Raw genomic sequence first — 110,910 nt, 5'->3', positions numbered from 1 at the left:
GGAGAAGTTGTAGCTGCTCCCGGATCCCTGGAAGTGTCCAAGGCCAGGTTGGACGGGGCTTGGAGCAGCCTGGGATACTGGAAGGTGTCCCTGCCCAGGGCAGAGGGAAACAGGATGAGCTTTAAAGTCCCCTCCCGCCCAAACCATTCTGGGATTGTGGCACCGCCCCAGCCGCAGCACGAGCAGCCAATCCCGGGCACGCGGGTGCCTGAGGGGAATTCCGGCGGTGCCGGTTCGGATCCTGCCGGGTCCCGATCCGCGTCCCGGTCCCCATTCCGGGGCCCTGCCTGCCTCGCTGGCCGAGGGCTGCTCCGTCACCTGGAGCCTGCTCGGTGTCCTGGATGCAGCAGATGAGGCGGAGGCAGCCCCGGGGTGCCCTCAGGGCCTGGGGGGGCTCTGGCCGCGCGCATCGAGCTCTCTCCGGGAGTCGTTTATTCCAGGTTATTTTTATTAGGCAGTTGTTTCAAATTCAAGACACAAAACGCCACTTCGGAACACATCCTAGGGAATCAAAAGCTAATTTCAGCCACAGAGCTAAGTTTGTTTTCTCTCAAAGCAAGAGGTAATTCTGCCACAGACTTGGCAGCACGAACCAGTTCTGACCAAAATCAGAATTTATGCTCTACCATACACGTTATCCTGAAAGTGGTTTGTGTTTTGGAGAACTTCGTGGCTGGAGCACCAATAGAGAGGAAAAAGATTGAAAAGCTTTATTTACGTACATTTTCTATGAACAGCATCGTATGCTGTTAATCCGTAGCCTGCAAAGGCTGTACAATACAGCATTTGAGGGCTTAAGACAACTCAATTTCTTTTTCAAGACACATGAAACGTGTTTTGTTATAAAACTATCAGTATCAAGACAAGTGAAATACGACTCTTCGTTGTAGGGATGTCACAGGGCTGAGCTTCATCAGCTGCTGTGTGGTCTCTGAGAGGTACCAAAACTGGCTGAGGTTTCCCTGTGACAAAGGAAGCTCCCACTGAAATCAGTTACTTAGAAAAATTAGACAAGGGAAATGTGAATAAGGGATGTTTAGAGACACAGTAAGGCCATCAGCAACTTACATCTTTATGCTTTAGAACAAACTTTGACAGGAGAACAAGAAAATGTGTTTGATGTGCTTTCAGAATTATCACCTGGAGGGATCTGATCTTTTGTCGCTTTCCTCTGACACAGGCGCCAGGGACGGGATAAATGGGTATTTTTGCTGCCTTATGTGGCAGTAACTCTTCCAATGAGTTAAAAAATACCTTCAGTTACTAAGATGCAGAGAAAACTGCAATTATATTAAGCACCTCACAACAGCAGGAAACTACAAAAGACCTTTATCCCTGGATTCTGTTAAAGGCACTAGTATATGAATAACATGTTGATTTCCAGCTTAATTTATACCAATAACTTAGAGAACGAAACCAGTAACAGGTATTGTCCTGTTCCTGGTATGCAGTGCAAGTATCCCCTAGACCTAAATAACAGTAACCCTAGAGCTTCTGCAGGAATGCTCAGAAAATTAATGCCCTGTTTAGAGGAAGAAAAAAACTAATCACAAACCCAAAACACTTCAGCATAAAGTTTGGTGGTTCAAGTCTGAATTTACAGGTTTTTGTGTAACACTTTTTCCTGTTTTCTTAAGGCACGGGGGTGGTTTTGTACTTCTGGGGGAGTGGAGGGCTGGGGAAGCAAAAGCAGGTTCTGCAAGCTGCCTTGGCATTCAGTGCATCTCAAAGCAGGAGTGGGTATCTTCCAACTTATTCAAGAAATAATAAATAAAGAGATAAACTCTGGTCCTGTCATTACATTCCGGTGCTATGAATTTGAGGAACGAAACCCAATTATGTGTAGATGTGTTTAAAATGAATAGAATACTGTCATTATGGTATGGAATGTAACAGAAGGAAATTGCTTTATTTGCAATCAGTTTTTATCCCTGTAGGGCAACAATCTTGGAACCTGAACCACTGGCTGTGTTGCTATTTTTACTGATTTTCCTGGAAAACTGGCTTGCTCTGAGTGGTAAAAATTATACTTTACAAGAGTTTCTTCTTTCTGCCACTACTACCTTGGGACAACACACCCCAGCTGGGCACTACCCCATCATCTCTTCAGAGCAGAACCATTGCAGGGACACAGCCAGGAGCACCTGGGAGCCAGGAAATTGCTTTGCTGGCTGCTGTGTTAAACTAATTTCTAAGTTTCAGCTTGAAACCCTCATGAATTTGCTGCCAGTGCCATTCTCCCAGCTGAGCCTTTCTTAGGAGCAAGCAGCAGATCAGGGCTGTTTCCTGTTCTGGTTCTTGCAGAATGAGGTCCCAGGCCCTGTTTTTAATTAACATCCATTGCTAATCAGCTGTGACAGAATTACATGAGCCTGACTCTTTCCTGGTGTGTGATCTCATGTGTCCCTGCCAGCCTAAAGCTCAGCCTGGGCATGGCTCAGTCGGCAGTGCCTGCCATGCCCAGCTCTTAGTGCAGTGCCACAGCTCGTGGTTGGAAGATTGGAAAAGAGAAATCCATGTAAAAGGCAGCAAGATGTGTCAACTAAATCAGATACTTGGAGGAGCAGCACTACCCCAAATCCTGAAGTGACAGAAAACTGATGGGAGTTTGAGTTTCTTTGGGGAATAAGAGATAAATAATAGGTAATGGATGATATATCCCACACAAATGTGCACTAGAATACATGTATTTCCTGAAATTCCATTTTGTTCCACTGTGTTTCAGTGGAACAAAGACCCCATGACTTGTAAAGTCCAAGGCCTCTTAGACACTGGACTATTGCAATGTGTAGTTTAACTGAACTTCTCCCCATCATGTATGGAACAACTGCATCAGGAATCTAAACTGGTGATCACCAGATCTGCTGCTATGGGGGTATAGTTAGTGAAAAGCTGTTCTCTGAAATGGTCAATTATCTCAAAATTAAAAAATTAAAGAGATCCTGAGCCTTTGATGTAATTTATTTTTCTGGGGACAACCTTTCTCCCTTCTAGCCTGGTTCAAAAGGAACATTCTCTTATGAATAAATATGACAAATAGAAAAACTAAAATATAGAAACAAACTATGTAAACGCAAGCCCTGAGGTATTTCAAGCACACAGTGTAATTTTTATACCTGACATGCAATAAAGGTGCCAGTAAGAAAACTTACTTCATGGCTCTGTAAAAATGTCCCATCTTTCTTTCCTGCCTTCCGCCCCCAGGAAAGGGCGAGAGGTTGAGGTAAGAGCCCCGTGGAAGCTGTGATAGTCACAGAAGCAGAAACTGAGGATATTAAAGTGCTGCGTGTCTTTTTCTGACCACTTTCACTCTTTGTTTGGCTTCCACAGGCCAGTTAGATTCTCCAGAGATCTGACAAAAGGGCTGCTTTTCTGGACCTAGGCTCCACTCCTGCACCAGTTTGTAGCCACAGTGAGGCTTTTGGGACAAAGGGGCTGCTGAATGTGGATTTTAGTGGCCCCTTGAACTCACAGTTGGGTTTTTTGGTGTATCTCAGCCTAGCTTGGGAAGCTTAAGTACACTTTGCACTGCAGTTGGTCCCAAATGACTGCCTGGTCTTGCCAGCTTCCCACCTCTTTCCCCCTCTTTCTTTAGCCTGGATCTCCTTGGACATGTTTTCTCCCCCAGAGCTTTCTGCATTTGCATGAAGGGTCCAGTCCTACAAAAAATAAATATGCAGGCTCTGCATGACAGTGGAGTCAGTGGGTCTACTCACATGAACTGAAGTTTGCTGGAGCAGGCCCTTAGGCAATAATTATTTTTTTAAATAAAGTCCAATTTTATTAGTTCTACTCTGTTTGGGCTTTGGAAAATAAAGTCACAAAATGGATCCTAGGTCTTACATTTTACAATGGCATTCGTTCCTCTGCTAATTCTTGGCAAACAGGGGCTCAGTGTGAGAGGGTTCCAAGCACTGTGTCCCTGTGGGAGGTGCACATCCTGCACAGGGACACTCTGGATGCACACACAACATGTGCCATTTGCACATACTTATCTAGACAAGGTACTGCACATCCAGGGACCTGCTCACATGCATATGTATTTGTAAGGGGAGAGATGCATGTGCTTACATAAAGTCTATACATGTGTAAACTCTTAATTGTACATATACATACATTAAAAATCAAATTAGTCTTAGATGCACCTTTGCTTTTTTTCATTAAAAAGGACATTTTAAACCCCTTTTTTTTGTTCACTTCAGTTTTACTGTAACTAATACAATTCACCTGATCACCTAATGGGATATTTTCCTCTCAGTATGTTAAAACACTGATTAAAATGCATTACAAATATTAAATTGGGTAGAAGAGCACTTCTTGTAAGCTTAGTCTGGAACTCCTGGGGCATAGTTGTGCAGTGACAGTTTTAGATCATTTCTCTCATGTTACGGATCGTACAGCACAGAACCATGCTGAATATCATGCCAAAGATCTAGAAGAGAAGGGATGTGATTTAGGGATCCACTTACAAAAAAATTATAAAACAATTTGCATATCAGAACAATCTGAAGGTCCCTATGGCAGAGTAGTGACTGCTTCCATCTACAAACCCCAAAACATCAGACAATAAACATGGAAGAGGTTTCACTGATTTTATCTGCTCACACTGGTTTCACTGCTCTTTGTTCTAAATGTCTGGGCAAGCACAGCTGCCCCAAATATTAATGTTATTAACATCAATTTAAGTCACATCATAACTGTGACTATTGGTGGTATCCTAGTATTGCACCAGAAGGTTCTGCGTTTCAGAATGCTTCTACATGGAATATTACACACATTTAAGTAAGAGCAGAGGGTGATTCCAGAGTCGCTGGTAGCTGGTGCTGAGCTCTTAATAGTTCCTGTGCTCAAGAGCAAGACTATACATTAAATCTATAACCCCACTCATGTCAGGAAACTTGTTACCTAGAGGGAATGATAAAAGCAGAGAACAGTGGGTGTTGCCAGAGGCTCTGCTTTCTTGCCACAGGTTGATTCTCCAAAGCAGCTCCCTCCTGTGGCTGCACTGCTAAGGGTGGGAGATGGGCAGTTAAAGCACTGGGTTCATGTCTCCTCCCCACACATCTCCCTAGGGACGGGCACAGCTGAGCTCTCACAGCCCTGCAAGTGGCAGAAACAAGCACAGAAAATTGTGCAGGTGCATTTCTGCTGCTGAAGAGGTTGTGGTCACTTCAGGACCTTTGCTGTGTCTGAGGTGGGGATCCAAGGGGAGATGATCCCGGTTCTGGTGTGTCCTTGATGTTATTGAACTCTGTCCCACCCTCGTTGCCTGGCTGTATTTCTGAGTCCCTTCATGTTTCATACAAACCCCAGGATTGTTTAATCCACACACCATCCACACACCATGGTTTCTGTTACTCGCAGAAACCCTTCAGCTGCTTTTCACTGCCCACATAAATCTGTGAATGTCCTGCTCTTCCCAGCAGCTAAAGGAGTGTTTCTTTACTAATATTATGGTTCCTCATGCTGCTGGTGTCTGAGTCTGAAGGAAGTCACGGCACAGACGTGCTGGAAAAAGCTTTGTGCTAAAGCCTGGTGAGCCCCAGCCTGCCGGTCCTGCTGTGTCCTTGGGACAGGGTGACATCTATTGGTCACAGCTCTAGTGGGTACTCTCTATTCCTATGAAAACTAAGGAATGTATCCTAAAGAATTTAAAGCATCAGCCTGCAGTTGTTTTGGAATATATTAAATGCTGCTACAGCCTTTTGCTTTTCAGTTTGGCTCATGTGCACTCTGCTTTCCTACTATTGCAACAAAAGATTACCATCACTTTGGACCCTCTCTAAGGACACAAAACAAACTTGTAAAGCAGTCACCCAGCTCTGCTTGCACTGATGGGGGCAATTCCCAGGGAGAAGACACACTGGAAACGATAAGAATTGAGGAATCTCACCAGTTTCTGCAAAATACCTTCCACAAAGCTTGGAATAAAGGACAGGGTACTGGGCTCAAGGAGAGATTTGAGAACATGGATTTACTCACTGTGATGCTAGCAATTGCAATTCCAACAATTCCAACTAAGCGCAGATTAGTATCAATTACATTCTGAATTTCAACCAGGCAGTCCTATTAAAAACAAAATTAAAATATTTTTTTATTCCTGAAAATCTTTATTTCAATCAATTCTATCAGCTGTTCTTACTGAACAACAGATAAACATGAAAATATTAGTGCAGTCACCATTCTAATTCCTGAATCTAAACCTTGGGTTTTGTTGGTAATTTTCCAGTATCTTCCATTTTCTAGTGAGGCATCTGTACCTCTTGCCTGGAAAGGCTGACACATGCAAGTAATTTTCTTACACTCGTTTTTCCCTAAATTTAAACTCCTTTATATAACAGACCATGCTAAATCAGGAGGTTTGGTGCTTCATTTTGACATTGTACTCACAAGCAGATTCGAGAAAAGACAGAAATTACAGAAATATCTTTCTTAACACCAATGAGGTTTCTAGTCTGGAGGCTCCATGCTTGACTAAGGTGGGCACTTTGCAAAATTCGGCCTCCACGGGGAATTTGGGGTCCTGTTCTGTTACCTCCTTCTCCCTTTTCCTTTCAGATGATGTAATATTGTCTCAGCTGCCATGGAATGCCACAAACAGGCGTCACAACTGAGGGCAATATGACCTCCAGCTTCATTCTGCCTCCACTCTGCTCCATTCCATAAGGAATTTCATGCTGGAATTTGCAAGGTAAAAAGGAACTTCTTCCTTTCTTTTACTAGCAGAATGTCTCCAATTTTACTAAAGAACTGACAGGAAAAGTGATTAGAACAAGCAGGACAGAGGACACTTGCCTTTGGCAGCTGGATGTTCTCTGGACAGGGTAATCCTGTTTGTTGTTCCACATTACCTTTACCACAGCACTGGAGCTGAATGAGAGAGAGATGAAGGATCAAAGAGGGGAAAACCACAGACTGTTTCATACTGAAAGTCAGTTATTACTTTCATACTGAAAGTGAGACAATAAACAACTAAAAAAAAAAGAATCTGTACAGATCAAGTAATAACCTTATTCTCTATATTTAAACTGCTGTTTCTGGTAGAGTTCCAACTGCGTGGGACAGAATTCTCAAAAATTAGTTTCAATTGTCTGAGGCCACAGCAAACAGCCACATTTGTATTAACAACAATGTCCAGAAGGGATTTTTATTATGGTATTTCATAACAAAGCAAACAAGTGGATTTGGGAAAGGCAGATCCCTGGCTTGCAAGAAAACAGGAGTTGTTAAAGGGAGAATGCAGAAAGTTCAAATATCACATAGAGAATTATGGGCAATGCACAAAAGCTACAGCAGAGAATGCTGGAATTTTATTTCTGACACAACATCATGCTGGCTTTGGAGGCAGTAATAAATCAGAGTTTCAGAGGGTTTGTTTTTCCTGTTTGCCTATCTCCCACAAAATGCTTGGAATTCCTCTTTGGGTCAGAAATAAGAGCTATGGGAGAAGGACAAAAGGGTCTGAGGTTGTGAAATGTTTGTTCTAAAGAACGTGGGAATTGCTGTAAGGAGCAACAAAGCTTGGGCTTGCTCTCCATGGGAGGCAGTGTAGATCCAGGATGGACACAAATAGGATTCAAGAAGTCACAGGTTGTAATTCTGATTCAGACATTCACTTTCTGGGTGGCCTGAACTGTGTCACACATGTGCTTTTGGTCTTTCACCTACATAGTTCAACCAGAGACAGGATCTGCCCCACTGTAGGTTCTAGGTCACAGGTGACATTTTCTCTGACAGATGCAGAGGGATGCAGACGTTTCTCCCTCTCTCTGCATTTGCAAGTATTTGCCCGTGGATTTCAATATCCAGAAGGGTCATAACAGTCATTTCTTCTGAACACAAAGACCAGAAGCATCAGAAATTTCAGAGCCTGGCTAATTGCACTTTCAAATGTAGAGATCCGAAAACCAGAATTCCGACAGAGCCCTCAGGAAACTCTCAGGGTTGTCAGAGCCTCTGACTTGATTTTAAGCACATTTAGTTCTATTTTTCCATACCTCAGAGGGAGGAATTCTGGATTCTGATGGGCAGTGTGACAGTGGAGCAGTGCAGTGAGGTGTTAAGGTGGAGGAGTACTCACAGCCACGTGGTAGCGATAGATGGTACTGTTGACCTTCCCCACTGGGTTTTTCAGGTAGTCCTCGTAAGCATCATCATAGATTTTCTGGGCTTCCTGTATTGCCTGCAGAAATCAGACTTTCTCAGTGAGCTGCAAATCAGTCTTACCCCCAGTCCAAGACTTTCACTTTGTGTCCTCAACCTCCAGGGCAAAAAGTTGTGCCTGGTAAACAGGTATGATGACTCAAAAGCCAGGAGGGTTTGTGGCCTGGTGGCATTCAAAGGGTCAGAATGTTCATAGGCTCTATTCTGTGCTTTGGTTAAACACTCTAAGCTGGGGAAGTCCAGTGCCTGAATTTGTTTGCCTTTTTCCCAGGCAATACCCTCTTTTCATACAGTTCCCCTTGATGTTCCTTCAAGGCTGAACCACACCTCCACTTTTTCTTGGACAGAGAAGGCAAAAACTTCATCCTATTCCAAACTTGTGATAACACAAGCTCTCATTGGCTCCAGATAAGAATGTCAGAGAGTCTTCCTAGGAAAAGTCTCCTGGAAAGCTTTCCTATGGAAGAGCCGTGGGCACTGGAATCCCTAACTACCCCATTATGACATTAGAGGCTGTTTGCTACTTACCACTTTCTTTCCTATGAAGGCAAATACTCCAGCAGTGACCTCACCTGCAAATATCACCAACAGGCAAGCAAAGAACTGCAGAGGAAGGAGAGAGTCTCACATGAGTGTATCTTGTTCACAGGGGCTGGCAGCCAGCCCCTTGTCCTCCCCAGGCCTCAACACCCCACCCTGAACTAAAGCTACTGAGGAGGCCAAGGCAGATTTCTTGTCATATTCAAACAAAGGGGAAATAGCAAAGATGTGGCTCAGAGGGAGCTTCAGGAAAATCAGAGGGTAATTCCAGGGAATACATCACAAGGGACAAACAAGGGCACCTCCACATGTATGCCAGCTCTGCAGTAGCATGGTGGCTACTGAGTCCAGAGAAACTGGATTAGCCAATAAAAGGACATAAGACCTTTCAGGTGTAATGTAAAGATCTTTCCATTAATGACACCAAGCATTGAATGCTTTGGATGGTTTTCCTGCACAGCCCAGGCCCTGGAAACCTTTTACTCACTGTTCCAATTAAGCACTGGGACTCCCGCGCTGCTCCACAGCACCCAAAAAATCCGACTGCCGACATGATGGCCCCTGCTCCCACCAGTACATAGAGTCCTGTGGAAAATCAGGGCCAGGCAACAATTTGAGAAGGCTTCTCTCCCCAAAGCCTGCTACCTATTTCATCAACCCCACCCACTTATAGCCAACAAGGTCGTTGGCTCTCACAAAGCTGGTTACACAGAAAAGGTTCTCTGACCACAGGAAGAGAGCAATGCTTTACTCAGAATTCTTGGAGAATTAAATAAGACAATGTGAGATCAGCTCCGTTGGTTAGAGCATGGTGCTAAAACCACCAGCTTTGCAGGTTTGATTCCTGGATGGGCCATTCATTTAAGAGTTGGACCTGATGATCCTTGTTGGTCCATCCCTTCCAACTCAGAATATTCTGTAATGAGAATCTGTGACTTCCACCTTCCAAGTTTCCCGTCCCAGGGACAGCTCAGCACAAGAAGAACAAACCCATCCAGAACTCCCTTACACCTCTGTAATAAGCAATGTATGGCAAGAAAACCCAGGCATGGCTAGAGAGGGCTTATTTCTGGGAAACCTGGGGCTGGAAATGTGCTGTACTGCTCTGCAGGGGGGAACTTAAAGGAACATGGGAGATGGCAACATAGCCCCATACAGATCTAGGACCTCAGCTGTAACCTGACATCTAGAAATGCTCATATTCCACAGGTTTTTTGGTTTTGTTTTTATTTTTTTGTATGGGCTTTATCTAGGACAAAAGGAAATCAGAGCACAGTTTTTCTTTCCTCACTTGCAAATGTACATATTTTGATCTGTGCTTAGGCAACACACGGGTTCCCGTGGGGGTCAGCTCCCACCAGACCACAACCACTGGGGCTGTGCCTTGGCTCTGGTACCATGTTGGTATAGTTCTAGCCCTTGCCCTGTGCAGGACGTGCAGAAATCTGCTGTGCCAAGCCACTGCTGGGGAAAAGAGCTTCATTTTTCTTCTCCTCGTGTCCTCCCTGGTGAGGGGACAGTGGAGCTGCAGGCAGAGTGCACTAGAGGGCACAGCGAGCCTTGCTCCCAGCCTGGACTACCCAAACTTCCAATGAGAACCTTTAGGGTGCTCAGTTACCAGTGTAAACACTATTATAAAATCCGACCCAGGGTTAGCAGAGCTGCTGGAATTTGCTGTTAGCAGGCCTTGTGTAACCTAGACTAGAAAATCTTACAGATGGCAGTTTGCAATTGCTAGGAAAATGTAAAAACAGTCAATGTTTGAGTGCAGAGCTTCCATCCAGCTACTCTGCCTCGCTGATGCAGCCTGCTCAGGGAAGGCAAACAAACTCCTGCCTGCTGCCCATTCACTGCCACATCACTCTCCAGGCTCTGTATCTATCCCATTTATTGTGATCTTTCTCCTCCCCTCCCTCCTTCTGCCCCAGTTCCTACTAAGAAATAGACTCTGCTAAATAGCAATAACACAATTACCGGTAATATGGCTTTGCCCTACTAATTGTAGTATCCGTGGTGCTGGGGGGATGCTGCCTGCTGACTGTGTTGGCAGTTCTTATTCCATGTTTTCTGGATTTTTAATAATCAGCCACCTGTGAGGACTAGCCACCACTAGGACTGAGCATTCTTCAGGCTGATACTTGTACACATATTCTCAGCACTGGTTTTTACTGATGTACAAAGATATTTATGGCTCAGGGGAGAAAGGTCAGCCAGCCCTCGTGGAAGATGAATTGGAAAAGACAGAAAACCCTTTCTCAGGTGCAGAACCTGGTGCTCAACGGCGAAACACCAACACTGCCATTTCCTGAGATCTCCATGGTAACAAACACAGGGCAATACAAAGATGTTTCCTGGACGTTTTCTGTGTGTCACTCCCTGCTCCCGTCCCTGTAATCATTTATCAGGCCACTTCACAAAGATAAATTTGAGTAAGGAGACAGGAGAGGACCATTTCTTTTTGGTATTTGCAGCTAGGAAAGACAAAGCTCGATGAGCGTCGGGGGTGAGACCACTTTCAGGGATTTGGGTTTGCATTTGTCAGAGAAACAGCTTGAGCATTTCACTCGCATGACTCAGAGCTAAACCACTACCTCAATCAGAACTTCCCTTTTAAGGCGTGTTACAGGAAGAAAGCACCACTCACTAAACAAAGCCGAACCCCACAGCTGAGCCAGCCAGGAGTTTAAATCCACCTTCTTCCATCTTCTGCTCAGGAGAGTTCGTCCCACTTTGTCCTTTCTCAGCCTGGGACTACCACTTGCTGATACCCAGCTATTTCTAGATGGAAAATAATGTTGACACTTAAAATTTCCACGAAAATAAAGATATTTTTACTTTTCTACTATATATACACACATGTAATCTTTCACACAGGAATGAAACTTGTGATTTTGGGGTTGTCCTGAGGCCAGGACTTGGCCTCGATGATCCTTGTGGATCCCTTCCAACTCAGAATATTCCATGAGACACATGAAGAGTACCTTGAAAAAAAATTCAAAGGGGCCAAGTTATTTCTCAGCTTGCACTGAGAGGTTTCCCAGCACCCACATCCAGGGATGCTCAGCAGATGATGACTTCCAGGAAGGATATCTGTCAGACTGAAATGTTACAATTTATGGCTTAAACATCTTCATGGAGGACTTTTGCCTATTATAGCAAAACTGTATTACAAAAGCTGCAGAAAAGACTACCACACCCTGACTAAGGCCCTACCCTGCTCACTCCTCGAGATAAGATAAAGGGACTCAGGTCTGGGGATACATTCACAGAGGGATCAAGCCCAGCCCTTCCGGGCTGGAGACCGAAGCCCCAGAGCTATCAGCTGCCAGGCTCGCACAGACCCTCGCACCAAAGGCTGGCGGGAGGAGAGACTTTGGGTGTGTGGTGAAAAAGCCTCTGGTCCAAGGCAGTGAATGCCCATCCTCTGCAGTGCTGGGGAACTCAGCTGAGGAGCCCTTCACTCCGGGAGAAGCCGCATCCCCGTGAAGGACAGAGGAGATGTCATGGCCTGTCAAAGGCCCGCCCAAAGGTGTCCCCAGACCCTGCACCAGAGCACTGCACAGGATGCAACAGATCCACAGTGTTGCGAGGGGCAGTGTCAAACGCAGCCCCACTGAGGAGGCACGGGGGTGTTACCACCTGGCCCAAAACGTTTATTAATTCCCTGGATTCTATACTTTTTGGCGGCAGCAGCGGGGGACCCTCACCCTCAAGAAGAGCAGATGGAGGGGAGCAACGAGACGTCGTTGGGACCCCTGGAAGGGTGATATGCTTCTACCTAACCCCTGACACCCCCCCCCCCCCCTTTTCTATTTCTTCCTTTTCTCTTTCTTTCTCTTTGCCTCTTTTACTATGAAATAAAATTTATCAATTTTTTGGCACCAAACATCTAACCTTGTTTGGTTTTAATAATGTTTTTTGGGTATATTTCGAACCTTTCTGAGTTCGATCTGTTTTATTCACAGACTTAGTTTACTTTGGTCTTCTGTGTTTAAATCGGTTCGTAACAATATCAAAGCAGTAGATGCAGAAATATCCTGGATGGTGTAAGACAGGGATCTGGTATTTCTTTTCCTAGTGGGCTGTACACAGCAATGTAGGCACGATCACCTCAAATTCTTAATAAGAATAGACCTAAATTTTAAATGAGACTCTCTAGAGAGAAGAAAAGCAAAGGGTGGCAATGTCTGGCACACAGCCCTTGGATCTCAGCCTTACCTAAAGCCATCAAGCACTGAGAGCTGTCAGGGTCACCAGCGCAAATCCAGACATTGGGTGGTGTTAATATCACACCCTTGCCTTGCAATAGTATCCAGTGTCAGAAGTACCTCAGCTTCACTAAAACCCATTCCTTCCCAAAAAGCAGGATGGAAAGCCTTAATCAGCTTCTATTCATCAGCACTTCCATTGTAAAATACAAAGCCTTGGCATGGCCTCCGACTTGGCATCTACAGCACAGCAGGGAAACAAAAAAAACAGTTTATAGCCACAAAATGGAACAGGTTTGAGAGCTACAAACTGACACAAAAGATTCACCACAAAGCTCAACATGGCAAAAAGAAGTGTGTGAGTCAGATCAGGGTAGAGAGCTTGTTTTGGTGAGTGGAAAATGATGAGAGGACTGTCCAGCTGCAGCTTTTTGTGCAGCAGAAGGGAAAAAGTACAAGGTAGAAAGGAAGCAAAGGTTTGTGGCCTTTGTGAAATTTTTCCTCTCACCTCTTGTTGCCTCTGTTCATTTCTGCAATTCTGGCACTTCGATCTGTGTGTGCTAATGAAGAGGAGAGAAGGTTTGACACCTAAACTGAGAACAGGGAATGCAGAGAGCAGGAATACTGCTGTGACATTAAGGAGGGCAAAACTGGCCCCAGTGACAGAGCTCTGCCATCTGTGATTGCCCACACTTGGAATATTTATTCCACTCGCATTCAGGACCCACAAACAGATCACTCTCAGCCCCTGAATGCAAAGGGATGAAGAGGCACATTCCAAAGATTAAAATCCATGTGTAAATCCGACAGAAAATTGGTTGATTTAGGCAGACACAGCCAGTGCTCTGATTACTGAGGGGGTTCTGGAGGAAATAGGGGCTTCTTTGTAACCACAAGAGGATGAAAAACAACGTGTCACAGGACTGGGGATTTTTGGACAGAGCCTATTCTCTTCATCTTTTTTTGCGAGGAAATATTGAGGTTTTGGGGTGGTGGTTTGTTTGTTTTGCTGTGCTGACCCACCCCCACACACGGCTTTTTATAGGTGTGAAGAGAAATGAAGACTTCTCCTTTTAGCAGTGAGTCAAGTGAGAGAACACCTGGTAACAAATTGATTTCCCTTCTGGCTGTAACGTAGTGAGTGTAAGAGGGGGAAGCCCCTTCTTCTGCCATTGTTTTATTTTGCAAAGACAAATTTGGAAAGCCATAAAGCAGCAGGTTTTCTGTATATTTGATTTTTTGATTCATCCCATGGGGAAAATCATTATTTCCTGAAAGGAAATTGTCAGCTGGGGGGTATTCCCTGTGAAAATTCCTGCAGGAGGGATTCCCATTTTCTAGCAGACTGCTTTGCAATTACAAGGGGAATTACAATGTCATCTGGCAATCTCCTGTGGCTCCCAGTAGTGAAGAATGGCAAATCCACAACTCAGCAGATCTCTGGATCAGCCTCAGTGCTCGTGGCACAGAGCTCTTCCCTAAGATACTGTTTCCTCTGGCTATCTAGACACATCTCCTTGGGCTGTACTGAGAGACAGCAGATCTGTAAGTGTGAAAAAGCACCTTAAAAAGGACCAAGGTATTCTGTGTGTTATTTCCAAGTGAACAAAACCTCTGTGATTAGCAATGATACAGAATTCCATTACTTTAGACCAGATAGAAGGACGGAATTTTACTGGCTGCAATGTATCTTTATGTATATCAAGAGTGAGGGAAGAATCAGCCTGGGCTGGAAGAGGTCTGATTTCGGACTCTGGAAGAGAATCCAGTCCCAGAGCTGCTTTTTGTTTGTTTGTTTGTTTTTCCCCAAGCCTTACTGAAGGTTTGAGGCACAAATCCCTGCCTGGAGCCTACTGCACAGAGCAGGAGCAGACAAACACACCCTGTCTCTGTCTGGCTTTATTTCACATGGGTTTCTTGTTTACCTGGCTGCTACGGGCACTTTCCATTTGAAATAATTCTCCTTTTTTTTTTTTTTCTCTCTTTTGGGCTGAGTAAATACCACTGAACAAACCCCCAACTGTTCCTACTCCACAGAGAGAACAAGCAGCTCTGTTCTTGGGGTGAGGGACCCAGCGGCAGCGACGGCAGAGCCCGGGACCCAGACAGGGCTTGAAGGGATTTTCCTGGGGTTATGTGTTCCTTGCAGCCCAGGAGGCAGAAGTCCTCCTCCACAGAAGGACTGAGGCTCTCCAACCCTTAGGAGAGCACCAAGGAACCTCTAGCACAGACACACTCTTGGAAAATATGAGAAACACACGTAGGAGTTGGAAAAAAGCAGCCAGACGGGGACGGTTGTGTGTGTGGCACCAAACACAGCCCCTGAAACAGGCTTGTTACTAGAAATTTCCATTGTATAGTTATTTATAAAATACATTTATAGAACTGGAGAAGAGCTGCAGAGGCCTCTAAAGTAAGATGAATTTCTGGAGAAGTGGAACATAGCCTTAATTTGAGCATAATGGATGTATCTGATTAAGTGTCTTGTGCGAATTCAGCGGGGATTTTGTGGTTAATCTTCCCGGAACCACAAAAGCATTATAGGCATCAGCCAGTTTGGAGGCTTCTGCTGATGCACAAATCCTGAGTTTCAATTTAAAAGCAGCCTCACTGTAATGTAACATCCCAGTCCAGTTCCTCCTTTTCCCACAGAACACCAGCCCTTGTTACGTATCTTGCTCACTTGCATCCCAGAACCCTAAACAATTATGGCCCAAATTCACTCAAGCCGAAGTGTGTTCCCAAAGCTGTTCCCAAAGGCTCTGTCAGTGTCTGTCACCCCCACAGACTGCTCTGAACTCAGGTGTCAGCAACACACCTGTGCCAGCTGGAGCTGTTCTACCCTGGCTGAACTTTGCAGAACCCCGTGGCAATGGATTCTACAATTTAATGATGTGAATAGTGTGGAAAAACTTCCTCATATGGGAGCTGTTCAGAGTGCACACTATGGTCATAACCATGTCAAATGCCTTGGTACTTTTTCTAGTTTTGTTGCACCCTTTTGGACTAGAACCACAGAGCATTCAGGACACTGAGTGCACTGGAAATGTACACAGTGACATTAAGATTTTTCAACTGGATTCACATTTCCTTTCTTCATAATTCCTGACATCCATATGCCTGTTTGACTGCAGTAAGCAAAGCACTTTGTTGTCAAGAGCAACTGATAGTGAGCCTAAGATCATGTTCATGTGTGGTTGTAGCTAATTTAAAGTCTGTCAGTGTTTATACTGCTTACATTATCGGTTACCACTTGCATCACTTTGTTGATACTGTATTTCTTCTGCCTTTGTAATACTCAGTCATTTGGTATTCCGAAATCATCTCGTGATTCTCTGCAATCCTCTCAAGATTAGGACACTCTGGATAATCCTGTGAGTGCATGAACCAGCTCAATCCAAACCCTCCTGAAGATGTTTTTGAACTGACACACCCCAAAAACAAGCCTGAGGGCTTTTTGGTTGCTGGTTTGGTTTTTTCCAGCAGACAAAACACTTTCCTCTTAATGGCTTCAGAGTGGGCAGTCCAAGTGTATTTACAGCTCTGCCAGAGTGAAACACAGCACAGGACATTTCCCTTATGGGAGTTATAATGGGTTATACTGGTTTGGTTGTTATGTAGAACCATCTTCATGCATGTAGAGCTCCTTTTACAGAGACTGTGTATGATAAAGGAGCCTGGGCAACCCCGGAGTGTGGTGCGCTGCTCCAGCAAGAGGAATCATGGAATCATGGAATGGTTTGGTTGGAAGGGTCCTTAAAGATGATGTAGTTCCAGCCCCCTGTCACGGGACACCTTCCACTATCCCAGATTGCTCCAAGCCCCATCCAGCCTGGCCTTGGACACTTCCAGGGATGGGGCAGCCACATCCTGGAGGCATCCAGGAATGGGAACCACCTTGATGCCTCTACTTCCCTCAGGACCAGTGGCAGGTTTATCCCCAGTCACCTCCTGCAGGTGGCTCTTTCCAGAGAACTCCAAGTGTTGGTGTGGTGAGCTCTGGGCTGGCCATGGGCAGCCTGACCAGAACCAGGGACACCTGGAGCCTGGGTGCTCCCTGAGGGGAGCTCGGGGCACTCGGTGCTGTCAGGGCTCAGCAGTCACAGCAGTGCTAGCAGAGGGCAGGAACCAGGGTGGCTTCCAGCTGCCTTGAGGGAGGAGAAGGAAATGGGGTAACTGTGGGTTCAGCTGCTGCTGTGGGGTGGGACTGGCTGGCTTTTACACAACTACAGCAGGGAGAGGAGGGTGGGAGAAGTCACCCAGGAGGACAATTTAATGGGCAAAAAGCATAAAGTGCATTATCATGCTTAAGTGATTAAAGAAAAAAAAAAGCCTCCTGAACCTTAGCATCTTGCAAATATACAACAATCACCCTGAGGCAGATGGACAGATTGTTCCATTAGGCTAAATTAGCTTGTTTGGTCAGAATTGCCTTTTTTCTGTCAGGGGGAATACTGACTCTTAGGAACTGCTGCAAGGTTTTATGATCCAGAACAGAGACTGTGGACTTTAGAACAACTTTCATTTTGAGAAAGGTTTTTTCAGGGGGTGGTAGTGGTGGTGTCATATTTTTAAAGCAAATTTCCAGTGCAGCAGCTTCCGTTTTCCACTCAGGTCCACTATCAGCCTTTTCTAAACCACTCTTCCTGAGTGGCAGAAAAACAGAGCTGCATACAAGATGATAGGAAGAAAGACAAATTCATTACTTAAGTCTTAAGTACTGACTAAAAGCCTCTCCAATATATGATGACAGGATCATTTAATGCTCTTCTTGTGGCATCACATCTCTACACAGGGGCTGTTTTGCCAACAGCTTTCATTTTAAAGGCTGGTAGAGTTTGAGAGGTTATGGATTTAGGAGAGAAGATCCTGTTGACTAAGAGTATAGTGCTTGACTCCAAAATAGATGAATAGAACTAGAACAAAGGGAGGCACAGGAGCAGAGAACTGCAGTTCACATGGATGTAACTCCAGCCAACTCCTGTTTGTATGGGCATCCACTACTATGGAGAAAAACTACTAATATCCTTCAGCTCCAGACATGACTTCATATCCTAAGGCACGCTCCATCTAACTGTACCTTTGAAAGCCAGCAGCATCACTCCTGCTCTCACAGACCCCAAGAAAAAGCCACAATCACCCTAAAACTTTTGTCCACAGCTGTTTTGGCCCTGTTGGATGCCTGGACCACAGATTGGATCATGAGACTGAAACAAAGAGAACAGAACAGAGCAGGAGGGTTTGTGAGCTCTGGCTGTGCAGGAGGAGCAACATTTCAGGGCTGAGAAAGAGCCACCCAGATTGATTCATTTGCATTCACCAGGTTTTGTTACCATTCCTGAGGGGGCTTGTTGAGTACATACCCTTCACTTTTATTGTTGCTGGCAGGGATGGGACCCTCTGCACTTCATTTCTTAGGAATACAGAGAGTTTGTCCTGCTTGTTGCCCTTTGTCCACCAAAAGCAGAGATGGAAGAATGGGGGTCTGGAACTGATCCTTAAAAAGTCCCCATGTCAGTTTTTACTTCACAAATGCTCCACTTGCACTCAGCAGCACTTGGTCTGTACTACTGTGCTTTAGGTATTCTTAAAATTTAGAACAGCACTACTACAAGGAATTAATTAAGGACCAATTAATTGTGAGACAGCAATGCTGACACCTTGGGTTCCCACAAGCATCTTATTTCCTTCTGACTGTTGCAGACTTTCCTGCACAGTAAAAATATTGGCAGTCTTGGTAAAGGAGTCTCTATAAGGATGAGCAGTCCAAGGGAATTCCCTGAATTCTACAGATTTTTTCTCCATTTGATCAGTGCAGTGTCACAGACAGCTCAGATGAAAAGTATCTGCCAGCTATGGACCTTTGCTGAAATTATATTATTTTCTTTCCTTTTTTCTCTCTCAAGTGCAGCTAAGAGAGGGATCTATGAACTCTACTTGAGCTGAACTGCAGCCGAACAGGAAAGCTACAGTTTTGCTTCACCACTTGAAGCACAGGCACAAAAACTGTACTGTGAGATGGAGAAACAAAAATATTGTCCCGCTGTAGTGGGAACTCCAAAAGCTGGGGAGCTGCAGGGAGAGGATGTCCAATTTTAGGAGCCTGCTGCAGTGTAAGATATGTCTGGTAAAATGGTCAGAGGCTGCATGGGTCAAAAAGTTCCAATTCCAACCTTTGCTGTTGTAGGTTTTTCACTGCAAACTGCAGTGGGGAATATGGATCACCAAACACAAAACCACAAGCAACAGAAAGCTAAGAACACATATGTGCTTGCCCACAGCACTGCTGCCTGTAAGCTGTTCTCCAACCAACAAAAACATCTCAGTGGCTGGAAAAGATGAACAGGCCTGGTTGCCAAGTCATGGCCCGAATCATTCCAGGGGCAGAAAAGACAGCTGGACTGCTGGTAAAGAACAGGGCTATTTAAGGAGACTCACTCTGGCCTAATGGAAAATGCAAGGATAGAATTATCAATTATTTTACACTAACCCAACATTTCAGATCCAGGAAAAAAACCATCACAAGGAAGCAGAAGAGAGAAGCTGGTTAGATTCGGCTGGCAGCTTAATCCAGGTACAGAAAGAGCAGAATGTGCTGCGCTTTAGAAGAAAGAAAATTAACTGCTTTTCAGAAGATGGCGTTTCAGCCTGCAAAGCAAACTCCAAATGCACCTGCACTGTTGTTCCAAGCACTGACACAAAGTTGATGTGATCACAGGGCCTTGGGTTATCACAAAGAGCCACAAAAGCCATCAGTGGAACAGAGATAAAGAAATTATTTTTGGCTGTATAGCTATATGCTTATATTTTAAGTCATACTGCTGATCTGCTTTCTCTTTCAGCCCTCAGGGCAGCTGCTCCTGGTGTGCTGCATAGTGTTCCATATTAAGAATTCCTATGCAAAACCCTGGCTGTCACCCAGAAAGCATGTTAGAGAGCAAACACAGAGCCAAATAAACAACAGTCCCAGAGACTCTGAGAAAGGCCCAATACACAACTGCCAAGGGGGACTCCGAGCTGAAATCTCCTCGTGAGGGAAAGCTCTTCAGCATGACCTTCAAATGCAGCTTTGTCTGCTGCAAACCCCACTGTAACTGAACTTCTCACTGTCCTTTTACCACGGCTTTGGTCCCAGACTATTGACAGCTTCAGCACGGCTGTGCCATCAGATGCTCAGGAGTCACAACAGCATTCAGCAGGATTTGTAACGAGGGAGGGAGGGAGGGCAGCAGAAAACTTTGGTTTTCTTTCACAGAAATGCTTTGTTCAGTGTCTATTATGGAAAAGGGCAAAACCTTTGCTTTAGAATCCAGTCCAAAGTGCAAGTTTAAAAGAATTCTGACATCTCTGTACCCTGTTCCTCAGCACTTCCTCTCACAGTTACGTATTTCAACAGGCAGGTCTATAAATATGTGTGGCAGCCCAAGAGCTGAATGTCATGGTATCTGATGAAACTTTTACAAGAACGTTCCCCAGGACTTCCCAAAATTAACAACTTTGAACAACTTTTGTAATTTCTACTCAGGGCAGAAGCAGACTAAATCTTTTGGAGATTTAAATGCACATGCACCAAAGAATATCTTGTTTACACCGTGTATTCCAGGCTGTACTGTGAAGCTGTGGTGCTTATTCACAGCACAGGATGTAGCACTTTCTGGCTTCCAACAAACCAGCACTTGATTTTGAAGGCCAGAACATCCTTCTGTCTTGTTTGCTCTCCTGGGACGAACGTAAGTGGATGAGGCAGGGAAGCATTCCAATCTACAGCACAGGGAATTCAGCAGGTATACACTGGATCTGGAAATGAAGTTGGTGGTCTAATATGCTGCTGTCATAGATGTAAGAGAAATAGTATATTATACTTCCTGGCTCTCTGTGTCAGTGGAGGTGCTGCAGGGTATTTTACAATAACCTTCAGGTCCCAAACAACGTTTTCATCTGAATGGTTTTATTCAGCCTCACAAAATCCCGCGGAAACATTGCTGGACATAACATCCTCCCCATCTATTCCCACGGCTGCACAGCCAGTTCTGTGCCTCTAGCCTGGCTGCAGATGTTAAAGAAACTCGGGCCTAGGGCTGTGGTGGATCTGAGTCAAAGTCTCCACTGAGAGAATTGGGGTGTTTAAACTAACTGCACAATCCTGGAGTGATGGGTAACTGCTGCAGGACACCTTGGGTCAACTCCCAGTCCTTCCACCCTGTCAGAGTGGCTGGATAGACAGGGCAGGACTGGGTATTCACTCACACTTGGCATTTGTAGATGGCAAAAACGTTTGCACCAATGGGATTTTACTGAATCCTTCTCCAGGGGTGATGTATTAAACAGAAATAATCTGACTTTTCTGGTGTAAAGGTATATTGCAGTTACTAGTGACAGAGAACTGCAGTTGCTGGCAGTCCTAGACAGCTGCTATTTAAGGGTGTCTATAGATACAAAACACAGGTGGCATTTCCAGAAAACCCACCTGAAAATCCTAGGGAGAAAAAAGTTATCTTAAATGCTAAAATTAGATGTGACTAATCCCAATTCTGTGGGCACAGGAACTAGCTGACTCCTGCCCAGGTTGGACAAACAGTTCCTGAGATGACTGAACACCAGGTAGTTTCACTTTTCAGCTGTGGAAGGATTTGCTCTGACACTTCAGTCCCACTGAGGCCTCCACAGGGAGAACTGTGGAGCAGTTTTTTTGCAGCAGAATTTTGCTGCTCTCCTGGTTCTGGGAACATTATGAAGAAACACTTGTTTTGTTGGCTGGCAGCTGCACAGAAAACTCTGGAGGGATATATTGGTGAGCCCCACAAGTCCCTGACCTGTCTCACCTTCTATTCTGAGAGTATTAGCACAATTCACTTAGGATATGTGGGGACTGGATCAAATCCAGGAGAAGAGATTAGTTAGATCTGAGGAAGTGGATGCCAAGCAGAGAAAGGTCAAAAGCCATCACACACATGGCACGCAGCACCAGAATGTCCAGTTTGTGTAGGTCAGCCCACGAATTGTTGACCTTCTATAAGTCAATGCATAAGGTGTGTCACCTGCCCCAGGATGAAACCAAGGCTGCTGCCCTCCCAAGCACTGTAACTTACCCATGAAGAAAAGTTCTGGGGACTTTTTGTCTGTAGCAAACTCTGCCATGGGCCCACCAAACCGCAGCCACAGCCCACAGGCAATGACAGCCAGTCCCGCCAGCTGCAACACAAACAGAGCAGTCAGGGCTGCAGTGACAAACGGCTGGAGAGCATCACAGAGGTGTCTTGGCACCTTCTGCTTTCTTGAAATCCCACAGCTCAGAATTGCCCTGTCAGAAAATTCATACAGCACTCGCCAGGGTCTGATAACAACAAATTCTTATTGCAGTGCAATGTACTTCTTTCTTTCGGCTCTTCAGTGTAGTGGTGCTTCTGAACTTACTAGTGACTCTCAAACCTTGTCAGTCATTTAATCATCAAAACTTGGCCTGAACTGCCATGAGAAATGGAGTGGGGCAGGGGACACCCACCAAAACTAGGATGTACAAGGATTGTTACAGGGTAGGTATCTTGGATCACAGAAATTACAAACCAGTGATAGATGCTGTCAAATGCAAGGGAAAATTCCCTTTAATGTGAACAAGACTAGGTCACAAAGGAGTGTCGCAGCATGTTGTTTGAGGTGAAGGACCTACAGTCGGAGGTCTCAGCCTCACCACATGCTAGACAGACCATCAGCTTGCCAGGCAATGCTGTGTGCACCGTCAGAGAGCTCCAGCATCCCACAGGATCAGTGCTGTGTGTCCTGCAGACAGCTCCAGCATCCCTGAGGACCAGGCACAGTGTCCTGCTGCTGTCCAGGCCCAGAGCCTCAGTCTGTGGCACCCGCACAACCTGGACAAGACTCACCAACACCTGCTGCTTCCCATGTTCGTGCCAGCCTCCTCTAACCTGTCCTGCATTCCCTGGCCCTTGATCCATTGGCACGGCTCCACCAGCCGAGAGAGCAGGCAATTGTACAGCTGGAGAGCTCGGGATCACAGCTTTCCTCACAGATGTGTCCTAGCAGAGGGTGAGGGTCCCCTGCCACCCTGTCACAGCATGGGGACCTCCCCGCTGGCAGCCCAAGGCTGCCAGGGCCTCTCCAGGCTGTGGAGTGCCCCTGGCAGTCTGGGATGAATGTCCCAGTCAGCTGAGGAGATGGTTCCTTCCATCTCAGCGAAAGGCAGATAACAAAACACAGTACTTGTCACTTTTTAGAAACAAATAACACAAAGCTTTGTCCTTCTGCTGCCTTGCAGCTGCAGCTGGGCAGCATCACTGTGCCCCTCCAGCTCGAGCACAGCAGCACTGTGTCCCCGGAGCGCGCAGCGCTGTCACCAAGAGGGAACAGCCTTTGGTTTAACTGTGCTTCAAGCATAAAGGAGACAAAAGCCCAAAACTGCTTGGTCCGGAGAGGCTGAACAGGATGACTTTGTGACTTCTTTTAAAAAGACTCCAGTGAATCAGAAGGAAAGAAAAAGACATTTAAGACGATAGCATTGCTGATTGTTTTCTGGAAAGCTGAAGGGAGAACAGAGCATGAGGGAAAGTGAGAGAAGAGAAAGCGTGAATTCAGCTGGGCTGTGGAACTGTGAGACTATTGAAAAGGTGCAATGAGGGGAGAATGGACACAGCATTCCCTAAATCTCTTGGGGGTGATGCGAGGACTTTGTCTTAGGATGAACTTGTAGCAGCTGTTGGCTTCCTATTTGAAACGGCATTAGTAAAAAGCACCGTGATGCTGTGAAATGTTCTGCTCAATGCACTGCACCGGGGGAACTTCTCACAGCCTCCTCCGGCAGCCGCGCGGTTACCGGGGAAATGGTCGCTACTTTAAATGATCAGTTTAGACAGATGCTGTCTCTGCTCAGCAATGTCATGTTAACACCAAGGCGGTGCTTCCCCAGGCAGAGCTGTATCTCCGTAGGAGCGAGCACAAGCCGGGATCGCTGGCCGGGCGCTCCTGCAACCTCAGCTGGGGCAGCCGATCCCGCAGGGCTGCCGGGAGGGACCCGCGCCCGTGCCACCCGCCCGACCCCGGCCCCCCGGCACCCCCGGTCCCCCCGGCCCCCCGCACCCCGCAGCGCCCGCAGCAGGTGCCCCTGCCCGCCCGGCCCCGCTCTGCTCGGCGCGGCGCTCACCCAGAAGGTCAGGTTGAAGATGAAGAGCAGGATCTTGATGCAGCGCATCCCCCCGTACCCCACGCCCATGGCGGGCGCCGGCTCAGGCAGCAGCTCCCGAGGCGGTTCGGCCCGACTCCGGCGGGGCGGCCCCGGGGGCAGGTGCGGGGCCGGGCGGGGCCGGCGCTGCCCGGGCGGATCCGCCGACCTGGGCCCGCCCCGGGGCGGACTTTGTGCCCGGCGCCGTGCCCGGGGGTTCCTGCGGCCGCAGCTGCCCGGGCGGGGCACGGGCGGGGCGGACGTCCCGTTTGCCCCGGGCACGCAATGAAATCCCTCTCGGCGTTCCGTGTGTCTCGAAACGACGCTCAGATCTTGCAGATGCTGCCCACAAAATTACAGGCAGGATCAAGAATGTGATGTCGTTAAAATTGTCTTGGTTCACATCCATAGCTAAGAGCCCCTAAAGTTAATGTTCCAATCACTAATTTGTTCTCTGATTTGATCCAAAATGCTGATTCTGCTGTCAAAATGTCACAGCTTTCTCCTCTTACCATTTTTTTCAGCTGCTCCTTCGAGGTCTCCAGGAACTCAGAGTCCAAAGTTGCCTGTGGGGCTTTGACAGGGGAGCACGAGGTAAGGTTGTGTCTCTGGAAAAGTGGGGTTTCTACATTAAACATTTCCTCTCCACGTTTAACGAATAAAGCACTTATTTCCAATTTATTTTAGTTTGTGCTCTATTTGTAACTGTAGAGTTTTACCTATTCAGATTATTTTCATGTTTTGAATCAATTTTCCCTGAGGTGTGTGTGGAAACCATGCAAAAATGCGTGGGAAAAGATGTTTGCTGTTGTTATTTTGAATTACACTCATCTAATGAAGCAGTAATACCAAAGGATGTTGGAGGTGGTTTCCTTTTTCACTCACTTTGCTCTTCATTTTCAGTTGTGTTAAAGCCCGGCCACATTTTGGAAAAATAATCCCAAACAGTTTATTTGAATTGGAAGGACAGAGTTTAATTAAGAATCTTTTATTCAATTTGCAATGAAATACACTTTATTGGTTTTGGTTTTGTTGTTTTTTTTTTTTAAGAAACATTGAGTCTACCTTATGACTCAGAGTAAAACCCCACAATTTCCCTTTTTCTTCTGTGACACTCTGCTAGGTGATGTTGATCTACCAGGTCCAATGTATTCCTTCTAAAATAACACAACCATGAATGCATTTGAATAATCAAAAGAACTTTGTGAAAATGAGATCAAACAGTAGCAAAAGACTTCATTATCCCCTGATACATCTGAAGCAGCGAAAAAACGAGGGAGCGGTTTTGCCTTGGATTATGACGGCAACATAGTTTTTTAAAAAGTCTTTTATTAGGCTTCTCTGTTTCTCTAGTAATTTTCATGCTGAATTTCTCTGAAAGTGTAGGAATGGAGCATTCCACCTTCATAAGTAGTAGGTCTCCTTCCCACGTAATTCTTGAAATGAATGAATCCCAAGGTGCTGATTTTCAGCACATAGTTCTTGGCATCTCTAGGAGGCACTTCACAGCTTCCTCCTGCACTGCCCGGGGGTCCCACAGGTTCGGGTGCCCGGGGGGTTCAGGCAGGTTTGGATGTGTGGGGGACAGGGATTACATGAGGCTGGCAAAAAGTCACTGGTGGGGGTCTGCAGGGCTCAGTTTTAGGGCTAGTGTGCTGCAGTGTCTTCAAAAACAACTCGGATCAGGACTCAAAGGGATACTGAAAAATTTTGCTAACAACACTAAACTGGGAAGAGCTGTTGACTTCCTTGGAGGCAGAGAGATCTTGAATAAATGTGAAGGCTGGGCAATCACCAACCATGTGGCGTTTAACAAGAGCAAGTGCTGAATTCTGCACCTGAAGAGTTGCAGAACCTGGTAACCCTGGATGTGCCAACAGACTGGGGAATGAGACTCAGGAAATCAGTGCATGAAAAGGCACCTGGGGATCCTGTCAATGGCAAGTTGGATCTGAGTCAGTGTGTTCTGGAGCCAGGAGGGACATCCCTGTCCTGAGGGGCACCAGGCCCAGCATCACAGCCTGGGTGAGGGAGGGATTGTCCCGTTCTGCTCTGGGCTGGGGCAGCTGCACCTCCACTCCTGGGGAGCAGTTTTGGGTGCCACAATATGAGAAGGATATAAAGTTGTTGGAGAGCGTCCAAAGGAGGGACACGAGGATGGTGACGGGTCCTGAGGGGCCACATGAGGAGCGGCTGAGGGCACTTGGTTTGTTCAACCTGAACGAGCCTGAGGTCAGAGCTCATCGGGGGCTACAGGGCAGCACAGGGACAGCTCCGAGCTCTGCTCCCTGTGAGCAGGGACAGGACCCCAAGGAAGGGCTGGAGCTGTGCCAGGGCAGGGTCTGGCTGGAGAGCAGGGAAAGGTTCTTCCCCCAGAGGGTGCTGGGCACTGCCCAGGCTCCCCAGGGAATGGGCACTGCCCCAGGGCTGCCAGAGCTCCAGGAGCGTTTGGACAGCGCTCCCAGGGGTGCACAGGGTGGGATTGTTGTGGTGTCTGTGCAGGGCAGGGGTTGATGATCCTTGCGGGGCTGCGGATACTCCGCAGTTCCATGAGGGCTCCGCGCTTCCCGCTCGGGCCCTCACGGCCCGTCCGTCCCGCGGGCGGCAGCGCCCCCTGCTGGTTCGGCTCCTGCCGCCGCTCCCCTCAGCGTGCGGCCCCGCTGGTTTCCGCGTTTCCCACTGATCAAGGGGTGTTTGAGGAAAAGCACAAAGGTGATCAGTGTTTTCATTTCGTAGGCTATTTGGAACAAATCAATATCGTTAAGGAAAGAAGAGAGGCATTGAATTTTTGTCGGTTATCAGATTGTGAAGGCGGCATTTGCTTGGTAGACAATTCACAGTATTATTCCATGAGTTACTCTAGTTAGTCCTGTTTGCTGGGAAGAGTGAGCTTTCCATCTTGAACATGTCCAGCTTCAAAATCCATGGATTTTATTGCTTTTTATATTAAAGACCCTTCTGTTATCAAAGTGTCCTTTCCCCCTGAGGTTCTTAGATGAAACAAGCATGTGGATATTTGTAACAGGCTTCAAGTCTGGCAATTTATTTGCAGTTAGATTTACAATTATGCAGATTCTGGGGCAAAGACTATTTGGTTTTGGTTATTTTCTGATTGCAGACCATGCTCGGAAACTTTTCAGGGAAGTGATGTCCAGCTGTGGCACTAGGAGTTCAAATACTGCTAAACACATGGAATTACTTGTACTTGTAGTGACAGATGAAAAAGAAACTGTCCTTGCTAGAGCAAGTGCAGTTTAATTTCAATTACTAGAAGAAAGCCTGAGTTATTCCCATAAAGATCATCCTGACTTGAGAATTAAAATATTTTAAAATGTATTTGGATGAGGGAGGGGATGAATTTTATCATTCTCCTTCCAGGTCTGACCTACACTTCCTCTGTTTTTCAGTCTTCCAAATGGTTCTCTGGTAACCCATTAACCTTTCAGATACCAGGAGAACACAATATTCTTTTTTCTTTCCAGTGTTTGACTGTTTCCTAAGTGATTTACAATTCCAGTTTTATGTTTTATGAACAGCAGAACTCCTATGAGTGTTTCTTAGCTCTGCAGAGGATTGTTCAGATTTCATAGCATTATAGAATAAAATTATAGAATGATTTGGGTTGGGAGGGACCTTAAAGCTCATCCAGTGCCACCCCCTGCCATGGCCAGGGAATGAAGAGGAGCTTCCTTAATAAAAATAATCTTATTCCCTGACTTAAATATTTCATTTGCATGGAACTACAACTGATTTTAAATTCCAAGCAAACAACCCCAAACCCATACTGGACTCCCATTCTTCCAGGGACAATGAAACTTGCATCATACCTTTGGCATCTGTGTTGCTGTTTCCATTTCCACTGAGTAATTGCCGGAATTCTGGGCCCGGCAACGCTGTCTCTGTCTCTGAATGCAGCTCAGGAATTGCTCCCTGGAATACAAAGAAGATCAGATGGGACTGTACTTCTCCAAGTGTCTGGGCAAATCGTCTGCTCCTTTGTTTCCTCCCATGCTTTTAAATTTGTTTTCGATATATTTACTTGCTTTGCATCAGGCACTTGCATTCTGGATCAGTCTGCAAAGCTCATACGGGGTTGTTGAGAACTAGTTGGATGTCCTGACAACTGCACTGGCCTGGTTTTCTCAGGAGGGTTCAGAATTTGCTGTGCTTCAAATCCCGGCCTGTCTCTGAAAGCTGCTTCTCAGAAAATGCACTGCAAGGGTGTAAAATCCCAGAATCCTGAAAACTACTTAATTTCTATAGCAAGCATAATCTAGATATTATTTCTAGCATCACCCCTTGAAGGCCAAAGTGGGAAGGAAGATAGAAGAACACCAAGTCTGCTTTTCTGTTGTGTTCCAAGAAGCCTTTCCCAGTCCCAGCTTGGCATTTTGAGTCCCATCCCAGCTCTCCACTAAACAAATGAGAGGGATTTGTCCAATTACCAGTTATATTCTCTCTTTGCAGATTCCTTCTGCTTTTGTGCCTGGTTTCTCTCTACTCAGGTAGATGTGAGCTGCACAATCCCACTTGGATTAAGCAACTCTTCCTGCTGAGTCCCTCTGCAAGGTGCAGGTGAGTGGTCCCTGATGCTTACCCAGATGATCACTGTGTGTGTGATTTTGGTGGGCAGGAACAGAGGATGATCTGGTTTGCAGGCTCTTGTAACAGCCACAGCCTCCACAGCCTCTTAGATGTGAGTGTTCCAAAGGAACATTCCCACTAAATCTTCCCTTGCCAAGGAAAAGAAGCTTCCATATCATAGTTCAGCCTCTCCGCCCCGCTCAGGTAAGGCCCCACGTGCAGAGCTGCCTCCAGCCCTGGGGCCCAGCACAGGAAGGACCTGGAGCTGCTGGAGTGAGTCCAGAGGAGGCACCAGGATGATCAAGGGATGGAGCAGCTCTGCTGTGAGGAAAGGCTGGGAGAGCTGGGATTGTTCAGCCTGGAGAAGAGAAGCTTCGGGGTGACCTTATTGTGGCCTTCCAGGAGCTGAAGGGCTGGACATGAAAGATGGAGAGAGACAACGTCCTGGAGGGACAGGACAAGGGGGAAAGGCTTCCCTCAGAGGGCAGGCCCTGGCACAGGGTGCCCAGAGAAGCTGTGACTGCCCCGTCCCTGGGAATGTCTGAGTCCAGGTTGGACGGAGCTTGGAGCAACCTGGGATAGTGGAAGGTGTCCCTGCCCATGGCAGGGGATTCAGTGAGATGGGCTTTAAGGTTCTTTCCCACCCAAACCATTCTGGGATTCTGTGATGCAGGAAGAGCTGGAGTTGCTGTCCACGGGAAGAGCCCCTTTCACACGTTTTTCCATAGCAACATCCCATTCTCAGCAGTGGAGTGTCCTTGGCCAAAACACAGAACTGCCAGAGAGGAACTTTTGTCCCTGGTTAATGTTGCCTCTGGCCATGAAGCAGACTTTGAAAAAGCAAGTTTAATTGTTTCTGCTCCCCATTAAGCAGTAGCACATTCTGGGAAGTTGATGTTGATTTATCAATGAACCATCTCTGATAAAATGTAATGAATGCTCATGAAATGTTTTAATTTGGCATCATTTCCCTGAATGGATTAGAAAAGTAAGAAGATGCTTTGTTTCCCAGGAAACCTGGCCTAGAAGATAATAACATGGTCTGTCAGACTGCGAAAATCACTAAGGAAAAACAGGTTATCAAAACTATTGCTCAAGTTTAATTAATTAGAAGGAATTCTTCTGCTATGTGTGATGGCTGAGGGCTTTTTGAGCTAATCTGGCTGTTTGGGTCAGCATGGAAAATGAGGTATGGAACTGATTCCATGATGAGTCACAGGGGGTCTGGGACAGCTGGACAGGGATTAATTCATTTTGCCCAGGCCAAAGAGTTTCTGCTGTGGATTACAGTGGGAGCAGTTCCCAGGAGAAGAGGGTCCCTACTTCCACGTGGACATTTCTCCTGCATTTGCAGCCTTCCCAGTGAGAAGGACTGACATTCTAATCCTCATTCTTACACGCTGAACACCTCGAGGTACTGCCTGATCCCAGTGCCCAGTGACAAAGGAAAAGGCATTTTTTTCCAGAACTTTTGTGTGTTCATTGTCTCTGGGCTCAGGAGTGTTCCACAGGTCCAGGGGACACGTATCACAACCAGGGTGGAGATTTTCTGCAGAGATTGGGCCACTGGAGTGATCCCAGAACTGTAAGTTCTTGAGTGTTGTCCTAGCTCAGCCCTGTGGTTTACTCCCATATAATCTGTTGTTCTCTTTAGGGAATTAAAATCTAATACACATAAAAGGGTCTAAGAGTGACTTATTTCATAGTGCTCTGGGACTGTTTATTACAGAAAGCCTATTAAAAAGCTCTGCTAATCTCTGAGCTGTGTTCCATCATCTTTTCCAACCTAAATGATTCTGTGAGCTAGAGGAGGGTGTGCAGCTCTGCCCTTAGCCTGGAAAGTAGCAACAGCAGAAACCCAGGGTGCTGTACAGCACTCCAAACATTGCCAGCCATTCCAGGAATACCCCTGGGGTGATCCCCTGGGGGCACGTGGAATTTCATGCAGTCAGCACGGAGGTCCCAAAGGCCCTGACTCACAATCTGCATCACAGGAGGGAACAAGCTGTTGCTGCTGCTGCTGCTGTCTTGACTTGAAAATTGTTTGAGCCAAGTAGGAAAAGGAAACTGCTCCAAAGAGCAATGGAAAATAATAAAGTTACTCAAATTCAAAGCTTATGCCTCAGGATCAAGGAAGTTTACTAGACAGGTTTTAAACTGCACATTTCTGTGGTCCTTCAAAAATGCATCACGGCTGGAATGTGAAATCAGAGAAGTGAGTGGTGAAACGTGCCACGTCGTCTCTGCCTTTCACTTGACTGACATCGGGGACTGGGCTGATTTGTAACACCATGAGAAATACCGGTTCCACCAGTGAGGTCTGGGAGCCGGGTCAGCTCCTGGGGAGGGAGGGATGCGTTGCTGGGTGTGCTCCCTCCAGCAGAGCCTGGCTGCAGTTCAGAGCTGCCTCCAGCTGGCAGGAGACGAAGATTTCACTGACGGCCGGGGCTGAGTGGCACTGCAGGGTTTTCATCTCGTTGTGCTGGTGGAAGGGGTACCCAGCAGACAGCAGAAATCCTTCAAGAGAAGTGTCTGCTTCCACAAACTGCTTTAAGCTGGGAATTGATGGAGGTTTAGGCATTTCTTCAAGTTTCAGTATAAGGACAGCATCAGCAGATGATGTATGAACTGTAGCAGGTGCTCAATATCACAGAGAAATACTCCCTGAAACCCAAGGCAGAGGGAAATCTGAACATGTTTATGGCCTTTAAGGATATAAATTTGTTTGTTGGTTAAACAGAAGAAAACAAGGGAACTGAAGAAGCCTAGTAAGCCCATTTATTTTCCTATTTCTCTGAATATTGATGGCTTTCCGTCAAGAAAGGCAGCTATTAAAACAAACAGACATATAACACTATGGAGTTAAAAAGCTTCATCATTATTAGCATTTGGTTATTGTTATATCTGGGGCACCACCATGCTGCTGCTCTACCCTTACTATGAAATGTGATTTTCTCTTGGCACGGAAAAACTCTGTCTGTGTTGTATCAGAAGAATATTTGGACACAGCATTCAGTTATCTGAGGGAAGTTTTGGTTTCTGTTCAAAGAAACCATCAGTCCAACATGTTTATGATAAATGATTTTGTTAATTTTCTGGGAAGATTTCTCTGCTATTTAATCTGTCCTGCAGGCTGCAGAATGGCAATGGCTCCACTTGAGTTAGACTGGCAGCAGCGGTGCCTTTCTCCTCCTCCTCCTCCTCACTCCAGGAGTAAATTTCTTTGCTGGGCTGCACCTTGAATTCAATTGTTTCAACTCAGCTCCATCACGGGCACCATCAATGTTGAGGGAACTTTGGGATCCAGACCCTCAGCACTGATTAAATGTAAAATGATCCCTGCAGGATGAGCTGCTGCTCAGGACAGAATCTCAGCCAATGACTGAGGAGTCCAAAGAGCTTTTCTGGGTTTTACCAGACTTACTCCTTTGCAAGGACAAAACAGAAGGGGAAGGTCCAAAATGAGCTTTGTTGTGAGAATGGTTGCTTCTCAAATAAACAGAAACACTGCTGAGTTTTCCATCTTCCATGGAAATTTGCTAGAAAGCAGAGGAACTGAGGAGAGAAGGAACTTTTAAAAATGATGTATCCAAAGCTATCCTCGTGCTATTTATACAAAGCCTTTGCATCTGTAACTGCATGTTAGAGAGGTACAAAATGTCCTTCCAGAGCAAATGTACTCAGACTAATTCGGACATATTTGGCAACTCATAAAGGTGTTTAACTGTTTGTGGATCTGGTAGAAAGTCAAGTACTTTTGATTTTAAGACTGAAATCAGATGCTAATAGTGACTGATGTTTATCTCAAGAACCTGCCGCTAGGACTAAAATGTCTACTTTCATGCTAAATCAAATCAACCCGTGTCTAAAATCACTATTTATTGCCTGTTAACTACAGAAAACTTCACTGAGTTTTATAACCCTCCTCCCCTTCCCCAATTCCTACTAACCCTGGTAAGAAACACTCATCAGGACTGTTAAAATATTTGCAGGGTGGAAAAATATTTGCAAGTGTGGAAAGGAAAATCAGGGCTGTATGAGGACATAATTCCTATTTCACAAGGATTCCTATTTCAATCATGATAGAATCTCATTTTCTGTCCCATTCACATGAGTGCTACTTTTCTGCTTCTGGCTGGAACTTTTGAAGGAAATATATTGATGTGATCATGGTGTGATATTGTTTGGGTACAAGAAGAGAAAATTTCCATCAGGGAGAGCCGATCTGCGCACAGCTGCTGCTGCTGCTTGGAAACTTGCCAGTGTTTTAAATAGACTTCTACATTTTCCCAGGTCTAAGAAGTAATAGAAAAGGCTGTTAAGAGTGGAGTAGGATTAAGTGTTTAGGAAAAATTGGAGGAAAGGTATTGGCGTTTTCGTGCCTGGCTGTGAAGTGCAGAGGAGAATTGGAGAGACCCATTTCCAGTGCTCCAAGCTGTGTAACCATGAGCCAAGGGACAGGACTCTTCCTTTGAAATCATCCCACAGCTCAGCCTGTCCTTATTTCCATTATTCTCCTCCAAATTTTCTTTTTCTGATCTTCTTAAAACAAACATCACTGGATTCCAGCAGGCCAATACTAGGAATGTGCTCCTCCTATTCCTACCCTTACATTCCCAAGCTGTTTCCTTTAGCATTTACTGGCAGCTGCCCATAAAGTGGACAGGCCATTGGTACTACGAGAACATACATTTATTTCTCTGGCATTTCTTTCAAGTCAGCTCTGAGAATTTCACTACTCTGCAAGATGTCTGAAACAACATCAGTCCCCAGCCTGTGCTCTTCCCATTTCCACCTTCAGTCTGGAAAAAAACAAACCCATTTGGTGCCTGAGTCTGTTCGCTCACATGGTGTGCACACGACTGGAGCTAAATCAGAATTAGCTAAAACAGGAAGCTTATTTCAAAGCCTGTGCAGCCCAGCCAGGAAAGCTTCCAGAAACATGTGCTCTGAGATGATCTCAGCACGTTCATTATTCAGCCTGTGAATAGCTTTAAAAGGGCCAAATTTCTTCGGGTTGAATCAGCTAAGAAAGTAATTCAAATGGAGCAGTAAGAATCGCTTGAGAAGTTCAGGAAATGTTTGTTGGAGCCACTAAAAATGTAGGAGGAAGAAAAATAAAAACGACTTGGATTAATATGTATTAAAAGTTTGGGCTTATGAGAAACTGGAGAAGTAAATAGAAGTACCGTATTTTTTTTGTAGAATGGTGATGCTCTAAATCTTTTTATATCAAGAAAAAAAATCCAACAACAGCAACACTCCGCAAGCAGATATAATGGTCATGAAAATATCAGAGATGTTGAGTAAATTTTGCTATTTTGGGGATAAAGTGAAAGTAGCCATAACTATCATTCAGCGATTTTGTTAAAAAATCACAACTGCCATCAATTTTGCAGTCAACCTGTTTTTCACAGTGGCTTAAGTCACGAAAATCTATGGACCTTTAGAAATGCCTCAAACCAAATCTCTCATTTAGAATCAAAAGCTTGGGAAAAACATGGGACTGGATGTTCTGGAACCACCCTAGAGGGCACTTGAGCTGCTTCTTCCCGAGTAGATAAAGGTCAGAGTAGTAGGATGCTTATCCAGGAGCAGCCGTGGACTGAATTGAACATGGGAATTACCAGGATTTATCACTATTAGGTTGGTAGAACAATCAGTGATTTCCCCCAACAGCCTATTGGGAAGGAATAGGTGTGAATTTCCAGGTCTAAATTCTGCTCGTAGGTACTGTATGCAATTAGGAGGAAATAATGTAAAAATTGCTGATTGACTGCAATAGTGTTTTGTCTCTGTGTATGGATCAAGCACAGAAATGTGGGATACTTTGAAGAAAATCTAGTCTCAAACAGAGCAATGTCTGGAGAGCTGAGCTGCTCTTTGCTCCAACTGTAATGATCTTGCTCCTGTCCTCTCCCCATTTGGAGTGTGATGCCCTAAAATGATTGATTTTGTGGGAATGGAGCCAACAGCACCTGACAGCCTTTCTGTAAAGTATCCATACTAAATACTGAAGACTAGGAAGGTAGTGCAGACCCCACTGCTTACAACCCACTTTCAGGGGTTTGGTTAAAAAAAATTAATATGTTGGTCTGGTTCCCAATGTGGAAAACACCCACAGAAGTTTGAGTGTGTTTAGCTGGAGAAAAGGAGGCTCAGGGGGGACCTCCTGGCTCTGCACAACTCCCTGACAGGAGGGGGCAGCCGGGGGGGTTGGGGTCTGCCCCCAGGGAACAGGGACAGGACAAAGGCAAGTGGCCTCCAGCTGTGCCAGGGGAGGTTTAGATTGGATATCGGGCAAAATTTTTTCACTGAAAGAGTGATCGGACACTGGCACGGCTGCCCAGGGCGGTGGTGGAATCACCATCCCTGGAAGTGTTCAAAAGTCGTGTGGATGTGGCACTTGGGGACATGGGTTAGTGGTGAGCACAGCAGTGCTGGGGGAACGGCTGGACTTGATACTCTTAAAATGCTTTTCCAACTGAACTGATTCCATGATTTTCTGATCTCTCAGGGATCAAGGCCTCTCTACCTTTGGTGCTGGGCCCCACGTTTTGAGGTCCTGGACCCCAACCCTAGCAGAGAAGCTCCTGGGCACCTTCTCTGCCTGTGCAGAGCCCGCTGGGCTCAGGTGCTGCTGCACAGCACCATTGACAATTCACTTCCTGCAGATGACCATAATGTGTTTGTAAAACAAACTCTGCTTGAGAATTGGCTGTCTCTGAAGCAGGAGGCACTTGAGTGGCTGAGTTTCAAACAATTCTTCTTTTGCCCTGACAGCCACAAACACACTCCAGCTCATAGCAGCTTCATTCAACAAAGCTACGAGCTGCAATTAAATTTCTGGGTAATTTACAGACTTTCTGGTAAGTCAGGTTTCTTATGAAGGACATGGACTCTTTGTATGTACTGTGGAACACCCATTTTTTGTGGATCACACTCCCCCAGTCGCAGGGAATTGCTGGTCAGTTTTGTGACCTTTCTGTGTTTGCTGTTCCTCAGCCTCTCATCTTTCCCCTTCCTGTGCCCTTGTGAGACCCCACCTGCAGCAACTCTTAAAAAAAGCTGAATTGCTGTCCTGCTACTTCTGGCTTTCAGTACGTGTTTCCTCATGAATATCCCGGCACAGTGGGTGTTTTCCTGCTCCCAGCAGTGAGGTAGGACACGTTTGTTGACAGGCTGACACGTGCAGCACGTCCTTCCAGTGGGGCCAAGCTGTGTGCACAGGGAAAAGCCTTTTGAGAGCTGGCTGAGGGCTGCTGGACAAGCTCTCACAGGATCCAGGAGCCACCTCAGACCTCTCTGCATTCCATTCAAATGCCAGGTGTGCTCTTTTGATCTGGCTCCAGGAGCAAAGAGGCATGGAGTGAGGCAGGAGCACCTCCATCCGTGTTCCCATGGATGAGGAGAGGGGAAGGATGTCTTGTGGCAGATGCTGGTTTTGCTTTTTTGGAGCACTATTGGGTTATGCTTGGAACCTGTTAATGAGATTAATGCAAAAACTGAGTGGGATAGAGTGGATGGAGACACAGATCTGTTTTTTACTACTGACATATTGATCTAATCTTTCCATGCTTTCCATGTATATCCTATGGATATTTATGGCATAAGAACACACCACTAGAAACGCTGAGCACCCAAATCCTCCAAATTTTATCACTTTTTTAAAGATCCTCTTTGAAGTATCTTGAAGGGGATTTTTTGCAGTTTAGTTATAATCAGAATTTAGAGCACATGGGTAATAAAATGAGTTATTCTGTAGTAACCTCCTGAATGGTTCCAGTGCTGTGCACAGGGGAACTTTTCTGTCTAAAAGGAGCATATCCTTTAAAACTGAATAGATTTTACCTCCCTAGGAGGAGATTTCTGTGCCTGGAATAAGAAGAAATTCCCTTCCTTCTGCTGAGTGGAGGTTTTGCAAATATATTTTGTTGTTGTTGGGTTTTTAAATTAATTTCATGTTGGTTTTTTTAAGCAAATACCATAACCTGAAGTGTTTGGCGAACTCCCTCCTTCCTTAGTGTTTTTGGGTGGAATAGAGAACAGGAATGAAAGTTTAGTGAAACTCTGAAGCTAATGATTTTGTTCTTTAGCTTAAATTAGATTGTTTCCATGACAATCCTTCAGTTAATTGCACTTAAGCTACTTAATACCACAGTTTCTTCTGAGCTTCCTGTGCTGCTGCATGTGTGGCCTGACAGGACCTTTCTTAGCAAAACAGCTGAAATTGCATCAGAGAGGACTCAGAATATGGAGAGGAAAAGAGGAGTGAGGAAGAATAACAGAACAATGGACAATAAGTGTGAGTCTGACCCAAACTGCTGGGATGCACATGGGGCTGGAGGATGATTTAGGCAGAAAGGAAGGAATAAGAGCAAAAACTTCTCCCCTGGGTTTAAAGCACTTGGTAAAAGCATAGGAGCCCCTCCAGTTGCTGAGGTCAAACATGGAGGAGATTACTATGTAGAGATTTAGGATGTCTGGAACTGTCAACTTTCCAGTTAAATTACAAAACAGTGCTCTGAACATGGAAAAACATGCAGGAAGAAAGCCTGTGGGATGCCATATGACTTGATTTGGACAAGAGGTAAATTTAAAAAATAGTGCATGGGCAGAGTTGGCAACAGATCTAGACTCAGAATTTTGACCTGTTACTGAAAAAGCAGCATTTCAGATTTTAGATAGGGAGTTGTTTCTCTAAGTTGTGTGGCTGAAGAAAACAAGATAAATGTGAGTAAAGATCTGTGAGAAGTTTCTGGGAAGTCAGTCTTTTTCCTTGGATGTTTTTGGTAATATAACTTGCACCAGTTCCTTGTGCCCCTTAGTGCCTACCAGGTGAAGTTGGGTGACGATGTGTTGGCCAATATTTTCTTTCACACATAACCTGGATAATGTAATGGGAACTCTGTCAGGAATTTATGAATCAAAACAAAGCTGTAGAATGCTGCCAGAATGGGGGAGGACAGACATAGAATTATAAATGACAGATTGGGGAAAACCTCTAAAACAGTAGGTATAACTTAATAATAGCATAGAAGATCATGGATTTGTGTAGGAATAATCATCATCACAGAGGCAGCATTGGGAGCAAATGGCCAGGTAAGGTCTGCAGTGAGGAATTTGGGAGATGCTGTGAGCTGAGCAGAAAATGCTGCAGGGAAGGAGGCAACCCCTGGTTAATGTGGACAGGTCCCAGTTTGTGGGTGACCACGACAACCAGCACTCACAGCCCCTGTGGGATTCTGCTCCCCAGGAAAGGTGGGGACCACTAGGGGACAACCCAGACCAACTTTCAGCTCTCTGATCCCTCTTGGAGCTGTAAACATGAGATAATTCCAGGATATCTCCTGCATATGTCCTACATATGTCTCAAGTCTTTACTGTGAACTCTGAAAATACTGCAAAGAATAATATAAAAGCACAGCCCAGATGAGGTGGTATCAGAATGTAGGAAAAAAGCTTAGAATGTAGGGGAAAAAATCCAAATGACAAAAGCTGGATGAATCTGGAAAATTGCTCCTTCATAGATTTGTGATTAGAATACTGCTTTCTGTCTTTCTTTGGCTGTCCTCTTTGATTGCTCAGAAATGTGGGAAGTCTAAACCCATTTCCTTGATTCTTAGTCAGTAGTAGAATGTCTTTTTCCCAGCTCTCCCCTGCACTTGCAGGCCAGGTAGGTAACTTCTCGTGGATGCTTGTGGAAGGTGGTGATTCAGGATGCCTTGGAAAATTACTGGTGCTGTTCAAAAGCTGTTGGAAATCGCAGGATTTCTGGTGCCTCTGATGCTGGCCTACATCTGGCTTACTTTTGTGACTTTCACAGGTCCTTGAGTATTAAGCACTTCTGCTGGAATTGAGGTGGTGTGGGAGGGTCACCATTCCCAGATCACCTGTTTGTCTTTCCACCCACATCTCTTGGGTGTTTCTGTGCCTGCTGCTGTCACAGTCGTGCCCTATTGCAAACACTTGGGGAGATACAGATGTCTTCTGGCCCAGGATGTTTTAATGCTTTTAAGGGAAAAATTGTTATTTTAGTGTAAAAATGGGACCATCCACCACCCTGTCCTGACCTGATGACTGCCAGCTTCTCCATATCCTGCACAGGGAAGGACATGGATGGGGTGGGTTTAGATCAGATGTTAGGAAGAAATTCTTATCTGTGAGGGTGGGCAGGCCCTGGCACAGGGTGCTCAGAGCAGCTGTGGCTGCCCCAGCCCTTGGAATGTCCCAGGCCAGGTTGGACAGGGCTTGGAGCAGCCTGGGACAGTGGGAGGTGTCCCCGCCCATGGCAGGGGTGGAACAGGATGAGCTTTAAGGTCCATTCCAACCCAAACCATTCTGTGGTTCTACAATTCTACGACCCCATCAAAACAATGCTTATTATTGAACATTTTAAATTATTTTTTTTTTCTGAGCAGTAACTTCGGTGTCAGTTTTTGGTGGCTGCAGTGAATTCTGGGCTGAGTTCAGATATCAGGGTACTCTTGGCCCTGTATTACTGGTAAGATGTTGACCAACATTTAAATGTGTATTGAGTCCTGTCCGATAAACCTGGCACTTTGCAGTGTCCCTATCAATGCCACTTTGCGTAGCAAATATTTTTCAATCAGTATCATCTGTCTTGCAGGTTTTGCTTCTTCCAGGATAACAAACCCCTCCTCTGTTTGCAAGAGTTTTTGCTATTTCCAAGAGTTGAAAACTATTTACTGATGCAGCCCCAGTAAAAAGAACCATACGGTGAATTAAGATCCTCCAAGGAGGAATATGGCTGGAAGCAGCTCAGGTCTCTGCACTGAGCTGTTAAAGCTGAGCTTCCAAGTTTCTAATCAAAATCTGAAACCAGATGGAAGTAAAATGTGAGGAATAATATGAAAAATATGTTGCTGAGAAGATCAAATGGAAGAAAGAAAATGAAAATGCTCTCAATTGACTGCAGGGTTCCTTCAGAAGCAGCTTTGGAGGAGTCACCTTCTTCATCCTACACCTTTATTTTGTCCCTTGGTGCACCCAGGTGAAGCCAAGTGGAGCCTGTGGAGCTGGGGCTTTGCCACAGTGCTCATGCCAGCACTGAAGAGCTCAGGTTTTTTGTGTTACTAAATCAGATTTAGGAATCTAATGGGTTTTCTGTGCTCTCCAAAGGCTCTCCCTGCAGTATCCACCTGAAAGGACAATAATTGAAGTTGTCTGCTCTGCAGGTAACTCTGTTCTCATTTCTTTATTTGAGGCAGTATGATGGCTTTCTCTGAAAAGCAAGGTTTAGAAGGACCTGAAACCTCCTGAAGATCCAACAATTTAAGAAGGAGAAGGGAAAATAAATAATTAAATCTCTCTGACAAGCAAGATGTGTCCTTATTCAGAGAACAGGAATACCATTCTTTCCTTCTTTGGGGAATACATGAACAGAAAAATGAACCCGGAGACAATAACATAAGAGTGTTGTCAAAGTATTCCAAAAAATAACTGAGACTTGTGCAGATGCCAAGTCTAACTTTGGCTGATTCTCTTTTTTAGGAATGTTGTAGAGCAATTTTCTGAATTCTATTAATATAACAAGCAAACAGACTTTGGATGCTCTGGATCTACATTGTGGGAAGTAAAGGTGATTTCTTGGAGATTTTATAGAGGCCAAGAGCCTGTGTGCTCTTGAAATATGAACTTAAATGTTACTTATAAATTAAAAGATGGTTAAAAGTTTGGGGAAGGGAAAGAGGGATGCAAGGCCTATGGAATATGCTGATAATGGTACAGGATATATGCAGCCCATGATGAGGGATGATTACAATGATAAATTCTGTATATTCCAGCCATGGCAGAGAGGATGGAAAGGGGTGGTCTGTCAATGGCTCTAAGTTAATTACTTTCTGTAGCACTTTGCCTCCTGCTACAGCAGCTTTGTTTGAAAGTACATTGCTGTGTTCTTCAAACTTCAGATGAGACTGAACTCTTTCCATCACTGAAGTGCATTTGTCTTTCCCAGATATGGTTTCCCAGACTCCTGGTAACACTGGTGAGGTCCAATACAGGAGGCTGAAATGTTTATTTGATTCCTTGCTCATTCCCAGCTCCCTCAGTGTCTTAGATTTATAAGGGAAGAGGCTAAATAGAGGCACAGGTGCTTTTACAGTAGTACCAAAATCCTGTTTAGGTGCTAAAAGCAGCTGGTTTTGACAAGGTTAAGAAGGTTTTTGGGTTTGCTGCTGTTGGCTCAGAGGTCTTCTATTTCTTATCTCTGTTTTTTTCCTATTTTCTTTTCCCACCCTGATAAAATGAACCAAGAGCCTTGAAGTTTCCTCCCTCTTTCAGGGACCAGACTGTCCCAAGGGCACCGCAATTCCCAGGTTCCCAGGTTGAGAGCAGAGGGCTCAGCTTTCCTCTGTTACTGCTCCAAAACATCCCTCAGCTGGAGCCTGAGCTGCTGTCTGCAGTGTCAGAGTTGTCACAGAAGATCACCACCATGTTCTGCTGCTTCCATCACACTGGGAAAATAAAAAAAAAAGAAATTTCACTTTCACCTCTGGTTTAGAAAGGAAGGCAATTTAAACACTAAGAATAAACATAAAATGGGGGATGTACAGTTGAAGCACTACCAAGTAATTCCTGCATATTCTGTTTATCTTCTGCTGTTGATTAGACTCACTTGACAAAGGATCTTCTGTGCCTTCCCAGCAAAGATGTGAATGAAAGTAACAGGAATTTAACAATACCAATGAATTAGTTCTTGTGATGTTACCTGTCAGCAGTGGCAGACAAGAAGCTGTCTCCAGATGATTTCAATTTCTCACATCTTCTATCTTCTAAACAGCTTTAGGTAATATCCCAGCAATCAAAGAGGATAGGAAAAGCTGAATAACGGTGTCACCTGAGTTAGGAAATGTATTCCTAAGCATGCTGTCACAATATGACTGCAGGAATAAAGGTTTAATGAACTTCTAATAATACGTGTGTCAGATTTACAGGCATAATTCACTATTTTGGTGTCGTGTGGATGTGTGCATAAAGTACTCAGAGCAATCTGCTGGAGCAGTGAGGAACAAAAATTGATAAAACTCACTTGAAGGTGCTAAAAAGGCAAGGCTGTGCAAGTTGAACAGTCTTCATTCAAAGTGAAGGCAAAGGCAAAAATGCCTTTGAGAGTAGAAATGTTTTGAATGAGAAGCATTACAACTCCACTGCCTTGAGTGGAATCTGCAAACTGAACAAGTCCAAACAACTCTCATAGAAGAAGAAAGGGGAGATCAGCAGGAAGGAGAAAAAAACACCCAAGCAACTGTTAGGAAATGTTGCTTCAAAGTACTTGATGAGGAGAAATTACTAGGAACTTCGGTTTTTAAGGCCTCAGAGGCTGGTTAAGCTCTGGCTGGTGCAGCACAGTGGAGGTGCTAAGAGCATTTTCCTGCTTCCAGTTTCATGCTGCATTTGCGCTTTCCAGCTCTCAGTCCTGAAGTGCTCATCTCTCCCACTAGTTCACTGAATGAGGAGTAGTCTTTAGCTAAATATTTCCTAAAGACTCTTGAATCCTAAAATCTAATGAGTCAGGAGAAAAGTGTTTGAAGAGAGACTTGAGTGATACCTTCCCTTTCTGATCTCCTCACGTCTCTTCTTCTTCTTTCTGGTTTCCATTTCATGATGTTTGAGTAATCTGAGCTGAACCAAATGGTTGGTGTTAGAGATCATAGAATTCCACGGTGGTTTGGGTTGGGAGGGACCTTAAAACTCATCCAGTTCTAACCTGGACACCTTCCATTAGACCAGGTTGCTCCAGCCTGGCCTTGGACCCTTCCAGGGATGGACCAGCCAGAGCTTCTCTGGGCAGCCTGTGCCAGGGCCTCCCCACCCTCACAGGGAAGAACATGAACGTGGCTGCACATTTGCTGGATGGTCCAATTTTTTTTTCTCCCTATAAACAAGCAAAGCACTCCAAGACACCTCCCTGTAGCAGGACATTTCTCCAGGCCTGGCTGTAACCTTGCCTTCTGTCCTGGGCAGGCCACAGGCACATCTCTCAGAAGTGTTCTTTGGTGCAGGACTTTGTCTAAACATTTTCCCACTGGATCTAATCCAGTCTGGGATCGCAACTGTCGTGAGAATGCAACAAATCATTCTGGGAAGTATCTAATTTTGCCCCTATTGGTCAAAGCAATGTTTATGCATGGCCAGAGCCACATGACAGAGGAGAGGGTACTCTTGAACCCTGTTAGCAATGTGTACTAAAAAAATACCAGAGCTCCCAATTTTTTGTATGAGTAAATGGCAAAACTACTGTTTCCTAGTTTGAACAGCCCTTGATTTGAACATCATTGGAAAAAAGCCAGGAAAGCAACTGGAGTCAGCCCAGAAACATATTTTATCCTTGTGGCTGCTTTATTTAATCAAACAAACAAACAAACAAACAAAACCCCTCAATAAACCAACAAAAAAGCCTTTTCAAAATTGTACTTTTTCTTTGAAAGAGTATTTTAGGGCTTTACAATGATGCTTGAGATGTGGTACCTACACAGAGACTGCCAGGGAAATGTGAAACATAAAACAAATGCTGTAAGTGCATGTGGTTTTTCTCATTTTCAATCCTGCCTCAAATAAATAATTGAATAAATAAAGCATTGTTCAGTTCCTCTATAGGAACTTCTTCACATTTCCAAGGTGTCTGGAAAGGCCCAGCCTTGCAGAGAGGTCTCTTTAGCAGTTTTCCAGCAGAGGGGATTGCAGAGCTCTCACACAACCAGGGCAAATGGCCAAGAAATGGATTGTTTCTGTGGGTTGCTCTGAATCCTATGGAGGGGTGGGTTTACCTCCAGCTCTAATTGATGCTTGAGTTTAAAAACAGAGCATTTAATATGTACCTGAGGGAAAGATCTGAGGCAGCTGGGTGACAGAGGCTGTTTCAGGGAAGAGGGAAACATCCTGGCAGGAGCACTGGTGCTGTTGCAGCCTGTTCTGCAGGAGCTCTGCAGGGTAAAATGTGTTTGTTCCCCCAGCCACCACTTCATCATAAGCACCAAAACTGGCTGGGGTGCTCCTGCCTCCAGCTGCCATTTCACTTTAGGGTATTGACAGGGAAGATCTTTTGGGAAGGAATAAAACCTGGTTTGAAGGCTCAGATTGATGGAGCACCCACCCCGTGCATGGTCACCTGCTTGGGGGGAGTCACAGCATCTCCTGGGTGACAATTTGAGAAAGAAATGAAGGTTTATGGCACAAGGTGCAAAGCAGGTAACTGAAAAATATTGCGAAAAATAGGAAAAAATAGAATGAGAGCCGCTGCTGTTGAGGAGCATTTAAAAAATAATATTAATAAGCAAGATCCTGAGCACAAAAGAAAAATAGCTCGTGAAAATAAAAGAGAAATAAGAATGAGATGGAGAAAATTGGCTAAACCAAAACAGAAACTGGGCGATGCTGAGAAAGTGACAGTGTGAAATGTTTGTTGAATCACCTTTGATGCTCAAACACAAGATCCTGTTACAACTGGTTAACACAAACCCAGGGCTGGTTGATGGATGGGAAGATAAGTGCTGTATACTCTGTCTGAAGAATGATGGGTTGTTATGAACATTAAGAATAAACTATTACAATCAACATCATTATTCAGCCCAATGCTGAAGGAGCCAGAGCAGATCCAGTTTGCAAAAATCTCATTTATTAATTTGATTCTCCCTGTTTGCCCTTGCATGGCTTTGATGTTCTGAAGTCGGTGCTTAAGCCTTGCTGCAGATGACAGCTGTATTGGGAGTTATTAATCACCAAATGAATCATTTGTTCATTCACATCAGACAATGTCTAAGCAGTTTGATAAAGCTGAAGGTGATCTGAGTTTAGGGAAGATGAGATGAATAATATTTTTTTCAATTTGTCCCAAATCCATTGTAGATAAGATAATCTGTATCTTAAATTCTCCAAATAAATGTCTGGTTTTTTTTAAAAAAATCAGGAAATTAGGATCTGTAATGTCTTTAACACATTGGTGAAATAGAAGCAATTCAATTTCAAGTGCAAATTTGAAGAAAGTTTTTGGGTTGGTTATACTTGAGCTGCTGGGGACCCCATCTTCCAATTTCAGAAAGAAAAATCTTGTCTTGTAAATTAATTGGATGGTTTAAAATTGAGGGAGAGTAGGTTTAGATCGATGTTATTGAGAAATTCTTCCCTGTGAGGGTGGTGAGGGGCTGGAACGGATTTCCTAGAGAAGCTGGGGCTGCCCCTAGACCCCTGGGAGTGTCCAAGGCCAGGTTGGACGGGGCTTGGAGCAACCTGGGATAGTGGAAGGTGTCCCTGCCCATGGCAGGGGTGGAATGGGATGGGTTTTAATGTCCTTTCCAACCCAAATCATTGCATGATTCCATGATTGTATGAAAATGGAGCATTTGTCAGCAGTGCTGAGCTTATACAGGATCTGCTGCTTCTGGAATGTGTGGCCTTAATTTTCACAGTTCCACTCTCGTCCCTGTGCTGGCTGTGGAAATTACAATCAGAGTAGCTGGTTCCACTCAGGACGCAGCAGGAAGCATTTAACTTCTCCCAGAAACTTTATTGCCGCAGTTCTTCTGGCTCTGAGCTCTCTCTTACTGCAGCAGCAAGGAGGAAGCATAAGAACTCCAACAGCAGGTTGTCAAGAGCAAGCAAACCAAATGTTTGGGGGTTTTTTCTCTTTCCTACGTCAACAATTAGTCACTAATTGTATCAGTCCTTTCAATGCATAACGAGCTGCATTCTGTGTAGGTCACTTGTGCTGATGTGGCCAGGGTGGAGCAAGAAGATGCTATGAGTTAGACACGGCTTTTCTGCATCAGCTCATGGCCTTGTGGCAAAAAGGTTTTCTGCAGTTCAGTGACAGAGCTGTGCGAAGCAATTCGGACCCTGTAGCTGGCAAATAACGCTGCAGGAGCTGCCTGTTGGAGATGGTGTTGGTGCCTGATTGCTCTGATTTGTCTGGGCTCACAACTTGCTGCAGTCACACAGCTGAGGAGTTGTTTGCTTCAGCCTAACAATAACTCTGGCCAAGTTTGTTGTCTTTGGCTTCAGGGATCTGCTTTGGGAGTGCACTTTGAAAGGGAACTTCAAGAACTCTTGACTTCCTAGAACAAGAGAACTGGGCTTCCATCATTCCCCAGTAAACAGTCCCAGTTTAGAACAGCACTTTCCCATTAGATGCTCTTCCTGTGCTACTAATCATCTAAATTTATGGATATGGTTCCAAAATCTCTTTTTTGCTCTCCCTGTCTATTCTGATTTATAGTCTTAGGAAGTTAATGGAGGACAAGGGACTTTTCACACAATTTTCCATTCTGGTCACCTTCACATCTTCATTTTAGCTCATTACAGCTGTTGTGATTCAGAATATTTTTAACAAAGCCTCCAGTTTTACTCTTTGCTAAACAATATTTGTGGCTAAAAATTTCTTATAATTGTTGTCAGTGATGTAAAAGCTTTTTAAAGTTTTGTGCAAAATCTGTCTGCTTGGTTTTTTACTACCTTAATAGGGAAATGTTTTCCATGACTTTCTGAAAAATAGTCTGGACTTCATGTGAGAAAACAAAATAAAAACTTGGTTTTACTTTTATAGGTTTGATACAGTGGACATTGTCTAGCAAACTGAACACACTCTTGTTATTTCCCTTTTGAGCAGCTCCTTCCCATGTCCATCATGTTCCACCCCACTTAAAATGTCAACTCATGGTGTCTAAAGGTTTGGAATGCACATGTTTTTAGACATTTGGGTTCCAGTCTCTGTAAGGAGCCTAGAACCAAAGCAATCCTTTGCAGCTGGTGACATGAACACTTTTCCCTTCCCTTTTCTTCCAGTGCATCATCAATCTAAAAAGAAAATGAATAGAGCTTGAATGTTACTGCAACAGATCAAAATGAATTTTGGAATGAGTACTCAGTTTAGGTCCTAAATCTGACAAGTCCTGTTCTAATTAGAACCTGTAATAAAAGGCTTGTTATTTATTGCTTAATAGACCTGTCACCAGGGAATTGGGGTTGTGCACACTCCTTCCTTCCTGCCACAGCTTAACTTGTTCTCACACTTGGACTGTGTGCAGTAGAACTGGAATGTAACCAAATCAAATGATTCAAGAGGAAAAAGGGAAACGGAACAAAATCCCCAGAGGACACATCTGATCAGTAACAACAGCAGATGTGTTTTCCACAGAGATGCCACGAGCATCTGCACCGTGTTCATCTGAGGCTGAAGGTATCACCTGGGCTGAGGTTATTGCAGAGCTTTCCAGCTGGGTGAGTCACTCCTGCACCCATCACGAGTCGGATCACAACCCAGAGGGCAAGATCTTGCTAAATGCCTGACAGGGACCACTGTGTGTGCTGGATTATGGAAATAGAGGTGATAAAAAAAGAGGCAATCCATGAGTCAGTGCGCTCAGTACAGGCTTGCCTTTTCCAGGCAGAAGGAGCCTTCACACAGGCACTGGAGCAGAGCAGAGTAGATCTGGTGGGGTTTGTGCTGGAACTGGCTGGCAATATTCTATTTAAAAGCCATGTGTGCCTAAGCAATGCTTCAAAAGAAAAAGCCATTTGCATTTAAAGCAGAAATCCATTTCACTGACTTAGACATGAGTAGGTTTGGATTGTTGTTTTTTTTCTCTTTTGATGTAAAGCAAGAAAAAATTGTCCTCCTGAACAGCTTGTCGGAAACACAACAGAATAACCTCCTACTCCATCCTAGCCACTTTAATTGTCAGATTGTAGTGTCCCCATCATTCAGACAGCAAAGATGCACAGCAAAACTTGGCAGCTTCATTGTTCCTCTTCGTGTCTCGGAGAGTTTAGGGAAACCCTCCAAAAGCTATGAATTTCTGATTCCACCAGGAAGTATTTGGTGTTTGAAATCTGGAAGGACAAGAAGGAAAACACAAAGAGCACTGAGGATGTGCTAAGTACATTGTTGAAGTAAAGACACATTGCAGGAGCAGTTATCACTGTGAGGATAAGGACTAAATATATTATCTGGTAATTTGAGGCCAGTGCCTGGGTTCTGCTGTAAAACTGGGCATACAGGAAAGAGGAGATCCTCAGATCCTCTTTAACACCAACCAAACCAAAACCATCAAATTTTCTAACAAGATATTGATCCTGTCAGGATTCCCTTCTGCTGTCTAAAACCAATGGATGCTGTCACCTGACCAGATTAGAAGCTGGATAATTCTGTCTCGTATTTTCTTAGTTTCAGCCCTGTGCCAGGTATTCTGCTGGACTGTTTTCTCTATTTATTAAACTGCTGTATAGTGGTTATTCCATATTTTGTTCTGCTTTGGGCTACATTCAGTGTTCCTTAGATTTTGTTAATTCATTTTCACTTCCTAAAGCAGCTTGGTTGAGGGGTGATACTGAAGTGTCAATGTAAAATCCTTGATGGTTTTACTGACCAAGGGATTCAGGATTGCACGTCAGGCCCAGTGATTTATATCAGGCTGGAGATGCTGTATCAGAACATTTGTACGCACAGAGACACCGACTTCTCCAGAGCAGAGAATTCCTCAGGAAAATTGACCGAGAAAAGTGAAAACACACACACAGTGATTCCAAACCCTGCAAGTAAATTCCCGGAGTGGTTGTAATTGCTCTCCTGAATGTTGTTGCTTACTAAGGAAGAGCTGGCAAGGGTGTGGCTGCTCTTTAATCGAGTGTTTGAACAAGCGATTAGAGAGAGTGGAGCAGCAGTGTCATGTAAGGGGTGAAAGGAAACTGTGAGAAAGCACGACTGTTATGTAAACCATCTCTTGTCTGTCAGTGTCAACATTTCCTGTCTGTATTGGAGCTGAAGTGAAAATAATCACCCAGGCGCAATGAAGTGCAGCCTGGTGGCAGGTGTAGGCATTGGAATGGGCTTTCTGGCATTCCAGGCTCTTGGCATCCAGTCAGCAGCAGGAATGACTGAGTAACCTGTGGGGTTTCAGACGTGTTGTTGCCACCCTCCTGCACCCCCCCTCAAAAAAAGCCCCACCAAACGAATAACAGCAGTGATGAGAGGATGAGTCCCATGCTGGGTGATGGAAACTGATTATGATCCCTCTCTCTAGAGATTGATCTGTTTTCCTCCAGGCAAAATTTAACCTTCACTCCTTAGTCAGACCCGCTGAGCAGGAGTGAAATTGTGGGTATCGGGCATGTGGCATTAGGCTAAAGGTGAAACCAAATTGATCTGATTTGCTTTTTAAATATAAGGATCTTGCTTTTCTTTCCTCAGATTCTAAAGAGAATTTCAGGTTCTTGTAATAGTGACTATGCAATTCTTCCCAAAAAACTCCTTCATAGCAGTCCCTTTAGTTGATCTTATTTTAGATGAAGTAACTTTAATTTTTCTTAGCCATAAATGTTTTCAATCCTTATATTTAGAAGTAGGGCTTTAAGAAGAGAGGAAGATGCTCCATCTTTAGGGAAGCAGTTGGTTATTATGCTTATCTACATAATTAAAACTGGTAGACTTCTTAAGCAGTTGGAAGAGAATTCAGCACACAGTGAGTAGCACTTGTTTCTAAAGCAGTGGAAAAGCTGAGGGCACCAGAGGAACACTTGGAAAATGCAGAGAGCTGTGAGTGAGCAGTTAATGTTGAACAAAGTTGGTCTGTAGAGATCCTTCCTCCCAGGTGTTTCAGTTATTGTCACCTTACACAAAAAGCTGAGCAGGGCATCAGGTCCATCCTCCGTGCTGAACTACAGTCTTGACTCATCATACAGATTCTAATGCAGCTGTTACAAGTGAATGGAACTTACCCGAGTATGGATGGTCCTGTCACTCTTTGGATTCAGCAGAAACAAAGCAAATGAGGCTGATTTTGGTGCCTTTGGCAGTATTTCAGCTCTGTGAGTTGAGCTGTGATGTCACCTGGCCCTTCCATCCCTCACCCCTTCTCTTGCAGTTGTGGGCTAGGTTTGATCACCTGAGATCTCGCTCAGAACCCAGGAGGTTCTTGCTGAGCAGTTAAGTCCTGCAATTGTTTTCTTCTTTCCTTAAAGTGACATCAACAAGCAGATTTCCCCCTCTGCCCTGCTGTGTGGCCTCCTGGTGTGATCTGTAATTGCCATTGTTCTGTGGAAGGGATGGCAGCTCCCAAGATTGCTTTAATTATCATGGAATCCCAGAATGGTTTGGGCTGGAAGGAACCTTTAGGATCATTTTGTTCCAACCCCTGCCATGGGCAGGGATATCTTCCACTGTCCCAGGTTGCTCCAAGCCCCATCCAGTCTGGCCTTGGACACTGCCAGGGATGGGGCAGCCACAGCTTCTCTGGGCACCCTGTGCCAGGGCCTCCCCACCCTCACAGGGAGGAATTCCTTCCCAACATCCCATCTAAATTTACCCTCCTTCAGTTTAAAGCCATTCCCCCTCTATTACAAAGTGTCCTTGTCAGAAGTCCCTCTCCAGCTTTCCCAAGGAAGAAAGGCATCCCTTTCAGGGCTTTTGAAGAAATGCCTTACACATGTTTGGAATTACCAAAGGCATCCAGAAGACACTTTCAATTGCAATTCTCTTATGTCAGTGGTAATGTTAGTCTCCGTAAATCTGGGAGTCCTGAATGAGCAGCAGCTCCATTTTTCTTTAGTCCCATTGTGTCAGGTATGGAAAGCAGTTCTACTGCAATTTGGTACTGTGCTCCATGGCTTTAAGGCCACTGAGGAGCACAGGTGGAAGCCTGCTCCAGTTCCAAGTTTTCCTTTGCCTCAGAGCACTGTGTGTCACTGATGTCCCTCCATCCCTCCTGTGAGGGTGACAGGGAGGTGGCTGCCCCTGCTTCTGTGTTCTGCTGCTGTGTCAGGGCATCTGGTCCCTCTGGGATTGCACTCAAAGCACCCTCAGCCTTCCTTGCCTCCCCCTGCTCCAGAGCAAGTTGTTATTTGGAGGATCAGGACAGTCAGGAGCCCGCCTCCTCCTCGAACTTTCAGATAAGTGATTTTTCATAAAAATATTGCAAATATGTTGCTCTGGATAGAGCCAAACTTTTGCACTGGGACGCTGCTGCCCCACACCATAGAAACTTATCAGAGGGGGGTGAAAACTGGCAGAGCAGTGATGGTCAGAGTGGTGTCTGTGCCTTCCATGTCACGCAGACTGGCACTGTCCCACCAGGAGGCACCTCTTGCCTGGCTTGGGTTAATTCCTCTGGCACTGTTTTACCCCAGCACGTTTTCTCCAGAGATTTGCTGCCCTGCTGGGCTGCTTACGTGGAGGAAGCAAAAGTCAGCTCTGCTTTTTGCATTAAAGCAAGAACCGTGCAGGAGGGAAGGCGAGGGTGGCTGTGCCCTCTAGGATTTGGAAGGGACCATGCTGAAAAACCTTGATGGTATTTGTTTTGAAACAGTTTCTGCAATGGAGAACAGCTGCTCTTCCAAGGGAAACAATGAGGGGATCTGCAGCTTTTGGAGTGTGCAGTGAAACGCCCAGCACAGGCCTGGGGCTCCGCCGGGTATTTCTGGAGGTCAGTGTCCCCAACACACAGAAATCTTGAGCACAGGGTTATTTTGGGTCCTTGCTAAAACACAGCCTGAGTGATTTGTTTAATATTTATTTTTTGATTTTATTCTGTCGTGCATGAAAAGACTTGCTCCTATGGCAGGTCCCCATTACCAGAATACTGGCTTGAGAAAATTATCAAATTTGGATTATAAGGCATGTGAACTTTTAAAATTTATATAAGTATATTGGCATTTGAAATCCCATCACTCTAATATAGCTCTGAAGTAATGAGCTGTAAAATATCATTTTAACGCAAAAATACACGCTTTGAGATTCTCTTCTTGTGCAGACAAATGTTCCAAAATAATTCAGAATGGATTATTTTTGCAATTAAAATACTTTGGCAATTTAAAAATATACGCTAAAGGTCTTACTTGGAAATTGATCTGGCAACAATGAAGAACTAGTGTTTCTACCCCGACTACGATGATTAATTATATATGATTAATACCTTTATGGATAATTAGTAACACTGGAAGCAAAATTCCGTTTCGGTCTCTTGGTATCTGGACAAAAAAATTTCAATTGAAAATAAACCTACAATAAACTGGCAGGTTTTCTAAGGGAAATTTTCTTGTAGAAGAGAGGCCTATGTGTGAAAACTGTGTGGAAAATGTTTTCTTTTTGCTGAAAGCTTGTTCACCGGCCCTGTGAACACTTCAGAGTTGTAGAGATGAATTAAAGGTGAGTTAAAGAGCTCTGCCAGTAAATAACTTAAAAAACACCAAAGGTTTCCAAAAGAGTTTAATAAATAATGAGGTTCTTTCTGTACTGTATAAACTATAAATATACCATGCAGTCCTTTATAACTTAAAATAATTTACAGACTGAGGTAGGGGGGTCGGAGGGTGCGGGCGCGGGCTCAGGGCCTCGCTGCCTTCCTGCTGAGCACGCAGACGCAGGCGGTGTCGATGCGGATGAACCTCCAGGCCGCCTGCTTGCCCTCCATGGTCAGGGCCTTGACGAAGGTGTGGGTGGTGGTGCAGTACGAGTTCCAGTGCTTGGCATCGATGCCGCGGCACCCGCCCGACACCGGCTTGGGGTCCCTGCACTTGGTCTCGAAAAAGTACTGCTTAAAGACGTTGTTGTTGATGTTGACCTCGTCCAGCACTGTCACCTCCTTGCCCTTGATGTCGGTGGCCGTGGTTTTGTCCCCGACCCACATGCTGACGCTGTCGCACACCGAGAACTCCCCGCGGTGCAGCACGGGGTGCGTGCTCCTCCTGCTCCTGGCAGTCCTGTTGAGAGCCCCCGTGCCACTGAGAAATCCCAAATTCTGCCCCTGCCCGGCCACCGGCGGGGGCTGCGTGCTGAACAGCACGCGGGGAGACCGGAAACGCCGCTTCCTAAAAATTTTGGGGTCCACGGTGATGTTTACAGCTTCTCTCCTACCGAGGCTCCACGTGGTGTGGCCGTGGGATGTCTGCGGAGCTGCCTGGGCAATGTGGTGTCGGTCGCTCTGGGTATTGAGCAGGGAGTGTTCTGCAGGATACTCCAGTGGAGCATTGTCCTCTGACTTGGGAGCTGCCTGTGTGCCGATCAAAAAAGCTACAATCAGAGTGTAGAACAGCATGGGCATTACGTTATGACCTAGAACGAGAGAGAAAGGCACTGTTACTGCGAGCTGGGCGGGCACAAACCGCTGCCGTTCTGGCCATAAATTTATCAGATACTCGGAATCATACGGATTTCATCAGGTATTCATGTGGGTGCCAGATGTTGTTCTTCCGGAAGAGCTCATTCAGACAGCATCAATGTTCTTAATAAAGCGAGAACATTAGAAAATAATAGCTAGATTATTATTAATTCCTCTGGTATTTGTTGTTAGAGCACTGTTTATGAAGCACTTGTTTGGTGTTATTAATGTGGAGACCATATGGCGACAGCATGCTCCCAGGAGTCAGATCTCTAGTGAGTTTTGCAGCAACCTTTTTGGCCAGGGCTGGTCTCTTGGCTGCAGAGGAGTGAAAGTAGAAGCAGCCCCTTGGCTAAAACAGCTGTCCATTCCCTAAACTTGTGTGCAGAGGTGTCCTTGGGGCTATGGTGGGGGCCACCAAGCCAGTACTTCGTGCCATTGTCACACCCTCAGCAGCCACTCACCTGCCATGTGGCCAGGCCTCACTGCTGGCTGGCTCAGCAGCCTCCAGCAGCTGCCAGCTCTCCCACCTGCCCTTTCAGGACACACCACATCACTGATTTAGGGCAGATAAAGCCCAGGCTCCCTCCTCAAAGAGCTCAGGTATCTGTGTCACAAGGGCAGATGGGATTTTTCCAGATTCAAGGGCAGATACGGGAGCACTGTGGGTGCCAAGCTACCTCTGCATTGGCATCTTAGATACAGCAAAGCTAAAGCCGTTGTGGCCAAAGTACTGGGAATTCTGGACAGGGAAACACCTGTTTTTTTCAGAATGCCACAAGCAAGAACGCCCCAAAAGTCCCTGCAGAGCAGATGCAGTGCCAGTGCTGGTCCTCCTTCGATCCAGAGGATATGCACATCTGTTTGGGCGTGGAAAAGTGCAAGCCAACTGTCTAAACCCTTGCTAAGACCCATTTCATGCTGGCAGAGCAGCAGCAGTAATACCTCGTTGGGCAACTACCATGTGCTGACTAATTCAGCCACATGTTCGGAACGAGAGACATTCAGAAACACTCTGGAATTGCAGTGAAGGGCAGACATTGTGTTTCCTCTGTAAAGACTTAATAAGCAGAGACAGGGTATAAACAGAAAAGCCCGGGTGAGGCTCCTCCCCGTCTCTTTGCCTTGTTTTCCTGACATGTCTCAGCTGGCCCCGAGCTCTGCCGTGGTCGGCCAGCAGGCAGGGAGCCCCGAAGCCACTGGACAAACAGGGTTTTGTACCAGAGGAATTGGGCTCTGCAGTTCCACTGTGATTTCCCAGCATGTCTTAATGTTTTTTCTGGGTGTGGGTCAATTATGGTTGCAGTTCCCCCTCTCTGTGGAGATTTTTCAGATTAGAATCCCAAGCAGCTCTAAAGGACTCAACCAGGGTGCTCTGCCAGAGCATAATCCTGTGGAAAATGCAGAACAACCCTAAGATGTCCCATAGGATCTTGTGTGTCTTATCTCGGACAGGAGCTGAAATTACATAAACAGCAGGGTTTGTGCAGGGCTGAGCAAACATTTAGGAAACCAGCGGGAGATGCCAAGTGAAGGTAGTGACTGAGGAGGGCGGAGAAGCAGAGCCTGCGTGGAGGGGAGGAAGGAAGAGAAAGGCCAAAAGCCATGTGAGCACTTGTCTGTGCAACTGTTGGGCTGGAGGCATTGGGGACAAAATGACGACGACGAGAGTCAAATGTTTGTCACGGAGCAAATCCTTACTGTTCCAAAGCCACTTTAATTTGCTTAAAGCAAGGCTGAGGGTTGCTGCTTTCCCACGTGCTGCTCGTGCTGGAGCACTCGTCATCCTCTGTATAAGGAAACAGAGCTGGGTGTAGCTCAGAGCTTGGCTGTGCACCCTCCAGAGAGTAACCCCTTGTTCTACAACCAAATTAAAGTCAGATGCTTCATTACATCTCTCAAGAGTTAGCTTTCCCAACAGAAATGTTAATGGAAAAGGTTTGCAGAACAAAATCCAGGCACAATTTAGCCATGCCAATAGCAGCCTCAATGCATTGTGTTTATGCATAAACCCCTTTTTTATTATTATTTCCTTCTATAGGAAAGAGGTGCTGCAATGTCAGCAAAGAGCTGGTTCTGGTTTTGTGCTATACAAAATTTGCTGTTCTAAAATGCAGCTACATTTACCTCCCTTCTCCGCGTTTCTTGTGTTGCACGTGCTGAGATTTTTGCTTTAAGGCCATTAACACAAAAGCAGAAAGACCTTGCCTGCTTGCCTTTTTTCTTGAATTGCCTTGTATTTCCTCTCCTTGAGGCAAATCATTCTGTGGAGTGTGGCCCAAACACAGACAGAACATATTTGGGATACGTGGTAACTTTTGTAAAGATTCAAAATGGAATCTTTTTATCCATTATTGAGTTAGTGGAGAATAGAAAGTGACACATTAAAAAAATGAATGAGACTTGATGACAACACAGGCAGGAGAAGTTAATATTAAAGAATAGGTGTGCCTTGGGCTGTGAGGGTTGTGAATTCTTTTGCTGGCACACAGAGGTATTTTACAGGCTATTTTGGGGAGTCTGAGGTGTCCCTGCCCATGGGGAGCTTTGAGGTCCCTTCCAACCCAAACCAGGTTGGGATTCTATGATTCTCTGTCTAAACTTTGTCACACAGTTATTAGATCCTCTCATGGTGCTTTCTGGAGATGTTCACAGTGGATGCCTCGTGCAGCCACCTGAATTTGCAGGGGATGTGCAGCTGCCAGTTCCAGTGCTGGTGGTCTGTGGATGTCTGATGGGAACCCTGGCCACAAAGGTTATCACAGGCGTTTTAATGCCAAAATTACAACACCTGTACTAATCCCACTTCTATGTTGGTCAAGTGTCATTTAAGCCCTTCCTCTGGTGTGGCCGCTGTGTGAGCCTGGCCATGGGTGGCTTCAGGCTGCTGTGGGCAGTGAGTGCTGGCTTACCTCTGAGTGGACTGCACAAAGAACTGCTCCCCCAGCAAGGTCCTTATTTCATCCAGAGCTGAGCCGGGCTGGGCTGCACCTTGCCATGGGGCCCTGCTGCACCTGCCAGCTGTGTGTGCCGTGGGTCACTAGGGGCAGAAGGGTTTGTTTCAATAATTAGCCAGCAAATCAGTGTTTTCAGTACCATTCCCCTCTTGGCAGCAGCACAGGGACGAACCCCCTTGGCTTTCTGAGCTGTGCCTTTTCCCTGTCACAGCATCAAGCTTGTCTAAAGCAGTTCCAAACTTTGCAGAGCAGCACATTTGTAACTGTGGTTATCAATACACTGCTTCCCACCCCTCTCAGACACCTTCCAGGCTCAGCAAATGTCAGACCGATTAAAAGTTTTAACTTTGGTTAACCGAAGTTAAAACTTTTAATCGGTCCGACAAGCAAACCCAGGAGTTTTTCCCTGTGGGGCAGCAATACCTGGCACTGCACAGCAGCCAGGGACAAACCAGGGCTCACAGCCCCAACATCTGTTCTGGGAAGCAAATCTGGTTACAATTAAATTCAGGAGGAAAATCACATATTGCCGCATATTGGCAGACAATTATCTGACTGTGGCTGATATTTGAGAAGAATTGAAGATACAAAACTTGCAGGCACATAAAAGCACATACTTAAATGTTTGTTGTGTTGCTACTGTAAGGGCAGCAATGACTCCAGTCTTAATCACTACATTGTGAATGGTTGTATAGACCTCAGTTAAGGGAAAACCATTATTTTCCTCACCAATTAAATCCAGCACACTGACACTTTCTCATCAAAACACATTTTCTGATTGTAAATTCATGGCACTGAAAGGAATAGCAATAATATTTTATTAATCTTATTATTCAATAGCTTATCTGTTCCATTTCATAAGGTAAATAGGGGTTGTATAAGGTACTCCTGTGCTGCAAAAACCCTGCTGCATTCAGGCTGAAGTGCATTTGCTAAGGAGAACAAGCTGCTAATGCCAAAGCATGAACTGGACTCACTTTCCACCTGCACAGCGTCTGTCCTCGGGAGCGCCGGCTGCCAGCAAAGGCAGCCACTGGGTTTGGCTCTTACCAACACACAAATACAAGTTAATTGATGTTTAAACCCCCAGCTGAAACCTTCCCAGCCTGTTTTCATCAGTGTAGGGCACAGGAGTCACCCTGTTACGTGCTCATTGTGCAACACTTGTGCAGTGGTTTGGCCACCCTGGCTTTGTCTGGGGCTGTGGCTCAGGTTCCCCCTGGGTGTTGCAGTATTTAGGAGCTGAGCTGGTTACACTCGTATCAGTGTGTCAGAAAGGTCACACAGAGTTCCAGAATCCAAAGATTCATGCTACAGATGGAGTATGCTGTATTTTTGCAGGAATGTGCTAGTGAAGTAATAACCCTTTCAGTGAACTCTGGAGAGTTGAGTACCAGTAATGATAGAGCTATAATGTGCTGGCCACTGCCAAAAATAATCCAACAACTTTTCCAACTGTTCTGCCACCCTAAGAAAACACTGTTTCAGTTCCAACTGGCTGGTTTTTAACCACAAAAGCATTTATTTTCAGCAGGACTTTTTTTTTAAAGTTCTTTTACTGTCTTTTTCCCGGATTCCTGGCTGTGGTGGAATCCAGTAAATGATGCGGTGTTATTCAGCATCCATAGACTATTCCTCTGTTCTACCACTCCCAGACATTCATAAAATATCCTGCTGAAGTGAGTGTTTCTTCAGGATTTACATGCACCCAGGATGACAGACACGAGGGGTGAAAAAATCTCACTTCAATCTTATTTCTTAGTCTCAGCACATGTAGAGTAGAATTAAAGAATCCCAGACTGGTTTGGGCACACGGTGCCCAGAGAAGCTGTGACTGCCCCATCCCTGGCAGTGTCGGAGGCCAGGTTGGATGGGGCTTGGAGCAACCTGGGATAGTGAAAGGTGTCCCTGCCCATGGCAGGGGGTGGGATGAGATGACCTTTAAGGTCCCTTCCAACCCAAACCAGTCTGGGATTCCATGATTCCATGATTCTGGAGAGTGGGGAAATGGATCACATCAAAAAGAAAATGGTTCTGTGTCTTGAAAAGCTCTTTGCTTGCAGGACCTGTAAGTGCAGCAAGTGCCAAACAAAACAAGTTTAGGGAATTCTCTTTTTGTTAAAGTTACCCACAGAATCTGAGGAAAAATGGACAAACAGGGAATGTTGTCTGGAAATTTATGAGGAATGAAAATTTAATAAATTTACTAAATTAATTGCTTCCAAATACGAACAGCAGTCAGTGCAGCCTTCTCACTGCACGTTGACCAGATGCCACTAAAGTAGCTCCTACACAGAGAAAAGATAAATTAATGCTCATTTGGCTCAGTCAAACACAGCAAGTGAATTATTTTCTAAATAAAAATAAACATAGTCAATAAACATAAGCATAGAATGTTGTAATCTAAGGCATGATACAATTTGGAATGTTGTTTTCTGTCATTCTTGAAGTTGTTGGCGTATTTTAGGGATGTGCAAAAAATAAACAGAACTGCTTGGCTGTCAGTGCAGCAAATGGGATCATGGAGGTCACCAAAATAAGCAACAAGTAGTGAATTAGTTTTGTCTCATTGCTTCTGGTAGTGAGAGAGAAATGAGGGAGGCAGTTGCTGCTGAAGTTGCTGGTAAAGAGAAGGTGCCTCTGGCACATCTCTCACGGAAACATTTTCACAGGTATACGAGTTACATGAATTAAAATTTAGCAGTAGCAATTCAGGGAGAAGGGAGGCCCTGGGAGGGAGGCCTTGAAGGGAATCCTGAAGCCATTATGACTAAGAGCAGTGTCAGAGGCACAGCTTTCCCTTGATCTTAGCTGATGAGCAAGAAAATGGGAATTTCTAATGGACTCAACATTTCATTCCTCCATTATATCTGCAGTGACTCAGCCCTTAAATAAGAGGTTTATGGGTGCTGGAGAGCCAGCTGGAAGCTACCTGTGTCTCATTCACTTCCTTTTTTTTTTTTTCCCCAAATGCCTCTAGCACTGAAATGTTCCTTTGAGGATTTCTAGGGAGAGCAATAGACTGAGAAAAATGCTGCCCTGCAGCACAGAGCATCTTGTCACCGTGATCCTCCTCATCATCACAGGATGTGCACCCGGGATCTGCCTCCAGAGCTCTGACTCATCCTTAGCCCGGGTAAAGGTAATAATAGGGATGCCTCATAGCCCATTAAGCCTCTGGTAATTTGGGGTACTTAAGGGGGAATAGCACCATGAGTCTGGACCCACCCCTGGAAGTGTTCAAGGCCAGGTTGGATGGGCTTGGAGTAACCTGGGAGAGAGGAATATTCCCTGACCATGGCAGGGGGTGCAGTCAGATGATCCTTGAGGTCCCTTCCAACCCAAACCATTCTATGATTCTGCAGGGTGGGGATTCACCAAATCCAAAGCCAGTGAGGCTTTGGAAAACACTTCTTAAGGTTTATTTTATGTTTACTAGGGTATAAGCAATGGAAATGGCTTATTTGTAAGGGCCTAATTTTATCCTTTCTTTCATCCTGAACCAGTACATCAAGATTTTACTTGCTGGTGTCTCTGTAGAGAAGTCCAAAGACAGGGAAAGGAGTGCATTTCCCATCACCTTCACTGACACCCCTCAGAGCATTTGGTGCTGAGTGAGGCCACCTGCTGGGAGAGATCCAGCCTGGAGCCACAGCCGGGGGTTTCATGGCATGGGACAGGCAGAGCTCACCTTCAGAAGGCTCAGTTTAAAACTCCTGAGTGAGTAAAACAAAATCAAGATTTCTATGAATATAATCATTTGTTCTGCATCTCAAATTCGCTTTACAACGTTTGGCACCATGATACTGACTCTCACTTGTAGAACGTGCTCATGGGAATTCAGAGGCATCAACAGCCATCTAAAATGTGATTCCTTTGGGAAAAAAACATGATCTTAGGTCAAGATGGCCATGCCAGTAAAGGCTTGTGACAGGATGCAGCTCTTGCTGTGACAGATGGGCTGTTAGTGAGTGTCGAACATGCACAGAGCCGCCCTGACAGAGCACAAAGCTTCATCCTGCTTCAGATAACAAAACCAAACTGACAGTTATTAAATAAAAGATAAAAAAATTGTCTCTGTCAAGATAAAAATCTCTTGAAATAAAGTGAAGGAAAGCACATCACTTACAAAACTAGTGACAAATCTCTGAAAACAAATGACAGAAAACAGCCTTTGGAGGAGCGTGTGAATCTGATTCTCCTGAAGTCAACGACCGCAATGGCATAAAGCTGGTAAATTAAATAAGCTAGAAATAAAAATCCTGGCTAGGAGCAAGTTATCTGAGCATACCAGGGTTGTATATCATCCCTATATTATCATCCAGAAAGCAAATCCTAAAATCAATGATTGACAGGTGATGATTACTTTGGAACTTTCCATATAGCCTTGGAGCTGGATATATATTTTATAGGACCCCAGGGTTTCATATATCCTAATTCATAGGCACCAAGGAGTGACTAAAGATCTCAGGCACTAACTGACAGGAAAACTACTGCAGGATAAATGGGATAAATCCATCCATATAAAGTTGGATGCCTCCATCCTGCCCAGCTGGCAGCCAGCATGAGATTGCTGCTCCCTACAATTCCTATCCAAACACAGCAGGACTCATTCCCTATTGCTGCTTAAAACAGTGAGTCCAAAGGCCTTCCTGAGGCTGGAGCATGGCCTGCCCTTCTCCCCTCTACACCTTTCCCAAATGGATTTAAATTTGGGAATACTTGGCTTGCTATATTTGGCTCTGAGGTTTCCAATACAAAATTACCAGTAATGAAAGAACTGGAATTTCAGACTTCACGACACTACCAAAAAGAACTGGAATTCAGCTGGGAACAGAAAGTATGAGGGCAGTCAGACTGTGATGTTACATCCCCTCTTACAGCCAAGAGTAGTTAAGGCAGAAAAATACAATATCTTTAGGGCCAGTAAACCTTTCCAACTAGTGATCTTATTCCAGCTATTCAGAAGGGAATATAAATCCTGATTCTTTTCCAAGCCCTGATTAATAAGAACCAGCTGAATCCCAGCAGCAATGCTAGCATTTAGTTTTTATTCAGGCTCATAATTTTCATTTATATTCTCCTTTTTCACTTTTCTACAACTGCACAAATAAATTTGAACAAAGGTAATTTTTAGCAATTGCACGAGTTGTAGTGTAAGGCATCAATGTAGTGACTCCAGAAATGAGGTAGAAAACAAAAATGAGCTGGGATGTCATGATCAGATTCCCAAAGGTAGACTCCATCATCTTCAGTGTTTCTCTGGATCATGAATTTGGAAAAGAACATTATGTAAGGACAAGGAGCAGCCATAAATTATGGCCATGACTTTTCAGACTTTCCCGTTCTATTAATTATTTACATCCAAAAGGAATTTTATCTTCTACAAATCTTCCAGTGTGTTTATAACTATTTTAAATGACTCAATGATATTTTAATGGGGCAGGAATTCTGAGAAATTCCAAAGGGAAGCTGAAGGGTGTCTGTGCTTGGCAAGTCAGAGTACAGAAGGATGCAGCAAAGGAGAGAGCTGAGAACTTTAAAACCTCTGTTCTACTGAACTGAGGCTCTGGCTGCACCTGATAAATTCTGTAGCTGGAGCAGTTCAAACCGATGTGTTGGATTTTTTTTCTATTAAAAAAACCCTTAAGGATATAGACAAAAATCTATAAAATAAAATCTTATGACGTGGAGTTGCTCTTGTGTTCACTCAGACAGTGCTGAGATAGGGAAGAAGCAGTCAATATTGGAATGGAATATTGCTTTGCCTGTGTAGGATTTTTCCATCCAGAATTGTCGAGTGCTTTTACAAACACTTAATAAAATGATCCTCCCCTCTCACTCATGGTCAGTAGAATTTACTTCTGTAGCATGTGAAGAACCCAAAGAATAACACAGGATTCTTGCCAAGCAGTAGCAATGTTCCTCTTCTCCATTGCCCACCTCCTTTTATTATTTTTTTAATTTCTAGGATATTCTTTACTACTTCTAAATCTATTTTACCTTCATGAGGCCTACAGAATTCAGTTGCCTTCTTAGGGATTGAATTCCCTCTCTTATGATTTACTTTACATTACAATAGGAAAATCATGACAAAAACCCCTCAAATGACACCTTTAGAAATTGAATTCCATATTTTTATTGCAGTAGGAAATGGGTATTGACCCCACAGCAGTCACAGTCATTCTGTGCCCTCCTCATTGTAACTCACAAGGCATGGGCATAATACTCTGAACTACAGAAAAATGTTAATATTTTCCCTTAAACCAGCATACCCCAAGGTGAATTATATGTACGAACGAACGAAGTCGTTGGGCTGTTTCTCATAAGCTGTTTGACTTCTGTATTCTTTGAATATCCTGGACATTTGAGAAATATATTTTCATAATTTCTGGACAACTGGATTTGGGCAGATATTTGTCTATCTGCTCCTTGCAAAGCCTGAGTTTTTTCTGCAGATTGTGAAGATGTGGTAATGCTCAAACCCTTGTACTCCACCTGCCTTTCCCATTTAAATTGAGTTCAAAACAATTTCTTTAGAATTCCTAAGCACTCCACTACAGAGATGTGAAATATGGTGGGTTTTAAACTAAGCAGGTCTAAATAAATAGTAATAGAGTAATATATTATAATAATAAAAATATATATTAAGTAATAATATTCATGTGTTAAATCTAAACTAAGTAAATTCTTTAGTTCGGTGCAAGAAAAACTTTCAGCTTTGAAGTTTTTTTGCTACTTGCTGGTGGTTTAAAAATTTAGTTACCAAAGAGGTGGAAAAAAGGGTTTTGTTTCCCTGCACAGCAGGAACCTTTTAGATGTGGTGTAGTTTTGTAATGAGAGGGTAAAACCTCCTAAGAAACAGGGTAGAGATGTCCACAGAACATCTGGAAACACCACCAAATAAAACAAAATAAACCACAGAAACACTGAGTTATCAGATTGCAGTGTCATCTTGTAATGTTCTCTGCAAGCACAAGTAGTTCTTGCAGGAGAAATAGGAGTCTCCTGACATCTAGGGTAGTTTACCAAGAAAAACACAAGGTTCTTACTATTGCTTAGACCTTTACAATATTCCTTCTAATGCTGTGGTTCATCTGAACGCGATCAGAGAAAGGAAACAAGCAAATGGGGTTTCGCCTTGGAGTTCCAGCACTCCAGAAGCAACGGTGCTTTCCATGAAGAGACAGAGCTGGTTTGTAAACTGTGGTGCTGCAGGAATTTTTACCCCTGGGCTTTCATACTTTGTATGCTTGTACTCAGCACTTACTGAGGATTAAAGCCTGGTTTCTGTGGAAGTGTGTTGACACTATGCAAAATGCTCCATACCTACATTTTTCCCCCGTATGTTTTTCTGAGTTCAGCCTGGGAGATCATCTTGATTACTTGGCAGCAGAGTGAACTACTGCAAAGCACAAGTGTTCAGGATGTTTGGGAAACCGATCCTATTTCTTCACATGCTTTTATTTGCCTTATTGTCCTTATTTGTTCATTGTATTTTAGTGTGTGCATGCCTCAAGTGGTAGAAAAACAAGAGTGGTTTTGCCAGTGTTTGTAATCCATGCGAGTACCAGCTCCTTCTCTCATTACCAAAACCCTTTTCTGCACCTTTCTTTATGGAGTGAACGAATTAAAAAGCAGCAGGAGAGTGAGATAGCCATCTCTAAAATCTGTTCTCTGGCTCTCACTCCTGCCCCTGCTCATGCCTATGTGTTGACATCCTCTGTTTTGTTTCCTCTCCAGCTCCAAGTGCTGCTCCACGTGCTTTCTGACTCCTTTATCTGCAAAGCTCCTGCCTTCTCCTGTCACACATTGAGTCCAGCTGCCTCAGAGCTGCTGCCCCACACAATCTTCTCTGCAGCACACGTGGGACCTCTTCAGCGTCTTGGCTTTCATCTGCTGTGGAAGGTATTTACTCCTTGCTGTATGATTGTTTTAACTCATTACTGTATTAACTCACAATGCCAGACAACTGCTGGCAACCCTAAAGAGGGGTGGTAACAAAATGCAATGGATTCTGTACATTAGCAACAGAATATATATTCAGAGAAACTAATCCAAGCTGCGTTGCCTTGCACTGAGGTAGTACAGAGATTGATTTACTTCGTTCCTATGCTCTGAGAATCTCAGCTCTGATTCCGCTGCGACCCTGACACCAAACCTGTGAGGCCAGAGAAACACAGCCCAAACTTCAGCACTCTCAGCATCCTGAGTGTGTCAGGCAGCTGCTGCACAACAAATCTGCTCATGCTCCCAAAGAGCAGAGACAGTTTGAACTGGGGCCATATTTCAGCTGTACATTGTGGGCTGCTGGGCGCGGACCCAGCGAGCAGTGGGGAGTAGGAGTTTTCCATCTTTGTATTATGTCAGAGTTTGAGGGGAGGCAGCTGCTGTGGATGTTTTAAGATAGGAGGTTCTTATTCCTCACTCAGCCATTTAAGGTGAAATGAAATTTAAGGTGACATTTCAATGTGGGAAGGGGTTTGTTTGTCTGGATCTTGAACCTCTGGAGCCTGACAACTCTGGAATATCCTCACCTCACACAAAGCTTGAGGGATGGTCGGTGTAATATGCAGAGAAGTGAATGATGTTGCAGCGTGCAGGACGTCCTCCCCTGCTGGGAGCCTGCAGCTGTCTCTGGAATAACTGCCTGTGTCTTTGAACAGTTCTCCTGGCCACACAGCTACTCTGTGCAAAAGGACAGCTCAACAGAAGAGAGTTTGTCAAGGAGAGATCGGATCCTGTCTTGTACTGTGGGAATCCTTCAAGCACAGAACAGAGCTCAAAGAAGTTTAAATGAAGATCAGCAACCTTTGCTTAAGAACAGGAAACAGGGAGTTGGACTGACCTGGCAGTCTCAGCAGCTCTGATAAATCTGTGTTTGGCAACTCACTTCTGTGAGGAGCATTCGAAAGGTCTTCACATTTTCTGGCATCATCTTGTTGCTGAAAGCATTTTTTGCTACAGTACAAACTATAATGGGAAAGATGCCTCTCTTTCCTTTAAAGTGTGCCCTTGAGTGTTTCTACCACATTTTCTAGAATTCTCTTTGGCCCTGTTCTGAGTCTGAACAGCTCTGAATCCCTGCATTGAAACACAATGCTATCACTGATGGCATGGGACATCTTTGCACTATTCACACTTCAGCTTTCTGTGGGGTTCACTGACTTCCCTGGTATGTGGACTTGGAAATTAGGGAATTCTTATAAAAGTAGGCCAGGATTAGAAGATTACTGTTCCCATGTTTACCAGTATATTATTTTCCTTGCTACTTTTTATTATTATACTAGATATGAACCTTTTTTTCCATTTCCACAGTGAGAACAATCAATAGATTGAATGTGGGAACTCTTGGACTGGGGAGAACTAAATTGCTGTAATGAGTTTCCTCAGCCTACATTTACTAAAACAATCTTGCAGAAGCTGATTAAACGAAACCTTCTCTTCGTGCAGCGTCACAAGCTTACAGAAAATAAGGGGAAGGAGTGAGGGCAGGAGGTACTTCTGAAAGCTGTGGAGTGGTACCTTGCTATAGCAAGAAGAAGCTACAGAACTAAAAACTTGTAAATAAAATTTCAAGGTTGCAGCTGGTAAATGAAATACAGCTGGAAGTTCACAGGATGATTAAGGTTGGAAAAAACCTTTAAGATCATTAACACAGCACTGTCATGTCCACCACCAAACCATGTTCCCAAGCACCACATCTACATGTTTTTTGAACATTTCCAGGTGTTCCACTCCACCAGTGCCCTGGGCAGCCTGTGGCAATGCCTTTAGTGAAGGAATTTTCACTAATATCCAATCTTCCCCTGGCCCAGCCTGAGGCCGTTCCCTCTCCTCCTGTCCCTGTTCCCTGGCAGCAGAGCCCGACCCCCCCGGCTGCCCCCTCCTGTCAGGGACTTGTGCAGAGCCACAAGGTCCCCCCTGAGCCTCCTTTGCTCCAGCCTGAGCCCCTTTCCCAGCTCCCTCAGCTGCTCCTGGGGCTCCAGACCCTTCCCAGCTCCGTTCCCTTCCCTGGACATGCTCCAGTCAGATCATGCTTCTTCCAGTTTAATAAGGAGAAAATGCTGCAGAAAAATGCACACGTGTTCCTGACAGGACAAGATGTTGGGAGCCTGTGGTTGGCAGGGACACCTTCCACTATCCCAGGTTGCTCCAAGCCCTGTCCAGCCTGGCCTTGGACACTCCCAGGGATGGAGCAGCCACAGCTGCTCTGGGCACCCTGTGCCAGGGCCTCCCCACCCTCACAGGGAACAATTCCTTCCCGATATCCCATCCATCCCTGCCCTCTGCCAGTGGGAAGCCATTCCTCCTTGTCCTGGCACTCGAGGCTGTCCAAAGTTTCTCTTGGAGCCCCTTTAGGCACTGGAAGAGGCTCTCAGGTCTCCCTGAAGCCTCCTCTTCTCCAGGCTGAGCATTCCCAGCTCTCCCAGCCTTTCCTTGCAGGAGATGATGTTGACCCCACTACAAAATGGAGCCGTTACTCAAACCAGTGTAGATAAAAAGTCATGGCCTGCATGGAAGAGAGCTATGTTTGTGCAAGCTTTGATGTTAAAAAATAGTAACTTGAACTCACAGATGTACTGATTACCCTGCTAAAAGAAGACGTGGAATCTCTTCTCAGTATTACAGCATTTTAATTAGAAGAATGTGAGCAAAGCCTTAATCTTGTTAGTAGGGATAGATACGGATGAGGCAGAAACAAAATCCACAGCAACATAGTCCAAACACAAAAAGCAGTGTCTTGGAGGTTGGTAACAGCACCAGAACTGCTCCCTGTCACTGCTTTTCCTGCAACACTAAGCTTGACAGTGACTAAGTTGGAAGAAATAGCTCTTCTGCCTTGTAGCACTGAGCTACATCACACACAGCTCTTTGAAAAAAAATAGCTGAAATGTGGGAAAGGTACTTCAGATTTACAAACCAAATCCACAGATGCTTGATTATTGTCTTTAAAGTTCTTTTTAGCCCTTCTAAATTCTTGTGACACTCAAGGATCAATAAGAGTCTCATCTGTAGCTGATTCTGACAGATGTTAATCTTTGCCTTGGCTTTGCAGTCTGCTTGAAATAGTACTTGTTCCTTCATGTCAGGCCTCTGGCAATGCTTACAGAGTCAGGATTACAGTCTCCAGTGAATCCCATTTTTACTGTCATTAACTTTCTAAACTGTTCCCCATAGCTGGCAACCTTTCCATGCTTGGAGATCTACTTAGTGGGAAGCTGGGAGAGTGATGGGTTTTGCCTGTCTGGAATCATTGTGCCTTTAATTGAGATTTGTTTAATTTTGTCATTAAGTCCATTTACATTGTAGGCATCGTGACCATGATTACACACTGTGCCTGTACCCTGGTTGTGTTTTGTGCCATTTACCTATTAAAGAAAGGGGGAAAAGCTCTGTGTTTACTTAAGATTTTTACAAGTAGCCATTTTTTTTCTTCCATTACTTTAGTTAATAAATTAATCTAATTTTTGGATTGGAAAAAACGGCTCATCTGCAGATGCTGTGCTGTGTTCTGAGGAAGTGATTAGATCTATTTGGCAAAACACAGGTGAGGATTCAGTACCTGCTTGTCTGGAAGGAATTATCAGAACCCATAAACATGGGGATTATGGTTGATTCCAAATTAGGGACAAATCTTGCTCAGAAAGCAACAGGAATGGAAACATTTCTCCTGCAAATCCCAAGGACTTTATGATGAACAGAAACCACGGGGTGCATTGCTGTGTGTGTCCCTCAGTCACAGAGTTGTGGGAAGGCTTGGAGCAGCCTGGTCCAGTGAAAAGTGTCCCTGCCCATGGCAGGGGGTGGAATGAGAGGAGCTTTAAGGTCCCTTCCAGCTCAGACCAGTCTGGGATTCTGTAATTCCATGATTCTCTGACAGATCAGGGGTGCAGGTGACTTTTCTTCTCTCAGAATGTGAGTCAGGGGTGACCAAAGCTGTGTGAGTTCCAACACGAGTTCAATAGTGATCACTTCAGCAGCTGGGGAAGCCAAAGACTTGCTTCTTAATGAGAAAAAAGAAAGCTGATTAATCAGCTGAGTCATCCTGCTCTGCCTCAGTGCTGGTATGAGTGGCATTCCTTATGGATCAGCCTATTCCAAGGGAAAAGCCAAACCATAATCAAGGCTAATTGACTGAGCTCAATCAAATGTTTCGAAATACCACCCATGAGTTTGACATCAAACAAAAAGCAGGGATATTCCCAGTCAGGCAGTTAATTGCTTCATGAAAACTTGTTCTTTGCAAAAATTTGAAGATTTTCACCAGTGCTCCCTTTTATTTCCATTTCCTAGGCTTACAGTAGGTTACAGTGTAATGTACAGATTAACAGACTGGAACAAGACACTTGCCCTCTCTTACATTTTTCCTTCTGAACAATGCTGCAGTGCTGCCTTGTCTCTGGGACAGAAAATTTGCAGCCTCCAGGAGTTAAAACAACATTTTAGAAGGTTTTAGAAGGATAAATAATACCAACCTCTTGCAGATATTAGTACAAGCAGCAAAAATTGCAGTATTTAAGGGTAAAACCACTAGGCTTTTTAGTCATTATGTTTAAAGAATTAATCCCAAAAGGATAATTTCTGTGGGCTTTGTTTCTTACATCCAGCAGAAATTGTTTCAAAGAGGAGCTGAAATGCCAGACTTTTTGCAAGACTTTTGTCTAGTGGAAAATAACGGTGGTGTTTAAACATTTGTCTGGTTCCTGATGTGCCCCAGGTTGTGTGCAGCGATGAAAAATTTATCAGCAGCACATCTGTAAATGAATCATCTTTTTCCCTGCACGCACATGGTTGCACAATTTTATTGACTGCTTGCTTTGGTGAATATTTGATATTTGTCGTGTGAAGCTATCCCATCCCGTTTGTAGTATCGGAAATTCCGAGCACAATTAACAACTGAATGTGGTGTCACAGTTAATGAACCCCCAGCCCCCTGTGACCCAGGGCAATAGCACACAGGGTGAGCCAGTCTTCTGTAGTCACCAATGACATCAAGACTGGAGTTACAACACAAACATCTGGCTGCAAGTCCTGCACCTGGATTGAACATTTTCTCATCTGGCTGAATGTGCAGAGCAGGTGGGGGGACCTCAGGTGAGGCCCAGTATTAGAAAGAATCAATATGAAATCCTGGGATGGTTTGGTTGGAAGGGACCTTAAAGCTCATCCAGCTCCAACCCTGACACCTTCCACTATCCCAGGTTGCTCCAAGCCCCATCCAACCCGGCCTTGGATATTCCCAGGGATGGGGCAGCCACAGCTGCTCTGGGAAATCCATTCCAGCCCCTCCCCACCCTCATGGGGAAGAATTCCTTCCCAATGTCCTACCTAAACCTTTCAACCTTTCTGTCCAACCCTGCGAAGGGAAGTGTTTGGGTTTCATAAGGAATCTGGGAACACTCAGTCCAAAGCTTCTAAACTGGGAAGCCCCTGGTGGGACCCACCAGCTCTGAGATGTGGGTTTGGTCTTTAGTCACAACAGGGGGTGCAAAATGATTTAATGGGTGTGGTGGTGTTCGATCAAAGGTTGGGCTTGATGATCTTGGAGGTCTTTTCCAACCTTAATGATTCTATAATAAATTCCACAATCCTTTTCCCACATAATCGTGACTCTGGTTTGTATTTCACTTCAGAGTCCATCACTCTTCTGCAGCAGGACATGAGCACAGGTGCCATGGCTGGGCTTCACACCTTCTGTAGCTCCACAGAAAACATTCAGAAAACTCCCATTCCAAATCTGAATTTCCATGGGGTTGTGCCAATATTAATTAGTACAAATAATGTGATATATTTGAAATTAGCTGTCATTATAACACTTAACCCCATATGTAACCACGTATTTGCCTTGTCTGGATATTTGATGTGCACCTTGTATTTATTACAGTGTTATTTGTTAATGCTTTTGTGTGGTGAATCAGTTGTCAGGAAGAATCATTGTGGTTACAAAAAAGCAGTTTTATTGTGAACTGGAAGGAAGAGAATATGGGTGAGGATGGAGTGGGAGGAGACAGAAGATGACATTTGTAGCCAGATGTGATTTGTAGTATGAAAATATTAAATGCTGTTGAAAAGTGGGACTCCACAGATTATTGACATAATTGTGGCAATAGGAATAGATTTTTCTTTGGTATTTGCCTATTTTTGCTACAATTTTCATCGGATGATGAATACATGACAATTTTACATTGTCTAACACCAAAAAAAAAGGTTTTTTATTCTATTTGTTAAAATAACATATGTCTAGCAGATTTCTAAAGGAATCATCTTTTGAAAGAGGCCTATTGTGATTGAATTTTTCATCTTTCAACTTTTCTCTGGGGTTTCTTTGCATTAATATTAGGTTCCAAGCAATAATCAGGGTCTAAGCCTTACAAGATCATTTTTTGCCTGTTTAAAATGAAAACCAGAGGGGAGTTTTGATGATTAGGTGTGTACTTCATTTCTGTGCACAAAGCCAGAGTTTAAATACATGTCACTTGAAAATGAGCTTTCTCAAATTCAAAGGGAGAGAGATGAACTTTAAATTGGAATTTTAAACCTTGCATCCGTTTTCCTGTGGCATTGGAAATGTGCTATTTTCACAGAAAGTATTTCCTTTTGCTTTCAAGTGATGGCACAAGCAAGTGCTGAAGACTGAATTCAAATGACTTAAATTCTTTTAAAAATTTGAAATATTGAACAAAGGGGAGAAATTCTGCAGGTCATGAAACAGTTTTCTAATTTCTTTGCTTTCAAAGAGGAGGGAAGAAATGGGAAGGAAAGGGCCACATGCCTTTCTCAGAACACACAGAGAAAAGAAATGGTCTCTAGAACAGCCCTTCCCAGCACCAGGAACGTGCATCCAGGGAGAGCTCGTGGATCAAACTCCCTCTGATGCTTTGGATTCTGGATGCTTTGCCAAAACCAGAAACTCACACTTTTGGCATAGATAAAGTGTCCTGGAATGTGAGGCTGAGCAGTGACCCTTTGCACTCTCCTCTTTACAGCCTGTGCCTGAGAAAATGATGAGAGGAAGGTTTGGCAGGAGGCACTGGGGCAGGGAGTGTTTGGAACCAGGCAGAACAGAAACATGGATGTTGAATATTCAGAGCACTGATAATACCAATCACGGAATTCCAGGATGGTTTGGGTGGGAAGGGACCTTAAAGCTCATCCCTTTCCACCCCTGCCATGGGCAGGGACACCTTCCACTGGACCAGGTTGCTCCTCGGTGATGAGGAGAGGGATGGAAAAGATTTTTGGAAAGTAAACCCACACCTCACTTCAGTGGCTTATTCTGTGCTTATTTATTTCTCTTGACACTCTTCATGTGCTTTCTCCTCCCAGGTAAGAAGTGCAGTTACTGTGATCAGTTTTGCTGAGGGAAATGGACAAAATTGCTAACGCTGAGCAGAAACAAGAATAATCAACTTATTCCCCTTAAGCGAGAACCCCTTTAATGTCCTCTCAATACCGACCAGGTGAAGGGCTCATTGTCTCTGACAGGGGCAAATAGAAGATTCTAAGAGCAAGATAAGCATATCATGGTATAAATAATTCACATAAACAGTTTGTATGGCTGTGGGAATGCCCCCAGCTCCAGCACCTTGCTGGTCCAGTGCTGGGACATAGAGTATCCCAAAAGAATCATGGAATAATGGGCAGGAAATGATGCACTTGGAAAATGCAGGCTGTGTCATCCACCACAGGGCAAAACTCTTTGTGAACAGGCACAGGTCTTTTCTCATACCTGACTCATCCAGACATAAAGTCGTCAAAGAAAAAGAATAAAAGCTATGTTTCAAAATAGAAAAACCCTTATTCTGTGAGCCAGAGCTCTTAAATGTATCATAATCAAAGTATTACGTAGCAATGAGGTGCCTGGCAAATCCCCATCACAAAAATTCCTGAAGAACTCTTTTTTTTTTTTTTTTTTTTAAGAGCCTGGATCACATATGGTTGTGTCAGGAACAAAATAAAACAGTCAAAGTAAAGCAGTGAACCAGACCACTAAAAAATCTGTGTCACCTTTCTACCTATACAACAGGGGAAAATACAAAGTGATTAAGAACAGGAAAAAAATCAAAATAGTAATTTTTCACCTGGCAAAGCCATACTTGGCAAATAGAAAGTTATCAAACACATAATCTGCTGCCCAGCTGTATTTACACTGGGCTAATTTGCTCATTGTAGGTCAGAACTGTCAGAATCAGTGTAATCTTTATAAATTTCCTGGGCAGTTAACAAGTAAATGAGCAAAGACAATTTTTGCTGCATCCTCTTTAAGGCAGCAACATTTCTCAAAAATACGGCAGCTCAAAATAAATGACCAGCCCTGAGTTAAGAACCAGGTTCATTTTATCCATTAGTCATTCATTTCATTCATTTCTTTGATTTTATTCTTGGAAGTAGCTTTATATTTGCATGACATGAATGGTCATTATGGTTTAGTGGGCATCGTGGTGTTCGGTCAGAGGCTGGACTTGATGACCCTGGAGGTCTTTTCCAACCGTAGTGATTCCATGATCCTATGATTTTGTCAATAATATGTAAACCAAGGCCCAAACCAAAGTCAAAGATCTTGTTTTACCTTCTGGTTGATTTTTGTCTTTGTGCTTGACTCTTGGAAATTCCAAGCACAATTAACAACTGAATGCGGTGTCACAGTTAATGAACCCCCAGCCCCCTGTGACCCAGGGCAATAGCAGTGGGGATTTTGATTCCTAGCAAGTCAATGGGAGCAGAATCTGATCTTTTATTAGCACATTGTTATGGACCTTATAGGGACAGGAAATTGGATTTTGGAGCCAGGAAGATAAACGAGGGACAGACTTTTTGGAACCCATTTATGGTCTGGGTTGATGTTCAGTTTTAAAAAAACCCTGAATAAAAGAAGTCTTGAACTACCTCAAGTGGTCTGGTCACTGCAGGTTTGATTTCTGTCATGCTGAGGGGGGATTGTGTTAGGGTTTGGTTGGAAAGTCCAGGCCAGGCAATTCCTCAGCACTGGTGCATTGTCACTGTCCCTCAGTTTCTTCCAGGAAATACCACTGTGAAATGTGGAAGTCGCATCCATGAGATAGGACAAGGAGGAATGGCTTTAAACTGAGAGGGGGCAGAGTTAGATGGATATTGGGGAGAAATTCCTCCCTGTGAGGGTGGGGAGGCCCTGGCACAGGGTCCCCAGAGCAGCTGTGGCTGCCCCAGCCCTGGGAGTGTCCAAGGCCAAGTTGGACAGGGCTTGGAGCAGCCTGGGATAGTGGAAGGTGTCCCCTGCCCATGCAGGGGGTGAAATGGGATGAGTTCCCTTCTCACCCAAACAATCCCTTGGTTTTCTTAGATAAAACCCATCCCAGCAACAGAGAGTGTGTGACTGATACATCTTGATTTGGGTCACCTGATGGTGTCAACTACTGTGCCATAAAATCTCAAAGCATTGTTGGAAATGCAGGAGCCTCAGGGGAAAAAAGAAGAAAGGTGATAAACAGCTGCCTCCAAGATAAGGAAAAGTCAGAGGTGTTTCATTCAGTGAACAGTGGCCTGGGGCAACTCAAAGGATGGGCAGAAATGTGGCAGAAAAGCCATCAAACGTCATTTCAAACTACATCCTGCAGTTGAATTTAGATAATGTGCCAGAGGCCTCGTTCCTCTGTGCGTGTGTGTGTATTTAGGGCCTGATTTCTCCATGCACTGGGCAACCTTCAGCTGTGTGCACGCTCAAAATGCTAAGCAGCACTTTGCTCATCTTCTCCTGCTGTCCTGTCCTGGTGTGATCTAAATGTTTCTCCCAGGAGTTGTTCTGACTCTGGGTTGCTGTAGCCAGCTCTGGATGTCCTTGGTGACTCCTCAGCTCTCTGCCAATGCACTTAGGTTCTTGGCATCCAGGTTTCACTGCTGGCATTGCCATTCTCTGCTGCATTTCTCAGGGTGGTGCAGTTCTCAAAGTGAAAGGTTATTGTCAGTGTAATTAATGAGGCATTTCCTTGCTACTTTTTACTTGAGATTTATTTGTGTATAACATTTTTAGTGGGGGCTGTTAGAAAAGACCTGACTTCAATAAAGAATTTCAAGTAAGATGTCAGCTCCATATAAAGACCACATTGAGATGAGAGAAAATGGTATTTCCCCATTTCAGTGAATTTCACAAGATGCCCCAGGATTCATGGCCTTTCTCTGCTATCTCATGATCTGTTCAGACACTGATTCACCTGAAGAGCTGTAAATCTCATCACTGATGTCTTTCTGTAGTGGTAACGTCCATGAACACTGGCCTACACCTAATCCTTGAGCAAAAATCAAAATGAGGGATGCTATTTTACCTTCTGATTTTGTCAGAATTGCCATTCTTTCACCAATGAACTGGCAACCCACAGTAAATATTACAGTCATCTTTTTGGAGGTGGGGTAGGTCAAGTATTTGACAGCTGAAGCACCAAGGAGAAGGAACTAGAGCAGAAGTGCTCCCAGGTCAGAAATTCTGCCTCCTGCAGCAGCTGGGGAGCGGGGTACACACAGAGCAGCCACGTGGGGATCATCTCCTTGGGCTGCTCTCCCACTCCGAGGTCATTCTGGAATCACAGATTTATGGAACCACAGGCAGCATCTTTGCTTTCAGTGTGCCCGATTGCTTCCTGAACCCTGTGACCTGCAATATCCCGTGGGAAGGAATTGCACAGCTCCATCATGCCCAGAGAGAGGAACCACCTTGTTTTGTTTGCCTCGATATTGCCACCTGCCAGTTTTATTTCCTGCTCCTTGATTTTTGACAACAGCCATTTCCTTTCAACATCTTAAGGAAAACTGTGACTATAAATATCTCCCTCACGCCCCTGCTCAGCCATCTCTTTACCAGACTTAGAAATCATAATCTCTGTAGTTTCTCTAAATACAGAAAATGTTCCAGGCTTTCATCATCCTGCACCTTTTCTTGTTTTACTTTATCCTTTTGTCCTCGTAACCGGTGTCCAGAACTACAAGCAGTACCCAGGATTTGGGGATGGGATGAAACCCGTATTGAGGGTCTGGGATTTTCCTTCCCCCAAATGCCATGGCTTTAGTATTAGTGGCACTGGGCAGACAAGAGTGCACATAACTCACCGTGATTGATCCTGGGATCTCTTGGCAACAGCAAAAATGATCTTGCTTTGCTTGACCACATAATTTTTGGTATTAATTCACATCCACATGCACACAAATATTTAATGAATTCTGTGGGGCTGCACAAAGGGCATTGTGGGGAGAGAAAAAGCCACAACACATCCCACAGGACCTCTGTCCCTGAGCTTTGGTTGGAGAAATGTTCTTAAATGCTTTGGCCTCTGTGCCCCTGCTCAGGTCCAACCCAGCACAGGGAGAATTTCCTTCTGGCCAGGGCAGGAACGCAGTTGTAGGAGCGTTGGTACATGTGCCTTTTGCTTCCATACAATCATGGAATCATTAAGGTTGGAAAAGACCTCTAAGATGACTGAATCCACACGTTAACACAGCACCACCGTGTTCACCACCGAACCACATCCCCAAGGACCACACCTGTGCATTTTTGAACGCTTTGGATGGTGACTCCAGCACTGCCCTCAGCAGCCTGTCCCAATATCTGGCAACCCTTTCAGGAAAGAAATTTTCCATAATATCCACCCTGAGCCTCCCCTGGCCCAGCCTGAGGCCGTTCCCTCTCCTCCTGTCCCTGTTCCCTGGCAGCAGAGCCCGACCCCCCCGGCTGCCCCCTCCTGTCAGGGACTTGTGCAGAGCCACAAGGTCCCCCCTGAGCCTCCTTTGCTCCAGCCTGAGCCCCTTTCCCAGCTCCCTCAGCAGCTCCTGGGGCTCCAGCCCCTTCCCAGCTCCGCTGCCCTGAGACAAGTTTCTTTCTTTCCACGAGATAAATTTGGTGGGAAGAGGTGTTGCCGCCCTTTCTCTGGGAGTATAACGAGTTTTAATAAATACTCCGGTTTAACAAATCCTTTGCCCAAGCAGCCGCGGCTCCCGGGCAGCTGCCGGCAGAGGTCACCGTTGCTGTAGCTGGGCTGGAAGGGGTTGAGTTTCCCCAGCTTTTATTGGCCTCCCATTTGGGATTGACAAATATTTCTAACCCCACCAATCCAGCGCTGACCGTTGCTGTTAGAGCATTGAATCTTTTGGAATGAAACCATGGATTTTAGTAACCCTTTATCTTTTTTTGTTCGTAAAATGTAGATGAAAAAATCACAGGTTTCTGTTAACTTCTTAAAATCACCAATATATTTTCCACGGGCCTTTAATTTAATTCAGTAATTAGTACGTATCCAATATTCTATTAGTCCTAAAAGCATTTTGTAAGGAAACAGAAAACCAATTAATAGAATCTGTTCTTAAAGGAACATTTATATGGCCAAAGCCATGGAGCAGTAGGGGAATTTATGGGATTTATTCTATTGATTGAAACAATCTAGTTTTTAACGTGTTCTATTTGACCCTTGTTCTAGATGTCCCATTAAATAAAGATATTTTACACTTGAAAATGCTAATCTGAATACATATTTTAGGTATTCTTCTAGCCTGATTTTTAAAATGAATATCTTATGGTTATTTCATAGACTGCTCAGTTATCCTATGAAATAATTGTTTATTTAGCATATGGGTTAAAATGATGCTTGTGCTTATTGTAACTCTCCACTGAACTTAAATGAAGACATCTAAAAAGAGAGTTTCAGCTTTGATGGAGAAAAGGGGCACTGCTGAGCTACGAGGATGAGAAAATACAGCCATGGTTACTTTCTTTACCACCTTGTTGGGAGGGACAGATCCCTCCGGGGTGAGTGGCTGGGACTGATCAAGCTGTGAAATCACTGGCACTGCACAGATGTGTCGGGGGGCTCCTCTCCAGACCTTGCTGAGATTTGTTTAAAAATTATTCATATCTGTTATTATTAACAAATTTAAAGGCCGAGTCTTTCTTATCATACTTGAGAACTCTCCAATATATTTGATTCTTCGTTCCATCCCTGTAACCTCTTGGACAAGTGCAGAAAATATTGTAACCCTCTGAATTTCAGACAAAACTGCCTGAAATGGCAGTTGGCAGGGGGATTTTTAAAGCCTGTTTTCCACAATATCTGAACCAGCTCAGGAGTGCCAAGAGCAGGAATGTACAGACAAGTCAGCTCCCTCTCTGTCTTATTGCAGATAATTGTCACATTTTAGTTCGGCTTAGCAAAAAAAGTGCCCCCAAAACTTCATTGTGATACTCTAATGCATGAAAACACCCATAAATTATCCGTCTAACAGTTACAATGCAACTTCCAAGTTGTGACAACTTGGAAAACCAGCCTGACAAGCACGCTCACTTTTGGTGTTTTTCTAAAACTTCTTGAGCGTTATAAGGAGAATTTAAAGTGAAGAAAGAACCGAAGCACAAACACTTTTTGTTCTCAGCACACAAATTCCTTCTGTCTCCTTGCCTGGAATCCCCCGTTTTTATCTGTGAGCAGTGTCTTGGCTAAAACAGTGTTATCACCAGCTATAAATCAATAAACATTGTCAGCTCCATCCTGTCACTACACACAGGCAGCGGGGAGGTCGTGAGCTTTTCCAAGTGGACATCCCAGAGGATACATGGTCTCTAGTGAAGTACTGCTCTGTCTGCAGCTAAAAGGATTCTGCCTTGGGTCAGTCACGCTTTGATTTAGCAGAATTCCTATTTATTTATATTAGTAAAGAAAGAAAGGGGTTTTTCTCTAGAGTAGAATTATCACAGGGAGGAAAGAAAAGGAAATAAGAAAGCCTCAATATTCAGAACAAAGCCAGTAAAGAATTTTCATATAGGTGTAACTGCTGCAGAATGCAAATAAAACTTAAGTTCCCATATACCTGGATAAAAAGAGTAAGAACACTTGCATTTCCCTAAGATTAAGCTGCTCTCGCTAAAGATGTTTTTCAAGCTTTAAGCTTATCCACAGCTGCCCCGCGAACACCTTCCAGATGTGTGTGCAGCCAAACCTGCCTCAGCAGATGCGATTTTCGGTTTCACCAAACCACGCTGTGCTTGCAAACGCTGCTTGTAGGCAGCGAGCGCTCCGCGTTTCAGAGCCATCCCATGCGTGCCTGCTCCGGAGAGCAGAACCAGCGCGCAGCACCCGCACCTGGGCCGTGCGGGGATCCCCGAGCTCCGGGCGCTGCCGCAGCCGCGCTCCGGCCGTGCGGGTCACTCACCTCAGAGCCGGAGCGCCGCTCGCCGGGGGCTCTGCGCTGCCCGAGGGGTGTCCGGGCTGCTATGCGCTCTGTGGCACCCCTGTCCTCGGCCCCTGTGCCCAGCCCGAAGAGCCATTCACATCCCGCTGCCGCCGCAGCCTCATTCAGCGCTCAGGGCTCCGCTCTGACTCACAGCGATCCAGCTCCCTCTGGGTCCTAGCGCTGTGGACGTGTGGGAGCTGCACGGACTCGCAGGAATTCGGCGCTTGGCTCGCTGCCGAGCCCAGGCAGGGATGCACAGATGTGCAGTGAAAGTTTCAAAGCGTGGCTGGTCGTCTGAGTGCGCTCGCAGAACGCCCAGAGAACCCTCCGGCTTCCCGGTGCCGCTGGCAGTGACTGAAACCCTCTGCAAGGGATGTTTTGTCCTCAGCCTTTCCACTCTGCATCCTAATCCTTGCCCTCAATTTAAAGATGAGGGCTCCCAGAATGAAACTCCCAGCTCCCTGATGAATGGGTCCTTTAGAAAATCATCTCCAGAGCCCTTTGCTCATCTCGGGAGCCTGTAAACAAACCTGTAGGAACACCAATGGTTAACTGGGGAAGGAGTGGACCGGGTTCCCGCAAAAACTGTGCAGTCCCCATTATCAGCTGGCTTTAACTGGGGTCAGCCAAACACTGGTTGAGAGTAGCAAAGAAATATTTGACCCTGACTTGAGGCAGAGGAAAAGATTATATAATAATCCTTCCAACTGAAACATCCTGCGTTTAACACGCTTACCTTAAGCAACAAAGAGATATGGAAATGTTTTCCAGTGTGTTCGAGGAGAAGGATTAAGCAGTTTACAAGGGAACAACAGTGGGATTTAGGCACTGATAAATATAGGAAAGGAATATAAAAATTTAAAACATCGTAATATATATATATATATATATATAAAAGGCAATTTGGCTATAAACTCTACTCTCAAAAAAGTTGGCAGCTCTGTTGAGGATTATGAAGCAGCCCCTTAGAATTTCCTAGCTCTCATTCTGGCACAGTGGAACCTTTGTGATTATACAGACCCAAGGAAAAAAATTAAAAGCAGATCACTGCGTTTTATCTAAGTGGAAGTAATCAAACACTTTTTGATTCCATCCAGGAGAGGGCAGCCAGCTGGAGAGACTGGTCCTTAAATCCTTTGGGAAGGGGAAAGATGTGTGGAAGGCACTATGTAAAGGCGAAGAGCAAGGAGGCAGAGAAGCTTTGAGATAAGCAAGTTATTTGCCACAGGGGTGTGCTGCTTTCTGCACCTGGAGCACCCATATCCTCGTGTTTTATTAGCACCAGTAGAAAAACCCTGAATTCCTTCCCCACAGTGCCAAAGTGGCTTCAGTGCTTGATTGATTCTTGGAGGTGATGTGTGTTTAAAATTGCCCAGAATATGCTTTAGGAAATTGCAGCACAAAATGCTGGATGTGAGTGCTGAAATTGCCTTCCCCATTTTCCAGGATTATGCAGATTGCTTTGTTTTTCTCCAAGAAAAATTCTTCTGCACATGATGGCAGCCACAGGCCCAAGTGTGTCTTCATTTACACAGAGAGAGTTGCTTCAAATGTTGCCTGTAAACCTTGACCTCGGGATTTGGCCGGAGCCTCAGGGTCCGTGGCAGAACTGCCAGGCTGTGCTTGTGCTGAGCATTTGTCTCGCTTCATTAAGATATCTTCAGATTAGGACTTTGTGCTGGAAAATTGGAAAGAGCCTTAGAGCCCATTGTGACTGCAGCAAACAGCATCAGATGAGAGCTATAAAATGATAGGATTTTTCTTTTCTTTACTTAAAGTTAACGCACACTTGTGTTGAGCATCTCTAAGTTGATTTCTTGGCAAGAGCTGCCTGATTTTTCTTAAAACTGTGTCACAAAAGCTCGTTTGGACACAGTAGTCAACAAAACATTGTGTTTGTACTCAATCTGTATCACCAGCACTAATTTCTGTCTTGAAGAAATCCTCCTCTTGTCCCACATTCTCATCCCTCCTGAGCTCACCCCAGCAGGCTGATGTTAGCAAGCAGCACAGCTGGGATCCCTGGGAAGAAGAAGGAGTTTTTCTGCTTTTTCTGACGTTCCCATGTCACCCAAACAAACACCAATTCATCTTTGGAGAAGGTGTGGCAGCAGTGCACAGAGGAATGTCTGATCCCAGGGACTGTAGGGCTCGGAGGTGAACCCTTCTCCTCCAGCACTGGTTGGAGGCACAGATTTAAAGAGAAAATCCTTGCTCAACCCCTCCACGAGCTGAGGGTTCTCTTGCTTTGGCAGGTCACTGGCGCGAGGTGAAGGATTGGAATGTTAGGCTGAGTAAGGAAAAGATGTGCTCTGGAATCAGAGAGGCAGCTGGATAAAGAGTCTTGTGAGCACAGAATGAATGAATCCTATTTCTCTGCTGGGTTGCATCCAGTTATTTCTCTGCTTCTACTACAATTTAAAGCCTCCCATGATCTCCTGGATGAGCTTCTTCTGTGAGGAGCTGTGGCTGCCCCAGCCCTGGCAGTGTCCAAGGCCAGGCTGGACAGGGCTTGGAGCACCCTGGGAGAGTGGAAGATGTCCCTTCCAGGGGGTTGGAACTGGCTGAGCTTTGAAGTCCCTTCCAACCCAAAACACGACACCATTCTACAGATTCCTCCTGGAATCAGTGTCTTTTGTGCTGCTGAAAGTCTCAGAGAAGGCATCTGGGAAGAAGTGTCTGGGCTCTTTTTGTTTAGAAGAAACAGCCTTCGAGGAAAACTGTTGCTTTTGATGAATCCTCATTTATTTCTGAAATCTTTGTGGGTTTGGAAGCAACATGGGAGAGTACAGCTGCTGTTCATAAAATCTTGGCACTTTAGAGAGGTGTCAGGTCACTGAGAAAGGGACCCACAGAGCATCAAACAGTTTTCAGAGATCCTGTAAAAGTATAAAGGGATAAGATGAGCTTAACAAGTTTTATTTTCTTCAGAGAAGCTTATTTACATGTGTGTGTGCATTACATTCAAGACTTCCTTGTAATGCTAAGTCTTTACATGAAAAAAGTTGTATCACAAGTAGCCCTCTTCCCCTGCCTGTCCTGGGGGTGCTTTGATGTGACTGTGAGGAAGAGTTTTAAGCATCTCAAATTAAACACTCAGAGTGGAAGACGGTGTCTGTTTTACCTAAAAGAGTATTTATCTTTTACACTTTTAAATTTGCAGGAAGCAGAACGTCATTAACTTGTGTAAACTTGTCTGAGAGCTGTTCCCAGAGCTAAAGTGAATGGAAGGAGATCGCAGAATACCAGACTGGTTTGGGTAGAAAGGGACCTTAAAACTCATCCAGTCCCACCCCTGCCATGGGCAGGGACACCTCCCACTGTCCCAGGCTGCTCCAAGCCCCATCCAGCCTGGCCTTGGACACTGCCAGGGATCCAGGGGCAGCCACAGCTGCTCTGGGCACCCTGTGCCAGGGCCTCCCCACCCTCATAGGGAGGAATTTCTTCCCAATATCCCATCTCTCCCTGCCCTCTGGCAGTGGGAAGCCATTCCCTGTGTCCTGTCCCTCCATCCCTTGTCCCAAGTCCCTCTCCAGCTCTCCTGGAGCCCCTTTAGGTACTGGAAGGGGCTCTAAGTTCTCCCTGGAGCCTTCTCCAGGTGAGCATGCCCAGGTCTCCCAGCCTGGCTCCATAGGAGATATTAAACTACGACTCAGCTGGAGGAAGCTCACCCATGTCTGGCTAAGTAGAAGTTAATCAAGAGGTTGGAAGGAATGAGCACGATGCAAATTCTCTTCTTGTGTTCATTACAGCAAGCAAAAAAAGTTGATAGAGGAACTAAAGGCCTGTTTTGCCTTTGTCAGTTTGTGCAGCACCACTGCGGGGTTGTGTGGGGGGGAGACGTTTCCAGAAAAATGCAGAAGCTCACTTATGGGTCATGAATAAATGGGTCAGACAAACGAGTTCATTACTGACATACTGTAGGACTCAGTCTCCTGTAAATATTTTCTTAACTGTCTCTGCCTCATGGCTTCACAGCTGAGTCGATACCACATAGGGAATGCGGCTTGGGCGCGTCGGAAAATCAATGGGAACACGATGCAATTCCAATAGCCTGCAATCCAAACCGAGCAGGGAGACAACCACTCATCTGTGCTGGATTGCTGAAGTGATTTGCACTAATCCTTTCTTTCTCTTTCTCTTTCGCTTGGTTCTGTAGCACACAGGAGAAGGAAACCTTTTGACTCTAAATGAAAACATCTCAAAAGCCTGAGCTGACTAAAAGCAAAATGTCTGGTGATGGTTCAAGTGCTGTTACTGAGAGGATATAATTGTAGTGGCAGTGACATATAGACAGAGCTCTGAGAAAAGCTTCACATTCTGCTTCAGACTCAGCACAGATTTGGCAGACAGTTGTTTGAAGAGATAACAACAACTACACTTGTTTTCTGGAATGCACAGGCTTGCGTGCAATATATTCTTTATTTAATATACATTTTTATTAATGGCTTTAAACTGAAAGAGAGTAGGTTTAGATTAGATGCTAGGGTGAAATTCTTCTCTCTGAGGGTGGTTGAGGCCCTGGCACAGGGTGCCCAGAGAAGCTGTGGCTGCCCCTGGATCCCTGGAAGTGTCCAAGGCCAGGTTGGATGGGGCTTGGAGCAACCTGGGACAGTGGAAGGTGTCCCTGCCCATGGCAGGGGGTGGAATGGGATGGGATTTAAAGCTCTTTTCAACCCAAACTATTCTATGATTCTATGGTTAATTATCAGCTATTCATTGACAGAGAGGATCAAATGAGAGCCTATGTGCCATTTAAAATATTAAAGGAACTATGGATTTTGAGAATCAGCACTCCGATGTTTATTCCATGCTCTTCTGTAAGCGCATAAAGATTTTTAAGAAATTCTGCTTAGTAGCTGCAAAGTTTTTTCCCAGGATTGATCTTTTTGCGCTTGGCTGAGCCAGACTTGGGTTGAATTCTGAATTCTCCTTTGAAACCACTTTTTGTCAGAGTTTGCTGATGGTGGATTTTGTTTGAGGTCTCTCTCCTTGGACAGAAGCTGCTCTGATGGATTTTTAGAAGGAGAACACCTGCTCTGGTGCACCTTTCACATTCATCTCCTTGACAGAGGCACTTAAAGAGCCAGTAAAGAACATCCCTCCCTGGTGCTGGGGTTGGGTATTTGTGCCTGGTTCTGTGCTGCCAACACTGTGCCAGCATTAATCTTTCAAACACCCACAGTCTGACAGGGGGATCCTTTTTGGGGGGGTGCCAGCACTGTCAGTGAAGCTCAGCAGCTCAAGGACTCACTCCCCCAATGTCAGCATCAAATGGGACCGTTCTGGGGGAGGTCTGCACGTGCCTTTGCTGGACAGTGGGACCATTATTCCAGATGCCCTGAGAATCCCTGGCTTCAGCATCGCTCCTCTCCTGGCTGCAAAGGATTTGGAAGCAGAGAGGAGCACCAGCTCTGGCCAAGAGTGACTCCTCCCTGCTCTGATTGATGAAATAAGCCCAGTGCTCTTCCATCCCACTCTGCCCAAGCCTGGCCCCATCACAGGGGCACAGCCCATGCTGACATAATGACAATAATTTGCCTGTAGGACCATGCTTTGCTCATGACCTCTGGCAGCTGGCAGTGCTTAAGGGATTTTTTATCTGCAGGGGATGAGCACTAAAATCTGATCCTTTTTGCCCTGTTTAGTGGGCAGATGACATATGATCATAGCACAATTCTTCCTCCTTTTGGGACTGAATCCTCATGTGCTGCAGCACTGGGGCCACAGCTGTGGGATCAGGCTGTGCTTGTTCTCCAGGGATGTTCCGTGGCCCTGCACAGCAGATTCGTGTACACAACACCACAGCAACTGTGGCCACTGGGCCAAAGATTCTCCCACAGAACTATCTGCTTTTTTCAGAGTGCCCTGAAACATTCCAGGGTGCCCCTTGACCTCCTGCTGTAGAACAGACCCCACGAGAGAACTTGGTGCTCTCAGGGAATGTTGCTTTGTTGCTTAAATCTTGTGGAGGGGGTGGAACAAACACTTTGGCATTTGAGTTGCTGGTATATAATCTTTTAAGGGTAAAATCAGGCTTTTCATTAAACACCTTTTCCTGCTCTTTGGTCGGAACATGGTCTTCTTCTGTAAACACTCTGCTTAAACCTTCCTTCTCAGACACTGGTTTTGCTGGAAGTTTTTAAGAGAATATTTGTGGAAAGGAGACAGAAGTATTAACTAGCGAAATGTCACCAAGCTGTGGAATTGAGGTAAAAAAGGTAATTTGGCAGAGTTAGCAATTAGTCTGTGATAACAGGAATTACCTGGCTGCTTTAAAGTTCATCCAGGATTTGGCCAGGCTCTGCTACCAGGAGAGGCTTTACCATAAATCAGCCAATTTCTTCAAACATTTCTGCCCTGTAAAAGTTTTCCAGCTACCTGTGCTTTACCATAAATCAGTGAACATGAGAGAGGCCACCCTTTGGGGAGAGCCCCAGATTGCCCCCCAGTCATTCAAGATTTAATTTCCTTTGGTTGAATTCCGACTTTGAAAAAGAATCCCATCTGCAGGATTCTCCCTGGCCAGCCCTTCTCTGTGTTTCCAAGAAGGAGTACACTTAGGAATTGCTGTAAAACATGGCTCTCTGTTCCTAGCACTGTTGCAGGGCAGTAATTAAAACCAGGACTGTTATTCACTCTTTACATACCAATGCCTGGAAGCATGAGCTCTGTGGGTCTGTGTTCTGTGGGAAATGGACTGGGTTGGTTGGGGTTTTGGTTGGATTTTATTATTATTTTATTATTGTTATTATTATTGTTATTGTTATTATTATTGTTATTTCTTTGTTATTGTTATTGTTTGTTATTATTTATTATTGTTACTACTACTGTTATTTCTTTAGGGACAGAAAAAAGTGTTTAGTGACTACAGCAGATTTAAATGAATAAAAAATGCACTTTGTCCCCCGAAGTGACAGCTGGAGATAAGATCTACTGGCAGAAGGGATGTTGAAGGCACACCCCTACCCTAATTCCATTTATATCTGGATGAACCTGTTGTCTGTGAACTTGTCTGCCTGAGGCACTGTTTGCTTCCAAACCTTTTCTGGCAGCAATATCCAGAAGTTCTCCACCATCTCTCAAAGTACTTGTGCATGTTCTGAGCTGCTCTCATGTGAGTGTCCCCACGTTTCAGCAGTTTCAGCCCTTCCATCCCCACCTTATCCAGCACCTTCATCACTCTGTAAACCTTCCCGTGTCCTACCCCACTGCTGTCCCCAGCCCGAGGAGCCACAGTCTCACAAAGCAGCTGTTTCCTCGCTCACTTTAATCTCTTTACACGCCCTCCTGTGAGCCTTTTCTCACTCCCCTGTGCCCTTCCAGAGCCTGGAGCTGCACATGGACTCAGTGGGTGGGTGCAGAGAGGTGCCCCGAGGTTTGTGCAGGTGATTTCTGAGCCTCGCATATTTCCTGATACATTTGCAAGCAGTGATGATATCCAATTTTTTTTATTTATCATTTTTATGTGCACAGCATCAAGCCATCTGTTGCATTAAAAGTTCATTAAAAAACCCAAGGAATCCCTTCTCCATGTGAAGAAATCCTGTTCTATTCTGTAGGACTGAGTGTATTCCAGCTCGTTGGTGCCTGTTTGCAAGTCCCTACAAGCTGATGGCTCCAGCTGCTGTGCTGTCCTTTGTTCTTGTCACAGGCCAATTGTAATTTCAAAATGTTATTTTAATTAAGAAGGAAAATGTGCTTGAACAGGCCTCCCCTTTGTGGGGACACACAAGCTTGTTTAACCTGACCAAGAGAAACAGCCCAGACCTGGACCCCAGACTCACACCAATTTAGTGTGAAATGTCTATTTTCTGCACTGGATTTTACTCGTGGAAGAGAGCAGTGCTATTGCTTTGTGAGGCTGATCCCTTGTTTTTCTGGTGGTTTAAATTCTGCAGATACTGAAAAAGCTTCTCTGCTTTCACAGCAGTGAGGTCAGACCCAGCTGCAGTTTCTCTTCAGGCATGTGGACCATGTCCCAGCCTGGACACAAGTCCAGCCTACCCAGCACCTCTCACCTGGCTCAGAGAAGTTGGTTCTGTCTCTTTTGGAAGGAGACCATTTTTTTAGGGTGGTCATCCCTAATTAAACCACCTTTCTCTCACTAAGGATCAGAATATCAGAGTTATCTTAGAGCGTGGAAGTTGTCCTTGTATCTGTAAGTGTTCTCTCACTCAGTGTGAGTCAGACCCAGGCTTCTGCACTCAGCTCTCATCCTCCTAGCACTACCTGGGCAGGTAGCAGGGGTGTAGGAGGGAGTCTTGCTATGAAATTAGGAATATTGACTTAACATCAGTCTTGGAGGGAGACGCATTTGACAATTTGACCCATTCCTGGAAGTGTCCAAGGCCAGGTGGGACAGGGCTTGGAGCATCCTGGTCTAGTGGAAGGTGTGGAACAAGATGAGCCTTAAGGTCCCTTCCAACCCAAACTGTTCCATGATTTTATGATTCTGGTGGGGATGGGACATTTTAAAGGAGCTGAAAAAAAGTGTCCAGTTGGACGTACCCTGCACTGACACCAGAGACGCAAAGGATGGACTTGCCCTTCATCATCTCTCTGTCCAGTATCTGCTTATCTTTATTGATAAATCTTAATGAGGCTTTGGAGAAGGTTGAAAAGAAGTTCAAATGATCACATTTAAAGCAAAGCTCTAGAAGTATTTAACATCATACTCATCTTCCAGGACCTGAGCTCTGTATTGTATAACAATAGAGATAATGAAAGTGTAAAACACTGGGACTCCCTGCCAATGTTACAACTTGTTTTTACTACTAAAAAAGGCAGTAAACTGGGAGGGCACATACACAAGTGAATTGCTTTGCACTTGCCCTGTTTCTTACACTTGTTTTCTACACTTCTGGGCTCTGCTGGAGGCAGAACTCCAGGCCAGAACTACGTTTGGGCCAAGCCAGTGTGGGAGTGAGCCCGTGCGTTCAGTTGCTCTGCGGGAAAAGGCAAAGTTCTCCCTGTGAGAATTATTCTGAATTGAAAACTGAATGAAAACAAAGCTTTTCAGTTTTGCTATGAGGAAAACTAGGCATGGAGTGAATCCCTGGTAGGGCTGTCACACTCATCTGCCAGGTTTTTATTTCAATATCGCAGACTTCGTCTCGTCCTCACCGTGATTTCCACCTCTGGATTGCTGGGTAAATAGTCTGCAGAATAAAATCCCTCAATTATCAGCAGTGAAGTGAAGCTCTCAAGCAACTCACTTTTATGTATCCTGGATGTCCTTGCCCTGTGAGCTGACGTGGGACCACAAGGAGGTGGGGGAGCCTGGGGAATACAAAGCTTTAAGGAGAACTAGTGGAACAGTTGGAGCAGAGATGTGGGATGCTACAGAGATGAGGTGGTGAGAGGCCAGGTGAGGTGGGGAGGAGGCACGAGGAACCAGCAGGAACCCACGGCACAGATCTGTATAAATAGTAGTGTTTCCAATGGAACAATAGTGTTTTCAATGGGCTTGTAGGAAAAGGGAGAATTCTGAGATAAGGAAAATAGATTTTTATGGGTTTTGCCAAACCACTGTAGTGGATCAAGCCTTGCAAACAGGAACAGCTTTGCTTTTCAGGGACACTTTCACACCTCCCTCCCAGGGTGTCCTGAAGAGGCTCTGTGGCATTGTCACTAGACCTGCAATACTGTGACATGGAAGTCCACCTGTGAAAATCAGCCACCCCCCCAAATGCAGGTTGAAAACATGCAGCTGCAGCACGAGCTGAAAGTGCTCTTTGCATGCACAGAGGGAATCCAAACCAATTTGGGTTCGAGGAAAGCAGGGTTTACTCCGGGACACAACGCAGTGTTTGCAGATCATTGGACAGCTCACTCTCGTACAGATCATGCCTTTTTATGGGGACATTCCAGCTCCAAAGAAAGCAAATTCTTCTCAAACACATTGTCTTAGTTAAACTTTTAATATGTTTTGATATTGCCAGCAGCAGCTTTATATAATGCAGTCGTGTAGCAAACAAACTCACTCTGTGCTCTTGAAGAATGGAAGCCCATGGATGGAGGGGATGGATTGGCACTGTGGGATTTGCAGTGGTTCATGCCTGGAATCAATGGGTTAATGACCTTCCAGCACTGCCTCAGGACTGGGAAGTACAGAATGTTCTGGAAGCAGGGGGAGAGGGGAAGGTTTTGGCCAGCTCACCTTGAGCCCAGGTTATGGATGGCAGGAAAAGCTCCACTTAGACCAAACCAGTTACTGACTGGGGTTCTGATCCCCAAACCAGGACTAACTGGGGTTCTGATCCCCAAACCAGTTACTGCTTCTAACCTGGATATCAATACTATTCCTTCTTTCCTTAGTGCAAGGCGTAGGCCATGTCCTCTTTCCAAACATGAAAAAGATAATACTGGAGCAGTCATTGCCATAAAAAGGAGTTTGGATGGTGCCAGCTGATCAGTGTTTCTCGACGCTCTCCCTCGTGTCCATGTCCCTGAGCTCTGGGAGCCTGGCACTGCTGTTGGTGACACCATGGGGACATGCAGCTCCTCGTGGGGAGCATCACGCCTGGCTCCTGCCTGACTGTCCATGATCTGCTGAAGGCTTGGCTCTGCAGGAGCTCCTGCCACGCTGCTGTGTCTTGGCACGCTTCTCCTTGCTGTAGTGGGATTCCTTGGAAGCACAGAACCATGTTATGTCCTAAAACTGTTCTTCATTATGCAGAGGGACAGTCGGTATTTTGGGTTGTTCTCTCCTTCCTGTTCTTTTCAGGAAAGCAAAGACAATTTTACGTTGCATTTGTCACTCCATAAGCCTTTCCAAAATCTGGGTCATTCCAAATGCAAGCTGTCACGTGGGTAAAGTAATTCTGCTTGGGAATTAACCTGGCAATTCTAAGAGTTACTACATTAAGAGCAGAAGTCCCACTTGGAAATCTCAGGTAATACATATGCTTTATGTTTTCCTGTAAAGAACAACTACTCAGGAGTTCTGGAAGTCCAGGAGAACTTACAGGATATTCAAAGAGTGCCTCCCTTATTCTTTGGGTCTAATCCTGATTTTATGAGTGCAGCTCTTTAGTGGAACATTTTACAACATTGTGGTCAGTGGGAAAAACTGTGTTGTGCATGTGCTTTTCTTCTTTCCATCCTGGATTTTCTGTTTACACGTGGCCTGTTAGTTCCTCTGCCACTTGATCACATCACAGTGTCCTTTGGGACTGGAACCAGGCTTTGAGACAGCTCTGCTAATGAGGAAGAGGCATCCATTTCCTGCAGTTTGCTTGGGATGCTGGGGAATAAGGAGATATTGAAATTACCATCCATAATCTTGGCTGTAAATGATCAAACAAATCATCACCTGTGTTTGTAAATCTTATCTCCTAAGTGCCCTGGTAAAGCAGAAAGAAAGAGGGATCCAGGAGTTGTTCTCAAGGTGGTGGAAAACTCTGTACATTGCCTGAAGCACAGGGAAGGCAGGGCATGGAAAGACTGCCCAGTGCTGCAGTGGAAGTGATCTGTTTATCTCTATTTTTAAATTACTCCCTTTCTTTTAGAATTATGTTCAACACTGTGATGCCTTTGGATGTCCAGCAGTTAAATTATTAGCACTTAGAGCATTGATGAGAGCCAGCAAACCGAGCTGGAGCACGGCTGGCAAAGGAAGTATTTGTGTAAGAGGTGACTGACAGCAACTTGTCCCTGTCTGCGAAGTTTCTTCTGTGACTTCTGTGTCAAAAGTGAGTTCTTCAAAACCTCCAGCTCCCTTAATTTTTTAACCTGCTTGCTGGGAACAAGAAAATGTCTCTTTCCCAGCATTCTCCTTTTCACATTGGCCTTGTTGCAAGCAAGAGCTGAGTGAAAAGGAGAAAAACCCAAACCAGAACAACAAAAAAACCCCCAACACAACCTTCATTCCAGAGTCCAATTTGCAATGAGAATCTTTGAGTCTATTTTTGTCCAATTCCATTTGGACAAAATTCAAGAATTTGATTTTTCCCATTGCTTTGCTTTATACTCTGGTTGACTCGGAAAGCACGGGCTGAAAGCAACACTGAACCACAAAATTCAATTAAAACACAAGGCGTAAGCAGGGAGGAGAAATGAATGGGTGGATTAGTCTATCAGCTGCTGTTCCCATGATCTTCTTATCTTATCCTGCACTATGAGAAGAACTGTTGGGAAGTGGAGTCGCTCTAAAATCTGCCCAGGCTGCTGTGTCCTCTCAGCACAGAGCAGAAAATTGGATCAATAGCCTGAGCCTATTCCTCTTCGCTTTCCTTCTAAACAGCTGGACTGCCAAATCCACCCAGAGAATGGAGGCTAATCTGGGGTTTAATCCTCTGCTCTCCCACTATGAAGTTAAACAACAGAGCCTGGAACAGGCAGAAATCAGTACAGATTCCAAACCAGGCTGCTTAGGGTTTACACATATTTATAATTATAAAATATTTTTTAATATATGTTGCTGCTGTTCTTGCATCTAGCAACTAAATCAGACATTTGGAACAGAAACGTTTATCAATCCTGAAATTACATGTGGGTCTATCAAAAAAGAAAACCTAAGGCAGGAGGGAAATGTTCTAAAATGACAATATTTAATTTTTAATTTGTTCCTACTTCTATCATACATTTCACTTTTTATGTAGAACATAATAGCAGCACTTCTGAAGTTTTACATCAAGGTCCTTGAGACCAGGGGAAGAGAACAGAAAGGAGGAAACACATTCTTGGCCTCGTATGAGCTGTTTCAAAAACTGCCAATTATGACCTTTTCCAACCTTAACAATTCTATGATTGGTACCTGGACCTTTATTGAAATAGACAAAGGTAAAGGGGAAAATATATTCTTTTTTATTCTTTCTCTTTTACTCACTAGAAATATTAGATTGGTTTGCTGGTGGAAAACTATGTAAGCCTGAATGGAGGGTCCTAACTCATGGAATGGATGGGACACAGGAGGGAAAAAGGATTGTTGGTGGTTTCCTTCAGATAACTCACTGCAAGGCATCTGCACCGTGCTGCACAGCACCACCCCCCAGGTCTCTGGTGATGGAAACATTTCACTGGAACACTTCACTGCAGGAAAGGCAGTTCAGCACATCCATGCACCTGGAATGATTGTTGGAACACCTGGTTTGGGGTTACACAGGACTGGTTCTGATCCCTCAGTCCCTGCTCAGAACTTGGTCTCACCGGAAATTTGGCATTTTGAGCTGTGTCCCGGTGGCAGATACCAATGTTCTGGTGTTGATGTGGGAGGGGTGATGCAAACGCAACTTTGGGCTTTAAGGTCCCTTCCAACCCAAATAATTCCATGGTTCCTCCAGCTGTGTCTCTGCTGGAGCATTCACCACTGTGGAAAGAGCAAGTTTGGAATGTGTTGTTCAGGTGACAGGCACAAGCTTTTGGTGTTGATGTGGGAGTTGATATTTGGGATGCAGGCTGACCTGCAGCCTTGTGTAAGGATGGGCAGCATTCCCACTCTCCTGTGTCCTCGCAGGGAATCAAAGAATCAGGGAGAATCCCAGACTGGTTTGGGTTGGAAGGACCATAAAGCTCATCCAGTTTCACCCCCTGCCATGGGCAGGGACACTTTTCACTGTCCCAGGTTGCTCCAAGCCCCATCCATCCTAGTCTTGGACACTGCCAGGGCTGGGGCAGCCTCAGCTGCTCTGGGCACCCTGTGCCAGTGGGGGTGACCTCCCTGTTTGCTGCCAGAACTGGAGAATCAACATTGCTCTGGGTGGTTTGAATGTTTTCCTGAGCATTCCTCCTAGAATATCTTGTCTCTCTTCAGCACCTCCAAGCACCCATAAACACATCTTCCTTTCTGCACTTCCCTCAGTGTATTTATTTTAGTAGCACGGAGGGGGAGATGGAAAATCCTCTGAGCAGTAGCCACAGAAGCTGATCCACCACTGAGCAGGCACATGGCCAACTGGATGCATGGGCATACATGCAGACAGCCCAAAGGACAGATGTATCAAATCAGATTTATGAGGTCAGTTTTCCCAGCCAATAAAGCCCAGATTGCTGTCTGCCCCGTTATAACCTTCCTGTGTTTAAATGGATGTGAAACAGATAATCCAGCCTTTGGCGGGAACAGCACTGATAAAACACAAACATTATTTCTGTAGCCACATAAGATTATTTTTCCAATTCAGCAAAAAGTATTGGCTTGAAGATTGTTAAAGAGGTCACAGTATTTTTATACCAGTTGTGTGTGAATAAAAATTTTCTCAGTCCAAGAGAAGGATCAGAGGATGTGCATTAATTATTATTATTACACAGTAGAGTACAGCAGGAAGGAACTGTGTATCTCAGTGTGACGAGATCTGTCCTGGACAAACCTGTGTAAGTGATATCTGCTCCTCAAACCCCAAACAAGATGGTCCTGAGCCCTGGGCCAGGCTGGTGTTTCCCTCAGGCTGAAGGTCGTACCTGTCAAAGTGGTTGTTCTATGAATGGGACAGGATTTTGAGAACATTTCATCCCATCATTTATGATTATTGACCATGTTATTTCCCCAAATCTACAAAACGAAATGCAAATGTCCCATTAGGATGGTGGTGTATCCATTATCTCCAGGATAACTGCCTGAAAAAGTTGCATTTTTCCTTTTATTTTCAGTAAAACAAAGCAATTTTCCATTCTATAAGATCCCTTCTCTCAGCAAACAAACCTAAATTGGTTCAATATTGTTGTTTGAATCTCTATTTACTTATCCTATGGGAAAAAAATGTAAATTAAAATATGAACATTGCATGCAAGACACTTCAAGAAGATATTGAAATTGTACAGTAAAAATAGCTTTCTGATGGGAATATATTAAATAACATTGAACATAAAGACTCACTGGCAGTGTCATTTGCCAGCTGCAAAAACAGTATTGGGATGGGAAACATGCTAGGAAGAAGCAGGCACTTGGGAAGAATACATTAGTAAAAATGCTATTTTTATTTAAAGTTCTATACAGTCAAAGTTCATCTTTCAATGTTTTCTAAGGATTAGGCTTTCAGTGACACTGAAACTTTTGGCCCAAGCATTCCTGGAACCACACTGTCCTCTCTAGAACCAAATGAGGAGAAAATAATGCATTATATTAAAACTTATTGTTGTGAACTTCATAAACTGCTTTTCTTTCCCCCTCAGATTCTTTGTTTTGCCTCGTAAAACAGTGGAATGAAGTGATAATTAGTGCCCCTGGAAAGTGGCTGCTCATGTTGGTGGTTAAAGCCAATGGGTCCCACTGGAAACTTTTATAGGAAAGAAACAGCAAAGAGAGATAATTCAGATTCTGAGTTTCACAAGCTGACTCTGAAGTGAGCAGCTCCCTGTGGCACCAGCAGAGTCCAAAGGCCTCTTTGGGAGAGTTCTCAGATGGGACTTCCCCCATGTTCTCTGAGAAGAGCTTCCTGGCATTTGGGGCTCTTTTGTACTGGGTAGAGATGTGCTGAGCTGGAGCATTTCTCTAACTTCAGCTTCAGATGAAAATGTGTTTATATCAGGAATTCCAGCTGTGCATTGATTCCTCAGGCTGTGCTCTCCAGCACCCCAAATCCCACCTGGTCTAGTGGGAGGCATCCCTGCCAATGGATGGAACCATTGGTTCCTCCAGATGTTTCTCTGCTGGAACATTTCTCACTGTGGAAAGAGCAGGTGTTTGGAATGTGGTGCAACAGTTCCAGCAAGAGAGGTAAAAACCAGTGTCTCAGCAAACTTTAGCAACAAACTGGGGGGTTGGAAATAAATCTTATCATAGAATCACAGAATCGTGGAATCCCAGAATGGTTTGGGTTGGAAGGGACCTCAAAGCTCATCCAATCCCACCTTTGCCGTGGGCAGGGACACTTCCCACTGTCCCAGGTTGCTCCAAGCCCCATCCAACCTGGCCTTGGGCACTTCCAGGGATCCAGGGGTGGCCACAGCTGCTCTGGGCACCCTGTGCCAGGGCCTCACCACCCTCACAGGGAACAATTTCTTCCTAATATATGATCTAAATCTTCCTCTTTTAGTTTAAAACTGTTCTCCCTTGTTCTGTTACTGTCTTACACAGTTGGGAGAAGAATCAGACACAAATTCTGGGTGAGAAGGTGGTTGCACCCCAAAGGAGAGAGAGCTTTTGTCCTTCGATCTTGGGGTTGCAGTGATTCCGTTAATTTTTGTGATGTAAATGTTAGCACATGGTGAAGATCACTTCAGACATCTGACCTTTTCCACTTTCTTATTCCCCTTCCTCAGCTGAATGGGGGAGGTAGTGATGGAACTGCCAGCAAAGCCTGTGAGGACCAGATAACAATGAGGTGATAGTACACAAATGTCAGCCTTCATCAAATTAATCCCAGGACAGTCACCCGGATGCGTTTACAGCAGATAATCTAAACACAAACACAACTGTTCTAATCTCTGCCCTGGTGACTCACCAGCAGATGCTGAACACAGCCCTGTTAACCTCAAGGCAAAGATCAGCATCTGTTCCAGAGCTGTTTGGAAGGTACTGCTTTTATTTTCATCACAATTGCAATCCCGTTTCTCGGTATTCAACTGTCCCTCGAAAATCTTAGAAGTGAGAACAGTCAGCAGTGGAAAACGCGCAGGAATTTCAGATGCAGTCAGAGCAATTTAAGGGATTCTTCTCCCAGAGGGTGCTGGGCACTGCCCAGGCTCCCCAGGGAACGGTCCTGGCCCCAAGGCTGGAGAGCTCCAGGAGCGTTTGGACAGCGCTGCCAGGGATGCCCAGGGTGGGATTTGAGGGTGTCCTGAGTTGGACTCGATGATCCTTGTGGGTCCCTTCCCAGGGGGAATATCCTGCTCAGGATATTCTGTGACTCTATGAAGTTAAGGATATAATCCTGATGTACAGCACTCCCTGGTTTTCCTTGGATGTTTTCTCTGAGGAAAAGGAGAAGTCAGTGGTCTAGAGTTCACCTGTGGCTCTTCAAAACTGTTTAGACTGACATGTAAACGCCTGGTTATTATCACAGGTCCTGGAATCTATTTCTTTTCCATCTTTTTATCGTGGTTCCATGGCCTGCAGCCCTCCAGACACACCAAGTGTGGGCTTTTCTTCCTTTTTCTGGAGACTCTGAAGTTTGGCTGCTTGTTGGCACAAGGTGCTGAGTGAAGGGAATTCTGCAGCGTCTTCCTGGTAGAGAAACAAAGGCTGATCGCTGCAGGTTAAAGCTTGAACTCAGCAAGGAAAAGCCAAGTCCAGTCATTTCTGAGGAGTCAGTATCCTGAGGAACAGTGACTTTCCTTCTGCAAAATTAAACTGCAGAGTAGCAGATCACCAGGTTCAACTTCTAATAGACTGGTAAGTTTGAAATTATAATAATTATTTGGTATGATGACATTTTAACAATCTAGCACTTACAAATAATTCCCTATAGTCATTCCTTGGGAAAGAAAACTGAGATTCACTGACTGCCACTAGGAGATGAGAACAAATTGTGGCCCCTGAAATATTGCCAGATGATCAATATAATTTTTATTATCAGATAGTCTCTTTTTTCACCTTTATTTCCCATTTGATTTCAAACTTTAGACTTCAAATATGTGTGGTTCATCTGTAGCCTCAGGGAATTAATGTCAGACAATAAGTTCTCCAAAGAGGGGTAAAGAAACCCAAACTTCAGTCCTCGGAGGGGGGAAACGTGACTCCACGACACAAGAAGGGAGCTGAATGTTCATTCAAATACCGACCAAAACCACGGCAGAAAGTTCTCAGACCAAGGCTCCCAGAGGACATGGACACAGAACTATAAAATAAATACTGAGGAATCTGGGACATAAAGAAATTCTAGAAAAAAACCTTAATGCTGCCAAAAATATCACCTCCCATCCAGCCCAGATAAAAGGTGACATTTGTACATGGCCTCTTGTATTCAAAGACTTCTACAGACGGAGCCAGACTCCAAGTGCAGAAATCAGAGGGCGAAATTCGGTCACCCAAATTTAAAACAGTGATGTGGAAAAACCTCTGTGTATCTACTGCACTCCCATCAGCTGTCATCCTGCTCTTTTATTTCCAAGTTAATGAATTCCCTGGAGATGCAGCAGACTTGGAAAGGTTTAGCCCCGTGGGACACTGAGCCACGGGCTCTGAATGGAAGGGGCACAATCCCTGCTCCGAGGGCCTCATTCCCTGTGTGTTTTGGTATATTCCATCTCCAACACATGGTTCAGAATTCCACAGCTGAGATCAACCACGGAAAACTTCCGTGTTTCCATCATTGATGTAAAGTTGTATGGAAAGATTTAACGTGATGACATTCTAGGATTCAGTAAACTATGATTATTTACATCAGCTGAGAGACAAAATGTTCTGGAAATTATTGACAACGCTGTTAAATTTTGGTATCACTATTTTTTATTAATCTAGTTGTTTAATGATTTAACTGCCTTATAAAAATATGTGTGAAATTATAGCATAGAATTGAAGTTGATAATTGTTATGCATTGTTCTCCTGACAAAATCTTAAAGAAGCTAAGGTGGAGGAGCTCCACAATTCCTCTTCATAGTCCTGTCCTGTTGTTCTCCTCTCTTCCCCTTCCTTTCCTCTTCCCCTCCACCACAGAACATCAGCTACAGTCCCAGGCTGTGTGGAAATCCAAGTGGTTTTCTCTGAGCAGACCCCGTTAGTTTCCAGTTACGGACAACTGACAGAATCATCTGTGAAACCGGTTACCTTCAGGAAAAATGATTCCTTAGTCTCCCTGGCTCTATCAGCGACATTTACTGCTTGTTCTAGTAGTAACAAAGCCATCTACTGCTAAGGTATGGTTTTATTTCTTGTTTTAGGGGACCTTCAAATACAATTTCACTTGTCCTTGGTGTGATGTCTCCATGAACGGATCTTATTCTGGTGACAGGTGAACTGTACCTGCATGGATATAAATATTTAATGCTGTTCTGCAAACTCAAACCACAGACAGCAGTGATGTCCCTCTTGTTAAAGTGGTCAAACAGAAGTTCTGTAAGGAATTGTATAAATTGAAACTACAACAAATCTGGGTTGAGAGAGCACTCCCCTCTTACCCTCCTCTTCAGCGTGCCTGGAATTCCTCATCCTCAGCAACCCAGCACTGCCAAGGCCACCACTAATCCACATCCCCAAGCGTCACATCCACACGGCTTTTAAATCCCCCCAGGGATGGTGATTCCTCCACTGCCCTGGGCAGCTGTGCCAGGGCTCGACAACCCTTTCAGTGCAGAAATATTCCCCAACATCCATCCTGAACCTTCCCTCGCCATTTCCACTCATCCTGTCCCTGTTCCCTGGGAGCAGAGCCCGACCCCCACCTGGCTGCACCCTCCTGTCAGGGAGTTGTGCAGAGCCAGATCTGAGCCTCCTAAAATGCTTCCACTCCTTAAGTGGTTTCACTTAAATGGAACCAAATAAAACCATAAAATTCTCTACCCTGAAACAATCTCAAAATCATAATGATGCATTTCAGAAAGGCAAGTTCTGTGCTGACACTGCTGGGCTGTTGTGGTCCAGGAGAGGAAAGTCCTTATGCAAGGAAATGGATCTTTTAGAAAGTAGGAAGAAAGATGGGATTAAAGAGTTGATTTCCAGGAGAACCTGGGGTCTGAACCCAGGCTCGTGGTACTCAGAAGTGATTAGGAATGGGAAAGTAGCAAGGAGACTCCATCTTCATGGTGGGCTTTGCTCTTCAAACTCCCTGAGGGACTGCAGGAGGATGTTATTACATTACATTTTCAGTCAAATGGAGTGAAAGGTAAAGGTCAGTGTAGGTATGTGAAGTGATGCACCAGGATTACATTTTTTTTTTAAAACCAACAAAACCCCCCTCAAAAACCTAATTTTGCACTAAGAATAATTGGCTCTGAGCTGACTGTTCAGAGTCAGGAAAAATACCTTTGGAAGATTTTTTTTAATTAGTCTGTGATGTGAGGTGACCTGCAGACAGAATTCTGTCACTATGAAAATTCCCTGGGCACACGTGTGCAGTTATTCCACTGCTCCAGGGGGAGGGGAGTGGAACTGGGAAAGGTTTAAAGAAGGGTGAGAAGGACGGTGAAGGGGGTGCAGGTGTTTTTAATGCAGAAGTAGAAGAATGCTTTAGTCTGGAAAGCAGCAAAATAATGGAGAAAAGGAGAAAAATAATGGGGGAAAAGAGTAAAATAATGTGGGAAATGGGAGGGATTTGATGGAACTGAGTCCTGAGAGCCGTGGCAAAGGTGATGCTGTGTGCTTTTACAGCATGGGAAGCAGGGGGCAACAAAATCCACTCTCAGAAAAGAGGATGGATGACTGCTCTTCCCGTTGCTGCAGAATGTTGTGAACGTGGGAAATTTCTGTAGATTCGGGGGGAAATGAACACATTCCTGGGAAGGAAACCCAGGGAGGACCAGTGCTGACTTCTGACTTGAGAAACCCCTAAAATGCAACTTTCCGGAGGAAGACAGAATACTCTGGAGCCCTTTAATACATGTGTGTCCTAATCTTACACATTTCCATGCCCTTTAGATGGTTGTAGGAGGGAAGATATTTAATTAAAACGTTTGATCTGATTCACTGCTTGTGTGAAGTCACCTCGTGTTAAATATTTGTTACATTTACCTGCCACCGTGTAATATGGAATTTCTTGGAAAAGGAAGCCAAGCTTTGAGTTTTGCAGTTTTTACACTGAGCAAGACAGCTGGAAGTGGACATTTTCTTTCCACTCTTTCTTTGTTGCCTGTACAGAGAGTTGAGTGGAGGAGGGAAACCTGCTTTTATGTTGGTTATTTACTGTACATGGCTTTTATACTCCAGTTCTGGACAAATGCTGCACTTAAAGCAGTTGCCAAGCTGACATACCTTAGATCTCAGTGTAAGCACAAAAACCAGTAAAAGGGTACAGAAAAAAAGTGGATAGTTACTGTAATACAAGGATTTATAAAGCTGAGAGGGTAATTTTCACATCCTGTGAGGTTTCTGGTGATGGCATTTATGTATTCTGTAATGTGTTACATATATAATACAGTATATTATAATATACATGTTGCAAAACACTTTATGTTATGTATATTTTTATATATTTATATATATTTCTATTTCTATTTCTATTTCTGTTTCTATTTCTATTTCTATTTCTGTTTCTATTTCTATTTCTATATATGTATTTCTGGGTGAGGCTGTTAGTCCTATGGCTTAGTTTTAGGGATTCCTGCATGGAACAGGGAGTTGGACACGATGATCCTTATGGGTCCCTTACAGTTGGAGACATTTTATAATTATTTCAGGAAAAATCTTATTACTTGTGTGGGGTCACAGCCCAGAGCAGACTCATGGCATGGCCTTGCTGAGCTTTCATCAGGCTCTTTGAGCCCAGGCTGTTCCCTCCTGGGGTGAGCTGGGAGCCACTGGGCATTGTGGCTTTTGTCCTGTGTCTTCCCACATTCCTGCAGGAAAATCCTACAATTTCAGATTTCTGTGCACATAATAGAGCATGAGTCTGGTGAGGAGCAGCTGAGGGAGCTGGAAAGGGGCTCAGGCTGGAGCAAAGGGGGCTCAGGGGGACCTTGTGGCTCTGCACAAGTCCCTGACAGGAGGGGGCAGCCGGGGGGGGGTCGGGCTCTGCTGCCAGGGAACAGGGACAGGAGGAGAGGGAACGGCCTCAGGCTGGGCCAGGGGAGGCTCAGGGTGGATATTGGGGAAAAATTCTCCGCTGAAAGAGTTGCCAACTGGACTGGACTGGGCTGCCCAGGGCATCACCCCTGGAAGTGCTTGGAAAGAGTGGGGATGTGGCACTTGGGAACAGGGGTTAGTGGTGGCCTTGGCAGCGCTGCATTAATGGTTGGACTCCATGACCTTAGAGGGCTTTTCCAACCGAAATGATTCCACGATTCCATGGTTCTGCCATCACTGCCCCCAGCAGCCAGCAGGACTGGTGCTTGTCAAGGCCAACACCAGCCCTCAGTGGGTGTGGCAGCACCAGCAGAAGAGGTTTAGGAGCACACAAAAGAGATGCTCACGGTGTGGAGGCTGGAAATCTGCTGAAATAACACCAGCACCTCTGTGTTTGTGGGGCAGCAGTTGCCAAACCTTCCAGGAATTTTGTGCTGAGTGTGTTTTCCCCATCCAAAACACACCTGGAGCTCCCTGGGAGCAGCTGCTCTCCCTCTGCCTGATGCAGGGTCAGCTTCTGCACTATGGCTCTGCCCAGTCCTCACATGTCCCCCGAGCAGGACAGGAGTTGGAGGTGGTCACAAAAATTGGACAAACTGTCTGGTAGGTTTCACTTAAAAACTCTAATCATAACCCAACAATTAGTGACCTGAACTTAAAAACATTCGTGTACTGCAGCTGGTTATTTGTAATATCTGATTTTTAGTTTATTGCAAATACCTGGGGTTTAGTTCATTGGAATATCTGATTTTCAATTTACTGGGCAATACTCCACAATTATTGATTTCACCTTGTTGTGGTGACTTAGGATAAAAACACGACTATAATAACCAGGGTTTTTTTCTAAGAAACTGTACACAGTTATCATAAACCTTCAAAAAGCCTTAAGTAACAGCCATAAGTCCAAAAATTTTTGGAAAAACGATTCCATTACTGGAATGCCAGTCAGGTTTGTATGAGCACCAGGGATGAGAGGATCTGGACACTTGGGAACTGCTGCTGTTACTCAGTTCAAACATGATTTTCTTGCTCTGTGAATCACAGGCCAGGGCTTGGCTCTGCTCCTACCCCTCGACAGCTCCCTCTCAACACTGCCTGAGCGTGTCTGGGCATTCCCACTGTGCTGTGGGAAACCCTCAGTGAGGGACAGACGCTCTCTGAACTCACTCTTCCCTGCTTTCCATCCCCCGTTGCACTGAGGAGTGGTTTGGTGCAAGAGAGTAAGAGTGTCCCTGGAGAAGATTTCTAATTTTGCTCCCTGGGTGAGCTGAAGCTTTTCCAGAGCAGGCTGTGGGCTGATCCGGGTGGAGGAGGGCTGGGAAAGGTCAGGGATCCCATCTTGGCTCTTTTTTCAGCAGCTTTGCTGGTAAAACCCCACAGACGTTCTCGTGGGCTCTCTGCTTACAGCGAGAGACAGATCGCTTCCCCCTCTAGATTTATAGGACTGTCTGAGGTTGTGGCATCCTCAGGACCCAGGAGGCAGCCAGGATCTGTGGAAATAGCTGGGAAAACTGCAGTACCAGAAAGTGAGGGAATGGTGCTGTGCTGGTCCAAGCAGTGCCAGTCCCAGCTGCTCTCACCAAGCTCCTTGGGCAGAAATCACACCTGATTGCTGCAGGCACAACCTTGAACAATCTGTACTTGGAAGGCAAAATGCGGGAAATTTCATTCCTCCAACTGCAAAACATTCCATTTTTGCTATTTGGTTTTTAAAAATAATATTGTGTCCTTTCTGGGCACACATAAATATAGTGATGCTCCTTCTGTGTCTCATATATTCCAGCAAACAAGCTGTCAGATTGTCTAAGTGGATGGTATATGTGGCAGGAGATTTATGAAACTGTTCCATCGTGCTTCTAAATAAATTAAAAAACGTCATGGGTTTGGGAAATCAAAGCTTGCAGAGCAGTGTTGTGGTTTTTGTTATTCTAAATTAGTGAGATGAAGCATTTCATTTGAAAAGTTCCCTCCTCTGACAATTGTTGGGGAGTTCACACGAATGGAGCTTTTCATTTTCATGGAGAAAACCTAAATTGTGTAAGTGATGTCATCTATTTTCATACTCTGTTTAGACAGCCTTGCAGACTACAAAGGACATTTTCCGGGATGTGAATCTGAGTTTTCTGAAGGAAAATATCAGATATCTGTGAGGCAATGTCGGGGCTTTGTGCCACTCTGCCCAGACACACCCCCAGGGTGTCTGAGAGTGGAACACCCAGGAACCCCAGGAACCCCTTGTTTGCAGTGCTAGGTTAAAACACACCAAGTTTAACTTCATATTCCAGCGTTTTTTATGGAAAGTGGAAACAGATGGACCAGACAAAGGCACAGTAATCATGTGTCTAACACTAACCAGAGGGAAGAAACCAAAGCAGCCATTCCCACATTGGTGTTTGCCTTTGCTTCTCGAAGATGTTCCTGCACTTCAACATTTGTTTAAAAACTTAACAAGCCCATGGATATCTCCTGGCTGCTGGCCTGACAGGGAATCCCAGAGGGATGGCCTTGCAGAAGGGTGAGGGACTGCTGTGGGATTAGGAACCAAAGCAGGATAAGGTGATTCCTTAGTCTGAAAGAAAATCTTTGCATAAAGCAGAAGGAAGCCCAAGTAACTGACAGTGAGAGTGAGCAAAAGTCTGGTTAATCAGAAAATAATAATAATAATAATAATTTAGTCCAAGACTTTTCATGCTAGAGAGGAAATTTAGTAGTGCCTTACTTGGTAAATCCAAGGAAAAGGTGACACTATTCTGCACAGATCTCTATTGACAGAAAGATGTTGAAAAAGCTCACAGACATGTCAAAAACAGTAATACCAAATTATAGGAAGTAATTAATAAATGGCATCGAATTGTAGTAAATAGAGTAAAAACAATAATACCAAAAAATGTCTGTAACTGAGAATCAGTGAATGAATTACAGTGACCCTTAAACAGTAAAGCCAAATGACAAAAATTCCAGAACTTTGTTGCTGGAGGAAATACTATTTTGGCACATGCAAGGTATGTATCATAAATCAATGGGTTTGAAAAAGTCCATCTAGAACTGCTGTATTTTACTAAATTATTTGCCTTTACCCATCCATTATTCTGTTAATATCTGAGCTCAGGTTTTGTTTCAGAGGATTTCTTTTGCTTTCGCCACCTGCTTCTACTCATCCCTGGGAGTAAGACTTTTCCACATCTAAAATATTTCCTGAGAACAGTTCATCCCTTTGTACCAGGTAGGTACTGACACAACAATTGAACAATTTGTATTGATTCATTAATTACTAAAATCAAACTTATAAATTAACCAAAGTTTTCCATCCCTCTTTTGTTGTCTCTTTTAATTTTTTTCTTAACTGTGCCATATCCTAAATCCTATTCCTGCTCAGCATTTCCATATATTTGGATTTCATCTGACCAGGAGTTGTTTGATTTGACAGATCCTGTATTTGAAGCATCAAAATATGTTGCTATGGAAAAAGTTACGAGTTCTAATTAAAAATGCAGAGGTCACAAGTTTCCCAGAACCAGCAGGGCATAGATCCTAGGAGAAAAGAATCACAACATAAAAAATCCAGAGATATGTCACTGTGCAACTTTCCAGATCTGAAAAGGGAACAGCAAGCATTCAGGACAAAACACGAGGCTGAAATTCATTCAGATGCTGAATTCTCCCTTCCCACTGGCACAAGTTGCTTCTGGAATTCATGCAGAGCACTGAGATTTGGAATGTCATCCTAATACAACTGAAACTGAGGAGAGAGAGAAATTAGATGTGCATTAGCAGAGAGAAATCAGACCTGCCAGGTCATCCTTTCAACTCCAATACCAATATTGAATTAATTTTCATGTCATGCTGCTGAGGTTTTGGTGAACAACCTGTGTCCATCTCATCCTTTGAAAGATCATCATGTTGGAAAACACTCCCAGGCACAGGGTGGGATTTTGGGGTTGTCCTGTGCAGGACCAGGAGCTGGACTGGATCATCCATGTGGGTCCCTTCCAGCTCAGGATGTTCTGTGATTCTGTGATTTTAGCTTTGATTTCCCTTCAATACCTTGAGTTGTTTGACTGTTTATGGTTTCCCCTCTTATAAACTGTTATTTCTAAACAAGTATTGTGGCTTTCCCCTCCTTTTGCTCCAGTTTAGCCAAACTAAGAACCATCAGTACAAGCACAGCCTTGGGTCTGAGCTGCCCACACCTGTGACAAGGTGTGCCCACACAATTCCTCAATAGATCAATATCTCAATAGATCAATATCTTCATCAGAGCACAGGATTTAAGATCACCTCAGCTGTACCAAACCCCTGCTCTGGTGTTGGCCATTTCTGCAAGATTGTGGTAAATGAAACAGTTAAGGCATCAAATCATAGAAAATCCTAAATTGGAAGGGGCTCACAAGGCTCATCAAAGTCCAGAATTTCTAATCAAAATGTATTTGGCTTCTAATCTTTTGACAGTGTTGGACCTCTCAGAGCTCCCGCTGCAGTCATCTTTTATTTTTAAATGACAAATATTGTGTAAATATCTTCCAGTTTGTGTTCCCTGCCCTGCACTAGCAGGGCACAGCAGTTTCCCTCCCTGAACTCTGCAGTTCAGGGAAGTGTTGCTGCTACACACAGAGCCAAGGGATCCCCAGCTCCTCTCTGAGAGCTGCTGAGTTTCTGTCTTGAGGAGAAGGGAAACCTGTGGTCTGATGGCTCCTGCTCCCCAGTTCCACTTCTAGATGCAAAAAAAATAATATTTCCTCACAGGTATTTGGTATTTCCCACAGAAAACACAGAGCCACATTCCAGAAAATGTACTTTTGTGAGGAGGGCAGGCCCTGGCACACAGGGTGCCCAGAGCAGCTGTGGCTGCCCCTGGATCCCTGGAAGTGCCCAAGGCCAGGCTGGACACTGGGGCTTGGAGTAGCCTGGGACAGTGGGAGGTGTCCCTGCCATGGCAGGGGTGGGATGGGATGGGCTTTGAGGTCCCTCCCAACCCAACCCAGTCTGGGATTCTGGGACTCTGTAATTCTGGGATTCTGTAATTCCATGTTTTGATTGTGAACTTTTGCTCCAGGTTTCAGATCTCTGCTGAAGTTCCTACCAAAGGTGCAGCACAAGACTCACCCCTGCAGTTTAATCCATTTACAGATCTAGAACTGTCTTCTCCCAGGTCCTGGGAGAATTCCAGAGTCAGTTTATTGCCAGGATTATTTATAGTTCTCTATCATGGCTGTGGCCTCAGGCCGCATCCTTAATCTGAGGAGACAGGCACTCAAGTGCAGCACCAGAACATGGAACTGAGTTTGTTGTTGGCACAACTACAGAGACCAGCACTGGATCCTGTATTTCAAAGCCTGTGTGCACCATTTTAGTCTAATTAAAGATCCTATCATTGATAAAACAACAATAGATATCTACCTCGCCGTTTTTTTTAGTTTTTAAACCACTATATGTAATTAGGATGAGGGCTAAATGCCTTCCTGAGGGCTCACAAATGCTGATCTGTAGTTTTGTGAATGTAGAAAATGTCGTTCTGCTGTATTTAATGAGTCTTCTTTATAGTTTTGAAGTCTATAAACTGAGCTAATTACCATGAAAAATTCCAGGCAGCCGCCTTGAAACTGTTTTACCAGTTTTCCCTTTTGCCCTGCTTTGGTTTTTAATAAGGCAAGAAGTTTTCAGATAGTTACAGACAATATTCAGGATTGGGATCCACATTTAATGTTTTTCTATTGAACTGTAGCAAGATCAGATCTTAAATTCCTTGCTCTATTTCTAAGCTAAAGTAGATGAGAAAAAGTGCAAATTCAGATGGCAGCTCAGAGGGCAACTTTGCTTGGAGAAGGTACAAACTTCACCCATTTCTACATTATTCATTTTAATGAGTGTATTAATTGAGCTCATCATTTAAAAATATTTCTAATCTAATATATGATATTATATGATATGATATAAAACAGTACAACATAATATATTAGACGGGGGTACTTAATGTTTTATATTCAATATTTAGAGTCAATAATTTATATATGTTCTAATTTTAGTATGTAATATACAGTATTAAACATTTACTGTATATCTCATATTTGAGACAGAAAATAGTAAAGTTCCTATTTTTGTGTGCAGACAGCACAACTCTGTTTTCTGTCATAAAGCAAAAAAACCCCAACATAATACAGTAATTTAATATACTGCTATTTCCATGTTCCCATGTTAATTGGGAGGTATTTTTAGTGCTATCCTGACTTTCCTACAAATTTATTTTTAAAAAACCAATCAACACTCTGAAAGAGCAAAAGGGAAGCTCTGGACATCTTTCCCTGAGTGGAGTCCCCTGAAAAATTTCTCAGCCCTGCAGATTTCTAAAAGGCAAGAAGCCAGGGTAAAGCTGTTGGGAAGAGCGTGGAGTAACAGGAAAGGCTCCGTAAACTGATTTTGTATTAAAAATTCTGATTGAGGGTGTTGCTAAGTGCAAACAGAAATATTTCTCTGTCGGTTGCCAAACAAGCGGAAGACCTTGGGAGTTTCTTTTCAGCACTCGGAACTCTGAACAAGGTGGTGGGAGGGGACTCGGTGCAGCCTGGCAGGGCCTGGGCCCCTCACAGTGCTGGGGTTAACCCGTTTGGGTTTCTCCAGGGGGGTGTAAAACCAGCCCCAAAGCAGCCCCAAAGCAGCCCACAAAAAGTCCCAAAGCAGCCCCAAAGCAGCCCCCCAAAAGCCCCAAAAAAGTCCCAAAGCAGCCCCAAAGCAGTAGCCTCGTCATTGGGACCCACTTTATTCGAGTACCAGGCTCAGGACAATGTGAGGTGCTTTGCAAGGCCTTCTGCCTTCTGAAAGCCACTGGGATACGAACTGGCAATTAAAATAAAGGATAAATTCACTTGGTGAAGATTCCATGGGAGGAATTTCACGGTGACGTTGGGCCAAGGATGTTTCTCATGTGCCCTGATGATTTCACTTAATGAAGACAATTATGTGAAAAAGTTTTTGTGTGATTATAGGATGAAAAAAATCCGTGGAGTCATTTAAAAAAAACCATTTCAGAACGAGCCATATAAGGCACAGAGAATTCTGCCCTGCTGACTCGGGCCAGGCTGGGACCAGCACTTAAAGGAAAAGGACTCTTGGAACAGCAGCAGCTCCTTCCCTTTAGACATCCCTGACCCAGCTTTGGCACTGATCCTGTCACTGCTCCTTTCCTGAGCACTTTTACTGTGTATTCTAAGGTCTGTCATGGCTTTTAACAGGTTTTTGAAGCCCTTGAGGCTGGGGTGTGTATGTGTGTGTTTGTGTGTGTATACATATGTATGTATATGTGTGTGTATATATATTTAACATCTATTATTATTACACATTAAATATATTTATATATATATATATTTATATATTTATGTATTTACATGTCTACACCATGCTGGCATTTCCACTTAACCTGCCTATACGAATGAGATAATATTTAAGCCATATGCTCAAAACCCCTTGCCAATAGGTGCTGAATGGCTTTGGTTGCCTCTCACAGCTGCACCTGGAAGGAGCAGGCACTGCTGGAGGCTCTGCTCTTGGAAAGGGGGCTGGAAAAGTCATTTAAGGCACAGTCAGGATAGCAGGTTGCTCTGGGTGGTGGGTCTGCACTTAGACAGCCCTGGAAGGGGCACTGATTCCAAGCAGGGACTTTGAAAGGTCATTGATGGCAAGGGTGAGTTTTTTAATATTAAACTATTTAGTATTTAAGTTTCCTGGGTTTTATTTTTGACCTTGTTAACACCATGAGGACTTGGGTACAGACTGTGGCCAGTAGATCTCGTGCTCCTCTGCTGAGGAAACACTCTGGAACGTGGGTTTGTTTGAAGAGTGTTCTTAAAATGCTGCTGTCCTCCCAGATCCATGCTGGTTTTGGCTTGGAAAACTGGCTTTGTGGGAGACAGGAGTTGGCCTTCCTGCTGGAATGTGTGTCTGGGAGGTTGAACTGTGGAGAACAGCTGTAAGAGCTCCATCAGTAGCTAGAGAAGGTGGTGGGTGAATTATGAGGAATGTGTGGTGAGGAGAATTCTGGGCTTGGGAGAACATGGCTGGGCACTGGCTATGAGTGCAGGGAACAGGGAGCATGGAAGAGCTGGGATTTGTGGGACTGTGGTCAAAGGAGAGGGGTGTTTAACATCTGTGATGTCCTGGAATCCCAGAATGATTTGGGTTGGAAGGGACCTTAAAGCTCATCCAGTGCCATGGGCAGGGACACCTTCCACTGTCCCAGGCTGCTCCAAGCCCCGTCCAACCTGGCCTTGGACACTGCCAGGGATCCAGGGGCAGCCACAGCTGCTCTGGGCACCCTGTGCCAGGGCCTCACCACCCTCACAGGGAACAATTCTTTCCCAATATCCCATCCACCCCTGCCCTCTGGCACTGGGAAGCCATTCCCCGTGTCCTGTCTCTCCACCCCTTGTCCCCAGTCCCTTTCCAACTCTCCTGGAGCCCCTTTAGGCACTGGAAGGGGCTCTAAGTTCTCCCTGGAGCCTTCTCTTCTCCAGGTGAACACCCCCAGCTGTCCCAGCCTTTCCTCACAGGAAGGTGTCCATCCCTCTGCTGAGCTCTGGCCAGATCAAGGGACACAAACACGGATTTATATTCAGCAGGAAGGTTGCTCCTCTTGTTCTGTTCATTTCCCCTCTTCCAGCCATCCCACGGGTGCTCCTCCAGCCTCTCCATGGCTTTGTCCCTTGCTCGGAGCGTGGACCAGCAAATGGAATCGGCAGCCGGGGGCAGGAGTTTGTATTGATCCCCACACGGTGACAGATTGTGCCAGGGGCTACTGCCAGGCTGGAAATAAAACCTGGCAAGCTCCTTATCCACTGTGGATCCTACAGGAATCTTAGTTAAAGAAGTTGATATTAAATAAGTCTTTACCAAGCTTTAAACACAAAAACCTGCTTATGCAGGGCTGCAGCCAAACCCCATTTCTGGTTATAATCCATGAGTCAATTCACTATTGTCAGTCTATGGATTGGATACAACTTGCCAAAAATAACTATCAAAGCAGGTCACCGTGAGAGATGAGTTTTTCCAGAGGCTGTGCTGATGCTCTTGTGGTATTTTGTGTTCATTGTGTGAATAACAGACTGTAAGTTCATCACAATTCAGGGCTAATTAAGCTGTCTTTTCACTGTGCTCCTAAATACTTTCCCACCTGACCCAGCTTGTGCCTTTTACTCTGAGCTGGTGGCCACAGCTTTACAAACACCCACTTTTAACAAGCTGTGCACTTGCTGGGTCCATGGGCTGTGTTCGGATCAGTTGAGTGGAAAAAGCAATTTAGCTTTGTATTTGCTGTCTGCTGCTCTGGCATGCTGCAGCCAGGCTGACCTCCTCAAAACCCCCAGTGTGTTTAAAGTTGATCAATAATTTGGGATTAACCATCATGCTGATCTTTGTATTCTGAGCTAGATACAATTTAAATGTGTATCTTCCACCAACTTTGGACAGAAACTTGCAATGCAAAGAGCAGTGTTTGCATGGCAGTGCTCAAGCTTTATTCTGCCAGTGACATTTCCCTTTTGTCATCATTCCCTGTAGGAAATTCTGAATGAATACAAGTTTACAGGTGCAGTTAACAAAGGACACAGACCAGTTTACCAGTGCACACTCCCAGTAACACACACCAGGTTCCCCAAATCCCATTGCTTTCTGTACTTCTAGCACTGGCTGAAATAAAAACTACATGAAGTAGTTTAGCTGCAGTGTTTCATAAATACGTCAGAGCCAAATCTCATGCACCAAATGTATTCAGTACCTGTGATCCTGGTTCTCATCAGTGCCCGTTTAGCATAATGTCATAATTTACAGCAAGAGACAAGAGATTTGGGGTTGTTGGGGGTTTTTTGGTTGTTTTTTTTTATGCAACAGCTCAAAAAACTGCGTGGAGTTATTGGCACAATAATGGGGGGATTTAAACAGCTCCTACAAACATATTGGATTTGAAAATTGAAACCAAAGGGAAGCTTATTTATTATAGTGACTTTGTAGAGGAAATTTCTTGTATCTCCTATAAAATTCAGCAAGGTTTATTGCAGGGCTTAGCAATGAGGATCCCTACTCCTGTGCATGTGTGTATTTGAAAACAGGTTGGGAATAAGAACTGAAGTTCCTTGCACCGTGACCCAGTTGCACAGGGGAGGTCCTGCTCTTGCAGGCTTTAGTAGCACATTTATAGCCCAGTGCAGGGTTCTCAGTGAGGTAAAATCTCACCACTGTCTGCTTGATCAGTGCAGCAAACAGGAACAGCTCGTTCCCAGGTGAGAAACACTTTTCACACAGAGAAATAATTTTGGACACAGATCTCCCAACTGTTCATCTCAGTAAGCAATGAGAGAAGAAAATGATTGTATTGTCTTTATGCCTGAGACTTGGGAAAAGAAACAAAAAGTCACCACCTCTCAGGCACTTTTACAGAGCACATTTTAAATCTCAGGTTGCATTCAGAAAGGTCTTTGAAATAGAGACTGAACTCATTGCTCTGTACCACAGGAGCCACCAGCTCGCTGAGGAAAATTTTATCAGTGTGTGTTCTGAAGTGGATTTGTCACAGATGGAAGGAGACAAAGCAGTGAGATATTTTTGTGCTCTATGAATTCATCTACCCACCGTGTGTGGGATTTTCAGGGGAGGGAAGAACACAAAGAGCAGCCCCTCTGCCCCAGAAATATGCAGGTGCCCCCAGCACCAGAGGAGCTTCCTGGAGCTGAGGGTACCTAAATTCTTCTTTCCAGCTGTTTGCAACAGCAGCATCCCAGGAGAGGAATGCACAATTCCATCTGCTCAGTTACAGCCACTTTAATTTATCTGTGTGGATGCCAAACTCCTTTTTGAGAGAGTAAATGCTTTATTTAAACATACGCAGTGCCACTTGCTCCTACAGAGCAAAATAAAGATGAAAATATCCTTTGCACCCTTTCAAGTTAACTGGAGTTGCTGCACTGTGTGTGAGTGCCTTGGGCAGCAGGGCATCCCACAGCACTCCCCAGGCTGCCACACAAGGCTGCCTTTTGTCTTGGCTTTGAGTCATCCATTGATTTCCAGCAGGGAATCAGCCTCCTGAAACCACAGGACAGAGTAAATTCTGTGTTCTGGGACATCCAGCTCAACCTGTGCAGAGGGAAGAGGATAATTTGGATCAAGCAGTAGGACTGATGTATGGGAAGGTGGAGTTGATGTTCCTCAGGAATCGCCAGTCTGAGGACTTGGTCTGACAGAACAACACTCCAGGGAACTTTTTAAGGTGGGTTCTGCCCTCTGAGGGCCCTGTCCCAGCTGGTTTTGAGCACACAGAAGTCATGGACTTAAAAATATTACAAAGAATCACAGAATAGAATCACAGACTGGTTTGGGCTAGAAGGGACCTTAAACACACCAACAACTTCA

The 110,910-nt window shown here is 44.8% G+C and overlaps 2 protein-coding genes and 2 long non-coding RNA genes across 7 annotated transcripts; 2 read left to right on the top strand and 2 right to left on the bottom strand.

Annotated features, from left to right (window-relative positions):
• Positions 1-427: 427 nt before the first annotated feature.
• On the bottom strand, positions 428-24,223 carry TSPAN2 (tetraspanin 2). 3 transcript variants are annotated; one of them, XM_048328064.1, is made up of 8 exons: positions 24,067-24,223; positions 22,001-22,103; positions 9,191-9,288; positions 8,692-8,766; positions 8,081-8,182; positions 6,796-6,870; positions 5,983-6,066; positions 428-501 (listed from the first exon to the last, which is right to left on the bottom strand). In XM_048328064.1, the coding sequence occupies exons 1-8, from the start codon at positions 24,133-24,135 to the stop codon at positions 451-453; spliced, it is 657 nt and encodes a 218-aa protein (XP_048184021.1). In that variant the 5' UTR covers positions 24,136-24,223; the 3' UTR covers positions 428-450. The 3 variants fall into 3 exon arrangements, with proteins under 3 accessions (XP_048184021.1, XP_048184019.1, XP_048184020.1); XM_048328062.1 differs by having other exon boundaries at positions 428-962; positions 24,067-24,222; XM_048328063.1 differs by lacking the exon at positions 428-501 and adding an exon at positions 1,049-4,432 and having other exon boundaries at positions 24,067-24,221.
• On the top strand, positions 6,359-24,754 carry LOC125337863. The gene is made up of 3 exons (XR_007208146.1): positions 6,359-6,479; positions 6,559-6,691; positions 24,609-24,754. It is a non-coding gene; the product is annotated as an uncharacterized LOC125337863 (long non-coding RNA).
• Positions 24,755-36,897: 12,143 nt separating this feature from the next.
• On the top strand, positions 36,898-97,033 carry LOC125337941. The gene is made up of 7 exons (XR_007208158.1): positions 36,898-36,973; positions 58,716-58,877; positions 59,242-59,455; positions 63,479-63,643; positions 94,124-94,376; positions 94,867-95,195; positions 96,460-97,033. It is a non-coding gene; the product is annotated as an uncharacterized LOC125337941 (long non-coding RNA).
• On the bottom strand, positions 51,870-78,750 carry NGF (nerve growth factor). Of its 2 annotated transcripts, XM_048328211.1 has the most exons (3): positions 77,903-78,750; positions 55,691-55,818; positions 51,870-52,732 (listed from the first exon to the last, which is right to left on the bottom strand). In XM_048328211.1, exon 3 carries the CDS (start codon positions 52,719-52,721, stop codon positions 52,005-52,007), a length of 717 nt encoding a protein of 238 aa, XP_048184168.1. In that variant the 5' UTR covers positions 52,722-52,732; positions 55,691-55,818; positions 77,903-78,750; the 3' UTR covers positions 51,870-52,004. The 2 variants fall into 2 exon arrangements, with proteins under 2 accessions (XP_048184168.1, XP_048184169.1); XM_048328212.1 differs by lacking the exon at positions 55,691-55,818.
• Positions 97,034-110,910: the final 13,877 nt, after the last annotated feature.

The sequence above is a fragment of the Corvus hawaiiensis genome, chromosome 24, assembly GCF_020740725.1.
Source record: "Corvus hawaiiensis isolate bCorHaw1 chromosome 24, bCorHaw1.pri.cur, whole genome shotgun sequence".
Classification (NCBI taxonomy): Eukaryota; Metazoa; Chordata; class Aves; order Passeriformes; family Corvidae; genus Corvus; species Corvus hawaiiensis.
The sequence above is the reverse complement of the archived record's forward strand: the minus strand, read 5'-3'. Positions and strand labels throughout refer to the sequence as shown.

Excerpts from the sequence above, each read along its gene's own strand:
- TSPAN2 (XM_048328062.1), bottom strand. The coding sequence starts at position 24,135 with ATGGGCGTGGGGTACGGGGGGATGCGCTGCATCAAGATCCTGCTCTTC. Across the intron at positions 6,067-6,795 it reads AGAACATCCAGCTGCCAAAG|GACTGCCTGGTTGAAATTCA; the intron begins GCAAGTGTCCTC and ends TGTTTTTAATAG. Across the intron at positions 963-5,982 it reads TTGCAATTGCTAGCATCACA|GGAAACCTCAGCCAGTTTTG; the intron begins GTGAGTAAATCC and ends CCTTTGTCACAG.
- NGF (XM_048328211.1), bottom strand. The coding sequence starts at position 52,721 with ATGCCCATGCTGTTCTACACTCTGATTGTAGCTTTTTTGATCGGCACA.